Source organism: Quercus lobata, chromosome 1, assembly GCF_001633185.2.
Source record: "Quercus lobata isolate SW786 chromosome 1, ValleyOak3.0 Primary Assembly, whole genome shotgun sequence".
Taxonomy (NCBI): domain Eukaryota; kingdom Viridiplantae; phylum Streptophyta; class Magnoliopsida; order Fagales; family Fagaceae; genus Quercus; species Quercus lobata.
Window position 1 is genome coordinate 16491937 of NC_044904.1, and position 144179 is coordinate 16636115.

Consider the following 144179-nt stretch of genomic DNA (forward strand, 5'->3'; position numbering starts at 1 on the left):
AGAAGGGTGGTGGTAGGAAGCGCCACTAAATGCATGCAAGATGGGAAATATTCACAATGGAAACAAATAGAAGCACTAGTTGTCTACTTTAGATTTTTGTATCATTCTTGGAGCTCAAGCTATGCTAGTAATAACATTGTTCTCTTATTTGTCATTGCTAATGGAAAGGGTTAACTTTATCTTCTCTCTCTCTCTCTCTCTCTCACCATTGGTTTAAATTTGAGCATTTTCCATTTTCAAATAAATTGTATTGCATAGCATAGATGAAGGAACCATCGATTTATGTCTCTGCATATCTCCACTGTATATAAAAACGTGAACGTGATAAATTTCTTTTTTCCACATACTCTCAAGCAAGCCACTCCCGACTCCAATCCATTTAATACAATAACGAACTTCACATTGGAGAGCTAAAATCCTTGAGAGAGAGAAAAATTGATGCTATGGTAAGGCCTGGAGACTGCTGTACAAAGAGAATGTTGATACCTTGGAACATTTTTTCATCCAATCCCCTGCCGCTGAGTTGAGCAGGTGTTGTTAAATTTGGTTTGGCCTTTTCACCTGCATTAATTTTTGTGTGTAAATACATCGATAGTTGGGGATGAAGTGCTAAGTTTGGAGGACTGAGATCACTATGTCTTAATTGGTTAAGCATTATAAACCCATTTATACTGGGGCTGATAGGGTAGGAAGCAAAAGATTCGCAATCTTTGAGGCCATCATCTGTGACTATTTGTGGATAAGCTAGAGATAATATTTTACATGGAGGCTTTTAAATACCTCTCTGCCAACTTGCAAGACAAGTTAAATAAGGCATATCTAGATCATTAGTCTATATGGTGAGATTCTAGGGGTGAACAAACATCCGATATAGCATCATTGAAAGCTAATTCTTTTGGGTCAAGTGAGTTGAATTTTCGAAATTGATTGATTGAACTAGCCAATTCTTTTGGGTTGAGGGAGTTGAATTGTCGAAATTGATTGATTGAACCCATATCGTAGTAAGTCAAATCTATGTTGTGTTGTCGATTACTACCATCATTAAAGAGCTAACAATGGTTGTGGGGGGCTGAATATAGCATCCTTGTGCATCCTCTTGTGTTGTTGTTGTCCCTTCTACTGCATCTTTGTTAGACGTGGCAAAATGGGCAGGTCGGGTCAGGTTGCGGGTTGGGTTGACTTGTATTTTTCAAACAAGTCTTGACTCTTGACAGCCTTGTGTAATGTGTTGTCTTGTCCCATGTCAAGCAGTGAAGCTAGCTCTTATTGGTTGGGATGAAGCTCAAATAGTCATTCTCTCATGTCATGTCTTGACAACAGTTTTAATTGTTTATAACTTTATATCTATAATATATTAATTATTAGTTTGGTACTTTGTGCTTTATGCACCTACTATCAGGAAGTAATTTAAATATTTTTTTAGTAATTTTTTTTTAACGAGTCGGGTTGACCCATTAAAAATCAGGTCGAGTCACAACTCAACTCATTTTTGCTTCGGGTCAAAAAAAGGGGTTTGAGTCAGGTATTTTTCGAGTCGGGTCGGGTTAGGTCAGAAAATTCTGACCCGTATTTCCATGTCTAATCTTTGTCCCTTGCTTTGAATTGTATTGCATCATTGTGCTTCCTTTTTTTCCTCACCAATGTCATCTTGATCCCTCACTTGAAAACCAACCAGTTGACTTTGACTAATGACTCAAAACAAAATTGTGGTTGGAAATTCTTTACTTCTTGATTGTTGGTTCAAGACTAATGAAATTTGATAGCGTTGGTATTAATAAAAATTGTGTTGATGGGGAAAAAATAAAAGTAAAGAAAAAAATAATAATAAAAAAAAAAGAAACAAAGAAGGGGTAATGGATTATGAAAAATTGCGTTAATGAAAAAAAAAAAAATCATTCCTTCAAGCATGTACAATCCCTCCGTGGCATACATATTAGGTTATTATAGGGAGGAATTCTTTAGAGTGGACCTAAAATGTTGGCAAGTGGTTTTGAACCCAAGATCCTTAGAACCATTTAAAGTGTGATGAAACCCACAACTTATTAGAGTTTTTAGTTTATTTTTACTACTATTTATGAGTCTCATTGTACTTTTTGATACTATATTATGGGTTCTACTGTACCATTCAACTAGTTTTTAGTTTTTTCTATAGTATTTTCAATAAAAAATTTTCAATTTCAGATAAATAAGTTGTTCTCAAACGGATGTGGGGTTTAGTCTCAAACATAATTTTTGAAAAACTATATCATTTTTAGCTAAAATTATATTCAATACAAATATCATTAAATGGTGATAAACAGTTACAATTACATTAAAAAGATCATAAATGTTATGCACTAAAGTCAAAATTAACTTAAAAGTTAAAACAACTTAAAAAAGTGTAATTTTTATTGTAGTCATGAAATTAGTTTAAATAGAATTAAGTCATTTAGGTGCCGTACAATCTGCCCTCCTCTACTATCTACTGATAAATAAAAAAAACCATTTTCCCCAAAAAAAAAAAAAAAAACCAAAAACGGAATCAAGGATATTTACGTCATTTTACTTGCAACTTATTTGTGTTTTGTTTTAATTTTATTTATTTATTAAAATATACTACTGATTATTTATACTGTTAGTCGTTAACTATTACTCTTTTAACAGAGGAAGAAAGAAATAGAGAAATAGTTTAAAGTCCTAAAATTGAAAAGAACACAGACAGGATAGAAAAGCGGTGGTTTGGTTTTGGTTTTGGTTTTGGCGTTCAATCGAGAAAGACAGGCATGGACGAACTTGAATTCCGAAAGCTTCTTGATCTCTTTCCTGTAGTCCGATCTCGCGATTACCATGTACGTCTCTCTCTCTCTCTCTCTCTCTCCTTTTCTTTATTTCTACTTTTCATTCATTCCCACTTTCAAATCTTCAATCTACCATAATACTCAAAACCCATATCTCCATTGAATTTTTCTGAAACAATATATATATATTTTTTAATTTAAATATCAGGCAGAATCAGAGGCGTCAAGAGAGTCAACCTCTAAGTCAATGCAGAATGAGGCGGTATGATTCGACTCTACTATATTATCGTGTGTTTATGTATTGAGTGTTAATAATTGATGTTTTTGAGTTCACAACAGGTAAAGGAATGGCAGAGTGCGTGGGATGAGGGGGATAAAAAAGAAGATGAGAATCAGGGAACTAGTGTGCATGATGGTATGTCATACTATTGTATTTAATTTTTTTCATATATATTATAATGATTTTTTTGGTTAGCTATTTTGCTTTGTTTTTTTCTACCTAGTTTATCATTGGGATTTATGTCTTGCCCTTTAGTTTGACCCATTTTATCTTAGAAATTACCAGCATGGTGAATGCTTCTTTTTTTTGCAAATGATATAGTTGAGTGGATGAAATTGAAGGTGGTGTTAATTAAAGTTAGAAATTTGGAGAGACGCTTTGGAAATTTTATTATTATTTTTATATGGCATAGGATTAGTTGCACGTCGCAAAGCATATTGAAAACCAATCCTCACTGTCAATCAAACTCTTACGAGTAACTGACTGCACTTGTCAGAACCCATTACTGGGTAATCTAGGGGTTTTTCACTCTTGACGGGCTAAGCTATTTATCCTCAGGATGCACCTTTAGGATGCAAGGACTAAAGAGAGTACATGGAAAGATATGAGGTCTATAATACTTGATAGTCAAGAGATACCAAAGAGTGAGAGTTTTCGATAGTTTGTATCAATAATTTATAAAGATGGCGAGATTGAACTATTGAAGAGAGTGTGAATCATAGGATAAGAGCAGTGTGCAAGAACTAGGGAAGTGCGTTAGGAGTATTGTGTAATTGTAGAATACATATTAAGTTAAGGGGAAAATTTTATAAGGCCAACTATGCTTTATGGTACTGAATGTTGGGTTATTAAGAAGCAACACATTAATATAATGAGTGTAGCCGAAATGAGAATGTTAAGATGGATAAGTGGTAATACAAGGAAGGAAAGGATACGAAATCAGGAAATTCACTTAGAGATAGGGCCATAGCCATAGGGGTGAGTGGGTGACCCCTACTGATAAAAAGATGAGGGAGAGTTGTTTGAGATGGTTTGGTCATATGCAAACTGCAAAGGAGAGCAATCAATCAACCAATGGGGAAGAGTGAGTAGTTCAATTTGTGAAAATGAGAAAAGGTAGAGGAAGGCCTAAATAATATTAGTAGAAATAGTAAAAAATGACATGTTAAATAAGGAGGCAACAAAGAGTATGAATTTGGAATTCGGCTTGGATAAATTGGTGGAAAAGAATAAATGTGGCTGACCCCGACTATTCTATTAAGGATTCATAGCTGACCAATTTTGGGACAAATGCTTGTTGTTCTTGAATTGGGATTGGACCTCATTGCTTGCCCACCTTTACGATTCTGTCTCTTCTCCATTGTGTGATCATGAGTTTCTCAAGGAAAAATATGTACTTGCTTGGAGACCTTTGAAAAGTTTCACCTGGTGGGTATGTTGAATTTGCACTTTTCTTGTGTAGCCTTTATTCCAAATTGACATACTCATTTATGAAAAGCACATTGCACCTTGCTGTGGTTATCAGGTTTTTGAAATTGGAATCAAATACAGTTATGTGCCACTGGACAGATTGGAAAGAAGTTCTGTAGTATTGTATTTATAGTTATTTCTTGACTTATGTTTCTTCTTCTCTACATCTATGGTTAACTTTTTACTTTTTAAGTTCTATATCATTAATTAAATAGTGCGCAGTGGCATGGTTCAAATTAGTTTACTAAGATGCATTTCCACTTATATCTTGTATTTTATTATGAAAGTTAAATTGTCATGCTAACATGAACTTGTGCTAACAGATGCATTTTGGGAGAAGCTAAAGTCAGCAGCTGAAAGGAAGGTATGCTGCACTCATAATCTTGCCATTTCTAATATTTTGAATTACCAACACGATCTAATGTGTGAAATTTGTTGACCATGATTGCTGGAATATTTCATATTTTGGATAGGTAAAACGTAATTTTTCTATTTCAAACTCAGTAAATCCAACTCATATTTTTTTTAGGTAAAACCTAATTTTGCTTTTTAGCCTTTATAAGATTTTGAATTCTCCTGTCAGGTGACTTGGATAAATGGAGATCTATGAAACTGAGAAGAAATAGAAAAGGGATTGAACTCATTTCTTTGCATCATTTTGTCCTTTTTTTTTTGTGTGTGTTTTTTTGGTTGAGTGAGGGTGGGAGGAAGAGGAGGGAGAACAATTCAACTTAAATAGTGTTTATGCTCACAAAAGTTGGTGATACTGAGAAAGCATGACAAATCTACAACTGATCAATTGTACTCAAAGAATACTTCTTTTTATGGTTAACTTTTTGTGTTTGCATTTTTTAATTTGTTATTATTATGTTTGAATCTCATTTATACAATTAAAAAAAGGTAAAGTTTCCACCACTCTCACTTTACACCTGCTTTTGCTCATCTATTATAACATTGTCCTTCTGTTGTGTTGGTAGTTGTTGTGATTTAAGTTTTGATCATTTTGTGGTTATTCTACATTGTATAGGTTTTTCTTTGTTTACATCCACTTTGATGCTTACTCCAATATAAAATACAGGCCATGAGTCCCCATATTCTGGTGGATATCAAAATATTTATGATATAGTAATTTGAGATCTTAAAATGCAATTCTGTCCTGCAGTTATTTGTAACTTTTTAATAGCTGAACTCCTGTCCACTATAATACATTTCTTAAACCTTTGGAACCTCGTCATAGCCATCTGGTGACAAATTTGCATATAGTGGACATCACTAGTTATACAATATACACAGGTTGAAGAGTGTTTTCTGAAGCTCAATGTTATAGGGATTGGTTTTGCTGTCTTCTTAGCTTGCTTTTTTGGTTACTCCTTATTTCGCAAATGTTAGAAAGGGAAGTGATTTATAAGAGAAAAGAGTAGGTTAACCAAGATTAGAGTGACCATGCTATATGGGGGAGTTGTTCACCAATCAAAATTAACAAGTGTTGACTGAAGTGTCATACTTTGAAATGGTGATTTTCTGGAGTTTTGAGTTGGTATGATGTGTAAGTGGAACTACAGTGCTGTTGAATGGAATTTTCAGGGTACTTAGAAGTTAGAACAGTTTCGTTGATCCATATCACTTATGTTCAAAATTTTGGAGAGAGAGAGAGAGAGAGAGAGAGAGGGAGGGAGGAGAGGGAATGGCCATCCTTTTTATTATTATTATTTATTTTGGATGCTATGAAAATAAAAGAAAGCAGAGAGAAGTAGGTATTGCCCCCCCCCCCCCCCCCTTTCTTGTTTGGTTGTTTATGTAAATTGACTGGGCGGGAAGTGATAGACATTGTTGAAGTTTGACAAATTGTTAACAGTAAAAAGGCTAGTACAAAAAAAATTCGTTAAAGGCATATCCTATCCTTCCTAATTCCCTCAGTTTGAAAAAAAAGAAAAAGAAAAAAAGAGGAGATTTGAGGGTGGTAAGATACTCCTCCAAATCCTCTCAAAACCTTTCTCCCTCCCTTCTAAGAGAGAACCAAACAGGGAGTGTAACCCCCCACTCTTCTCTCCTATCCTCTCCTCGCTCCCATCCAAAGTATACTGGTGTAATCAAACTAACATTGCTTTCTTGAAGATCTAAATACCATTCTTTCCATAAGCTGCCTTTAATTCATTAAGTGGCTCTGTTACTGAAATTTTTTTCTCACAGAAAAGATGGCTTTAAGTGCTTAGCTAATACACATTATCTTCCATTGTCTATTCACTAAGTTTTTTTGAATGATTAAATGTTTGTTTTAGTATCCAGATCTTGTAGAGCAAGCGAGAAGCTGATTGATAACTATTTGTTCTGTTTTTATCAAACTTTTTTTATTTATCTCAACTTGATCATCAAAGTACAAACACTGCATTTTTTTGGTGGCTTTTACTTGTAAAAATAAGTATACCTTCTAGTACCTTAATTCTCTAAGTTATTTTCTATGTATATATGTACCAATTTCAGCCATTGATTGGAAACTTTTGATGCTGTTAGTGATGCCTTATTTAGAATTGGACTCATGTTTTGTTCCATATTAAAGGGGGAGATTATAATACGATATTTTCTTTCTGTATCACAGCAAATATTTTTGGGAAGGTCTGTGGAAGATTTGAATTTTTTTTTTGGGGGGGGGGGGGGGGGGGAATATTTCACTATATCCTCATTAATCAAATGGAAACGTTAAAAATTAAAATGAAGTTATTAAACCTAAACTATTATCTGAGTTGTAATGTTCCCCTGGAAGTTCAAAACTGAGCAATTAAGCTTTCAATGTCCTTGAAAATTCCAAATAGCCCCGTTATCATTTCAATTACTCTTAATTTAAGAGGCATTTTTTGCATGTGCATATGGAATTGTGAATCATCAAGTTTCTAGACACAAAAGTTCCTTCGTGCATTTAGGCAAGGGACTTTGAATTTTTGATTGACATTAAAGGGTGATTGCTCAGTTTTGAAATTTAAGGGGATATTGCAATTCGAATGATAATTTAGGGTGGAAAAAGAAATTTATTCAAAAAGAAGAAAAAGGGCAAATGCACAATGAAGATATGAGGGATGAAAGGGAAACTAACAATTTTCAATTGGTGCTTATTTGATTTATAGGTTGGGGCAGTAGAAGCCGAGAGGTTTTGCAAGGCTTTTCAACGAATTCATAGTAAACTTGTAAGTCATATACATGTACTGAATTCTCCAATAAAATTTTCTCTTTCTGTTGTTAATGGAATGAAAATTTCTTTTCCTATTGTTTCCAGGTGCATGAAGAACTGAGTTTAGATGCTGCTCGGAGCTTTTTAAACTCGTCATAGAGTTCTGAAGAATGGTTTCATGCATGCATTCTTCATTTTCTAGTCTCTTGAGTACAAGAGTGTCAGTTTGGAAGAGACATTGTTGTCTTGGAAATGTTTGGGGTTTGGATTAAGTTATTATGTGTAACAATCAATTATGAAATTAATTTTGAAAAACTGAATTGTTCATAGAAAGTGTTGTGCCAATAGCTTTTGATGTAGGCTTCAGTTTCTTAAAAAAAATTAATGTTCTGCATTTTCTCTTTTGGTGAAAATATATATTGCACAAATAAGAGTTGCAGCACAATGCATAAACTACACTTTGAAAACAGAAAGCATCAGCCCCTCACCAAGCCAAACAAAAATCAATATGAGGCAGAACAACCGTACTCTATACTCTCAACGGCTGTTTGGCTTGCTGAATCTTTATTTTCATAGAAGTACAAATTCTCAGATTGACATTCTCACATTCGAAATGATTGTTACAAGTTACAACTCTGTTGTTTTCCTTAGAATATAACATTTCTCATTTCTGCATTTGGTTATTTTAGAATATTCCCTTGAATGTCAGAATTTCTCAATTCAGTCACTTCAGTCCATTTGGTCCGTTTTGGTCCACTTTGGTCAACTTCAATCCACTTCAATGAAAGCTGAAATGTTTTTTGCATCTATATTCTAGACTCCACATCTGCCCAACGACACAATTGGCTAACGTTTCCACGTTAAATCAAACTCATTGGTAATTCAGCTCTTCTCGTATTAGATTTCTTTCTTTTTTTGTCTCTTCCTCTCCCAGAATTTAAGACCCACTGATTGAATTCAACCATGAACTATCCTCACGTTTCTTCTTCTTCTTAGCAGCATCTGATGCTTTCCCATGTTTTCAACTTTCCATTTTAACTCAACATTACTACTCTTCTTTTTTCCCATCTCAAGTGCAACTAGCTCTTCCACCTTGGAATTTTTACAGCTTTCAACCTTTAATTTTTTGAGCAAAGCTTGCAATGGTTGAGAAGAACACATGAACAAAATTGATCAGAACATCACTAATGCAGTGAGAGGCGGCATGTGTTGAGGTTTCATCAAAAAGAGATCAAACCATATAAATTCTTATATTTCAATCCATATAAGGGTGCATTTGTATAAGCTGGTGCAAAATAGCGTTTTGGGTTTAAAATGAGCTTTTGTAAAAAAAACTATGAGAAGTTGCTGTTGTGAATCAGAGTTTTGGGTTTTAAAAATGCTCTTTTAGGCTTCCAAAACGCTTAACCAAATGGACCCTAAATCTTTAGTTCAATCCACATTTTTCCCATACATGAAGGTGATTACTGTGTGCGTGTGTATTTTTCCCCTTTAGTGGACTTCTAATCCAACCTTACATCTTTACTTTAAGTTGATTAATTTTTGTGTTGAAATACACTTTAAGTTGATCTAATTTGGTTGTGTTTTTAAATTGTTATCTTTTTTTTTTTCTTTGGTTGTTAGATGTAATCCTATTTTATTATAAATATAGTATATAATGATATAATATTATTCTATTACATAGCATGACTTAGATAATTTGGTGTTTACAACTGTAAGAACCAAGTATAAGACCTATGGGCCTTGGATTACTATGGGCTCACAATCTATTTGTAGTGGGCTTGAAGATTTCCTACTATGGGTCGTTCTCGGCAGAGAGACTCAAAGCAACGCCCAGTTGATGTTCACTCTTTCACTCTTTTCCCCCAAATTTTCTGAACCCCCATCTTCTCCCAACTTTCTTCTATTTATAGCCAAGGTTAGTGGGGTGGTTATGATTACAGCCACCGTTAGTGCTACTGAAGGTCCAATATTTTCTGATTAAAGTGGATGTTCAGGTGGGAGGGCGGTGCGGCATTTATGATCTTGGAACTTGGTTCCATCTTGCCCGATTATGTTCGGCAATTCAGTTTCCTGTGCAAATCGCACCTTCCCGGGAAAGGTTTATATACATGACCGGGAACTTTTGACCGACCACCACATGGATCCCAATATCTTACACTTGTTTGTTCATCAAAGAAGCTTCAAGAAGGGAGCAGGAGAACTGGACCTTTTTGATGGGCCTGTGCCTAAGGCCGGCACAGGACTGGGCCCAGGGCCTGTATGAAACTGTGCTCAAGGACGGCATGAGGTTGGGCCCGGGGTTTGTATGGGCCTGGGATCTCGGTGCCGTACAATAGCCCCCCCTTGATTCATACTCGGTCGCCGAGAAGAATCAAGGAGCTACCTGGGCCTTTTGACCTCGGGGATCTTCTAGCCTGGGATTTCGGACTGTCTCTTCTCATTAATATTCATCTCAAAAGACGCGCCGTTTCGCGGTGCCAGGCGCAGTCGTCATCATTGCCTGACGGTTCGCGAACCGAAGCGGCGTGCGAATCAGTTACGCTTGGCATTCGTTGGGTCGCTCGTACACTGTGCCCATTTATTGTTTGATTAGGCGTTTCTTCTTCCCCACCTCCTTCTGGTTCTATAAATAGTCACCCTCTGAACACTATTCTATTTTTCCTTTGCCTCCGATCTTTAGTGCTTACTCTCTGCCGATCACATTTCTGTGCGCTTGCCTGCTCAGTGTTCTTTTCCTCCTTAGAACCCAAAGTAAGTTTTTCTTCCCTTTCCTGTTCCTTCGGCTTTATTTCTTTGAGTTCACTTTCGTAGTTTTTAGGCGTTAGATATGGGTTACTCTTACCTCTTAGAATCCCTTGCTGCCTTGGCCACCTTTAGGAGTAAATTTAACATTCCTAGTGACGTGGATGTGGCCTACTGCCATGAGAGTGATATTGAACTCCACCGAGGACGGGGTACATCCTTCTTTCCTTTGATGTCCATTTTAGAAGGTGGGGTCAGATTCCCCGTAGATCCCCTCCTGGTAAACGCACTTACTTACTATGGGCTGTGCCCCGACCAGCTTCCCCCCAATTTTTACCGGATAGTTAGTTGTGTCAGTAAGCTAAACCACACCTTTAACTTACAGTTAGACCACCACGATATTAACCAAATGTATAGGCTCTGTGGGAGCAAGGCCACCAATTATTACCTAAAGACAAGAGATGCTCGGGTACGGCTGATATCATGCCTACCTGATTCGAACAGGAACTCCGCCAGGGAGTTCGTTAGGGTGCGCGGCAATTGTTTTGCCGGGGATATCCCTTGCCCCCTTACAAAGCGTGAAGTGGGTTCGTACCATCCCCTTCATACAATTATTTTCTTTCCCCCGTACAATCTTCATTATAAGAGACTAATATGTCACCTGTTCTTTTGCAGACGGCAAAGTGTTTGTGCAGGATCTTAGGCCCGTTCACGCCAAGGATTTAAACTTCGTCCACCGTTCCGAGATATACGTGCATTGGGACGGGCAACTACGGGCTTCTCACTTGATCCTCGGAGTGGAGCCTGTTTATTCTACCTAGCAACCTTTCAAGCAGGCACTGATAGTTGACAGCCCCCTACTATCGTATATAGACGTCTGGTACGTCAACTTTTTGCCGCCGAAGCTTACAACCGGGGAAGCGAGAGAATTTGGACCGCGGTATACTTGCGCGGACGAGCTAGCCCCTTTGCGAGACGAATCCGGAGAGCAAGCATCCCGGCGCCTCAGGGAGTTAGCCCACGAACCCATACAGCAGGAAGAACAAGCACAAGAGCAGCTCATTCCCGAGAACCCAGCCGCTGTGCCTCAACAACAAGCGATAGAAGCGGCTGCCCTGCTAGCTGAAGCTGTCCAGTCTAGCGGAGAGATGGTATCGAGGAAGGTGATGTCAATAGAACGATTCGTGCCCGGTGCTCGGCAACCCAATCAGCCCCCGCCTTCTCAGGGACGGGGTCAATTGCCCCAGCCCCCATCCCCCTCGCAGGCTGGTCGTGCCAAGAAGAAGCAGAAAGTTACCGACCAACCTCACACGGTCCCGGGGGATGCCGCTGTCCAGACTCCTCCCCGTCCGGCAGGTTCAGTCGTTATCCGTGAGCCGCAAACCGAAGCTATCACGGGGGGAGCGTCCTCTTCCCAAGTGGCTCCAGCGTGGAAGCCAAAGTTCATCTTGGACGGCAAGCCTTTGCCCTCAACTGCCTCTGTTCGGATGTGGGACAAGGGCGAGGGTGGCCGTATTGCCCAAACTTTGGCCGAAGCTCTCCTGCTCCCTGAGGACGTGCATGCTTTCGAGGATGGATCCGAGGAGTCTGTGGGGCGTCGGTTAGAGTGGCACGCCATTGCGGTAACTTTTTTGTCTTATTTACTCCAATTAGATTTCCTTTTGCTTCCTTTCTAACCTTTTTGCCTCCTAGGCCGCTCAAATGGCTCACATTGTGGCTGCCCGCGCACGGGAGCTTGCCGAGGAAAATGAGCGCGAAAGGGGGGCGCGGGAGTCAGCTGTGAAATCGGCTAAGGAAAAACTGAAGGCTGCTGAATCTGCCGAGAAGAAGGCTGCTGCTGCAGAGAAGAACCGGGCGTTAGCTGAGAAGAGGTACGTAGAGCTCTTGACTAAGCAGAATGACACGGAGCTCAAGCTAGCGGAAGCCATCAGCCTTAACACTTCCAACGCCGAGGAGATTGCCGACCTCAGGGCAGGCTTGGCTGCAGCGGAGCAAAAATGGTATGATGTCGGTTTTGCCGATGCCGAGAATTCCGCAGAGCCGGTGGTGGCTCGTGCTCGGAATATGGGTTTTGAGGCCGGGTGGTTTGCCGCTCTCCAAGCACTGGGAGTTCCCGAAGATTCCCATCTGAGAGACCCCGGCCAGATTCCATTCCCGAGCCCTGCATTTGCCGCCAAGGAAGCCCTGGTTGCTATTGACGAGGAGGAGACGGCTAGCATGAGGGAGTTGGTTGAACAAATCGATGCTCACGCCGAGCCCGAAGAGATGGAAGTCACCAGTATCCCGACTGTGCAAGAGCTTCTCGGTGAGGCCCCGCCCTTTCCTCTGACCGTCCAGCAGGACGTGACTCCGCCGACTCAACCTCCCAGCTAATTTTACTTTTATTTGCATGCTTATTTTTATTCTATTAGTTTTATTTGCTTATGTCACCGGGATGTGGTGACCGAACAATTGCTTTATTTTGTTGGTTTTATTTGCCCATGTCACCGGGATGTGGTGATTGCACAACTGCTTTATTTAATTAGCAGTCCGTTTTCTTTTTCCGTCTCAATTTGTTGAGTGAGTTTACATCTATTTATGTGTTTTGCTTGAATCACGTCAATGCTATGGTTGCTTAATAGAATGGTACCCGCGAGAACCTACTGTGCGGCGCTCTGTGCAATTTGAGAGCGCTATTTGACTTAGTATTTGTAAAAAGGGTTAGGTTTTCATCAGGCTTCGGTGAACCGGGAATCGTGCTTTCGTCTTAAGATTATTTGCTTGTTGAGTTGAGTTTAACCGAGAGCCAGGTTTCTGTCTTTAGAGATTCATGTGTAAGGTTTCCACCTTCTCGGCGATATTGATCGAGCCGAGGGTCAGGTTTCTGCCCTTAGAGATTTATGTGTAAGGTTTCTACCTGCTCGGCGATATTGATCGAGCCGAGGGTCAGGTTTCTGTCCTTAGAGATTTATGTGTAAGGTTTCCACCTGCTCGGCGATATTGATCGAGCCGAGGGTCAGGTTTCTGTCCTTAGAGATTTATGTGTAAGGTTTCCACCTGCTCGGCGATATTGATCGAGCCGAGGGTCAGGTTTCTGCCCTTAGAGATTCATTTGTAGGTTTCCACCTGCTCGGCGATATTGATCGAGCCGAGGGTCAGGTTTCTGTCCTTAGAGATTTATGTGTAAGGTTTCCACCTGCTCGGCGATATTGATCGAGCCGAGGGTCAGGTTTCTGTCCTTAGAGATTCATTTAGGTTTCCACCTGCTCGGCGATATTGATTGAGCCAAGGGTCAGGTTTCTGTCCTTAGAGATTTATTTGTAAGGTTTCACCTGCTCGGCGATATTGATCGAGCCGAGGGTCAGGTTTCTGTCCTTAGAGATTTATGTGTAAGGTTTCCACCTGCTCGGCGATATTGATCGAGCCGAGGGTCAGGTTTCTGTCCTTAGAGATTTAACTGTAATTCTCTTAGTGCGCGGTTAAGGTATCAAAAACAGCATCTACAAAAAAGTTCATCATGCTCTTAATTTTAATGGAATACAAGTTCTGGCTTACACCGATGATTATGCGTAGAATTTCTTCAAGTTGTTGGCGTTCCATGGTCGGGGGAGCGGCCTCTCGTCAAGGTCTTCCAAGTAGTAGGCCCCTGCACCCGCAATGGCTGTGACTCTGTATGGTCCTTCCCAACTCTGAGCGAGCTTCCCTGCAGCCAAGTCCTGCATGTTCCCTACTACTTGTCTTAAAACTAGTTCCCCGGCACTGAATTCCCTACTTTTCACGTTTCGGTTGTACCTTTGGGCTAGCTTCTGCTGATACTCGGCAAGACGTATGGTCGCGGCCTCCCTGCGTTCTTCTAGCCAATCCAATTGTTCCATCATCAGGTCGGCGTTCTGTATGGGGTCAAACCCGGCAACTCGTGCACTGCATAAGCTCACCTCGGTTGGTATTACTGCTTCTGACCGTATGTCAGGGAAAATGGGGTTTCACCCGTGGATCTCCTGGGGGTCGTACGATAGGCCCACAATACACTGGGTAGCTCTTCCACCCATCTTCCCTTCGCTCCGTCCAACCTTCTCTTGAGCTCGTTCAAAATAGTCTTGTTTACCGCTTCAGCTTGGCCGTTGCCTTGTGGGTACGTCGGGGTTGAATATTTGTTCTTGATGCCAAGCTTACTACAAAAGCTCCGGAAAGCATTGCTGTCGAACTGCAGCCCATTGTCCGTCACTAGCGAATTCGGCACCCCAAACCGTGTAACTATGTTTTTCCATACAAACTTTTTCACGTCAGCATCTCGGATATTAGCCAAGGCTTCAGCTTCAGCCCACTTTGTGAAGTAATCTACAGCCACCAATACAAAACGGCAGTTCCCCGTTGCCCGGGGGAATGGCCCAAGGATGTCAAGCCCCCATTGTGCAAATGGCCATGGGCTGCTGACAGGATTTAGCTGCCCTGCAGGCTGATGGATCATTGGGGCGTGCTTTTGACACTGTTCGCAACTTCGAACGTATTCGGCGGCATCCTTCTGCATCTGTGGCCACCAAAACCCCTGTGTCATTGCTCGGTGTGCTAAAGATCGTCCCCCGGCATGCCCGCCGCACACTCCCTCATGCAGCTCGGTTAGAAGCTCTTTGACTCTTTCCGGATGTAGGCACAAGAGGTAAGGGCCTGCGAAGGATCTTCGGTACAGTTTTCGGTCTGAAGACAGCCAGAATCTGGGAGCCATTCGTCGAATCTTGTTGGCCTCGGCCTCATTCTCCGGAACTTTATCTTCGGCAAGGAAGTCCATGATCGGGCTCATCCAATTTGGACCAGCCACTGTCACCTGCGCAATCTCTACTCCGGCTTGGTCGGGAACATTCTTCACATGGATGCTTGGCTCCCTTACAAGTTCTACCGTGATGAGCCTCGGCGTATCCTCAGTAGCCGATGAGGCTAACGTGGCAAGAGAATCAGCGTGCTTGTTTTGTGACCGGGCTACCTGGGATATCTTTGCCGTTTTAAACTGACCGATAATCTGCTTTGCCGTACTGAGATAAGCTTTCATTCTGGGGTCCCGAGCTTCGAAGTCCCCAGTGATCTGATAAACCACCAGTCGAGAATCAGAGTAGATCTCTACGTCCTTTGCGCCCAGATGTAATACTGCCCTTAACCCGGCCAGCATGGCTTCGTACTCGGCTTCGTTGTTCGAGGCTTTGAACCCCAATCTGAGGGAGTGTTCCAGTCGTATACCCTCAGGGGTGACTATGACTATACCAACCCCGGCCCCCATAGCATTCGATGCGCCGTCCACAAATAACCTCCACGGGCGAATCTCCGTACTACAGATTATCTTACCTTCATCCTTGGGTGTAAACTCTGCGATGAAGTCAGCCAGAACCTGTCCCTTCACTGAGCTTCTAGGCCGGTAGCTTATGTCAAACGATCCCAACCGAGTCCCCCACTTGGCAATCCGCCCTGTGAAGTCTGATCTCTTCAATAGTGACTGCAATGGATACTCGGTGAGGACGAACACTGTGTGTGCCTGGAAGTAATGTGGCAACTTTCTCGTGGCGTGCACCAGAGCCAAAACTAACTTCTCGAGAGGCAGGTACCTTGTCTCGGCATCGACCAAGGTTTTGCTCACGTAATACACCGGCATCTGCACTCCCCGGTCTCTTAGCAACACAGCACTTACTGCATGGTCGGTGACAGCGAGATACATAAACAGATCCTCCCCGGGCTCCGGGGCCGTCAACCTCGGCGCCTTTGCCAAATACTCCTTTAGCTCTCGAAAGGCTTCATCGCAGCTCTCGTCCCATCGAAACCCCTTCCACTTTTTCAGAAGCTGATAAAAAGGCCGGCAACGGTCGGCAGACTTGGAGATGAATCTGTTCGGGGCCGCTAACATTCCAGTGAGCACTTGCACCTCTTTGGGATTGCTTGGTGGTTTGAGGCGGTTCACGGCTTCTATCTGGTCGGGGTTAGCTTCTATTCCCCGAGTAGAGATCAGATATCCCAGGAACTTACCAGCCCCCACTCCGAAAGTGCACTTCTCGGCATTCAAGCGCAATTTGTGCCGACGTAGTATCTCAAACACTCCCCGGAGGTCTTCGGTATGCTGCGACTCAATTCTGCTTTTCACCACCATATCATCGATATAAACTTCGACCGTGCATCCAATTTTCTCTCGGAACATTCTCGTCATCATTCGCTGATACGTAGCCCCGGCGTTCTTTAATCCGAACGGCATGACCTCGTAGTGATAATTTGCATTCGGGGAGATAAATGCTGTCTTTTCTCGGTCTTCGGGCGCCAAGGCAATCTGGTGGTAGCCTTGGAAGGCATCTAGGAAGCTCATCCTCGGATGCCCGTACGTCGCATCTACTAGCTGGTCAATCTTGGGCATCGGGAATGGGTCCTTGGGACATGCCTTGTTCAAGTCTGTGAAATCCACACAAACTCTCCATTTCCCGTTCTTCTTCTTCACCACGACAGTGTTTGCCAACCACTTCGGGAAGAATATCTCCTTTATGGCTCCGGCATCCTTCAGCCACTGTACCTCTAGGTTTACTGCATCAACGTGTTCCCTCGACGCTCTTCTCGGTTTCTGCTTCTTTGGGGGGAATAACGGATCCACGTTGAGTCTGTGGACAATGAACTCGGGATCTACGCCGGGCACTTCATACGGGCTCCATGCAAAAACATCCACGTTCTGCAATAGGAATAGCAACATATCTACCTTTTCCCGGTCGTTCATGCTTGTACCTATCTAGAAATACTTGTCAGCATCTGGGAGAATTCTTACCTTCAGCACCTCCTCGGCAACGTCCGCCCCAGCTTCCCCCTGGGGCTTCTGTAATTGCTATGAATTTTCTTTCTCGTTCTCCTCAGTTCGACCGAGCTGTTCCTTCTCCCACCGGACCGCGGCGACAAGGCACTGCCTCGCCACCTGTTGATTCCCCCTTACCACGGCAACTCCATTCTCGGTAGGAAATTTCACTTTCACGTGAAGGGTGGACGGGACAGCCCCCATGGCGTGAATCCACGGCCTTCCCAGGATTGCGGTGTACGGTGCGAATGATCGGACTACTATAAATGTAACTATAACTTTCTTGCCTTCCATGTCCACTGGGAGAGAGATCTGCCCCTCGGGAATTACAACCCTCCCATCAAACGAGACCAACGGCGTGTCATACTTCGCCAAATCCTGGGTCTTTAACCCTAGCCCTTCAAAGAGATCCGGGTACATGACGTCGGCTCCGCTTCCTTGATCAATCATTACCCTCTTCACCAGGAATCCGCCTATCCGAGCTGTCACCACCAAAGCATCGTCGTGGGGTTGGACCGTCCCCTCGAAATCGTCTTCTCCGAACGAGATGGTCGGCCGTCCACCTTTCTTCTTCTTCTTGGATGATTCTCCTTCCGCGCAGGCCACTGTCAGTATCCTTTTTGCCGCTGCTGCCCTTCTTGGTGCGGCATGGATGACTTCGATTACCCCCAGGGGTGGTGGAAGGGGATTCCTTTTCTGTTGGGCTCCCTGCCCGGTTTCTCGGTCAACGGAATCTGTTACAAACTCTTTCAAGTACCCGGCCCTTGCTAGCTGTCCGAGATGATCTTTTAATACCCGGCACTGTTCGGTCGTGTGCCCCTTATCTCTGTGATAGGTGCAGTATAGGTTTTGGTTCCTTCGAGATGGGTCGCCCCCCATTTTGTTCGGCCACCTAAAGAATGGCTCGTTTTTTATCCGTTCCAGGATCTTGTGCACTGGCTCTTTAAACACCACATTGACCCCGTCGATCTGCACCTCTGGTCCCTGCATTCTGAAGTCTCGTTTCGGTTTTGCCGGCAAAACGCTTTGCCGAGATCTCCCCACTAAAGGAGCTTTCCCCCTGCTTTGCAGCCGGTCATCTTCCAGGCGTTTGTACTCCTCTATGCGTCTCATCAGTTGCCTTATGTCCTCGGGGGGTCTTCTCGTCAGTGACTCCCGTAATTCAGAATCCTCAGGGAGCCCCATTCTGAAGGTACTTGCCGCAATTTTCTCGTTTCCTCCACCAATCTCGTTGTAGAGTTCCCAGTATCGGCTGGCATAACTCCGAAGGGTTTCCCCGACCCTCATCTTCATGGAAAGTAGTGCGTCGACCGGCTGTTGCACCCGGGTACATGTCACGAACCTGCTGCCGAATTCTTGAATCAGCTCGGCAAAGCTGTGTATGGAACCCTTCCGCAAACCATTGAACCATCTCAGTGCCGTGGAACCGAGACTAGAGGGGAAAACCTTACACATTAATGCATCGTTGTGCGCATGCAAGGACATCATGTTGATGTAATGGCTAACATGCTCCACGGGGTCTGTCCTTCCCTCATACGAATTGAATGGTGGTCGTGTGAATCTGCTCGGCATAGGGGCCCGTTCAATGTCATCGGAGAACGGTGACCGGGCTGCCATCCACAGAGCCCGGCTCATTGCGTCCATGGAGGCATTGTGGTGCAGTCGTTCTTCCGGTGATTCTGATCCTTGGTGATCATAACCGTGCGACCGTGAGCGGTTCCGCCGATGGCGTGGTTCCCGTGATTGCCGGTGCGACTCTTTGGAGCGCGACCGGTCTCGGGATCGATGCGTATTAGATCGGCTGGAGGCCTCACCCTGGTTTCTCCTTTGCTGGGAGTTGCGATTCCTTTCATCTCGCCGACCCCTTGCTTCCAGCTCTAAGTCCATTACCAGTCTGCGTAACCGTTCCAGCTCTCGGTCCCTTTTGTCATGCTGCCGATGCGCCGAGACGTCCGAAACCGTCCAGTGTGTCTGAGCCGACCCTTCTCCTTGTCCGGACCCTTCCTCCCTTCTTGAGTGCTCCCTATCTTCCCGCCTTTTTTGCCTTCTCTCCCTCCATGTTGACCCCCGAGAAGATCCCATGGAGCCGCTTGGTGCACGCTCTCCTGAACGCTCCTCAGACATCCTCTTCGTTTGAGTCTCAGTTGAACCACAGCTTTGTAGGAGGGCCCCACGGTGGGCGCCAATTGTAAGAACCAAGTATAAGACCTATGGGCCTTGGATTACTATGGGCTCACAATCTATTTGTAGTGGGCTTGAAGATTTCCTACTATGGGTCGTTCTCGGCAGAGAGACTCAAAGTAACGCCCAGTTGATGTTCACTCTTTCACTCTTTTCCCCCAAATTTTCTGAACCCCCATCTTCTCCCAACTTTCTTCTATTTATAGCCAAGGTTAGTGGGGTGGTTATGATTACAGCCACCGTTAGTGCTACTGAAGGTCCAATGTTTTCTGATTAAAGTGGATGTTCAGGTGGGAGGGCGGTGCAGCATTTATGATCTTGGAACTTGGTTCCATCTTGCCCGATTATGTTCGGCAATTCAGTTTCCTGTGCAAATCGCACCTTCCCGGGAAAGGTTTATATACATGACCGGGAACTTTTGACCGACCACCACATGGATCCCAATATCTTACACTTGTTTGTTCATCAAAGAAGTTTCAAGAAGGGAGCAGGAGAACTGGACCTTTTTGATGGGCCTGTGCCTAAGGCCGGCACAGGACTGGGCCCAGGGCCTGTATGAAACTGTGCTCAAGGACGGCATGAGGTTGGGCCCGGGGTCTGTATGGGCCTGGGATCTCGGTGTCGTACAACAACTATATCTTTTATTTTGAATATTATTCTTATAATCTTTTATTCTATAAATGTGTTATTCTCTCTCATATACTTTAAAAAAAAAAGAAAAAAAAAAAGAGAAAAAAAGAGAGGTTATTATGCTCTCTCTCTCTCTCTCTCTCTCTATATATATATATATATATATATATACACACACATATCTTATTTTCAATTCTTTCTTGCAACTCTACTTTAGGTTGATGAATGAGAGATTTGAAACTTAAAAATTTTTGTTGTATCAAAATAAATTACGAAAATATAACGCAATAGTTAGAATTATCGATTAAAAAAAAAAAAAAACCAAAAATGATATAATTATATATTTGTAAAAATAGAGAGATTGAAATTACTTTTAGAAATTTTTGAATTTTTAGGGAGAACAAATTATTCACAATAAAATTTAGAAATTAAATTATGCATTATATCACATCTCAAAATAACCCATTACATGAGTCAATGACTAGTACTACATTTAAAAGCGGAAGTTGAGAAAAATAAATCCTAAATTATCTCTCGTTATAACAATCGGCGAATCTAATGTTAGTTAAATCTGCCAAATAGAATCATTAACACATTTCCAACCCAATGTAACATCTGGCCTCTTCCTTTTTTTTCTTTTTTTTTTTATTTTTATTTTTTAATATTTTAGGATTCCTAAAAATGTTGAAAAAATCTCTAATATTCTTACGTTTAGTTGCAAATCATATAAAGAAATCAAATGCCTGGAGGTATTTGAAAGAATGTAGATTCCCTTTTAAAAAGGTTGGTATCCACATTCCCCCATATTTGGAAAAAGTTACCCCTTTTTTTTTTTTGACAGATAATTTCACCCATTCCTCCAACCCTTTAACCGATAGAAACAAAATTGAAAAATAGTAATTATAAATTGACAATTTAAATAATTATTGTGCTTACGAATCACATGACATTTTGTAAAAAAATAAATAATCCTTATAAGATTTCCTATAAATAAACTATATATAAGTATTTCATATTACTCTTATTACATTCCTAATCATACCAAACATAGAAATAATTACATTCTTAGGCTTTTAGACTTCAAACATTTCATTTCCCTAAATCTGGATATCTGTAGTAATGCAAATTCTCCCAAACTAAACGCCAACTTCCTTAAAAGTGATGGAAGACAATCCTTCACAAGACTTCTTTAATTAAAAGTCAGTCCATCCATAGTTCCCATTGTGAATATTTCATAATTTATTCAGATAGTTTATTAGTTTTGATGAAAGCATAACCCTCAACTTGCAATTTCTCGCTCATCTACCCCTGCAACAATCACCACCATCCACCACAACAAGCATTTTGTGGTCTGCCCACATCACAATAATACCTAAGCCACTACCATTCTTACCAATGACCGTTTATTATCTCCACCACCATTAATTTGCACATATGGAAAACCTTAGATTTCTAATATAACAGGGGCTGTTAAAATTAACCTCTTTCTAATATATATATATGTAAATGACGTAGAGCCTCACTAAGGCAGGGCACTCCCTTAGGAGTGAACCATAGATATATGACTCCCCCCGTCAGAAATTCTCCAATTGTCTATGCCCATTAATAGTATGAGGTGGTTGACCTATAATTTTGTTGGATTAGACCCTGAATCACACACAAAAGACACGATGTAAATGGACCAAGTTCAAATAAGTCAATAAAATCCAGCATTTCCCGGACCATAATCCAGAATCTTTGATGAGACACCATGGAGTTGTCTTCAACACCTTGGTTATTTGAGAATATCAAAACAATGGTGTCTAGTCTAATACAAGATACAAATAGCACAAAGTATGCAGCTGCAGATATGATGATTGCCTCTATGCCTCATGAAGAACAAGAATCCAACCCATTGGAATGGTGATAGTGAAGTTCCATGCGTCAGTCATGGAGAGTTCCCAAAATATCCTCATCTCTATACAGATGATATCTGGAATAAAGTCCAAGAAACATATGTTATGAGTACAGCAATTATTCCATGGTGACAAGAGAAATAAAAGGTGAATATGTTCGTGACAAATATAAGTGTTTGGAGGAAGTGTTATATGGATTGCTGTGTCAGTATCAACATAAAATGATTAATAAACCATTCCAAATATATATGTGGAAATACAAAGGAAGCACAAATATTTCAACAGATATACCATCACCGTGTATCATTTCTAGAAGCATAATTACTAAACATGATCAAGATTACACACAAAGCAATGGAAACTGAGGAAGGATTATAAAACTAGAAATTTGAAAATGAGTTTACTGCTTGATACCAACATAGCTTCAATATCAATTCAATGCTATAGAACTTATGCACAACAACATTGACTTTAAATGAGTAATCTCTGTATAGTGCAAAAAAATTGCTTTCTAAATTTCGTAAACAGAAGTGCCTCCAGGCCCTCCACTAGTCATGTATATTAAGTATTCAGAATATCTTGAGATAATGCAATGCTCATTCCATAAGAGCATAATTTAACAAGATTGGAAAGGGAAAGGTCATCTTTACTCATTTATTTTGGTCTAAAGTCAAATCTGTCATAGAACCCATGTTTCCCATGTGTGTGTTGGACGGTATACAAATAAAGTACAAAGGCCTTTTGGAATTACCATGTACAGTTCAACAAATAGTTTGATTTATGGAGAGATGCAACACCATTGGCATGTTATACAAGAGTTTGCAATGTCCAAGATCATCAAAATGCGGCCTGCTTTCAAGTGGAATGCATCCCTTTTTTTTTTCTCTTCTATGTATAAAGTTATGAACAGCATATTAAGTATTATTAACAATATTTTTCTGCAAACATGGTTAATGTCAGTTCCCTAGAAACATTTTCCTGATCTATACCTAATGCAAAACATAGCTGTACAAACATAATTATACCATTTATGTAGCATTCCACTAATGAAAATTTGCCCAGAGTTATAAAAGCAATTTTCGTGTAAACTAGGTTTGGCAGCCATCTAAGAGAAGTCTGAAAGCTATTTTGGTGGTTTGTCTCATCTAGGACAATATACTTGTTCAATGGATATAGAAGGAATTCAAACCACATGACATGTAACAGTATTATGGCCATCACAGAGAAAACAGGCAAAACGCTTTATTGCTTTGGCTACTTTGTCACCAGCTAAACTATATCATGATTTATTTCCTGAGTGTCATTAATGCGTGCCCCTGGAACCACTCAGCTACCACAGCATGCTGAAATCCGTCCGATGGCACTATATTGCCTCTATAGATGAGTTGATTACAAGGCCTAAGTAGACTATGATAAGTTTGACAAAATAAGATTAAAGAATAAAAAGCTTTACAGTGCAAATTAAAGGGTGATCTAATGATTAAATACATCCAATCATAATAAAGTTACCCAAAGATAATACCTTGATAGAAATATAGAATGGCAATAAAATTCTCCTAGTTTTCATGACATCGGCTATTATACATACATACATACATATATAGATATATATATATATATATATATATTGCTAAATGAAAAAAGGGAGCTAGTGGGTGAGTTCACTGCTCTTGGCTAACTTGAACTCTTCTCATGAATGGTGTGGGACCATTTGCACAATTAATGGGGCACACCAATGCTCAAGCTCTCAACCTAGGACTCTCAAGGTGAATAGTTGGAGAGCTTCCTACCACTAAAGCATCTCCATGGGTGGTTGACATGGGCTACTATAAAACAAACTCTTTGAAACAAAAACATATGAAAGAAAAAAGACAACTATTAAATATCAAATGAATGGTGACTGTCAAATACAATATTACATCACATTCATAAAATAAGATATGGCCACATGATAAAAGAGGAGTATAGCTTACTCTTTATCACCAAGCTTTACTTCAGTTCCTCCATATTCAGGCAAAAGAACTGTCTCTCCTTCCTTCACACTAACCGGAATAAGCTTCCCATCTCTACTATGAGCTCCTGGGCCCACAGCAACAACTTTTCCAGTGTTCAGCTGAATTATCAAGCAAAAAAGCAATGTAGACCAACAAGAACAATAAGTAACGGTACAAGAAAATATACATGAAAAAGTACTGCTAGAATCAATCTCAACTGATGCTTGCCTTCATTCAAATTACTTCATGTTAAGAGTGGGATCCAACAGTTTTGTAGATTACACAAATACAACATGTAAACTATGCGAGTAAACTAAGTCTTACAAGTGGTGAAATTTCATTCAATGTGAGCAACTGTCACTATTTTAATTATTGCCATTGCTTCTATTATTCCCAGAATATAATTTAATCTCAGAGAAAAATAAAAGGCTCTTCTATTGTCTGATCTATCAGAAACTTGATAGAAGAGCAGAAAAACAGGTAAGGCCATTCCAGTATAGATAAGAATTTATCAAACATTCCTAAATTCATTTTGAATTCAAGTCCTTAAGTTCTTGTTCTAGATGTAATATGAAATAATCAAATAAATTTTAAAAAGTAGTTGTGCTAGTCCAGGAAAGTATTAAGTTTTTTCAGCTCCTCGGTAGTAAAAGAAATCTACAACTGATTATTAGTATAAATCCATTTCCAGGGCCAAAACATAATAGATATTGAAACAAATAAGAAATTTATTACATACAATTAAAGGAACATGACAAATAAAGAGGTATTTGAGTTAAATGGGAAAATCCCAAATCGAAGCAATTCCAGAAATTCAAACTAAAAAATACATGAGTTGGATTACAATGTAAAAGCTCACTTAGAAAGAGTACTGAGATCAAATCCATACCCAGAAGAATCAGAATACAATACACAACTTATATGAACCAAAAAGGCAAAGACACAAACCAATCAGGAAAAGGTAAAAAAGCCAACTCTTTATATATATAATTAAAAAAATATATTAAAAAAAAAAACCCAAAAACCAGAACAATCCCCAGAGTCCAAACCCACATGAAACATTGCAATACAAAGCCAAAGCATGTAACAGAAGGGCACTATACAAGTCATAATCAAAGTACAAAAAAGAAAGGAAAAGAGACAGACCCAATTTCATTTTCAAGCAAAAACCACAATACAAATGAGAGAAAAGATGAAACATTCAAAGTTGGAGACTTTTCTTCCCCAAAAAACATTCTCATCAGCCAAAAACAAGAACAATTTTTTTTTAGAAGAAAGAAAGAGATAAAACATTGAGAGTTACTCACCTTGGTGGTTTTCTCTGGAAGCAAGATACCAGAGTTTGTTTTGGAAGGAGGAACAATTTTCTCGATGAGAACACGATTGAGAGATGGGATCAAACGCTTTGCCATTGAAAAAAGATGGGATGAGATTGCTAGCGAGAACCAGAAGAAGAAAGAGAGTGAGTGAAGAACTAGAACTCAAACTAGAACCTTCTCTTTGGGGGCTTTGGCCTTTGGGGTTATGTTTGGAGGGTTTAAGAATGCTCATCTAACATAGTGAAGTTACGCAATTGCCCATGCCTTTTTTTTTTTTTTGGGTGAAAAATAGGAAATATAAAATGACAAAATTTAGTTATAAAATTTAATAAAATAAACATTGCTATATATTTTGATAATTTAACTGTTAAATTACATGTTCTTTATGCTCTTAATATATATGTCAAATTTTGTGTCAATCGGATATTATTTACTATATGATCTATAAACTTACATTTTATACATAATTTTAATCTACAAAAACTTGCAATTTAAATAATTTATTGATGACATAGTTATTAATCTTTAATTTTTAAAAATTTTTGCAAGTATGGAGGTTATAAGAAGAAGATGTAATCCAATAGTGGATTTGTCAAAATTCACTTCTAATAAAAAAATATTGAGTAAAATTGTAATTTAAGGCTACCATCAATTTTATAGCTAAATTTTGTCAAATTTAAAATATGTTATCTTCTTTTTTATGACTAAATTTTCTTAGATTTAAAATTATTTTAATTTTGTATCTCAAAGTTTAAAAATTAGTCAATTTAAATTTTCAGATTAAAAATAGTATAAATTTTAAAATGTATTCAATTTTCAAATTATTTTTGAGATTGCCTTAAAAGTTGAATATATCTCAAGATGAATTTTACAGCATGCACCACATGAGCTAGTAAAAGAAAAAATGTTTCTAAAAAAAAATTAATAATAATGTTTCAGATAATAAAGAAAAAAAAAAGTGAAACTTAGGAATAGTTTTTTAGATATTGTAATTTTAGGTTATTCAATTAAACTCAAGTCGGTTTCAAAAAAAAAAAAAAAAAACTCAAGTCAACTATTTAGTGTCATAAACTATAATTATATACAAGGAAGTGTATCAAACTATCAATAAATAATAAGCTACAATTTTTCTTTTTTTCTTTTTTTCCTTATAGGAGATAATAACCTACATTCGAGTGTTGCATTGACCCTATAAATCACATAGTTTTCAATATTAAAAAAAAAAAAAAAATCAAAGATGTATTTTTTCTTTTCAAATTTAAGTTGACTAAGTGTGTAATCTGGTAATGAGTCATGGGTTTCATAATTGTCATTTTTCCCTTTATTTTTGGAGGAGTAGTATATTTACAACATTTTCACAATAAATCATAAATGGTGAGTTGTTATTGGTTCTAATTTGAATCCACTATATGAATTACTTTTTTGCCTATCAATAACAGTCAGTAACCACCTGTTATTTAAGATTTATTGTGAAAGTATTGTAAAAATGTAATAGACATAACATTTCTCTCGTTCATGACTACGAAATCTGTGAAAAGAGGATGTTGAGACTTGAGAGTGTAATGAAAGAGTTTATGCAAATTGCAAAATATGAATTTCCATCCCTCCTATATGCATACTTAGAGCACTTGCATCAGTAAGTGCAAAATAGTGCAAAATAGAAAAAGTGTTGGGATATGCACATTTTGACCAAAAAAACACTCATATTAGTGGATGTAAAATTGTGCATAAATGCACAAATGCTACAGTAACCGTGCATATATACACGGTTACTGTAGCTTATGCATTTAATATTTTGGTATTTTTTTTTTTTTTTTTGGTAGTGTTGGGTCTGTGAGAGAGAGGGGTTATGAGTGAGGAAATAATAAAAAATTGTAAAAGAATGAATATTTTATTGAATAAATGTGTAGAATAAATAGACTAATGTGAGTGTTTTGTAAAAATGGGTGTGTAAAATAGAAAAAAATAGTTTTTTTTTTTTTTTTTTTTGCAAAATAGACAGAAAGTTTGCAATGACTGATGCAGTTGCTCATTATGTACACTTGTTATTATTTTGAAATAAAGTTAAAACGACATGGTAATGATAAAATATATTATGTCTATTTGTCTTATAGTAGTATTGTCAACTTTTTTTTTTTTTTTTTTTAAGTAAGACCTCTCAACTAGAAGAAAAGAAAAGAAAAAAAAGGACATTTTCTATTGGCCAATAAAATGCATTTTCTATTGGTTTTACAATGTAACAATTTTAATTAAGCTAAAAAATTTAATAAATAAAAATTATTCTTAAAATTATTATATTTTTTCGAAGGTTGAGCATTCTATTAATATGTTTTACTGTGTTAGCGGTCGTTTAAGGGTGTCAAAATTTTAATCTCTCAAAAATTGTACTCATCCTGTCTTTTAGTAGTTTTTGTTTTTTGGGCTAAAAATCTCAAAGTAGTCAGACTCTTAATAATATGTTGCTAAATTATGTTCTCAACGTTCACCAAGTTTTACTTTTCCCTCACCATGAATGGTAATCTTTTTCTGGGTTGTTTGGTTCATCTTTCTGTTGGAAACCACCTTATAACTATTACTAGGGTTTTGATTTTTTGTCGTTAAAACTAAGTAAATGGGGGTTAGAACTGTTAAGTTTAGTACTTTAACCATACCTTTCAATCTAACACACTTATATTAATGGTATCAAAATCAACTGTTATGGTTTGTTTAATTATTTTTATATTCCTATCTTATAGCCTTGCTGTTATGTAACACTCTTTACATTGTTGCAACAAACATCAGCACTGAACCACGAGTTGTGTTTTGTTTCTTGTTGAGGATATACATATATAGAATGATGATAGGCCAATTACCAAAGGACCAAACTGATTGTTGTTAAGAAAACTACAAACTTGACAACACCATCGTCTCCCTTATCATCCTATGAAAACTACTTTCTAGTAACTACTTAATGAATTGGAAAACATCAATTAGCTAATTGCATAAACTAACTAGTCCTCCATTTGGTTTATTTATATATATCTCATTTCTTCCAATATGTACCCAGAACCCACTTATTAATTTAAATTCTAAATCCCATAAACAAATTAAACCCCTCTCTCTTGGCCATTATCATAGCATTATAGGCATAATGGCTGAGTTGCAGAGCTGTGGTTTGGCTCGTCATTTGGTGACCGGTAGGTGGACCTCGGTTTTTGCCTCGTTTCTGATCATGGCTGGTGCAGGTGCAACTTACCTTTTTGCAGTCTATTCCAGTGACATCAAGAAGAACCTTGGATACAACCAAACCATGCTGAACACAATGAGTTCTTGTAAGGATATTGGTGCTAGTGTAGGGATTGTGTCAGGGCTTATTGCTGAGATTACCCCCACCTGGTTTATACTCCTCCTTGGCTCATTGACCAACTTTGTAGGCTACTTTATGATATGGTTGGCTGTGACAGGCAGGATTGCAAAGCCACAATTTTGGCAAATGTGTTTCTACATTTTCATTGCAGCCAATTCTCAGAATTTTGCAAACACAGGTTCTCTAGTCACCTGTGTCAAGAATTTTCCTGAGAGTCGATCTATTATGTTGGGTCTGTTGAAAGGGTACGTGGGGCTTAGTGGCTCATTACTTACACAAATGTACTTAGCCATATATGGTGATGATTCTACCTCATTGATCCTATTCATAGGCTGGCTGCCTGCAATTATATCGTTACTGTTTTTGTATACCATTCGTGAAAAAGAGGTGAAGGTGAAGCAATCAAATGAGGTGAATGTTTTTTATCATTTCCTCTATCTCTCAGCAGCACTAGCTGTGTTCTTGATGGCAATGACTCTGACCCAACAACGTGTTAACTTTTCGGCGACAGCCTATATGGCGAGTGCCATAGTTGCTTGCGTTTTTGTGTTCCTTCCTGGCGTGGTGGCCATAAGGCAAGAGGTGTTACTATGGAGGCAAATAAGAGAGCACCCAAATGACATAATTATCGAGAAATTACAACCGGATGAGCTCCAACAAAACCCTTCTAAGAAAGGAGAAGAGCCTAAAAAGTCTTTCTTTGCTGATGTATTTAACAAGCCATCCAGAGGGGAAGACTATAGCATCTTACAAGCAATATTCAGCATTGACATGTTGATTATATTTATTGCCACACTTGTTGGACTTGGATCATGCTTAACAGCCATTGACAATCTAGGACAAATTGGAGAGGCCCTTTTATATGAGCCAAAAACCGTGAAGACCTTTGTATCAATGATTAGCATTTGGAATTACTCAGGAAGAGTCTTCTCTGGGTTCATATCAGAAATCTTACTCATGAAATATAAGGTTCCACGTCCAGTTCTTTTGTCAGCTGTGCTTTTCCTCTTAAGCATTGGACTCGCTATGATCGCTTTTCCCTTCCCTGGTTCAATCTATGTGGCATCTTTGATCATCGGTTTCACATTTGGTGCACAATTACCATTGGTTTTTGCTATCATTTCTGAGATCTTTGGGCTCAAGCACTACTCCACGTTGTTCAATTGTGGACAAATGGCAAGTCCAATTGGGTCATTTCTATTCAATAAAGAGCTCACTGGAAGGTTATATGACAGAGAGGCAAAGAAGATGCCTGGATTGGGGGGCGAAAAAAATAAGGTTTGCAAAGGGGTTCAGTGTTTTAACATATCTTTTAAAGTTATGGCTCTTGCAACATTAATTGCAGCCTTCATTTCGGTGATTTTGGTGGCGAGAACTAAGGAGTTCTACAAAGGTGACCTTTACAAGAGGTATAGAGGTGAGACGTACATCAGTATTGAAGAAGAGGAAAAGAAGAAAGACACAACAGCTGCTGCTAAGTGAATAGTTTTGTAGGATTGTGGTGGTGAAAAATGTGGCATGTACCAGAACCTACAACGTTCTTGCAAAACCTTTGAAGATCCTCTTCATTTCAAGTCCTCTCTATTTAATTAGTTCATTTCTAGGATGGTTTATTTGATCTCTATTTTTTTTTTTTTTTTGGTTCTTGTTTTTAGCTCTGTTGTGAACGCAAAAAATGAAAATGCATATCAAACACTTCAAATTTCAATTTCATGCTGCATTATGAAATGACTCAAAGCTTAGAAGACATTTTATATAGGGTATTTTCTAAAATAAAGCTCATTAGTAATTAAATATGAAACTGATATGGAGATTAAAGACAATAGTTATAATAAATAGCATAAGAAAAAATAGTTATAATAAATAACAATGTTTGATCACTGGAATCTAAATTCAGGAATATATAACACGAATCACATGTGGTTACAATAACAGAGATGTTAGCATTCTCTTCAATTCCTACAGTGATGATTGTACATTTGGCCCCGTTCTTGCTTTTCCAGGTCAAAATTGTTCAAGCATAAGGATAACATGACAATTAATATATAAATGCAATGTCAACCATATAATAAATAAATTTAATTATTTTGTTTATTTTTAAAATATAACATGTCAAGGGTAAAACTTAGGTATACTATCTTAAGTGTAGTAAAACAGGTTCCTCAATTAAATTCAAAGATGTGACCATATTGAATGTATGTGGATTTAATTGAGGAACCTAATGAACTGCGCCCATAGTTGTCAGTATTGTACGATACGCGATACGTATCGTACGATATGTATCGAATCGTGTGTAAAAAGTTCCGTATCGTATTGACGTATCGTAAGTGTTTATAAATCGTACGATATAGTGTGTGTATTGTATAAATCGTATCGTATCGTAAAATTGTACGTATCGTACAATACATAAACAAATGCTTTAAAATGAGATTTTTTGTTAAATTTGTACTTTTATTTGAATCTAACAAGTTGTTAGACTTGTTTTTAACACAAAATTATTAGTTTACTTAATTTAGCTTACTAAAATAACATATTCATAAGTTTTTTCCCCTCTCCTACAAATGCACTACAAAGTACATACTTACCTTTCATTTTAATATTTTAAAATTTATTTTAAATTATTTTATTTTATTTTTATCGTTATTGTTTTAAGTCCAAGAAACTAGAATTTTTTTTTTTTTTTTTTTTTTTTTTTTTTTTTTTTTTTTTTTTTTATAGAAATAGAAAGAACAAGAAGAGCTAGTAAATGTTAATAACGAATGATAATGAAGAAAATTTTAATGAAGAAATAAATTTGTAAAATTATAAATATGATGATAGCGTTGACTTAAATGGGGTTGATTATGCAATTTGATGAAGATGATGAAAATAAATTATTGTTTTTGAGTCATTTGTAATATATTATCACTTTTGAATTTAAGTAATTTTAATGTGAATGTTATGAACACATGCTAGTTTGATTTATTTAGTTAGTTTGTTAAATATTATTACATAAGGGATGAATAAATTAGTCATTAGTTGAATATATTTAAAATTTATAATGAATATATCCTTTATATATGTATATTTATAATTTTTATAAATTTTATTAAGTGTTTGTGTATTTTATGATACACGATATGAAAAAATTAAAAATCGATTCACGATACGATTCACGGTTTGACAACTATGACTGCGCCTAGTTTAACCTCCAAACAACTGTATTCCTCTTGTTCATTGAATTTAAGACATGTAATACCGCATTCGCACAGTGCATGCTAATGGACCAAATAGAGACTTAAGTCATCTCCAAACTTGGCAATAACTAGAGCCAACTACAAGCTTCTATATAATATGTGTGGGAAACAAGTGATTAGCCATGTCACCACTCCTAAGACAAAGAGTTGCATGGTCCAGACGATCAATGGCTACCATCAACCAAGAGACCAAAAACCTGCCTAACGCCTTGGAGAGGCAAATGCAAACCCTCGCCACGACAGTTGAATGAGTCATCCAACAGACATGCTGGAGGGATCGGGGTAGTCCTACAATCTTTTGAAGAGAACGTCATAGAGTGTGCCATCCGACTCCAGTTCCCGACGGCCAATAATGAAGCTAAGTACGAAGGTGTACTAATGGGACTCAACTTAGCCAAAGCAGTCAAGGCCTCATCAGTCGTCATCCATAGTGACTCCCAAGTTGCTATCGAGCATATCAACGAAGACTATGAAACCAAAGGAGAGCAAGTGAAGTACCTTAGCCTTGTCAAGAGACACACAATTTCTCTAAAGCTCATACTCTCTAGCAATGTTGGAGCTCTTTTCTAACTTAACCTTCGGAGGGTCTTTGGTCGGTATCCCACTGGTGCCCTTTGATTGGTTCTTCTCTTTTGTTCTTCAGGTACACCCATTGACACGTGTGTGGACGATCAACTCATTGACGATTTTTGTGCATCATCAATATGTATGCATTCCCATCATGAACTTACAAAGATCACTTAAACTGATCTTCACAGATGCAAAAATAGACAATCATGTAGGGTTGATAGTTAATGAAAATTATAAAGAGATATTGGCTGAAATTTGTTGCCAAATCAATCAAATTAAGAGTGAACTTGGTTGTGAAAAACATTTTCTTTCTTTCTTTAGAATTTGACAAATATTTGGTTATCTGGGGGAAGGTTTAACATAACATTCAATATCTAGCAAATAAAAACAAGGGCTTAAAATAACATATATAGTAGGAAGAAATATTTTGGAGAAAAAAAAAATGGTGTAATATACTTGGACTTACACCTATAGAATTATTTATGCTTATTATGTTTTGGCGTAAATACACTTTTGGTCCCTATATTTTGGGTCATTTCTCGATTTGGTCCTTAAATTGATTTTGCTCCTATGTTGGTCCCTGATTTTTCAAAATCATTTTTAAAATCGTCCCTACCGTTAACTTGGTTATGGAAGAAACTGACATGGCAAACGGAAGTGCCAGGTGTCAAAGTCAATTAATAAAATAATAATAAAATATTTTATTTAATATTTTTTAAATGCCATGTCAGTATTTTTTAAATTAAAAAAATGCCACGTCAGTTTAATTAAAAAAATAAAAATAATTTATATTTTTCATTTCAATTTAATTCAAACTAAATTAAAAAAAAAACTTTTAAATCTGATTTTATTATTATTATTATTATTATTATTATTATTGCTTTCATTATTTTTTAGCTAAGAACACAAGAATGTTCTTCCTGAATCCAAGAACAATCAAACCCAGAGCAAGAGCACAATCAAACCCAGAACAATGCAAAATTTCATACAAAATCCCTATCCTCCACCGACACCTCCAGAACATGAAAAATTCATCACACCCAAACCAACATGAGAAAATCAACCCAGAAAAATCATCAAACCTCCAACCCAGAACTTCATCAAACAACACCCTGATCCAAAAAACAACAAATAATTCGCCATCAACAACACCAAATCCGCCGTCAACAAACCCAAATCCACCGTCAACTCGCCATCAACAACACTGAATCCACCTGGTCGAAGCCCAGTCCGAGTCACAGTTAACTAAATAGTACAAAAACGACCACCGATCTCCACCCACCCCAAACAAACCCAGAAAAACCCAACCCTCTCCAACAAAAATGACCACTCGGACCACCGATCTCCACCCCGACCAAACCCAGAAAAACCCAGCCCTTTCCAACCAAACCCAACCATCTCCATCTCCATCTCCAACCAAACCCATAATCCAAGACCCATGGATTACTGATCTCCACCCCAACCACACCGATCTCCACCCCGATCACTGATCTCTACCTCCATTACCAACCACCCCACGGAAAACTAGAAAAACCCAAAGATTAGAGAGTCAGGTTTAGAGAGAGAGAGAGAGAGAGAGAGAGGGATTGAAAGCTTGAACAAAGAAAGATACAAACACATATACGCACCAAGAGACAGAGAAAGAGAGGATTTGAAAAATAAGGAAAAAGGATCTGAACAAAGAAAGATACAAACACATATTTATTAAGTTATTTTTATTTTGACTTTTCTTTTTTTGGTTTATCTTAAAAAGAAAGAAGAAAATGAAATAGATACAAACACAAACACAGACACGCCAGCCTAGAATGAGTAGAGGTGTTAACTTAATGTTTGTTTCTTAAGAAAGTTCAAGAAAAATTGAAACTATTAATTGTTATTTAAAATTGAAAAAAGGTTTTTTTTTTGTTTTTTTTTTTTTATTTTGAATTTTTTCAGTTTAATTTTTTTTTATTAATTAAAATGCTGAATTGTCATTTTTAAAAGCAAAATAAATTTTTTTAATATTATTTTATTTTCCACGTCAGCAATTAACATGCCACGTATGCACTTAGTTTGCCACATCAGCTTCTTCCGTAACCGGGTTGACGGTAGGGACGATTTTAAAAACGATTTTGAAAAATCAAGGATTGACATAAGAGCAAAATCAGTTTATGGACCAAATCGAGAAATGACCCAAAATATAGAGACCAAAAGTGTATTTACGCCTTATGTTTTTATATTAACTGCTGCAATTGATCATAACGTTCCCAAGACAAGAAGAGAAAAAAAAAGAAAAAAAAAAAAAAGATCTTACGAGTGAAAGGAAAACAAGTAAATTAGTTTTGTTGATTAGCAGCATTGATTTCCATTCAGAAAGTGTGGTATTGACTAGCGGCTGAATCTTTCATGCCTACAACTACAAACAGATAGAAAAAAAAAAAAAAAAAAAAAAAAAAAAAAAAAAAAAAAAAAAAAAAGAAAAAAGAGGAGTGAAGAACTAATTAAAGATATACTTTACACATTATTCATTTGATTAGAATTTAATTATTAGTGGCAAAGCGCACGTTCCAATGTTCCACTACTTTGGTGGATTTGGAGAGAGGGAGCTTAGTACTATTCCATCAAAATCCTTGAGTTGAGTTAGCTAGTGTAAGAAGAGAGTGATTTATCAACCAAAATAAAAGTGTATGAAGAGAGTGCAGAAGAAACTACAGGGGTGAAAAGAGAGGATGTTGTCACAAACTGGGACGGGAGGAAAGTCTTGATTAAAATAGTAGCCCAATATATATCCTTTTGTGCAATGAGTTGCTTCAAGATACCATACAAGATATAAAGAACTCACACCTACTATGAGTAATTTTTGGTAGAGACAACAAGGCCAGAAATCAATAGTTTGTTGGCTTAGTTGGAATCAATTGTTTATAACAAAGAATATAGAAGTAAAGTCTCACATTTAATAATATTGAGAAGAGTGGCTAGTCTATATATATATATATATATATATATATATATTAATAGCTAAAGTTTATAGAGAATCCAATTAGATTTCAATTGGATTTTCAATTTTACACCACGTGTTCCATTTAATTTTTAATTTTGTGCTAAGAGTCTAAATCCAATTAGATTCAAAATTGGATTCAATTGGAGTTCAATTTTCTGTCATATGTCCATCTAAGTTTTTAATTTTTGTGACAAGTGAATTATTGAGTGCAAAAATCAAAGAGTCTAAAACCAATCAAATTTTGAATTATATATATATAAAATATGAAAAACCATTACATATTTTAGAAACGTATGGTTTAAAAAAAGTGTAAACTAATATTATGTATAATTTGAACATCTACTAAAAAAATGTGTAATTTGAACCATATAATTGTGATTATTTTTAATTGTACCCATGCATTTGTACGGGACTACACACTAGTTAATAAAAAATAATTAGGCCCAAATTCATTGATTTAAACTATCAGGTCAAGTGGTGTTCTTATATGTTATATTAACTACTCAATTAGAGTATAGTAATAAAAATTTAGCCTTTCGTGCGGCGACAATTATGGGTTGTTGGGTTTTGTGGTGGTTGTTGAGGTGGGCTTGTGGTGGTTTTTATTTTATTTTATTTTATTTTAATCAGGAGTTATAGACTTATAGTGGCTATGGGTGTTTGTGGTATTTTAATCAGGATTTATAGTGGCTTTGGGTGTTTGTGATGGCTAGTTGTAGGTGCTTGTGGTAGTGGGTGGTGGCTAGTTGCCATGGTTATGGTGGCTAGTTGTGGCTAGTTGCTATGGATTTTTGTGGGTGGATGTATTATTTATCATAATAAGTGATGTACTAAGATAAGAGATGAGACGTAGGGTGTATTGTTAGATGAAGTGTTAAAGTAAATAATGTAACTTTTTGAGATGCTAAAAGCTAAATATTTTAGCAGCTCCATTGTGAATACTCGTAAAAGCATCCACAGTAGTGGAGCTAAAAATTTAGCTATTTGGCACTTACAAAAGTCACTATCTATTTTACCGTTTCACACCCCACAACAATGGATCTATATTTTTAGTTATTTGATTAAAATAATACAAAAAACTCATTAGAATAATAATAAAAACTTTCACAGCAAACTTCAGTAACCAATCACAACCACCTCCACCATCAACCACAATCACACCCACAACCACAACCACAACCACAACCACAACCACCACCACCACCACTACCACTAGTCCACAGCAGGGAAAAAAAAAAAAAAAACCACCAACCCAAATCCCCAACTTTTTCCTCAACCCAAACCAAACAAAATCACCAAATCACATCGAAATCCACCTCCACCATCGTAGCACAACCAAACCACAACCACCATCACAATAGCCTCAAGCTCAACCAAAAAACTAGCAACAAATTGAAAAAAAAAAAAAAAAAACCAGAAATCTCACCCTCAAGATACCCAAGCCACAATTAGAAATCTTAAAACTCGGATATGCAATCCAAAGAGACCCACACAGCAACCACACACCACGACCCCAACAACCCACCCACGAACCCAGGGGCAGAGTGGAGGTGAGGGAACAAGAGCACCAATCGCTTTGGCACTGAGACCACCCACAAACCGTTTCAGCATCGAACCCAGCAGCGGCTTGGGTCGGCGCTGGGCAAGGGTTTGGGTGGGCGGCGAGTGGAGGAATTGAAGCTTGCAATGGTAAGAAATGAAGAGTGTGAGGACCGACTGAGGGGAGAGAGGAGCAATGGGTAGAAATGGGGAAGGAGGAGAAAGAAAAAAATATATATTCTCCATAAGTGTGAACACAAAATAAAATAATATTTTTTTTTACCTTTGAGCTACAGTACATATCTATCTTTAGAGATAGATATACACTGTAGCTGAGAAGCCAAATTTTTTGGCTATAACTCCACTGCTGCAGCTCCATTTTTGTGATTGGTGGTGCTAAAAATAGCAATATAGCTATTTAGCACCACTGCTGTGAGTGCTCTAAATAAGCTAAAAAAAGTTAATCCAAACTCACACGGGTATATAACAAGTAATGTCTATAGTATTTCCATTTACAATATATAAAATAAAATATTAAATTTTATAATATAGCCTCCCTGAATGCGAGGTTTACAATATATAAAATAAATTTTAAATTTTATGATAAAGCCTTGGTGAATGGGAGGAATCAAGTAAACTGGTAAAGTCAAATTGGATAAATGCAATGCAAAATATTTATTAAAAAAAAAAAAAGGACTAAAATGAGTTGCCATTCCTATTATCCATACTCTTTCTTTTTATTACGGGTTCAGACAGGTTAACAGTCCACATCCAATTTTGCTAGGGCTAATTGAAACACCCCTTGGCAAATTTATGTGACTTTCCTTCAATTTCCAAACCACTAAACAAAACAATCAAATATAGAGCAATAAAAAAGAACCAGACAAAGAAAAGAGACAAAGAAAGAAAATTCCTTGTGGATCTTACATATTTTCGACTTCTTATCCTTTTTTCTCTTTCTCCAAAAAGACAATATATAAGGTCTTTGTTCTTTGGCGCCACGGGCAATAAGAGCAAAAATAATTTGGTGTATAAAATATAAATTATGATGTCTTGGTTACAACAGCAAAAGTGGAAATCTTTTTTAATAAATAAATAAATTCCTGAATTAGAAATCTTTTTTTTTTGGTTCAGGGGAAAATACAAACAGAACTAACTCACTATATCAGTGAGAACAGAGTAAGAGGTCCTATTATACAATACACCAGCTGCATCAGGATTAACAAAATACAAAACATCAGGACTAGGAGGATAATCAAAAACCAAAAACTCCTCAGCCATGCTGCTACCCAGTCTTGCAAGTGCATCAGCGCACCTATTCCCTTCCCTGAACACGTGCACCACTCGGGTCTGGAGGAACCTGCTTAGCAAGTATCTGCAATTATTAAGAAGAGGGAGATATGGTTTATTAGCACCACCTGTGGAAGTAATGAGATTAACCACCACTTTAGCATCCAACTCCACAACCAACCTCTGAACTCCCATGCCTAAGGCCAGCTTCCTGAAGTAGAAATCTAGATTGTTTTTTTTACTGAAATGATGGAAGCATTATTAAAAAAAAAAAGTCCCATACCCTAGATTGTTGAACATTGAACAACAGCATTGCTCCCGTCTTTTTTAGGAAAGTTTGTTGCTGACTGGCTGTTTAATCATAATGATTATCACAAATTTTTTTTTTTTTTTGGATGGGATATCACAAAATATATTTAATACAATATAATAATTAAAGCTGAGAGGCGACCTTAATATATATATATATATATATACACACACACAAGGGATAACTGAAACATATATACATGCTTCAGTCTTATAGTTTGGTGCATTTAGAAGCAGCTATGGAGCTAACTGGTAGGAGAATGACATGGATATGTTCTTATGTGCTTCTTCAAATATTGCTCATCTCTAGCTATGCCACTTCACGTTCCATAGTCAAGACTCTACCAGGTTTTGATGGTGATCTCCCATTCAAGCTTGAAACTGGGTTAGTTATTAATTCACTCTTCTATATATGTTCTATCTTGTAACTTTTATTTCCTAGGTTTTTTTTAGAAATTTGGTTCAATTATCTTGTATAAGATTTAGCCAATACTTTTTAATTAGATATATAACTAGCTAGCTCATCAAACCAGCCGTTGAAGTGATTGAACTATATGCTATAAAAGTATTTGCAAAAGTTCCTATGTAAAATAGAAAAAATAAGTTCTAATGCTAAAATAAACGAAAATTTTTACATTAGCTGATGTGAATGTGTAATTTCCTAATATCCATAATGTTTGCCAATCATCAAACGGATTCATCAATAAAATTTTATATTTTTGGAACTTTGTTTTAGTTTTCAAAATATATTAAATATAAGAATTTTATAGACTAATGGCAAATCATATTATATTACTATTGTGCGTGTCAAATCCTCCGAGGTGGACCTCAAATGCTTTTCAAACTTACACAATTAATTTGTTGGAAAGGGGAAGTTAGTTTACAATGGGAGAACTAAAAAACATAAATCAAGAAAGCATAAATTGGAAAAATACAAAAGTGTGTATTAACGAAACAAAGCAGAAGTAAGAGAATCCGAGGTTATAAGGCTCCTCAAATTAATACAAGATCACTAAGTTTTCTTATCTTAATAATTTTCTGAACCCCGTTTGCTTGGGGGTAAGGCCTTATTTATAATGGTGGAGCTCTCCTCTTGGGATGAGGGTTACTTGTCCCATAAGGTATCTCATTCAAGGGAGTTAATTTTAAATACCGGTCCATACCAGGATACATATCGGATTTTGGCCAAAAATGTTATACTGGACCGAAACAAAAAAAAAAAAGAAAAAAAAAAATCAATTTTCACTTTTCAGATCTAATAATCTCTCTTTGTAACTTACTAGCTCATGCTTGCATTGCCGTTGTCTTCAGTGCGTTTCCATTGTAGTTGTGGCCACCAAGTTTCACTTTTCAAATCTAATAGTCTTTCTTTTTTTGGCTTCTTCAGATTAGGATTCAGTGCAATACTCTAGGTATTGCATCGGGTGCAATTCACCCTACCATTTCTCACCCAAAAAAAAATTACTTTTTACTTTTTTAATTTTTACTTTTCACTTTTTTTTCTTAACTTTTTTAATCAATAGTTGAGATTGAAATTTATTTGTTGCAACAATCAATCTCAACCATTAATAGAAATCGCAACCGGTGCAGCAACCTAATAAATGCACCTTATCTCAATCATGCTTCTTCAAATGTCTTCTTCAAATGCACTCTTCCATGACATACACTCAGCTAGTATAGGCGTGGTAATCAGGGATCATTTAGGCCAGATAGTTGCCTCTTTGTCTGAACAGACTGCACTACCCTCGACAATGGAGGCTGTGGAAGCACTAGTGTGTCGCCGCGCAATCACCTTTGCACAAGAGATAAGTCTCCGAGATGTCATCTTTGAAGGTGATTTCGAAACTGTCATCAGCCTCATAAACTCCAAAAGCCCATGCCTGGCTTCTTTCAGTCACATCATTGACAACTCTAGATCCATTGCTTCATCCTTTAGATATTACTCGTTCAGCCACACGAAACGAATGGGTGACAATGTAGTTTTGTAATTTTCCTCAAACTTGGTTAGAGGACATCCACCGTGATGCTGCCAATTTTGTAATGATGGACAGGAGTCACAGTTGATTCAATAAAATAGCAGTATTCTTTCTCAAAAAAAAAAAAAAAAAAAAGTCTTCTTGGCTTCTTTTCATTCTTGGCTTTTAGTTTTGTGTATAATGTGCTTGACAACCCTCGTGAGTGTCATTTCAAAATTCAAACTTTAGCTTTTATTTTTTTATTTTTTAATAATAATAAAACAATAAGTTTCAGATTTTGCCATATCATTTTAGAGTTTTTAGTATATGTTTGGATTCAGTTGATTGTGTCGTTTCACGTTTGGTGTTTTCTCTTTTTTTTTCTTTTTTTTTTGATGCACGCGTTTCAAGAAATATAAAGCACTGTTCAGTGAGTCCTGTGCACTATTCACGGGACCCACAAGTACTTTATTCAGAAAAAAAATTTAAAAATGGGTCTTACAGCACTGTTCACAGATTTTAAAATTTATTTTGCTACAGTGTTTTTAGTTTTCAATAAAAAAAGCTGTATCCAAACAGACTCTTAGTGTGCCTAGCTGCAGCCTGCACTTGAACATGTAATAATCATTATCATTATTATTATTATTAGACACTAATTAAGTATATTAATATTTATATTATTATCAACAATGGAATAACGTTTTAGTTAGAAATTAAGATATTAAATAAAGTATGGATTCATAATATTAATATGAAATATTATTAATAAATTGTATGGACTTTGTTGGACAAAAATATAAATAAATAATTATATATATAATGTATAAATTAGTGACAATCTCTGTAAGGTTGAATTTAATCAACCATGTGTTGGCTTTATTCCGTGACAAATTTGCTTGTAATACAGCACTTAGAAACCCTGTATTTAGGTGGGAATCATGTAAGGGTAGTGTGTGAGAGAGTGTGAAGAAATGCTCAAGACTGTGCAGTGAAGCAGGGACTCGCGGCTGGATCTTGCGGGAGGCTCGCAGTTTGCAAGCCGCCAAAAGTTGTACACGCGCAGAGCATGCAGCTGAACAGTCATGCCAGCTAGAGCACTACAGGACAAAAATCCAGACTGGCCACTCAGTTAGCTCGCGACTTGAACTCGCGACTCAGTCAAGTCGCGAGGTCAAGTCGCCAGCCAACCCTGTTTTGGAAAAACTGACTCTTCGCATTCCATTCTCACACCAGTATAAATACCCCTCATTCCCACAAAATATGAGTGGCTATTCAGAAAGAAAAACCCTAAGAGAGGTTTCTTCAAAACACCCACCCAATTAGAGAGAGCTACTCATTCTAAGAGAGAAATCTTTGTAGTCTCTTCTCATTCCCTCTCTCATTGTCATACCTATTGAGAGGAGATTTCTATCCAAACACTACCCACACTCATTTAGAGTGTTGAGTGTTTTTGGAGTTTTGTGAAGCATTGGAAGATGCCAAGGATAGCGGATACTATGGATTATAGCGGAATCCGGTAAGTTAGAAAAGAAAAAGGTTTGGCGCAACCTCGTTGGAGGAAGAAGCTTGGAGGGCTTAGGTACATCGGGTAGATTAGGCTTGGATGGTCTATTACTGTTCATGTATCCCAACTACATTTTCTAGTGGATTATTGACCGCTTGGAGGGTGGCGGAGAGGTTTTACACCGAGGGCTTCGGTTTCCTCTTCGATAACACATCGTGTGTTGTCCTTGTGTTTGCATCTCTCTTCCCTTTATCTTTGCCTTTTATTTTCTGCTGTGGATGTGTTTTTAATTGGTTTAGATTGTTTACCAATTCTGTTTATAGTTTTTGTTCAATTTCCACACACTAGTTGTTTGACATATAGCCTGAATTGGTTATTTTGTAATTGGGGGTCTAAACGTTCAAGGGTGTTTTATACACTATTTGAACTTTCAATCTTGAAACGATATACCAGTATTAACCAGTATCGAAATATTTCGTTTCCCTAACCAAACAAAAGCGATCTTTAGTACGGTATTGACTCATTTGATCTCATCTCTCCTTTTGAGGATTTGAGTGGGCTTTTGTGTCTCTCACACTATTTAGACTGGTCATTTAGTAATAAATAGAACTCACGTAAGGTAAAGTTATCTAATTAATGCAGAGGTGATTGTTGCTCCGTTCTGATGCTATCCTTTCTAACTCGTTGGCAATTCCTCCTAATTGCTACTGGACCTTTGGATGTAGCCTTGGCATAAGGTCACTTGGCCCATGAATTGGATCTAGCCCACAAGCCCTTAGCATATCTTTCTTGGGCCCTTAATTATCAGCCTGAGTCCAGATGAAGATTACGTCACCCCCACAACCATTATTATTTAACTAGTAAATTATCCATGCGATGCACAAATAATGTTGTAATGTTTTATACAAAATGATTTTGGAGAATGTTGCATCTGTATTACAACATAATTGTTATAGAACTTTATTAATAATAAGTTCATCATAAAAACAACAATTATAAATTGCATACAGATATTCATTATAATTATTCAATTGAAGTAATGTGAAATTTAAAAAAAAAAAAAACTTTGGGGAAATATTATAGAATAATAGTTGATATAGAATGTGTCTTTCTCTTTCTTCTTAATTATAAAACAAAATACACATCTCAAACACTCACAGTTACAAAACCTACAAATTCAGAACTTCCGACTTTAATATCAAAATCGTAATTGTCGTTGTCACTCAATATAAAATGCAAGCCCCATTCCTTAGTTGCAGCCAACTCATATATGTTAGGATTAGATGAAACAACAATATTAGAGTTACGTATGTGTCGTCGAAAGATTGAAGGTAAATGATATTATTTTTTATTTGTGTGTATTTGACATGGGATGGCATGAAAGGTTATGAGTGGGTATATATAAAGGGGTAAAAGTGCAAGAGGTGAAAATGATGAATCAAAATGCAAAGAATTTTGTGTATATGTGTGAAAGATAAAAAGTCTTGAAACATTGAACCAAATGATACAAACAATATTTATTTTTTAATTAGAAAAGTCTTAAAACATTGAATCAAATTAAACAAAAAGTAAATATTTAATTTGTTCTTATCTCTGATGTGGTACTTGAAAATATTTCAATTTATTTTGCATAAAATACACCACTTGGCAGAACTTCATACTTCCTCACACGAGATCTTTGCTTTTATATATATATATATATATATATATATATTAATTGATGATTTGACGTAAATAAGCATGCAATTAAGGAGACAACATTTATTCCAATCATAGAATTGATAAAATATTAATTTAATATAAAATTAATAAGTAATGTAATTAATTATATTAGGTGTACCTTAAACCTAACAAATTTTAAAATATTTCTCATGTATGTATGTGCAAGGTTGTCAAAATTGAGATTTTACGTAAGATCGTGAGAGGTAGATAGGATTAAATCGTGAATTGTAAGATCCTATATTATTTGAGAAAAAAACACATTAATATGTTAAATAATCACATAAATTATACATTTATTCATAAAAAATAAAAAATTTGCATCCATTTGATGTAATTACCATATATCAATACATCCATTTGTAAGCATCATTTAAAGAGACCAAAAATCTCAAAACGTGACACTTTATTAATATTTAATTTTTCATTTAGGTCCAGCTGACACTCTATCTCTCTACCTTAGAATAGCAAAACTAGGCCTATTGGGATATTATTTTTCATTTGAGTCCAATTGAGCTTTTTATCATATTAAAAAAGATTATAAGAAACTAGGATCGATTGGGATCATTAGAATTGTACAATCCTACCGATTCTACCAAAGATCCTTGAAAAATCTGAATCGTTTTGGGCAGATGGGATCATAAAATCGAAAAATCCAGATCAGGATTTTGACAACCATGTGTATGTGTATGTTTATCATTTAAAAATTTCATATAAATAGCTAATATGGTAACGGGGGTCTCAAAGATTAATGAAGATTTTGTTGGACAGCTACATAGGTGTGGGTGAAATGGATGATGTACAGTTGTTTTACTATTTTGTCGAGTCTCAAAGGGAACCTTCAAGAGATCCACTCCTAGTTTGGCTTACTGGAGGGCCCGGTTGTTCTTCTTTCCTACCATTCTTCTATGGAAACTGTAAATTTTTAATTTGTTATTTTAGTCACTACTCAAGGATTATTTTTTTTTTTTTTTCGCTACTCAAGGATTAACAATGAGATTAATAACCATGATATAATTTTGACTATTCTAGCAACAATCATGTTTGCTTTCAACTACTACTAAGATCAACAGTATCTTTAATTAAGAATCGAAGAATAAGTTCATAACTTAGGGCATTTATTTATGGTTATTTTGAGAAAGTTTTGATGGTACTTTTATGAAAAATATAAAAAAAAAAACTAATAAAAAAATTAGTTGTTTTTTTTTTATTTTTTTATAAAAAATTTCTAAAAATATTTAATAAATCAATCCATTAGGTTGGGTGGATTAGGGAGAATAGAAAAAATAGGAAAAAAAATGGAGGAAAAAAAATGATATTTTGGTGTGTTTGGCAAGAAAAGAATATTGGAAGGAAAACTAATTAGGTCTTAGGTGATTTCTCTCCACGCCCACCAAAAATACAATCTCCCCAACTGAGGGAGAAAATTTGAGAGGAAAAAAGTCCCATTTGGAGAGACCAAATTGCCCCTTGCACTGTGCAACATTCAGTTTCACTTTCTCCTACTTTTTTTTTTTTTTTTTTCCCACTCTTTCTTCTATCCTTTTGTCCTTTTCCGTTACTTTCTGTCTTTTTCTTTTTCTTTTTTTTTTGGGTGCTATTCATCCGTTTTTTCTTTCATTTTTTTTCCAATCTTTTTTTTTTTTTCTCATTTCTTATGGATTTTTGTACTCTCTCTTTTAATAAAGTGCACATTTATACACTATTTTTTTAATAAAAAAATAATTTATTACTTTTTTATCTAATAGGAGCATGATAATAAATTTATACAAATTATATTTTTTATCTTTCCATTTTTCTTCTTAACTAAACAAAAAAAATTTCCATCTCTTCACTTTTCCACTTCTCCTAACCAAACACAAATGAGTGATTTTTTTTTTTTTTCTATACTCTAACTTTTACATTCTTTCAAACCAAACGGATCCTTAGAGTATTTTTTTTTTACATTTTTCCTTTTAACTATTTATTATGGTCTGTTTGGATTGAGGGAGAGGAATGGAGAGTAGAATAGAGTAGAGTAGATTTAGCACAAATCGGAATTGGATTTTTTTTTTTTGGAGGTAAATAAACGACTTTTCATAAAATTAAAATTATAAAAAAAAAAAAAAAAAAACTATTGTTCTCAATTTGCGGGTGAGTTTTGGACTTTAATAGCATGTCATTTCCTGGTGAGTTTCCTTAATTATTGTCATTATTAGTACTCTAGACTATGGTTCTCAACTTGCCTTTATACATTCATGTGTAGGACCATTATCTTTTGATTATATGTTTTCTGAAAGAGGGTTACCCACACTTCATTTGAAATCGGACACTTGGACAAAGGTGTGAAACTTCTGCCTCTACTACATGATTGATCATTCCTACGGAAAATTATCGGCACTATAGACCATACACTTTATAACTTTGTTAAATTTAATGTGATCAAATTTTCAGCGCCTTAACATATTGTACATAGATGCACCGGTTGGCACTGGATTTTCTTATTCAAAAAGCTTGGAAGGCTACTATTCGGACGACCAAAAAACAGTAGCAAATCTTTATAATTTTCTGCAAAAGGTGTGACATAAGGGCTTTCCCATCATATATTTGTTAATTAAAATTATTGATAGAAAACTTCTCAAATATTTATTTTTCATAATTGTTAAGATAGTTATGTTATAATTAATGCAGAATAAAAGCAGTGTTAATAGTAGCCCATATAAAAATAATATTGTACTAACAATTGTAGAGAATTTACACTAAATTCTAAGATTTGTGAGATGCAAAAATAGATAAAATATATGACAAAGAAAATAATTACATAAGAAAATATTTATATAGTTCGGTAATTTGCCTACATCCACAAAACTGCAGTAATTTTACTATTATCAAATCAAATATAATATTCTCTCAAGTTTATGCCTAACTTGAGACTCACACCTAATACAATAATATCATTTTGAGAATAATATAAACTCACATGAAATCTTCAATCATACTTTGAATACAACAACTACCCATGATTGTAGTACTCAAAATATATTCCTAGAGAAAAATTCCAAATTAATCTTCTCATGTGTATATCTCATAGCTAAAGAAAATCTCTACATTTTCTTTGCTCTTACACATACCTTTCTTTCTTCACTGTGCTCACTGCATCACACACTTCGACTGCTATTCTTTTCTTTTTCTTCACTCCAGGCGGAACTCTTCACTCTTACACTTTATGCAGCTGCCTCTCTCTCTCTCTCTCTCTCTCTCTCTCTCTCTCTCTCTCTCTCTCTCTATATATATATATATTCCAAACCCTTCACGTTTGCTTCACTTCTCTCTCTCTCTCTCTCTCTCTATATATATATATATATTCCAAACCCTTCACGTTTGCTTCACTTTATATATGCATGTCATTATTTTCTCCTAATTCTATTAGGAATAGGAAACCAAGGCCATGCCCATACAATTGGGCCTACACCGTGTGGGCTGGACTAAGGTGTTTTATACACCTCAACAATCACAACTTGTTACCTAAGTAAATTGTGAAAAAAAAAAAATTATGATTTTGTGTGTATCTAGCATTGCTCGGTTAAAAATCAACATGTAAACAAAATTAACTGGTGAATGACTAGAGCTCTAAAAGTGTTTTTTGGGCTAATTAAGAAACATCCAGCTCTACGGTGATCGTGCTCACCAATCACCATGACTACAAGTCTACAAGATTATATGGCAGTAAATAATATCACAAATATTGTCATATTTGATGAGAGTCTTGTGTTTTTGGAATTGCCATGCAGTGGTTGATCGATCACCCCGAGTTTGCAGAAAATCATCTTTACCTTGGCGGTGGTTCGTATACAGGCATTCTTATTCCAGTCACAGTTCAAAAAATATATGATGGTAACACACTAACATATTTACATGACAATAACTATTAGCTCATGTAGAAAAAAAAAAAAAAAATATATATATATATATATATATAATTTTTTTTTGAGAAGCTTACTAGTATTCCAATAAAATACTTATATTTGAGTGTGTGCAATTATGCATGCTTTATGTTTATTTCTTCGTCAAGACCCAGTAATTAAATTGTTGTTTTCCACTTACTAAGACAGGTCTTTTTTGTTTTGTTGAATTGCAGCTAATGAAGCTGGGCACAAGCCACACTTTAATATCAAAGTACGAACTTCTGAAAATGATCTCTTCCTAGTTAATTTTTTCAAATTTTTCTAGATTAACAATGACACAGATCTACATGGTTTAGAATAATACAAAAAGATTAGGATAAACTTTGGTTCCAAATTTGTTTGGAGCTATATTTTTAAACTCATTATGTAGTGATTTATAAAACTATTCATGTGTATTGTTTAATCGAGTCATGTCACGAAAATTATACACGAATAATCTCTTTAATCACCACGTAATGGAATGAAGCGAGATAGTTTCAGAAAAGTTTGGAGCCAAACTTTTTCCTTATAGCTTACATTCATTAAAAAATAAAAAATAAAAAGGAAGGAAGAGATGAAGAAAATAATATGGAAAATTAATTGTTGTGAAATTATTCCATTGGATAACATATAACTTTTAGCATTTTCTTAAATTTATCTTCTTTATAATTCAAACAAAGTATCACAACATTCTCTTTTGTTTATTAAGTATGACCATAAAATTATTGGAATTAATATCAGGGATACGTGCTTGCGAGCCCAAAGTCAGATTCATATCTTGATGCCAACTCAAAAGTTCCAGCTGCTCATCGTTTGACTCTTATATCAGATGAACTTTATAAGGTTATTACTGTTCGTTTGCTAGTTACATAAAATTTTAAAGTTCTATCTCATTTCCTCCCAATAGGGTTATTATTGTTCCTTTGCTAGTAATATATGAAGCCTTTAAAGTTCTCTATTTCATTGTCACCTTACTATTTCCAACACAGCTTAAGATTTAATGACGCATGAGAAAAACAATTATCATGCGCATAAACAGTGATTTTTCTTGAAATAAATCTCTCTTTAAAAATAAAAAATTTATTTAAAAAAAACCTTTTTAGCTATATATATATATATATATATATATATATATATATAGATGTTGTTACTTGCTAGCTAGTCTATCATGAATATCACATTTTAGCACATTAATATCCTCGATTGACTGAAAAAAAAATATATATTAATTGTTCTTGATTTTAGTCTAATCAAAGGATTCTCCTAATTAAATTAACTTTAATTCTTATACGTATCTTGTGTAGGGTTCAGTGTAAACACATAATCATGAATAGTATGAGTTCTTTCTTTCTTTCATTTTACCAGATGCTTTTAAGGTTATAAAGACCAATGTCATTTTTCTTTATATCTCTCTCCACTCTTGAATTTTTTTTCCCACCTAATTCGCAAGTAAATATTAGAACCACTAATATATAGTGCTGGATTCATAGAGTTTACATGCGCTTAGCTTCTTGTTTACACAATATCTTATTATCTTATTTTCTCTAAAATTCATATGTTAATTCATATTATATGAATTCTGAATTTTGATGTAATTTTATTTCCCTTTTCAAGTCAGCCAAAACAAGTTGCAAGGGTGATTATGTCAATATAGATCCAACCAACGAAGGATGTATGGCGGATGTTGAAGCTATCGATGAGGTCAGATAACAAATGCTTTTGCCTTATAAAATTAAGAGTAAATTGTAAATTATACCTTTTAATTTTAGAGTTATTTTGATTTTTTTTTTCATTTATGTTTGAAAATTTGAATTTCATCCCTAACTTTTTTGCTTAATGGGAATTTCATCCCTAACTTAAGCATACAATATTTTTCAAAATTGGTCCAATTATGCTATATCATTTAATTTTTTCTTGACATGGACAAAACAACATCATTATTTAAAAAAATTTAAAACTACATCGGTTTAAGTTGATGTGGCATTTAACGGTCATTTCATTAACAAAATTAGATAAAAGAGACTGAAACAAAGTGGTATACATATAACACTAAGATAAAATCCAAAATTGTAAACATAATGGGACAAAATGACCCTAAACTAAAGTTGTATAACTTGCATCTTGTACCCATTGAGAATGAATCACCATTTGATAGCGCAGTTACTCCGTGGAATAAACATACTTCAAGTTCTAGAACCCGTATGTGCTGAGGGTTCTTTGAAAGCAGATAAAGTAGATTGGGATCAAAGAATTCTCATGAGTACTCCCAACTATTTCCTCCATTCATTGCCTCGAAATAGTGCATTTTGGTGTCGTGTAAGCCTCTCTCTCTCTCACTCTCTCATTTGCTTCTAATCTTATTTTGGAAAGTATGTACATAACTGATTGGTTTACATTTTTGGATTACGAGCATCTATTAGTTGAACTTTGGGCAAATAATCCAAGTGTTCGAGAAGCTCTTTATGTTAGGGAGGTACATAAAACTTATATATGTACAATGATATAATTAGATGCATGAGTTTTCATTTTGTAATTAACTGAGAACTTCATATGATGCTAGGGAACCAAAGGCAATTGGCATATGTGCAACTCCAGCTTAGCTTACACAAAGAATATTTTGAGTACTATTGATTACCATCGAAATCTCAGTAGAACCAACCTTCGAGCTCTCATATACTGGTGATAGCTTATAACTTCCTTTTGCAATCACTTTTCCTTTTTTACAATATTTTGAAATTGCTGATTTGCTGTGACTCAAATTTATATACATAATTGAAAATGTTTGATAAATTCGGTCGTACGAACATGTAATTCGGTTCAATTTACAATAACAGACTGTGAAGTCAAATAGGATCATTAAGCCAAGTTATGAAGGACCCAACTCCTTAGCCAATGTCATGATTTATTATTGATGAGTCATGTGAGATCTCTTAAGTTTCATATGTAGTACCGCCAAAGATCTAATGGAAATTAGAACATTAATTTTAGGTTAGGATACATATATGAGTATATATATTGATACATTTTAAGTGAAATTTTTTTGAACTATGAACATTTCTATTGAAAACACTTAAAAAAAATTATTTGTCGAAGAAATCATCAACCATATATGTTAAGAGTAATTACAGGTCAAGCAGTGCACTTGTGCATGTACATATGAAGTAACACAGAAATTGAATATAAAATATAAAAGGTTTTTCATTGCTTGCAAGAGTCGTGTATATTACTGTTTGTATCATTATTTTTTTAATTACTTTAATTATTACCAGTAACATGAATAGTTTTTCTTTTTAATCATATTTTTGATGTCTTATAGTGCTGATCTAGACATGTCAATACCACATATCGCTACCCAAGAAATGATAAGTGATAGTTTTTAGACCCCTTAAAACACAATTGATTTAACCTAGATAATTAGCCAAGTTGTTACTTAGTCCAATTTAACAAATCTAGGTTATCACAATTACAAAGATCATATCATGCAAAGCAGCGGAAAGATAAATAACACAAGATATGATCACCCAGGAAACCAAACCGGTAAAAACTTAAGGAGGATTTAACCTAACTATCCTCAAGGTAAATTTGAATCCACTATTTTGAAAGAATCGAAATTCATATAATAAGACTTACAAGCCCCCACGCTCGACTTCTTATTGCTACCAACTAGTAGAACTTACTGACACGATCACGTGCAAGCTCCGAATCCACGGACTCCTTCTTTCTTGGATTCACCACCAGATACAAGCACACTCGCTTGTGTTTTCTTTAAGCTTCAATCGCAGCAACTGAGTTGATCATCAAGGTGTAGAAAATATCTTCTCCTTGAAAACCTTAAGTTTGTGTAAAGGAAAGCTCCTCTAGATCTCACAAGAGATTTACACAAACAGCAATATGAGTAACACTAAAACGTGGCTAGGGTTTACCTTTTATACTTAGAACAAATTAGAAAACCCTAAAACGTTTTAAACAACTAGGACTGAGTTGGAAATCTGCAGAAAAAAAATTTTGCCCGAGATTCGATCGATTGAGTCTAAGCTTCGATCGATCGAGCCAGGCCAAAATGCATAATACTTTCTGCATTAGCTCGATTCCAACTTTACATAAAATGTACAATTTTGAGCAAGACTAAAACATTTCTAAATACATTGTTTTGATTATGATTTGCCAATAATACACATTAGAGTTCTAAATACATAAATATCTAAGTCTTTAGAACCTAACAAACTCCCCCTTTGGCAATCCGTGACAAAACACAACTAGAATCTCAAAGTTTACAAAATATAAATCAATAAACAGTTGAAAACAAGAAACATATATGGTAACAAAAAAAAAAAAACACTCCCCTTAACATGAATATCCCATCAAAAACATGACAAGAGCTAAAAAGCTAAAAATACAATGTGAAGCACCTAGATACAATCTAAACTCCACAAGCTCCAACCAACAAAGTACTCTCCCCCTGAAAACAAAAACTCTACAATGTACTCCCCTTTTTTGTAACAGAATGTCAAAGGGCAAACAAAATCCATCATCAAAAGGGAGGTGGTGTGGAAGAGAGTCTAAACTGTGCCAACTCCGCACGCAAGGCATGAATCTCATCGAGCACGTCCACCAAAATCTATCCATGAGCCGCCTGAACGGTCAAGACATAATCCAACGTACGTCGAATGTCTGAATCATTCGAAGTAGCCGGTGGAGGAACATCAGCATCAGCAGCAGCAGCATTAGACGTCTCAGCAGCATCAACACCTGTAGAAGAGGGAGGAGGGGGAACAGCACTAGATGACGCACCTCTAAGACACGAAGGAGCAACTCTCAAGTGAGCAGACCTCTATCTAAGAAATGTGACACCTATGGGAGCAATGACATGAACAGGCTCACCAGAAGGGAAACCATTTAAACCCAAAAACAGCAGAATCCTATGAATGAAAATAGGATGAATAAGCTCATGCCCTATGGCAGAACTCCTATGAACCTCGTTCAAAGAACGAAGGAACAGATGAGGGAAACTGATAGACGCACCAGAAACGAATGCATACAAAAACACACATCGCTCTAGAGAGATGGTGTGGAGATTAAACGCTATCCTAAAGAAAAGATAGGCAGTTTTGGTAAGCTCAGCGGATGTGATCCGAGGATCAGAACCTTACTGGATAGATGATCCAGTGATGTATAACATGACAACATCTAAGGGATGAGACTCATCATAGGGATAATTAGGCTCCCGAACAACCGGAACCCTAAGAGCCTCAGCCACTACCCGAGGGGTAATGGTGAACTCAACACCTCGTATCTAACTCCTAACAAGGGTGTTGGAATCATAGACGTGGCATGAGAGGTTCGAGAAGAACTCTCTAATTAGGGCGGTCGGGGGTAGATGATCTTTCTCTAAGAGAGGCAACCAACCTCTAGACTCAAAATTAGCCCTAATGGCCGGATCAATCTCATCTAAAATCACAGTACGCTCAGCCCAAATCTTACGCTTACAGTTCAAAGTCTCAAAGGCCTTTCTGCTTTTATCATTCCTAAACACCTCACTCCTAGAGGGAGACTCAGAGGAAGTGGAAGGGGTCCTATGGGCTCTAGTTTTCCTAGGCATGGTGCTAGGATAAGGACCAAAACACAAAGCAAAGGAACAAAAACACACAAAAAATACCAAGGGCAGAATGCAAGTTAGCATAAGAAAAAAAATATAGAACAAAAACTATATGATGCATGAACAATTTAAATGGTATGATGCATGTCCTAGTGCAGTGCAATTAAGTTCAAATAAGTTCAAAATCACAAAATTGGCTTGAGCATAGAGTTTCTAGGCAAAAACCCCAAAATTTTGAAAAACCACTTGATCAATTCGAAAGACATTGACTAATTGATCATCATACAATATAGATTTCAGAAAATAATGACCAATTACATCAATTGAACAAGCCAATTTCATCAATTTAGCCAAATTTGAACAAAATCCCCAATTCGGGTTAATTACAAGCCCTAGAATTTTCAATTTTTCACAAAACCCCAAATTGATCAAATTAACCAACATATATCATGAATCTAACAATATAGGAACAAAACCCAATAATCAATTTCAGAAAAAGAGGATTGATTCAACAAAAATCCCAATTTTGAAAAGTTCCGAAAATCCCATTAAAATGCATGAGTTTATGCATGAAAACATGAAAATAAATGAAGGGTATAAGGGTCTTACCGGCCTTGGGAGAGAAAAACCTTGCAAAAAGTTTGGCTGAAAACGACAAAAAATCCTCAGTAGAGCCTTGCCAAGTCGGAGAGAGAGAGGAAAGTTTGAAAAAGGTTTTGAAAAAGTAGATGAATAAGTCAAATTTGAGTTTTAAAAAAAAAAAAAAACTGATTCACGAGTTTCGATTGATTGAAAAACAGTTTCGATTGATCGAAAAAGATAGAGACTTGATAAACAATTTTAAAAAATTTCGATTGATCGAAAATCAGTTTATATCGATCGAAACAGACAGATGCTCTCTAAAACATTTTTTTTTTTAATTTCGATCTATCGAAAAATAGAATGGATCAATCAAAACTAGCAGAGGCTCACTAAATTTGAGGAAAAACACATTTTTTGAAAAAAAATTCAAAAACAACTCAAAGCATTGAAATTGAAGAACAAAATGCATGAGTATGTGATGATGTGATTTTCAAAAATAAGAATTTAAGCCCAAAATTCCCAAAATCAAAATTTCTTGCATTCTCCATAAATTTTCAAACATCAAATTAATTTTGCACAAAATTCAAAGTATTTGCAAAACTTGGTTGGTCAGACCATAAACACACATAATAACATGTACAATGTTTAGCAAAAAGTAACTTGTGTAGTGTGTGCAACTAGTAAAAGTTTGAGATATATGTGAGGTGATATGTGAATAAAAATCAATCACAAAGTCTACAAAATTCATCACATAGAATTTAAAAGAGACTATCACCTAAAGAGTTACATCATATAACTCCCACATTTCCTAGATCATAAGTTTGCAATCATGTAAGTTTCTTGAATTTATGTCTTATAATATACATACCAATTTTAAGTCATGTGATTTTGTCATCAAGCTTAATAGTACACACCAATTTTAAGTATTAAGCAATTTAAACCGAGGCTTCACTTTATGTTCTTTTTGTGCATGTGCTACACTTTCTCGAACACAAAATCTTATGATATGCGCTAAGGTGTTCATGATTGGCTAATGAACAGTGGTGAGATGGTTATTTATGCCTTTCTCTAAAAGTTCAAATCCGACAGTCAAAAACATGTGACTTCAAGATTAAGACAGAGTAATCAAAAACCATAAACATCTTTCCCACACAACATGCACTACAAAATTTCAATTAGTAAAGTGTAATAAGTAAGTCATCAAAGCTAAATAAGGTACAAAAGACATGTTATGTGAAAATAAATTGACCAACCTTGTTCACAAAAACCAAGAAGAATAGTACAAAACACAATTTGCTTCCTTTTTCTTCCCTTCCCCCCCCCCCTTTTTTTTTATTAAAAAAAACACCTAGAATGAAATGCATGAATGTTATGCAATGCAAATCCTAGGAAAAAAAAAAAAACAATGGTCACAAAGGGTAGAGCAATGAAGCACAAGGACCATGTCAAAAAGACTCAGTTAGTTCGAGTCTTTTGCATCCAAAACCTTTTAGATGCACCATGAGCATTGGAGTTCTTATTCACATGGGAATGATTACCAACTCCAAGATTGGAATAAAGGTTTAAAACCTTTACCAATTCACTAATAAGTACCATAGGATCTTGTGCTTGAGGCACTGGTACTTTTGGTTTGTTTGCTTTTTGCAGCTTGTAATAGTTTGGACGTATGTGTCCAGAATTTCCACAAAAGTGACAAACCCATGCAGGTTTATCTTGTGTCTTGTCCTTAGATAGGGTAGGCTTCTTGGACTTAGACTCTTTCAGATCAACCCTAATCTTCCTAGATGATGAGACTTCTATGGGTTTGACAACCTCACTTACAGGGGGTTTGACAGTTTCACTCATAATCTCACTCACAGAAGGTTCAGAAGAAGATGAAGGGACAAAGTTTGTGGAATGGGGAGCAGACACAGAGATGTTTTCAACATAACCTAATCCAGATTTGTCAGAAGGAGACTTTTGAACACTCAACATTTGATCAAGTTTATAACTAGTAGATCTAGCATCAGATAAATCAAGTTCCAAAGATTTAACTTTATCAAGCAAAAGCATATTCTCAATTTTCACATTGTTCAAAAGTTCATTAGCATCAAACAGTTTTACAAGCAAAATTTTCTTATTTAGCTCAAGAGATTCAATTTTCTTTAGGCCAAGTTCAACATTCATAGTATCCTTTGCAGCATCTTTGCAAAGTTTATTATAGGCCTCTTGAAGATCTGCATCTTCAGAGAGTTCCCCATCAGAAGGGTTCTCTTCAACAGATATGCTTTCATTGACTACAGCAATAGCGGTGAAAGCAATGAAGTTTCCATCCTCATCACAATCGGACTCATTATCAGAAACTTCACCATCACTAAGGGTTACAGCCATAACCTTACCCTTAGACTTCAAATAGGTAGGACATTCAGATTTCATGTGACCATACTCTTAACATCCAAAACACTGAGAACCCAAAGAATTATTAGAAGATTGACCTACTTTTTCTCTAGGTTTATCATTATTGTTAACCTTAGTGGGATCATGCTTCCTAAAGTTTCTAGGTTCAGCAGTGTTCGTGCCTCTTGCCTTTCTGTTACTATTCTTGAGAAAGTTTCTAAAATTCTTGGCAAGGTAAGCAATCTCTGTAGGAGAGAGCTCATCATCAAATCCACCACCTTCAACATCATCAATTGACTTAAGAGCCATTGATTTGGATTTGGTAGATTTGGGTAGATCCAACTCATAAGATTGAAGAGATCCTACAAGTTCATCAGCAGGGATGGAGTCCACATCCTTGCTTTTAGTAATGGCAGTCACCTTAAGTTTAAAGTCTTCAGTTAAAGATCTAAGAATCTTCCTAACAATTTTAGGTTGATCATAGATTTCACCCAAGTTAAAAGTAGAATTAACAATATCATTCAATTTAGCATAGAATTCATCAAAAGATTGATCATCAGACATCCTAATGCTTTCAAATTTAGAAGTCAATTGCTGCAATTGATTGATTTTGATAGCCTTTGTGCCTTCATGCACAATCTGGAGGATATTCCAAGCAGTATGAGCAACCTCAACATTAGTTATTCTCTTAAATTCCTCCATAGAAATAGCGTTAAAGATAGCATTCATAGCCTTGCTATTGAATGCAGCTGCTTCTTTTTTAGAAGTTTCCCGCTCATTAACAGGAGTAGTGGGCTTCTCCCATCCGTATTCAACGGAGTTCCAGACTCTCTCATCAATCGATTTCAAGAATGCTTTCATCCTTACTTTCCAATAAGCATAATTATTCCCATCAAAGTGTGGAGGAATAACTAGAGAGTGTCCGTGTTCCATGACAACAAGGGTCAAGGATCGGCTCAGTGATCAAAAGATCAACAACAAGAGAGCAACCCGCTCTGATATCACTTGATAGTTTTTAGACCCCTTAAAACACAATTGATTTAACCTAGGTAATTAGCCAAGTTGTTACTTAGTCCAATTTAACAAATTTAGGTTATCACAATTACAAAGATCATATCATGCAAAGTAGCGAAAAGATAAATAACACAAGATATGATCACCCAGGAAACCAAACCGGTAAAAACCTGGGGAGGATTTGACCTAGTTATCCTCAAGGTAAACTTGAATCCACTATCTTGAAAGAATCGAAGTTCATACAATAAGACTTACAAGCCCCCACGCTCGACTTCTTATTGCTTCCAACCAGTAGAACTTACTGACATGACCACATGCAAGTTCCGAATCCACAGACTCCTTCTTTCTTGGATTCACCACCAGATACAAGTACACCCTCTTGTGTTTTCTTTAAACTTCAATGGCAGCAACCGAGTTGATCATCAAGGTGTAGAAAATATCTTCTTCTTGAAAACCTTAAGTTTGTGTAAATGAAAGCTCCTCTAAATCTCACAAGAGATTTACATAAACAGCAATATGAGCAATACTAAAACATGGTTAGGGTTTGTCTTTTATACTTAGGACAAATTAGAAAACCCTAAAACGTTTTAAACAACTAGGGCTGAGTTGGAAATCTGCAGAAAAAAACATTCTGCCTGAGATTCGATCGATCAAGCCTAAGCTTCGATCGATCGAGCCAGGCCGAAATGCATAATACTTTCTGCATTAACTCGATTCCAACTTTACATAAAATGTACAACTTTGAGCAAGACTAAAACACTTTTAAACACATTGTTTTGATCATGGTTTGCCAACAATACACATTAGAGTTCTAAATACATAAATACCTAAGTCTTTAGAATCTAACAATAAGGTCTTTGAATTTGACTTTGGACGATTCATGGCGTGCATGGTTTGTTGATGCTCAAGTTGCAAGGTCAGTTTCTAGATTATTACGAACTTCAATTCTATGCAGTTTATGCTAACTTTTTTTTTCTTTCTTTTCTTTTCAACTTTGAGTTGTCTACTCTAAACTATGTTTACTAACTTCAAACGTGGAATTACATTATCTAAAAAAATGTATGATTTGAATCATATATTTGTGATTATTTTTAATTGTATCCGTGCATTTGCACTGGGCTACACATTAGTTAATAAAAAATAATTAGGCCCAAATTCATTGATTTAAACTATTAGTTCAAGTGGTGTTCTTATATGTTATATTAATTTCTCAATTAGAGTATAGTAGTAAAAATTTAGCCTTTCGTGCGGCGACAATTATGGATTGTTGGGTTTTGTGGTGGTTGTTGAGGTGAGCTTGTGGTGGTTTTTTTTTTTTTTAATCAAGAGTTGTGGACTTATAGTGGCTATGGGTGTTTGTGGTATTTTAATCAAGATTTATAGTGGCTATGGGTGTTTGTGATGGCTAGTTGTAGGAGCTTGTGGCAATGGGTGTTTGTGATGGCTAGTTGTAGGAGCTTGTGGCAGTTATGGTGGCTGGTTGTGGTAGTGGGTGGTTGTGTCTAGTTGCTATGGATTTTTGTGGGTGGATGTATTATTTATCTCAATGAGTGATGTACTAAAATAAGAGGTGAGATGTATAGTGTATTGTTAGGCGAAGTGTTAAAGGAAATAAAGTAACTTTTTGAAATGCTAAAAGCTAAATATTTAGCAACTCCAATGTGAATACTCGTAAATAAGCTAAGAAGGTAATCCAAACTCAAGTATTGTCTATAGTAGGCCAAAATGGGGATATACCCTTTTTGCCAAAAATTTTCAGCAAAATGCCCCTTGTCTGAAACTATTTAGGGATATGTTCTTGTTTTAAATTCGATTTTCTAAAAATTGAGTTTTAATGAAAAACTCGATTTGGCGAAAATCGAGTTATAGGCAATCAAACTTAAAAAAAAAAAAAAATTAAAAAAAAAAAAAAAACAACCTAGCATGGTACTCGAGTTCCATGCTGGTTTTTTCAAGAAACTCGATTTTTTAAAAATCGAGTTTCAAAACAGGACTATATCCCTAAATAGTTTCAGACATGGGGCATTTTGTAAGAAAGTTTCGGCGAAATGGGTATTTTTCCATTTTGGCCGTCTATAGTATTTCCATTTACAATATATAAAATAAAATATTAAATTTTATAATATAGCCTCCCTCAATGCGAGGTTTACAGTATATAAAATAAATTTTAAATTTTATGATAAAGCCTTGGTGAATGGGAGGAATCAAGTAAACTGGTAAAGTCAAATTGAATAAATGCAATGCAATGCAAAAAAGAAAAAAGGACTAAAATGAGTTGCTTCCTATTATCCATACTCTTTCTTTTTATTACGGGTTCAGACGGGTTAACAGTCCACATCCAATTTTGCTAGGGCTAATTGAAAAACCCCTTGGCAAATTTATGTGACTTTCCTTCAATTTCCCAACCACTAAACAAAACAATCAAATATAGAGAAATAAAAAAGAACCAGATAAAGAAAGAAAATTCCTTGTGGATCTTATCCTTCTTTCTCTTTCTCCAAAAAGACATTGTATATTTGACCCCACGGGCAATAAGAGCAAAAATAATGTGGTGTATAAAAAAAATTTATGATGTCTTGGTTACAACAACAAAATTGGAAATCCCTTTTAATAAATAAACTAGTCGCTAACCCATGTGATGCACGGGATAGTTAAACAAAATTTATACACATTCACTTTTATTGGTACAATCATTTGAAAATAATTCTAACTAATATCCAAATGTAAGAGACACATTGACTTACTATTTAAAGTAGCCTTCTGAAGAATTTACACATATTGTGCAACTGAGCCTTAATTTCTCATCAACAATAAAAACATGGAAATTCAAAACATGGAAAGAAAATAAAAATTACAACAATTAATTCCATTATCTTTCATGCTATACTTTGTAATTGTACGGAATTAAGTCAACTCAATTTAAGTAGTTGTAATAAAATTGGCTTCTACTATTCTCTATTCTATAGAGATATGAACATATTGGATTTCTCAAACAATTACCGGTATTGCAATAAAATGATTTATTATTGAAAATAAGAAACAAAGAAAATCTGTCTATAGTTTAAGAAACACAATATACTAAAATTAAAGAGATAAAATTTTCGGAGGACAAAATATTATAGATAATTTTAGAAACAGATTATACACTTAAAAGGGTTAGTAATTTATAGCACTTACCCCTCCACTATTAGTATACAGACACCAAGTGCGGTCGTCGTAACCCTTTGAAAGAACATTCTCCAATCGGACGCTATCAAAAAAAAAAAACACCCAATTAACAAAATTGATCCAAAAGAGTCTAAAAAGCACACAAAATCAATTCAAAAAACAAAAATATGAGACAAAGTAATTACTTTCCGCTGCCAATGAAATCGTCTTTTGTATTGCTGTTCCAAACTACAACACTTATCTCTCTAAGGCCTTCAATTAACGAAAGGAATATCAGAGTATTATGACTCTATACACATAACTCAACATAACTCTATAGAAGCCTCAAAAATATAAAGAGAAATTAAAGGGGTTGAATTTGATATTTACGTTTGGAGAGAGAGAGTTTGCAGAAACTGTGGCTTTATATTTCTTAACTTGAGAGAGGGGTAAGTTTGCTAGGGTTTTGGGGTTTTGAGGTGTTATAATGTTTTTATTTTTATTTTTTATTTTCTAAATATTGTGTTGACGTGGAAAATTGTGGTGCCAGCAGAGGCTTCGGTTTTATATATATATATATATATATAGATAAATTCCTGAATTAGAAATCTAGATTTTTTTTTTATATACTGAAATGATGGAAGTATTATTAAAAAAAAAAAAAAAAAAAAGTCCCATACCCTAGATTGTTGAACATTGAACAATAGCATTGCTCCCGTCTTTTTTAGGAAAGTTTGTGTTGGGGCATTTTAATATTAAATAATTAAAATGAATAAATGTTACAACATAAATGTAAAATGTGGAAGTGAATATAGAAGATGAGGAGTTGTGAAAATGTTTAATCCCACATTGAAAAGGAGAGAGACTATTTTATTCTTTTTAATTGTGGTGATTAATGGGCTAACATGAATTATCTCAGATATTGGGCTAGATACGTGCACAAGGGGAGGTGAAGAGTGGAGGTATCAAAAATGGAAAAGGTCTGCACCGGTTACAAAGTTTAACCAACTAAGAGCTTAAATCTCCTTAAAGAGAGCGAGTGACGCACCTCAGTCTAAATAGTGTTGTGTAAACACACATAAGAGTATTTCTATCTTGTATTGACAAAAAAAAAAAAAAAAAAAAAAAAAAAAAAACTTTTTAACTAGATATATAACTAACTAGCTCATCAAACCAACCATTGAACTATATGGTATAAGAGTATTTGCAAAAGTTAGTATGTAAAAAAAAAAGAAAAAAGAGTAGATTCTTCTGCTAAATAGACAAAATTTTTTGCATGAGTTGATGTGAATATCTACTTTTCTAATATCCATAATGTTTGCTAGAAGAGAGCTTCACACACATAAGAGTATTTCTATCTTGTATTGACAAAAAAAAATAATTTTTAACTAGATATATCATATATAACTAACTAGCTCATCAAACAAGCCATTGAACTATATGGTATAAGAATATTTGCAAAAGTTACTATATAGTAACAAACGAAATTTTTTGCATGAGTTGATGTGAATGTCTAATTTTCTAATATCCATAATGTTTGCCAAACATCAAAGATCAAACGGATTTATCAAAAAAAATTTATATTTTTGGAACTTTGTTTTAGTTTTCAAAATATATTAAATATAAGAATTTTATAGATCAGATGGCAAATCCAATTATATTACTATTGTGTGTGTGTCAAATCCTCCGAGGTGGGCCTCGAAGGCTTTTCAACTTACACGATTAATTTGTTTGGAAAGGGGAAGTTAGTTTACCATGGTAGAACTAAAGAAATAAATCAAGAAAACATAAATTGGAAAAATAAAGAAGTGTATATTAACAAAACAAAGCACAAGTAAGAGATTCTGAGGTTATAAGGCTCCTCAAATTAATACAAGATCACTAATAAGTTTTCTCTTAAGACTTATCTTAATAATTTTCTAAAACCCTTTGCATGGGGGTAAGGCCTTATTTATAGTGATGGAGCTCTCTTCTTTTAGTGGGATGAGAGATACTTGTCTCATTGGTGTCTCATTCAAGGAAGGAATTTCATAACGTATCAGTTGATACGGCTAAAATTTTTTGTGCCAGCACTTAAGTCAGTACAAAAACATCTTCATTTCGTACTAATTTAAATACCGGTCCATTTCAGGTTATTCCGATCATACCAGGATACAAATTAGATTTTGGTAGAAAATATTAATATCGGACTGAAAAAAAAAAAAAGAAAAAAAAGAAAAGAAGTTTCACTTTTCAGATCTAATAATTTCTCTCTGTAACTTACTAGCTCATGCTCGCATTGCCGTTGTCTTCAGTGCATTTCCATTGTAGTTGTGGCCACCAATAGCTCGTTTGATAATATTGTTCAAATAACGTTGTTTAAGTGTTGTTAAAATACGTGTGAATAAAAAAATATTATAAAAATACGTGTTATATTATTTAAACAATGAAAACTGTTAGTTAAACAACATAAATCCTAAATTTCACTTTTCAGATCTAATAGTCTTTCTTTCCTTTGCTTCTTCAAATGTCTTTTTGGCTTTTTTTTCATTCTTGGCTTTTAGTTTTGTGTGTAATGTGCCTGATGTGGGACAACCCACGTGAGTGTCATTTCAAAATTCAAACTTTAGCTTTTTATTTATTTTTTTAATAATAATAAAACAATAAATTTCAGATTTTGCCTTATCATTTTAATTCGACCATCATTATATTTTGCCATTATTCAAATTTCAGATTAATGTTCACGCCTGCACTTGAACATTAATAATAATAATAATAATAATAATAATAATGGTCGAATTAAATAATGATAAAATATAATATATTTTAAGTTCAATTCTCTTTCAGTGCATCATGCAGTGTAAAAATTATTAATTTATAATTTTTTTTAAAGATGCAAGAGATAGAGTGCATATTTTTCTTAAATTTTCTGGTGTAAAAATTTGTGACTAAACTACAAAACGCAAAAATGGGATGAGGTTGTACAAAATGGCAGGCAGCTAGCTGCCACCGACATTATTGTACGGGAAATCTTCTTTTTTTGTTTTTTTTAATGTTTTCAGAATTGGAATTCTAGTTGAAGAGCTCATTTTGGAACAATATAGGAACGTTTGCTCTGCTGACTGTTGGTTGCATGCGTGAGATCCATATGTATGAAGCATGATATATATTCACCGACACTATATTCCATTATAAATTGTATCCAAGTACTTTATATCTAAACCACACAAAACTTAAGAAGAAGAAAAAAAAGTTCATATCATTATCATTTATATGTAAAATACTTTGAAGGATTCTTTTTATATTTTATGTTTCTATTTTGAATTATTTTTTAGACGTAAAAAAAATACTATGTCATTGTATATTATGTACTCTATGATTTATAAGTTACCTAAATATTAAATGAAACATGATTTTTTTAACAACTTGCTGGCAGCCAAAGATTATAATTAAATCAATTATAAATTATAGATATGTGGTTAAAATGATTGAAAATTACATGGAATAAGAAAAAAAAAATATCACACTTGAAAAGATATTATTACATTTTACACACCCAAAAAAAAAAAAAAAAACACTAATGCTATTTACAACCTAATATATATTGTCACATATTATGAGAGGATTATTACTTAATTTATTTGTTATTATGCTTACACAAAAAAGAATTTAGACATTTAATAACAAATTGAAGGGGGCCAAGTTGTATTTTCCCAAAGTGCTACATGTAAGTATAAATACATCATATAGTAAATAAATATTTTTCAAAATGTTTGGGGGGTCTTGGCCCCCTCTAGTCCCTTTGATGCTTTGCCACTGCCTACCACTAGACAACCTGTTACATCGGCCTGTTTATCATATCATATATGTGGTGGATTATTTTATTTAGAATTTGATGAATGTGATCTTAATAATATAAACTAAGAAGTGTAAAAAAAAAAATAAAAACTAACTTTCTCCCATTAAAAGAAAATAGCATAATTACATAATTTGCGTATCATCATGCATTTCTTTATTAGTGTTTTCTTAATATTTTAATTTCTTAAATCTAATTGCCTAATTGGTTGCTGTTGAATCCCAAACTAGTTTTCAAAATATTTTACATCCCGAAATTATAAAGGAGTGGGCCAAAGAGGCTAAGACTGATTTGGGCTTGGGTTTAAAATATGTGAAATTTTGATGAATCTGACCCAAACATCCTATTGGCATAGAAAACGTATTCTTATTCCAATTACCTCATAAATGGCACAAAGAAAATAGGTTAGTTTATTTTGTATTCTCAAAATACTGCAACAACGTGGTATTGGATCTTTGTCTCACATGATGGGCTGATTCAATCATGAATTAAATTAGTGAAACTTATAATTACCCTATATGAATGAGCATCATGTCTCTGTCTTCTGAAAGTACATGTTCTTATTCCAACTACGTCGTTAGCCCATTACTATTCCAACTACCACAAAATCACCTAGCAAAAAAAAAAAAAAAAACGTGTATTGGGTCCTTGTCTCACTTGATGGGTCGATTCAATAATATGTGGGGGGGGTGGTGGGCCCTTTGATCCTCCGCCACTGAGATTGTTGCTCATTTGAAAATTGGAAAAATAGGAACGTTTGCTGCTGACTGTTAGTTCGATCTGCATGAAGCATGATATTGACCACACAGGAAGTTATTCACGATTGGCATTAAACCATTTTACGTTCGTAATATTATATATATGTGCCAGTACGCTGAAACATGAAGTGAACAATTTGGAGAATTATCTATATTATATAGAGCTCATTGCTATGGGAATTACTTGGATTTGCTCATATCTGCTTCTTCTAATTTTGTTCAATTCTAGCTTTGCCACTTCTCGTTCCATAGTCAAGACTCTACCAGGTTTTGATGGCGATCTCCCATTCAAGCTGGAAACTGGGTTAGTTAACTTAATAATTCACTTTTCTAACTTATATGCTGTAACTTTTATTTGCTAGTTTTTTTTTTTTTTTTAAGAAATCATGTTCAATTATCTTCTACAGTGTTTAGTTAATATATTATTAGTTACTAATGCTTTTTAATTAGAGAACTATTTTTATTGGTAAATCTAGTTAATTCAACTAATAAAGTATTTTTTATTGTCGAATAAAAAATCTGGATTAATTATACCTATACAAAAACTAATTTGTGTCTTTGTACGATAATGAAGAGTAATCATCATAAAGCAAACAATATAAATTAAAATCCTATCCTCTTTCAAAAAATATATATCTAACAACTATGCCATCAAACTGTTGTTTTTCTAAAGAAAAATATTATGTCCACAATACTTTTATAACATGTCATAAGTGATATATTTTTACAGGTAATTTTATTGTACCTCTCATTTTTTTGGGGGTACAGTACCCACTAGTAAGCAACCTGCTATACCAAGTTACTAAATTCTCACATTTAACGATTTTATCCTCATATTGTGCAGTTTCAACATCACATATGACAGTTCTTTTGTCATATTTGGTGGTTCTCTTATTTTTTCTCACATTTGATGATTCTATTTGTCACATTGTGTAGTTTTAACAAATTTGACAGTTCTTTCGTCACATTTAGTTGTCCCCCTTTTTTTTCCCATATTTGACAGTTCCATCCTCACATTGTACAATTCCAACATCACATTTGATAGTACTTTTATCACATTTGGCAATTCTCTTATTTTTTTCTCACATTTAATGGTTTCATCCTCACATTGTGCAGTACCAAACATCACATGTGACTGTATTTTTGTCACATTCGATGGTTCCTTTATTTTTTTTTCTCACATTTGATGGTTCTATCCTCACATTGTGCCGTTCAAATATCACATGTGACTGTTTTTTTGTCACATTTGGTGATCATTTTTTTTTTCCTCACATTTGATGGTTCTATTGTCACATTCAGTTGTACCAACATAATATTTGACAGTACTTTTGTCACATTTAGTAGTTCCCTTTTTTTTTCTTCATATTTGACGGTTTCATCATCACATTGTGCAGTACTAACATCACATTTAACTGTACTCTTGTCACATTTGATGCTTCCTTTATTTTTTTTCTCACATTTGATGATTTTATCATCACATTTGGTAGTACCAACATAACATTTGACAACACTTTTGTCACATTTGGTGGTTCCTTTTTTTTCTCTCACATTTAACAATTCTATCCTCATATTGTGTAGTACCAACATCACATGTGACTGTACTCTTGTCACATTCAGTGGTTCATTTATTTTTTTTCTCACATTTGATGATTCGATTGTCATATTAGGCAGTACCAACATCACGTCTGACTATACTTTTGTCACATTCGATGGTACCCTATTTTTTTCCTCACTTTTAACAGTTTCTTTATTACATTGGGCAATACCAACATCACATGTGACCATACTTTTGTCATATTTAATGGTTCTTTTTTTTAAATTTTTTTATGCACATTTGACAGTTCCATCATCACATTAAACTATACCAACATTACAAATGGGCGTAGCCAACCCAACCCAACCCCATCAAATTACTTAATAATCGACAAATATATATAACAAAAATACTCCTAAAATCTCTAAAATTTCTGAAATTCCCTTAAATATACTAAAATTACCAAAATGCATCCTAACACTTAAAAATTACCCCCCCAAAAATCTCAAAAATTATTGGGATATCCTTAAAACCTAAAAAATGACCAAAATGACCCTAAAACCTAAAAAATGACTGAAATACCCTCTAAACCTAAAAAATAATTGAAATACCCTTAGATACTAAAAAATGACATAAATGACCGTGAAACCTAAAAAATGATTGTAATGACCTTTTAACTTAAAAAGTGACAGTAATGCCCTTAGAACCTAAAAAACGACCGAAACACCCATAGAACCTTAAAGGTGATCGAAATAACTCTTAAACCTTAAAAAAATTTGAAATATCCTTGAAACCTATAAAATGACCAAAATACCCCCCGAAACCCTCAACAATTACCGAAATACCCTTAGCACCTAAAAAATGATAAAAATACCCTTAGAACCTAAAAAATGACCGAAATTACCCTAAAGCATAAAAAATTATCGAAATACCCTTGAAACCTAAAAAATGACCTAAATTCCCCAAAACCGAAAAATCAACCAAAATACCCTTGAAACCTAAAAAAAGATAAAGGAAATACCCCCAAAACCTAAAAATTACCAAAATACTTTTGAAACCTAAAAAATGAGCGAAATACTCTGAAACCTAAAAATGATCAAAATACCACTAAAACCTAAAAATGACCAAAATACCCCAAAACATAAAATTAAAAAAAAAAAAAAATCAAAATACATGCTTAACTCATATCAAATGTTTTTCCTTTGTTTTGGTTTTTGAACTTTGAAGCTTGCATACTACTTGATATTTTTGGAGCTCGTTGAATTGACTGTAAACTCCTTTTTCTTTGAGTAAATTTTACTAATTTAATAAAATAATTTTTTTAGGAATGAAATTGTAACAATCGATGATTCACTTATTTGTTTTCTCACATTTGATGGTTCTATTGTCACAATAGGCAATACCAACATCACATATTACTTTACTTTTGCCACATTCAACGGTTCATTTTTTTTTTCTCACATTTGATAGTTCCATTGTCACATTAGGTAGTATCAACATCACATATGACTGTACTTTTATCATATTCGGTTATACCCTAATTTGTTTCTCACATTTAACAATTCCATCGTTACATTAGACAGTATCAACATCACACATGACCTAAATATGCTTAGAACCTAAAAAATGACCTAAAAGACTCTAAACCAAAAAAAATGACTGAAATGACCTTGTAACATAAAAATTTATTGAAATACCCTTAGAACCTAAAAAAGATCATAATGCACTTGAAACCTAAAAAAATGACTGAAATACCCATAAAACCTTTAAAATGATCGAAATGACCCTGAAACCTTGAAATTTTTTGCAATACCCTAGAAACCTATAAAATGACCAAAATACCTCATAAAACTTGAAAATGACCAAAATATCCCCCAAACCCTCACCAATTACCATAATACTCTTAGAACCTAAAAAATGATTAAAATACTCTTAAAACCTAAACAATGACCAAATGACCCTAAAAACTAAAAATGACTGAAAGAACAAAAGAAAAAGACCATAATGCCCTCGATACCTATAGAATGTTTGAAATACCCTTAAAAGCTTAAAAATGATCAAAGTTCAATGTTACATTGATGGTTTCCCTTTCTACTTCTTATTTGTTTGTTTGTTTGTTTGTTTTTTTAAGGTTAAATGAAATTACTAAGATAGTTAGCTTTAAATGAAATTTCAATACTAAACATTTCAATAAATTAAAAATGACCTTCTGGTAACACTCTTATAATATTTATTTTTTAAAAATCTAATAAAAGTTTGATTATTTACTTCTACTAATTTTTATTTCTATTTATTCACACTCTTACTTCTACTCTCCATCAACAATTTTTGACAACCCCAATATTTAATGTAATGAACAATTTTTTTTGGAAGCCAACATCAAATCTCACGTTCAAAACCACTAAATTTTCCAATTTGAACTCCAATCAGACCTGCACAAAATGAAATTTCAATGTTCAAATAGATACATGCTTAACTCATATCTAATGGTTTTTTTTTTTTTTAACTGCCTACATCTCAGTAAATCCCTTATAGTAGCATTTTAAGATATAACATATACCAAAAATTAATAGTTTCAATGGAAATGTTATAGTTTAACTTTTAACACACAGATGAAGTCTACACATGAATGAATTAAATTTCGCCATTGAATCAAGTTTTGCCAATAACTTTCATTTTTTTTTTTTTTTTTTTTGGCTAAAAACGCTATAATATCACATTAGAATCTATACCATTGTAGCTCAATTTTTCCAAGAACTAATACTTTATAACAACTAAAAGTAATTTGCTCTTTCATAAGTTGTATATGCTTAACAACCAAGTCCGCAAATATCATGTCAATGGATGGCTTCCACCTTGTCCTTGAACGTTCCAACTTTGCTTGATGAATGACTCCACTCAGTCCACTGTCCATATACAAGTGTAGAAAATGTATTAGAAATCAATAATATGACAATTAACATAAAAGTACAAAAACTGAGGTGCTAAAAAGCTAAGATATTTAGGTCTACAACATATGGAGTAGTAAGATTCCAAGGGGATAATAAATTTAGCAGATTGAAAATTGGGGATGAAAAATATTTGATGAATTAACTCTCCCAAGACTACAAATCTAGGATAATAAACCAAGAACTAGTGTACGACAAACTACAATTAGACTGATTATTATTATTAACCAGATGTTAATAATCAAACCCTACAGGCTGTTCACATGAAAAGATTTTGGATAACTAGGCTAGCTAGAACTTGACATGTTAGGAAGAGAAGCCTTAAAAGATTTTGGATAACAGGGCTGGTTCTAGAAGCAGTTTTCACAGAATAATTACATTGGTGTAAAATAATAAGGCAAAGAAAAAGGGATGCCATCAACATTATATATGTGTAAAAAAAAAAACCTCAGGAAAACCTCATGAATAATAGTTATTATATATGTTTAGAGATTCTAAAATAAATTTATTTGTAGCCAAATAAAGAAAAAATAACAAGCAAAAAATGTAGTCATAATTTTGGTACAAAGTTACATCAGTACAGTTTATTTTGCAGGGCTGTATATGGAATGCTTGGATCTCTTAAGTCGACCAAATATATAAGCTTGCTTCTCTATTGCACATATGTGGAACAATGATATAACTTTATATTGTAGAATACAATTCAACAATGAAAGGAGTGTGTTGTTTTTTGTAAATTAGAAGAATGAGATGTTAACTGGTTAAATTGGTTTAAAAGTAAGAAGAGAGGAAAGGGAAGAGTGATGAAAATATATTTATATTTTTGTTTAGATTGGGTACTGCTCTCAATTTTCATAAACTTAAATTAAGATTTGAGATACTTCCATTAGTTTGACAAAATATGATCAAGAACTAGAGTTATTGAGTATTTACATAGAACATGAAGTGTGTAGAACACGAAGTTTTATATTGGATGATTAATGATTATAAATTTGCATTATAAGTTCTAGGTTACTAGGACTCTGCCTGCCTCCCCTACTACAGTTCTCTCTCACTCAACACCAATTGATGGTCTAGTGTGGAAAAAAATAATAAGATATTGGTGTTCTTTATCAACAAAGTCTAGTTAACTATAACTATAAATCTATAATTGAAGTGAAATTGGTGTTCTTACCACCAAGTTGATTGAAAAAAATAAATTCATGGATGGGCCACCAAACCTTGATCAACTAGCCAATTTGGCGACATAGCATAACAAAGATTTTTTTTTTTTTAATAAAGAATTTTTATTCAGTTGTGCCTTTTGGCATTATATATTTAGGAGTATATATCATATATTACTGTGTCTGAAAGCAGAAAATAATTTCCGTGGATGACTTAAAAACTAAAATAATCAAAATTTCAAAATCAATTAGAATGAGGAGGCAGGGAATCGAAAGGTATGTGCCAAAGTTATATATTGATATATAACAACCAAAACTCAAACAAAACAACAATAGCATAAACCCACAAAATTTAGAGACAAAAATATAAACCCATATCAATGTATAATCCTAAGTAGAGAGAGAACTTGAAGATTGTGGGTGGCGCTGCCGAGCTAAGGTTGTGGGTGTGCAAGACAAGAGTAGCAAAGAGAATGGCTGGAACTGGAGTGTATAACCCTGTTCCTTCTCATGTGGGTAGGGTTTTGTTTAGCAGCTGTCTGGGTTCTTATGGTTGGATTGGAAGAGAAGAAGTTAGAGAGGCAGAAACCTAGAAGAAGATCAGATAGAGCGTAAACACAAGAAAAAAGCATAGAGAAATTTGATTTGTTATTTTCTTTTCTTTCTTGTTTTTTTCTTTTAGTTTATATATATTACTTGCTTAACCGGTAACTAGTATCTTTTAAAATTAAATGATTGGTCAAGATCAAAATAGTATTAAATTAATGGTTCAGATTTAGATGGGTACCGTACCCACCAAAAAAAAGGGAGTATGGTAGAATGACCCTATTTTTACAGGTTGTTACTGCCTTATTAATGGCTAAAAAAGTAATTTTAGTGGTAGATTTGAATTATAACTAACAGCAACTTACCACTTATAATTTATTGTGAAAATGTTGTAAACATATCACTTCTCTTTTCTAATAACCATCTTTATTCAAACATTTACCATCTCACCAATAAAAGTTTATAACGGATGCCCTTGGGCAGTGGTTAACAATCTATTTTAAGAAAGTTTTAACATAATTTTTATGGGAAATGAAAAAAAAAACTGTCAAATTAATTAATTAATTTTTCATTTTTTCCCATAAAAAATTTCTTTAAATGGATTGTTAACCATTATCCTAAAAGCATCCATTAGCATTTTTCTTCATAATATTAGATTTTAAGATTTTTCAAATATATTAAATATATGAATTTTTAGATTAGTATTAGATTGTAAATCATATTATATTAATATAAAATCCGGCATAAATAGGCACCAAGAGAGCATTTATTAATTCCACACTAGTTACTTTTTGTCTCAGATTTATTTTAAAAAATGCAACTTTTAGTTTTTTGAAAATATGACGGTTTTTAGCTTTTTGTTTTACCTTATGCAAATAAGTTATTGGAAGTAAACAATTCTTAAACAGTCACAGTATAATATTTTATTAGGATCATGTTGTAACTTAAACCTAAATTATTCTTTTTCTTATATATATCTCTGTGTGCGCATGTGATTATCATTTAAAGATTTCATATAGTGATCTCAATGATTGAAGATTTTGTTGTGCAGCTACGTAGGTGTGGGTGAAATGGATGATGTGCAGTTGTTTTACTATTTTGTTGAGTCTCAAAGAGAACCTTCAAGTGATCCACTCCTAGTTTGGCTTACTGGAGGGCCCGGTTGTTCTTCTTTCAGTCCATTCTTCTATGCAAACGGTAAAATTTTAATTTGTTATTTAGTGCTCACTACTCAAGGATTTTTTTTTTTTAATTTTTTTTTTTTTGCTACTCAAGGATTAACAATGAGATTAATAACCATGATATAAATTTGACTATTTTAGCAACAATCATGTTTGCTTTCAAATTTCAACAACTACTAAGATAAAAAATATCTGTAATTAAGAATCAAATAATAGACTCATGTTAACGGATACACTTAAAGCATTTATTAATAGGTTATTTTGAGAAAGTTTTGATACTACTTTTATGGAAAATATAAAAAATTATTAAAAAAAAAGTTACTTTTCTATTTTCTTATAAAAACTTTCTAAAATTATTTAATAAATCAATCCATTTGGTTTGGTGGATGGAAAAAAATAGGAAAGAAAATGGGTGGGAAAAAAAATGGTATTTTAGAGTGTTTGACAAGAGAAGAAAATGGAAAGAAAAATTAGTGAGGTCGTGTTTTCTCCCAGCTCCCACAAAAAATGCAATCTCCCCAATTTTGGGAGAAACTTGAGATTAAAAAAGTCCCACTTGGAAAGACCAAATTGCCCCCTTGCACTGTGCAACGTTCACTTTCACTTTATCCTATTCTTTTTTTCTTTTCTTTTTTCCACTCTTTCTTTTTTCCTTTTGTCATTTTCTGTTACTTTTTGTGCTTTTTTTTTTTTACCCGCTATTCATCTGTTTTTTCTTTCATTTTTTTTCCTTGTTTCTTTTGGATTTTTGTACTCTCTATTTTAATGAAATGCACATCCATACACTATTTTTTTAATAATTTTTTTTTAATCTAATATGAGCATGATAGTAAATTTATACAAATCACATTTTCTCATCTTCTATTTTTCTTCTTAACTAAACAAAAAAGTTTTCAATTTTTCCACTTTTCCACTCCCCCTAATTAAACACAAATGAGAAAAAAACTTCTTTTCCATTATTTCAACTAAACGGATCCTTAGGGTATTTTTTAACATAGCATTTGGAATTGGACCTTTTTTTTTTGGTAAATAAACAACTTCTCTTAAATAAATTAAAAAAACTATTTGTTCTCAACTTGAGATGAATTTTGGACTTTAATAGTATGTCATTTTTGGGTGAGTTTTTAATCTCTCCACTTTTCCACTCCCCCTAACCAAACACAAATGAGGAGAAAAAATATTTTTTATCCTCTAATTTTTTCATTCTTTCAACCAAACAAATCTAAAGAGTACTTTTTTTTTTTTTTTTTTTTTTAACTTTTTCCTCTTAACTATCTATTAATTAGAGCCACCCCTATAGCATTCGGAACAGGACTTTTTGTTTTTTGGTAAATAAATGACTTTTCATAAAAATTATTGTTCTCAACTTGCGGGTGAGTTTTGGATTTTAATAGCATGTGATTTCCGGATGAGTTTCCTTAATTATTGTCATTATTAGTACTTTAGAGTATTGTTCTCAACTTGCCTCTATTCATACATGTGTAGGACCATTATCTTTTGATTATATATTTTCTGAAAGACGGCTACCCACACTTCATTTGAACTCGGACACTTGGACAAAGGTGTGAAACTTCTGGCCTCTAATACATGATTGATCATTCCTATGAAAAATTATTGGTACTATAGACTATACACTTTATAACTTTGTTCAATTTAATGTGATCAAATTTTCAGCGCCTTAACATATTGTACATAGATGCACCGGTTGGCACTGGATTTTCTTATTCGAAAAGCTATGAGGGCTACTATTCGGACGACCAAAAATCAGTAGCAAATCTTTATAATTTTCTGCAAAAGGTGTGACATAAGGGCTTTCTCATCGTATATTTGTTAATTAAAACCATTGACAGAAAACTTTTATATGAGCTACTAATAATCACACAAGATAATATTTATGTGGTTTAGCAATTTGTCTACATCTACATAAATGCAATGATTTTACTATTATGAAATTAAATACAATATCCTCTCAAGTTTATGCTTAACTTGAAATCCACACCAATTACAATAATATCTCTTTGGGAATAATATATATTCACTTGAAATCTTCAATCATACTTTGAATACAAAAACTACCCGTGGTTGTAGTACCCAAGTTATATCCTTAGAGAAAAACTCTAAATTAATCTTCTCTTGTGTTATCTCATGGCTAAAGAAAATCTATCTATCTTCTTTGCTCTCACACACACACACCTTTCTTTCTTTGACTGCTATTCTTTTCTTTTTCTTCACTCCAGCCAGAACTCTTCACCCTTACACTTTATGCGGCTGCCTCTGTGTGTGTATATATATATATTCCAAACCCTTCACCCGTTTGCTTCACTTATATATGCATGTCATTGTTTTCTCCTAATTCTATTAGGAATAGGAAACCTAGGCCATGCCCGTACAATTGGGCCTACACCGTGTGGGCTGGACTAAGTTGTTTTATACGTACACCTCAACAATCACAACTTGTTACCTAAAGTAAATTGTGAAAAAATTATGATTTTGTGTGTATCTAGCATTGCAAAGTTGAAAATCAACATGTAAACAAAATTAACTGGTGAATGACTACAACTCTAGAAGTGTGTTGGGGGCTAATTAAGAAACATCCAACTCTGCACGAGTGATCATGCTTGAAAAAAAAAATCACCGTGGCTACAAGTCTACAAGATTATATGGCAGTAAATAATATCACAAATATTGTCATATTTGATGATCGTCTTGTGTTTTTGGAATTGCCATGCAGTGGTTGATCGATCACCCCGAATTTGCAGAAAATCATCTTTACCTTGGTGGTGGTTCGTATTCTGGCATTCTTATTCCAGTCACAGTTCAAAAAATATATGATGGTAACACGCTAACATTTTTACATGACAATAACTATTAGCTCATGTAGAAAAAAAAAAAATATATATATATATATGTATATAATTTGTTTTTTGAGAAATAAAATACGTATATTTGAGTGTGTGCAATTATGCACGCTTAAGGGTCATCAAATAGCCCATGACCCATGGGCTGGCCCAATAACCCGCTAGCCCACCAGGCTAATGGGTAGCCCAGCCCGGTAATATTGAACCCCGTGGGCAGCCCAGTAGCCCAATGAGACAGGCTATGGGTTGGTTTCTTTACCCATGGGCGCCCGGTGGGCCGGCCCATTAGCCCAGCCCAGTAGCTCGACCCGTTAGCCTGACTCATTGCCCAAAATTTATAACAAAATAATTCGGGAGTTGGGTGGGTGAGGGATTGAACTTTAGACATTATAAAAACTTTAAAACCACACACCTAACCACTAAATACTTGGAATGATTGTGATACAATATGCATAATAAATATATATTTTGGTATTAGTCTAGTAACTTTGATTTTTAAAACAAAGTTACTAAGATGACTGTTGCCTTACCTCTGTGCCTCTGGAAAGAAAGTCATTCTTTCCTTTGATAAATTCCAATTCTTTCCTTACAAGTTACAATTATAGAAGAAATTCCTTAAAAAAATAAAAGCTTATCGTTGGTTGGAAGAAATTCTTTCCTTAATGAGTTGATATTTGATTCTTCATATATTTCCTTTAAGAATTGATATTTTATTCTTCAAATATTTCCTTTAAGAGTTGATATTTAATTCAATGTACTTATTTATTCTTATCAATAAAAGTTAATTAATCTTATTTTAGTACCTTTTTAAGAGGTATGTCTTAGTATTTTTTTTAATAGAATCTTTTTAGTAGATTTAATTGTTCAATTTGATAGTTTGTAATAATATATAATTATAATTTTTTTGGTTAAATTTTTATAACCCCATTGAAGACCTGTTAAAAATGCCCATGGATAGCCCATTAAACCCACCTCACTAGCCCAGCCCGCTAAAGCCCAAATGGGCATTGCCCATGGGTAGGGCCATGGGTTAGGGTTTTTCCATCCAACCCGGCCCGACCCAGCCCATTGACTAGTCAACAGCCCATTAAGCCCAGCCCATTAGACCCATGGGCCAAGTAAAAACGGGTCAGGCTGGCCCGGCCCGGCCCATTGACGAGGCCTATGCACGCTTTATGTTTATTTCTTCGTCAAGACCCAGTAATTAAATTGTTGTTTTCCACTTACTAAGACTGGTCTTTTTTGTTTTGTTGAATTGCAGCAAACGAAGCTGGGCACAAGCCACACTTTAATATCAAAGTACGAACTTCTGAAAATGATCTCTTCCTAGTTAATTTTTTCAAATTTTTCTAGATTAACAATGACACAGATCTACATGGTTTAGAATAATTTGAAAATATTAGGATAAACTTTGGTTCCAAATTTGTTTGGAGCTATATTTTTAAACTCATTATATGGTGATTTATAAAACTATTGACGTATATTGTTTAACCGAGTCATGTCACTAAAACTATACACAAATAATCTCTTTAATCACCATGTAATAGAATGAAGTGAGATGATTTCAGAAAAGTTTGGAGCCAAACTTTTTCCTTCTAGTTTACATTCATTAAAAAATAAAAAATTAAAAATAAAAAGGAAGGAAGAGATGAAGAAAATAATATGGAAAATTAATTGTTGTGAAATAATTCCATTGGATAACATATAACTTTAGCATTTTCTTAAATTTATCTTGTTTATAATTCAAACAAAGTATCACAACATTCTCTTTTGCTTATTAAGTATGACCATGAAATTATTGGAATTAATATCAGGGATACGTGCTCTCGAGCCCAAAGTCAGATTCATATCTTGATGCCAACTCAAAAGTTCCAACTGCTCATCGTTTGACTCTTATATCAGATGAACTTTATAAGGTTATTACTCTTCATTTGCTAGTTACATAAAATTTTAAAGTTCTATCTCATTTCCTCCCGATAGGGTTATTATTGTTCCTTTGCTAGTAATATATGAAGCCTTTAAAGTTCTCTATTTCATTGTCACCTTATTATTTCCAACACAGCTTAAGATTTAATGACGCATGAGAAAAACAATTATCATGCGCATAAACAGTGATTTTTCATGAAATAAATCTCTCTTTAAAAAAAAATATTATTATTAAAAAAAAAACCTTTTTAGCTATGTATATATATATATATATATATAGATGTTGTTACTTGTTAGCTAGTCTATCATGAATATCACATTTAGCACATTAATATCCTTGATTGACTGAAAAAAAAAATATATATATATATATATATATATTAATTGTTCTTGATTTTAGTCTAATCAAAGGATTCTCCTAATTAAATTAACTTTAATTCTTATACGTATCTTGTGTAAGGTTCAGTGTAAATAAATAATCATGAATAGTATGAGTTTTTTCTTTCTTTTATTTTACCAGATGCTTTTAAGGTTATAAAGACCAATGTCATTTTTCTTTATATCTCTCTCCACTCTTGAATTTTTTTTCCCACCTAATTCGCAAGTAAATGTTAGAACCACTAATATATAGTGCTGGATTCATAGAGTTACATGCGCTTAGCTTCTTGTTTACACAATATCTTATTATCTTATTTTCTCTAAAATTCATTTGTTAATTCATATTATATGAATTCTGAATTTTGATGTAATTTTATTTCCCTTTTCAAGTCGGCCAAAACAAGTTGCAAGGGTGATTATGTCAATATAGATCCAACCAACGAAGGATGTATGGCGGATGTTGAAGCTATAGATGAGGTCAGTTAACAAATGCTTTTGCCTTATAAAATTAAGAGTATATTGTAAATTATACCTTTTAAGTTTAGAGTTATTTTGATTTTTTTTTCATTTATGTTTGAAAATTTGAATTTCATCCCTAACTTTTTTGCTTAATGGGAATTTCATCCCTAACTTAAGCATACAATATTTTCCAAAATTGGTCCAATTATGCTATATCATTTAAGTATTTTCTTCACATGGACAAAACAACATCATTATTTAAAAAATTTTAATACATTAAAATTTAAAACTACATTGATTTAAGTTGATGTGGCATTTAACGGTCATTTCATCAACAAAATTAGATGAAAGAGACTGAAACAAAGTGGTATATATATAACACTAAGATAAAAATCCAAAATTGTAAACATAATGGGACAAAATGACCCTAAACTCAAGTTGTGTAACTTGCATCTTGTACCCATTGAGAATGAGTCACCATTTGATAGCGCAGTTACTCCGTGGAATAAACACAGCTCAAGTTCTAGAACCGGTATGTGCTAAGGGTTCTTTGAAAGCAGATAAAGTAGATTGGGATCAAAAAATTCTCATGAGTACTCCCAACTATTTCCTCCATTCATTGCCTCGAAATAGTGCATTTTGGTGTCGTGTAAGCCTCTCTCTCTCTCTCATTTGCTTCTAATCTTATTTTGGAAAGTATGTACATAACTGATTGGTTTACATTTTAGGATTACGAGCTTCTACTAGCTGAAATTTGGGCAAATAATCCAAGTGTTCGAGAAGCTCTTTATGTTAGGGAGGTACATAAAACTTATATATGTACAATGATACAATTAGATGCATGAGTTTTCATTTTGTAATTAACTGAGAACTTCATATGATGCTAGGGAACCAAAGGCTATTGGCATATGTGCAACTCCAGCCTAGCTTACACAAAGAATATTTTGAGTACTATTGATTACCATCAAAATCTCAGTAGAACCAACCTTCGAGCTCTCATATATTGGTATTAGCTCATAACTTCCTTTTGCAGTCACTTTTCCTTTTTTACAATATTTTGAAATTGCTGTGACACAAATTTATATACATAATTGAAAATGTTTGATAAATTCGGTCATACGAACATGTAATTCGGTTCAATTTACAATAACAGACTGTGAAGTCAAATAGTATCATTAAGCCAAGTTGTGAAGGACCCAACTCCTTAGCCAATGTCATGATTATTGATGAGTCATGTGAGATCTCTTAAGTTTCATATGTAGTACCGCCAAAGATCTAATGGAAATTAGAACATTAATTTTAGGTTAGGATACATATATGAGTATATATATTGATACATTTTAAGTGAAATTTTTTTGAATTATGAACATTTCTATTGAAAACTCTTAAAAAAATTATTTGTTGAAGAAATCATCAACCATATATGTTACAGTAATTACAGGTCAAGCAGTGCACTTGTGCATGTACATATGAAGTAACACAGAAATTGAAAATAAAATATAAGAGGTTTGTCATTGTTTGCAAGAGTCGTGTATATTACTGTTAGTATCATTATTTTTTTAATTACTTTATATTACCAGTAGCAATTAATCATATTTTTGATGTCTTATAGTGCTGATCTAGACATGTCAATACCACATATCGCTACCCAAGAAATGATAAGGTCTTTGAATTTGACTTTGGACGATTCATGGCGTGCATGGTTTGTTGATGCTCAAGTTGCAGGGTTAGTTTCTGGATTATTACCAACTTCAATTCTATGCAGTTTATGCTAACTTTTTCTTTCTTTCTTTTCTTTTCAACTTTGAGTTGTCTACTCTAAACTATGTTTACTAACTTCAAACGTGGAATTATATTGTTAATGATTTCATATAGATACACAGAGAGGTACAGAAATAATGATTTCTACATGACATACTCAAGTGTCAAGGTAAGGAAAAAAAAATCTTAATTTAGCTATTTTTCTTTTTCTAAATATGCACACAATTTTTTTTTAATGTTAATTGCGTCTTGATTCCAATAATGCAGGGAGCAGGTCATGTAGCCGAAGAGTACAAGCCTAAGGAGGTCGATGCCATGATTGATAGATGGCTCGCATATTATCCTCTCTAATTAATAATAATCACTTGATTGAGGGAGTAATTAATAGGTACTCTCATGAATGTAAGAGGAGAGAACTGCAAGATTTTAAGAAAACTTTATTTGGCCCACGTTTAAATGATAAATGAAAACTTATGTTTTAAGGATTTTATTTGTAAAAGACGTTATGGTGAATAACAATTTCTAAGTAACTCTCAATTGGTATAACCCCTTTGGTTATTAAACACATTGAAGTTACAAGTTTTAAACTCCTTGATAAAAGGAGGTTATAGAACAAATCTTAATTTAAAAGGTTCCTAATCTTGCCTATGTATATAACCTGTCTCTATCAAAAGGAAATGTGTAAAATAAAGGTCATAGACTAGAAGACAACTTTTATATACACTATCATATAGTGAGTCTTATTTTTCTTTAAGCACTTAAACAACTATAACTAGAGGTATGTTTTTGTTTGTTTTGTTTCCGTTGCATGCTCTAAATTTTATCTTACACTATGTTGTTTAGTGATTTTAGTTAGAGAAATTTTTATTATTTTCATTGGTAGTTACATTGTATGTATTTGTTTTCATAACATGTGCGACTCAAGGATTTTGTTTTCTCTAATCTTAAATTGTCCATGTATAGTATTTTACAATATGCTAATGTGGACTAGTGAGTAATTTGACTAAAATACATGCCAAGGCACTTAAAGTGTTCATAAATTTGATTTTGATTTTGATATTCATCAAGTGCTCATCCAAGTATATATGTTTGTTTCCTAGATATAAAATCTTAATTATTTGGAAAATAATTTGTAACAGAATGGTGGCTCATATGACAAACATGCCTCAATAATTTGTACAATTTTCAATTGTAAATTGCTTTAGAGACAATTTTTTGGGGATTAATATATTTGGCATGATAATACAAATGATCCTTATATTTTGGAAACCATAACTTTTTACAATAAATTATGGGGATAAATGTGTTGCATGTAAGTTTGCAATTATTTCATAAAGTTTATTGTTACATTTGAGATTTGGATCATTGAAGAGAAGAATGTGTTTAATTAAGTGCATTTTAGGTTTCTTTGCACTTATCATATTGTGAAATATTATTTAATGTCATCTTGGAGTGCATACTGTCATGATCAATATTAGGATTGATTGATCTTTATGATGAATATCAAAATGACTTAGGAGTGGCCATAGCATCTTAAGCCACATGATAATCACATCAAGAAATTTTTACAAGACTTCATTAGGAATAAAGGCATCTATATGGCAATTAATTCATGAAGTTAATGACTTGGCCCCATAGGGAGGTTATTATTTTTATTATTTAATTGGAATAAGATGGTGAATGTAGCATCAAGATGAGATTTTTCCTAGGCCCATAGGTATGGAAAATTTGATTCTTAGTATTTATATTTACTAGTTTTACGAATAAAGTTTTATAGTAAATTTATGCATGATGTGCCTCTGCCCATAAGAAGGTCGAATTTACTACTAAATTGACATTGGTTAATTAGAATTAAAGTTTAAATTTCATAGCATTAAAGTTTATTTTGTTTGGGTTTGTGGATCTTTGTTTTGGTACTCATGTGGATTAACCACCCATCTCATTGAATAAATATGTCAAATGAGAAACTAAGTATGAGGGTGAGAGTGATCTAATTGCTTAGGTATATAGGTATCCTACTAATGATATATAAAGGTTTACCAACTTTGTTGTACCATTTGGTTTTACTGGACACATTGGTAATCGGTGTATATAGCTTAAGATTAGTGGGAGTAAATGTATTGTTTTTACGCCTAAATATGAATGACATACTACTTGGAAGGAGTGATTTCATTTTGTTATGTAAGATATCCTATATGCTATATATGAAGCTATAAGACAGGCATTATGGATAGGTCTTAAGGTTGTCGATTTTATGATGAGACCTTTAAAGATTTTAAAGATAACTCAGCTATAATTTTCTTCTCTAAGGACAATGATTGTGAAAGCCAAAATAAACATATTGACATAAAGTAACTCAGTCTAAGAGAGAATTTTAAGAAACTGAAAGTGTCCATTGTGTTAAAATTATTGAGCTAATATATGTTAATTTCATAACTAAAGGTTTGCCGGCAAAGCAATATAAAAGTCTTTTAGACATATGGAACTTGTTAGCTCATTTGGTGTTTAATTTCTCTTTAATTATTCTATGTTTTGGACACATATTTGGTTAGTTTTGGAGAAGAAAATATTTGATTTTTATTTTGTGCACATAAAGTATATGAATTAAGTTAGATATATCTCTGGAGATATATAAGGATGATATATCCGTGGGGATGTATAAAAGAGGACCCGAATGACTAATAGGTAGTCCATTCATAAAGAATTAATGGCTCATAAAGTACTCATGTAAGGATTACCATACATTATAATACATGGAAGGAAGTACTTATTATCATTAAGGGTAATACCGCCATGATTCATGTATTGAATTCTTTATTTGAGTGGGAGCATTTCACAACTAGATAACATGAGTAATATCATGGCCATGTTATAGTTAACATCATTTATCAAGTAATTTAAATGTCAAGTGGGCTAAGTGGGAGAATGTAAGATTTTAAGAAAACTTTATGTGGCCCACGTTTATATGATAAATGAAAACTCATGTCTTAAGGACTTTATTTGTAAAAGACATTACGGTAAATAACAATTTCTAAGTAACTTTCAAGTGGTATAACCTCTTTGGTTAATAAACACATTGAAGTTACAAGTTTTAAACTCCTTGATGTAAGGAGGTTATGGAACAAATCTTAATTTAAAAGGATCCCTAGTTTAGCCTATATATATAGTCTATCTCCATCAAAAGGAAATATGTAAGGTAAAGGCTATAGACTAGAAGTCACCTTTTATGTAAACTATCATATAGTGAGTCTTATTTTTCTTTAACAGTTTATACGCTTAAACAATTATAGCTGAAGCCTAAAGGTATGTTTATATTTGTTTTGTTTCCGCTGCACGGGCTAAATTTTATCTTTCAAGAACAACACATCACCATATTCCAAAAGTACCTAATAATTCTCTTTGTTGAGATCTTTCACTATTTTTCTTGAAAAAGAGCAAAGCAAGTCTTATTTTGATGTAGCAAGTGGCCTAAGCGTTAGTTCTTGAATTGGTATCATCATAATGCGTTTCTAAGTGATAATTTGATACTAAGGTAGAAACATCTAAATATGCACAGAGAGACTTTGTTCCTCACCTACAGAGATGAAACATCAGCAAAAAGCTTTAACACAACATTCTAAATATACATTGAAAAAAAATGTATATTTCTACATTCTTAATATTTTTACATTAATTTGTTTCAAAAAAAAAAAAATTTTACATTAATTTATTTTTTTCAATTTATTTATCTAGATTAATCTCTCGATTGATTTGTATTAACTATGAACTGATAATATTATTTTTTATTGAGCAAATACTATAAATCAAACTAAGTACGAATTTTTTTAAAAATAAGTGTGAAAAATAAATTAAACTTTACATTTTATATTAGATTGTGTATAACAATTACATTAATATATAATAGTTTATTTATTATGTTATTGTTATTGATTAATATTTCTCATATTGATTTTACTTTCAATTTTGTCTTTTAATCTTCATTTCCCCCAAAAATTCTAACTCTGCCACTACCTACACGCCTAGGATAAAATGCGCTCGCTAGCAAGAGGAGGAACACTTGAACTCAAAACCGGAGTCCTGTTGGCTCAAGTCCCTTACCGCTAGACAACCTACATTGGCCTATATATCATATAATATATGTGGTGGATTATTTTAATTAGAATTTGATGAATGTGATCTTAATAACATATAAACTAAGCTGTGTAAAAAAATAATATAAACTAACTTTCTCCCATTAAAAGAAAATAGCATACTTCCATAATTTGCGTATAATTATATCATGGATTTCTTTATTAGTCTTTTCTTAATATTTTAATTCTTAAATCTAATTGCCTAATTGGTTGCCCTTAATCCCAAACTAGTTTTCAAGATATATATCATCCCTCCCAAAAGTATAGAGGAGTGGGCCAAAGAGGCTAAGACTGATTGGGCTTGCGTTTAAAATATGTGAAATTTTGATAAATCTGACCCAATCAACAAGTATGGAAAACGTGTTCTTATTCCAACTACCTCGTTAGTCCCAATATTATTCCAACTGCCACATAAATGGCACAAAGAAAATAGGTTGGTTTATTTTGTATTCTCAAAATACTGCAACAATGTGGTATTGGGTCCTTGTCTCACGTGATAGGTCGATTAAATCATGAATTAAAACGTGTTCTTATTCAAACTACCTCGTTAGTCCCAATATTATTCCAACTACCACATAAATGGCACAAAGAAAATAGGTTGGTTTATTTTGTATTCTCAAAATACTGCAACAATGTGGTATTGGATCCTTGTCTCACATGATAGGTCGATTAAATCATGAATTAAATTAGTGAAACTTACCGGATATTCATGTGAGATAAATGAGCATCATGTCCTTGTATTTTTGAAAGTGTTAAATAATTACTTTTCTATTTTGTCTTCAAGAATGTGTTTGTATTTTCAAGAATTTTGTAATTCAATTAATATCTTCTAAAATTTCTTACAAGAAGTCAAATTCTTGCACTCCAACTAAAAAAAGAAGAAGAAGTGTCAACAAATAAAAAATGTTTCCTCATCCTTACAAATTCTTGTACTATGCCTTTAGCGCGCCTGTTCTTAACTTGTATAATAGTCAGCCAAATAATGAGACTACGCAGCTTTTATAAAAATCAAGAGTCTCCCTTTACATTCTCCCAAAAAAAAAAAAAAAAAAAGAGTCTCCCTTTAAGGCTTCCATAATTGCTGGAGTTCGTGATGTAAAGCATTCTCAAACATTATACTTTTTTTTTTGAAAAAAAAAAAAGGTTCAAAAGAAAAGCAATTATATGGTTGAAAAATCTTAAAACAATTGTTCCACAGGCTGGGCTGTTCCCGAGTGTACAAAACACCAAGAACATGATTCTCCTTCAAGTTCAACTCATGCATCAACTATCAACATAAATCTATATCATGTAATTTTTTTCCGCTCATTAAAGTAAAAGAGAAATTATATTTGTCACTTTAAACTATACTTCGTGTTCCACTTTACATCATAAATTTTTCGAATACACATTTTGCACCATAAACTATGACTTTTGTTACACTTTGCATCCTACCGTTAAAGATTGACTTGGATGAAAATTCAAAGTTTAAGGTGTAAAGTATAACATAGAGTATAATTTAGGGTGATTAAATGTAATTTATCTTTTGTTTTTAAAGAACTGAGAAGATGGGCAATTAAGTCTTTTCACATGGTGTCATGTTCTTCCATCCAAGTTAACGGCAAATTTAACATCGGGGTGCAAAGTATAACAAGAGTCATAGTATAGGGGTGTAAAAAGTGCATTCACAAAGTTTATGGTACAAAATGTAACATGAGATATAGTATAGAATAATAAAGTGTAATTTCCTCTAAAATAAAAAAGAAGAGTCCATATCATCCGATCTTAGAAAAATCACTGAATATATTAGAGAAATCAAAATCTGCAATTCATCTATTAGAAATGGATTATTACATTATTAATAAACATACAACACAACATTTTTTCCCCTTACAATAAGTGGGAAAAAAGGGATTGAAATCTATATTGCTTATATAAAGAGAACCAGACAATATAATTGAATTGCAAAACTCTTCACGAGTTTAATCAAATGTTATCAAATATGCTAACTTTTTGTTCAAAGTCTTATATATAGTTCAATAGCATTGGTTCGATTCATTTCTCCATTTGTTCTAACAACTTTTTTTTTTTTTCAAAGAAAGGATTAGATTGATTGGCCTTGAATTTAAAATGTGTGAAATTGTGAGAAATCTGTCCCAATCAACCCCGTTATCCCAATATTTTTTCAACGTGTTCTTCTTCCAAGTTCCAACTACCTCGTTATCCCAATATTTTTCCAACTACCTCATATAAATGGCACAGAGAAAAAAATAGGCTTGGCTTATTTAAAGAGAATCTTATCTATGATACTTGATTATATCATGCATTAACGTAGCTCCATACTCTCCTCAAAAAAATAAAAATAAAAACGTAGCTCTAAAAGAACAAGTGACGTGATGTGATGTGAATACAATTTCTTTTCCTTTTTTTCCTTTTATTTTTTCCTACACAACTTATCATATCATTTTATTTTCCTTATAAAATCACTAAATTTTAAAATAAATAAAAAATTATAAATTATGATTGATGAAATATAAAATAAAACACAAAAAGTAAAAAAGATGATTTACATTCAATGTGACATAACCTATATTATCTTTCACTATTTAAGTTACATTTACAATAAATCCATCAATTTTTTTTAAAAAAATTTTTACGGTTGAGATACATATCATGAGTAATGTATGATAGGTTCATATAAAAATGATGTCATATCAATTACAACATTTTGATCTTCATAAGTTGTGAAATTTTTTTCCCCTTAAAAGATTGCCATGTAGTGGGTTCTAGTTAATTTAACTAGTAAAGTTTATTGTCGTCAAATAAGATTGTTGATTGCCATTTTGGCAAAAGGGCCTAATGATAGAAAAAGCCCAACAATATGAAAAGGGGTGAAGAAAGAAGAATTAGCAAAGTAAGAAAAACCATAAGCCTGAATGGCAGGAATAATGGTACACAGACCCACAAAATTGTAAAAAAGCCCCAAAGAAAGCAAATGGGCCCAAGGGAGCCCCAAAGAAGGAAGTAGTAAACCCATGAGAATCATAAGAAGTAGAAAGCAAGCAAAGATGGGCCAGAGGAGCCCAAAGAAAGGATTTAGTAAATGAGATTGGTTCGAAAGCCAATAAACCCAAAAGTAAAGGATATGGTAATTGGGTCGGAGAAGTCTAGAAGATTTAGCAAAAAGCCCATAGGAATGTAATAAATAGAAAAGAATGAAACGGGCCGAGGATGCCCAAAGGAATAAAATGGGCCAAGGATGCCCAAGGGAATAAAATTGGCCAAGGAAGCCCAAGATGATATGAGAACTGACCTATCAGGAATATTGGGCAACGTAAACTAAGGAAATGAATAATACATGGCAAGCCCAGAAGAAGCCCAGCAAACATGGGTTAAACGATATCGTGGCAAAAATAATGCAGTGGCGTGGCAGAAATACCATTTAGCCCACAAACCGAAAGTAAAAGGAGATAAGGGATGAATTAAAGAAGAAAATGCATATACCCAAGCAATGCTCATCCCAAAGAAGAAACGAGATGCAAAGAATGAAGACCCAATCACTCATCCACGCCACAAAAAGTTAAACGAGCAGCAGAACACACAACAGGACCAGACAAACTCACAAGCAATGGCAAACGCGTGAATGCCAGAACAGCAGTGGACTCATATGGAAGTGGAGCACACACAAGGCTCAGGCATCACCCACTTGTACCTAGCCAATATAGAGGTGGTGGTCCATGGGTCGAAGGTAAGAAAGGGTATAATTTGGCAGTGGGGAGAAAGGGGAAGCGTATTCTGGGGTTCTTGCTCAAGCTATTTTAGGGGGAATATTCTGCTGGGATGACATACCACCCAAAAGAGACAAAAATGAGTTGGAATTACTAGATGCATGCTATAATAGTTAGTAAGAGAAAAGCTCAACTCTTATCCGGATGGGAATGCCATAGGAAGCAAGAAAACAAAACAAAACTACTTTTGTCTGAGAATGAAGCATGGTGCAGCCAGCAGACTAACGGGCAGTCCAAGAAGGACACCCATAACAAGCCAAAAGTAGTTGAATGGTAAAATGGTAAATCTTATCACTGCAGGTAGTATAAAAAGGCCTTAGCCGTGCACAATAAAGGAGGAGGAACAACAAGAACAAGAAGGAATAGGAGAAAACACTGAAAAACAAAGAAATAGAAAATAAAGAAAACAGAGAAGATAAAACAAAAGGAAAAATAGGAGAGTAAAGAGTGAAGTAAGAAAACATGAATGTGAGGAGTGATAAAGCATGCACCAATAGGCTACCCACTTCTCTCCCTCTCAATAGCCTGCTCTCTAGCATGTTAAGAATCTGAGATTAAGCCACTTAGGTCCCTTTTCCAAAGTAGGTAATTTCTATGGCAGGATTTCCCTGTGAGATTACCCACATTGGAGATTGGTTCCCCTTCTTGGACTTGAATTTTCTAAGGAGCCAAGTTTAGCAAACTAATCTCCTTCCTTCTTTTATCATGATTGTTTAACTACTAACGTTATTTTTCTTGTTGCTTATTCATTCCTGACATACTTACATTATCGTATTTCCCTTTTGCAAGATTGTTTAAGTGTTATCTTTGGTCAGTAGCAAGTACTTTAGTTAGAAGATTTTAACTATCCTGTTGTATTATGTTTCTCTTGCCATAACATTTTTATGGCAGCATTCCTTGCTATGGGCACGTGACCAAGATCTTTGTCAGGGGTCCTAGCTTGCGCACAAGCTGGCTTAAGGTGAGTTTCAATTGAGCCAGTCTCGACTCTACTACACCAGAATTATTGGGCCACAGTGCGATAAACGCAGTCCAGCCTAAGATATAAAAATGCCCACCACAAAGATATATAAGGTTTGAGTCATGCCTACACCAAAAATTGATTAATATATTAATCTAAGGATAAAAAAAGCTATCATCATGAAAGGAATGACCTAGGTTGAAATATATATATATATATATATATATGTGGGGCCCAAATGATTTACGAGCCAGGCCCATCTACCTGGGGAAAATCCGAAGGCCCAAGCCGAGGAGGGCTATGGCCCAAGCTCGACAAAATAGCCTGTAAATATCGCCGAGGACGGCTCAGTCCTCGGCAAACCCAAAGTCCCCCCCCCCTGAAGGAAGGGTAAAAACGGTATAGGACCGAAATCAGGGCGAAAGATCTAAAATATCCAGGGAAAGCTGCTCTCACTGCCATTCAATGCTCTGAACCTGACAGATCCGCAGTCTTAGGCTTTTACAACCACCCCCAACGACTTTGAATATGGGCTGATGGGACAAGTATCAATTTTGGAAAGGTTGACCCCATACGTGGGCGAAGGGCAGTGGACGCAGGCGAGTATAAAAGGAAAAATAAGTAACCTAAAGAAGGGGTTGGGAAAAATGGCCAAAAACCAGAGCTTCCCAGCCCACCTCCAGGAGGAAGACTCCAGGGGTGTAGGAAAACTTAAACTGGTACGAACACCGCGAAAAACCCACCGCCTATCGATCAAGGCCTAGCCTTCCAAACCCACGCTCTACAAATGATGTTGTTAGGGGCCTTTTCACGTGTGAACCCGACACTGTTACGATCCGCCACGAATCGCGTCCTTACAATTGGCGCCGTCTGTGGGAAAGGCTTGTGTGTTGGTATAGGAAGTGGGTCGATAGAGTTTCTTCGTTATATCTAACCGTTGGTTATAGAGTTCTAGTACAAAGTTCTGTTACGGACTACATTTCTTGATTAGGGGCTTGGTTGAGGAGCTAACTCCCTTAAAGCCAAGGTCCCCCGTAAAGAGCAAACTAGGCACTTGTTAACGTTAACCGTATGGATAAACTCTAGGGGCTTGGCTGCGGAGCTAACTCCCCTAAAGCCAAGATCCCACACAAAGAGAGAACTAGGTTTTGGACAGAACCAAGGCATTGCATGGTCTACGGACTCAAGCCTCTGGGGAAACCAACTACCTGGATGTGGAAAACTAGGTTTTGGACAGAACCAAGGCATTGCATGGTCTACGGACTCAAGCCTCTGGGGAAACCAACTACCTGGATGTGGAAAACTGGGTTTTGGAAGAACCAGGCATTGCATGGTCTACGGACTCAAGCCTCTGGGGAAACCAACTACCTGGATGTGGAAAACTGGGTTTTTGGACAGAACCAAGGCATTGCATGGTCTACGGACTCAAGCCTCTGGGGAACAACTACCTGGATGTGGAACTAGGTTTTGGACAGAACCAAGGCATTGCATAGTCCACGGACTCAAGCCTCTGGGGAAACCAACTACCTGGATGTGGAAAACTAGGTTTTGGACAGAACCAAGGCATTGCATGGTCCTCGGACTCAAGCCTCTGGGGAAACCAACTACCTGGATGTGGAAAACTAGGTTTTGGACAGAACCAAGGCATTGCATAGTCCTCGGACTCAAGCCTCTGGGGAAACCAACTACCTGGATGAGGAAAACTAGGTTTTGGACAGAACCAAGGCATTGCATAGTCCTCGGACTCAAGCCTCTGGGGAAACCAACTACCTGGATGGGGAACCAACTATTTTAAAAAAAAAACTATGGCACATAAACCTCAAAATTCATCCGAAGAGAGCTCCACGTTAACAGATGGGTTAATACCTTGATTGCGCGGATTCCTCGGTCTACCCTCTGATCCCCCAATATCAAAGGGGTTGATGCGATACGGCGTAACATATTATCCAGAAGCACAACCAAAGCCCCTCGCTACTCGGCTACCCTCTCGGACGAATTACTTAGAGTTTGTCGTACTCGGACATCGCTCTTGTATGCATCGCGTAGCACTCAGCCGTTATCCCGGTTAGTTCCAAGAGTTTAATTTATTTGATGACTAACCTTGTTATGTTTGATAATATTTGTAAGTCTAAACTAGTAGGAATCTGTGTTAAGGCCTTTCTCTGCCTAGAATATCATTAAGGGCAAACTCATATTTAATATTCATGCATAAAGTAGTGGTTACGGAGAAGAAAGATATGTATAGAGAAATAAACACATATTTTATTAAGACAAAGGAACAGTACAGTGTACAATGGAAAGCTGAGACAAAGCCTACATCGAAGCTAACTACGTAAGTAACGAAGAATACAAGAGAGTAAAGATAAAGCCGAGGAGGCAGTTCAGAGGAGAGGTTGGCTACTGCCTCGAGACCTTATTCCCCCTCCATGCTTTTGCACGCCCATAACTCAGGCAGCAAAAGAACCCAACTTGGGGCCTGCACCGGTACAGAAAAGGTGCAGGAAACCTGACCTCAGGCTAGACTACCAGGCAGATAAAGGTGTAGGGAAAAGCCGGAACACCATCTACAGAAAAGGTTGGGAAAGTTGGGAAGCCCCCGCAAAAATTTGCCTGCTACAAGGCAGACGGCGCTGATGGCGGAAATTCCTTTTTCTGACATACCAAAAATCTGGCATGACCAGAACCTGCTTCGGATTTTGACTAAAAGAAGGAGGAATACCATCTTCCTCCTGTCAAGGCAGAGGACTGGCTTGAATCTGTGCCATCCTTGTCCATACCATATCACCTTGAGGATTCGGTGCCTCTGAAGCACGCGGAGACCTTTCATCCCTATCCAAGCCTCAAACATCTTGCTTTGGGGCAGTGGCACTAGAAAGAGAGATCGCGGATATGGAAGAAATATAGTTCTGAAGGGAACAGGAGAGTTCATGTGCAAGTAAAGTGATCCCCTATCCCATTTATACCCAGAAGTAAACCGATGGCATTTTCGCGCAGACAAAATGTCTCTGGCTCGATTTCCAACGTCGTCTGCAACCTTGAGGATAAAGGAGTCTCGAGAGGGTGCACCTCGAACGCTGGGACGCCAAAAGGTACCGCGTGATCAAAGGTTATGGAAACACCTCTTAATTTGTGGGCCCAGTAAATTCGTGGCCCAGGCCTGTTCAACATATGGGCCCAGGGACAGAACCAAGGCCTTGTATGGTCCTCGGACCCAAGCCTATGGGGAAACCAAGTACAAAAAATTATAAAAATTACAAGTTTTGGACAGAACCAAGGCCTTGTATGGTCCTCGGACCCAAGCCTATGGGGAAACCAAGTACAAAAAATTATAAAAATTACAAGTTTTGGACAGAACCAAGGCCTTGTATGGTCCTCGACCCAAGCCTATGGGGAAACAAGTACAAAAAATTATAAAAATACAAGTTTTGGACAGAACTAAGGCCTTGTATGGTCCTCGGACCCAAGCCTATGGGGAAACCAAGTACAAAAAATTATAAAAATTACAAGTTTTGGACAGAACCAAGGCCTTGTATGGTCCTCGGACCCAAGCCAATGGGGAAACCAAATACTTGGATAAGAAAAGGTTTGAATCCCGTAAGATGGGTTACTTGGTAAAAATGTCAGGTCACTTCATCCACGGCTTAAACACCATAAAAGGTTAAGGCCAATAAAGGTGTAAGGAAGGGGGTGGAAAGCCCCAGCACTAAGTCATATAAAAAGGCCGCTCATTTGGTGGGCGCTATATCTTCAAATGGTTATTCCTTACATGACATCAAGCCTTCGTTTCTCTCCTCGGCTAGCATGGGGTAAGTATTACTCTTCACTGATCGGCCCTATTATGTCAAGCATTTCTATTAAAGTTATGGCGACGTCTTTTTATTATCAAATCTTTTGGTCTTAGCCGTCATTGATTTAGATGCTATATTAATATGCCGAGCAGCGTTTGTAGATCCAAAAGAAAAAAAAAGCATAGAGACAAAACATGCGAAATAAAATAACAACGATTTTTATTAATACGAAAAATTATTACAATGTACAAAGAAGGGCTCGAACGAGCCTATACAAAATGCGAACTGCCTAAGCGATAGTTACATCCGTAGTACAGATAACTAAACTCCCAGGCGTCTTCTAAACTCGTTTTCAAAGTCTCTCCAATCTTTGCCTCGATACTGCTCATATAATGATAAGAACCTTCTTTGGGAAGAAATGGCGGAGAGGGAAATAGTAAGGAAAAAATCAATGAAGAAGATGGAGGACATGAGTAAAGAAGGAGGAGAAGAAGAGAGAAGAGATGAAAAGAAAGAAAAAGGAGCAAAAGAGGGAGAAGTGAAAGCACCAGGATGGAACTGGTGCTGGGAAGACTAAGAAAGGGAGATGGAGAATAGCCCCAATGAAGGAAGAGAGGAAGAAGTAGAGACGCTTAGTCCCGGCCTCGATCCTGACTCCCAACACACTGGAGCCATACTAGGTATGCTCATAGGAGAGCGGTGGGTACTGATGATGGGTGTTCTCGACTCAGTCACGCCGAAAGTTTGACGTGACGAGTCCCTACTTCGGATTTTGATTGAAAGAAGGGTGAGGTTGATTTTGAGTCTTCGCCATCCCTGTCCCGATCGAGCCATAAGGAGCTTTATTGGAACATGGCGTCTATGGGAGGGGTTTGGCTCCTGCATCACTCGTTGTTATGATAAAGTGTATCACGATTTAGTTTGTGGACCAGTGGGTAAAATGAACCCTCGGGGAGGCCAAATATTTCAAATCTCAGAAAGATGAGAAGGAATTCTTTACAAAAACAATAACCTCCGCCTTTCCTTCTTATACTGAGGGTGAAGCGGGAGACATTTAATAGGTTCAGATATCCAAAGGAATCTGCCAACACGAACATGCCGGTTCCGTTTCTCCACCCCATCAAAACAAACCGCCGAATTAAAGCAGTCTCATAAATAGTGGTCATTAAAAGCACGTTTTGGCATACCCAAACGATAAGAGCGCATCAAGCGCGAAATCAAAAGGCTGCCTCATAGACCGGCGCGTTTCTTGGACATATGAGGAGCCGCCAGCATTATTAAAAGGCCAAATTGATTGGGCCATAGGAAGAGGTTTGGCATCACCAAAACCCCCCTTTCCAACCAAGAGGTTGGACAGCCGGGTTTTGAGGGGCTATTGTGGGGCCCAAATGATTTACGAGCCAGGCCCATCTACCTGGGGAAAATCCGAAGGCCCAAGCCGAGGAGGGCTATGGCCCAAGCTCGACAAAATAGCCTGTGGATATCGCCGAGGACGGCTCAGTCCTCGGCAGACCCAAAGTCCCCCCCCTGAAGGAAGGGTAAAAACGGTATAGGACCGAAATCAGGGCGAAAGATCTAAAATATCCAGGGAAAGCTGCTCTCACTGCCATTCAATGCTCTGAACCTGACAGATCCGTAGTCTTAGGCTTTTACAACCACCCCCAACGACTTTGAATATGGGCTGATGGGACAAGTATCAATTTTGGAAAGGTTGACCCCATACGTGGGCGAAGGGCAGTGGACGCAGGCGAGTATAAAAGGAAAAATAAGTAACCTAAAGAAGGGGTTGGGAAAAATGGCCAAAAATCAGAGCCTCCCAGCCCACCTCCAGGAGGAAGACCCAGGGGTGTAGGAAAACTTAAACTGGTACGAACACCGCGAAAAACCCACCGCCTATCGATAAGGCCTAGCCTTCCAAACCCACGCTCTACAAATGATGTTGTTAGGGGCCTTTTCACGTGCGAACCCGACACTGTTACGGTCCGCCACGAATCGCGTCCTTACAATATATATATATATATATATATATATATTAAGTGACATAAAAAGTCAATCTTTTGGAATTTTTGAGATTATTTTATCAAAAGCAAATAAATAAATAAAACTCTTTTTAAAAAAAACACCCTAACATTAATTTTACCGTCAATTACTAGTGGAAACTCTGTACATTGTTTAAGATTGACTCTTGTTTGTTTGTTTGGACCCTTTAAAACAGATTGTTTAACCTAATGAATTAGCTAATTTTTTACTTAGGTTAATTATGAGATCTAGGTTAAACAATACTTATGAGAAGCATTAATTGCATCACATCAATTAAACTTTTTAGTTTTCAACATAAACTACGTATAGAAACGACTTATTATACTAATATATTCTAAATAAATGTTTATTATCAATATTATTATTATTGGGGTGATATTTTAAGTTTGAGATTTGACATAGTTGTTGAAATATGAGTTTGAAATTTTAAAATTCTTAATAACTTAATTATATAATAGGTTTTGACCGATTATATATATATATATATATATATATATATATAATAGTGGTAAACTCAAAATTGTACTCGGTATTAAATGGTGCTGAAATACTTTATTCTTTTAATCAATTCAAAACGGCTTCCGGTATGGTATTCACTGTTTTTAGACCCGGACCGGACCGAGAAAACCGAAAACCAGATTGAAATCCGGTTTTCTAAGCATAGAGAACCGGACATATGTGGCAATTCTATGAACCCCTAAAATCGAGGTTGGACCGCACGGTTCATGCAAAATTGGTGGCAAGAACCATGGGGTCCAACCCCTTAGCAATTTTTTTTTTTAATAAAAACAACTTAACACAATTTTATTCTACTTAATTAAATTATCCATCTCTTACAAGGAATAAAAAAATGTATAATTAAAATCCTTCAAAGATATTCAACTTTACTTCAAAAATTAATCATAAATTTTAATGTTTTCATGGTTATTATTTTATTTTATTAACTTTCTTATTTAATTATTAAATATATGCTTAAACATCATTAAATTTCCCTCACATATATAGATATATTAGTAAATTTTGCTAGTTTTATAAATTTAATATCTATATCTAGCCTTTAATTAATTATGACATCATCATGGTTCGACCCTTGTTCAACTTCGGTTCGACCTCAAAAACCTTGAACCTCTTTCTTTTACGATTCAATGAACGGTCCGGGTTTCAAAACCTTGATGGTATTAACTCTCTTAGTTAACAGTCCACATCCAATTTTGCTAGGACTAATTGAAATACCCATTGGCAAATTTTTGTGACTTTCCTTCAATTTCCAAACCACTAAACAAAACAATCAAATATAGAGCAATAAAAAAGAACCAGACAAAGAAAAGAGACAAAGAAAGAAAATTATTTGTGGATCTCACATATTAATGACTTCTTACCCTTCTTTCTCTTTCTCCAATAATACATTGTATAAGGTCTTTGCTCTTTGGCCCCACCGCCCACAGGCAACAAGAGCAAAAATAAAGTGGTGTATAATTTCCCCCTCCCATGCCCTAGATTTTAGGAAAGTTTGTTGCTGACTGGTTGTTTAATCACAATGATTAGGATACAATATAATGATTAAAGCTGAGAGGCGACCTTATATATACTCCATATACAAGGGATAACTGAAACATATATACATGCCTTCAGTCATATAGTTTGGTGCATTAGAAGAAGCAGCTATCTATGGAGCTAACTGGTAGGAGAATGACATGGATATGTTCTTATGTGCTTCTTCAAATATTGTTCTTCTCTAGCTATGCCACTTCACGTTCCATAGTCAAGACTCTACCAGGTTTTGATGGCGATCTCCCATTCAAGCTTGAAACTGGGTTAGTTAACTTAATAATTCACTTTTCTAACTTTTATCTTTGTACTCCAACTTTTATTTACTAGATTTTTTTTTTTTTTTAGAAATTAGGTTCAATTATCTTCTACAGTGTTTAGTTAATATATTATTAGTTACTAATGCCTTTTAATTAGAGAACTATTTTTATTGGTGGATCTAATTAACTCAACTGGTAGTTTTTTTCGTCAAATAAAAAATTTGGGTTAACTATGTTTGCACCAAAAACCAATTGATGTCTTTATATGATAATGAAGAGCAAACATCTTAAAGAAAATAGTATAAATTGAAATCTTATCCTATTTATCAATATATATATATATATATATATATATCTGATAAATATGCCATCAAACCTTTGCTTTCCTAACGCGAAATAGTATCCACAACATTTTCACAACATATCATAAGTGGCATATGCATATTGTTACAGGTTGTTATTGCCTTATTAATGGTCAAAAAAGTAATTTCAATGGTAAATTTAAATTAAAACCAACAACAACTTACCACCTATTATATATTGTAAAAATGTTGTGGACATATCACTTCTCTTTTCTAATACCCATCTTTATTCAAACATTTACCATCTCACCAATAAAATTTCACAATATTAGATTTTAAGATTTTCCAAATATATTAAGTATATGAATTTATAGATTAGTATTAGATAGTAAATCATATTATATTAATATAAAATCTGGCATAAATAGGCATGAAGAGAGCGTTTATTAATACCAAACTAACTACTTTTTATTTCAGATTTATTTTAAATAATGCAACTTTTAGTTTTTTGAAAATATGCTAGCTTTTAGCTATTTGTCTCACCTTATGCAAATAAGCTATCAATTTCCAAACGGACTCGGTATAATTTTTTATTAGGAGCATGTTGTAACTTAAACCTAACTTATTCTTTTTTTAATATATATCTCTGTGTGAGCATGTGATTATCATTTAAAAATTTCACATGGTGGTCTCAATAATTGAAGATTTAGTTGTACAGCTACGTAGGTGCGGGTGAAATGGATGACGTACAACTGTTTTACTCTTTTGTCGAGTCTCAAAGAGAACCTTCAAGTGATCCTCTCCAAATTTGGATCGGTGGAGGGCCCGGTTGTTCTTCTTTCCAGGGGTTCTTTTATGGAAATTTTTATTATTTTTGTCATTATTCATTACTTATGGTTTGTTTGGATTGAGGGAAAGAGAGGGAGAGTAGAGTAGGGTAAAGCGAAATTGGCCAAAAATTAGTCTATTTTCAGCCACCTCTACTCTACTCTACTCCCCTCTACTCCCTCTCCTTTCTCCCTCAATCCAAATGAGCCCTTGAGGATTAAATATGAGATTAATTTTTCATTAAAATATAAGAGATCTAGGATGTATTAGATACTGCTTATTTTGCTGAAAACTGAAAATAATAAAAAAAAAATTTCCAATTACTATTCATTAATGAAAATACTGTGCATTTGCCTTAATCCACTGTTCATGTCCCATGAACAGTGCATTAGGTGCTAAAAAAAAAAAAAAGCCGTAGATGCAGGGATGTTTTCATCCGTATCCAAACCAACACCTAGTGTTTAATTCCTGCCTACAAGAAAACTAATTAGTGTCTTGGTCTGATGATAAAGAGTAATTATCAGAAGCAGATATCATAGTAAATCCTTAAATTTTCATTTTTAATATAAGTTACCATATTGTCTACCAAAGTGAGTAAAAAAATTTCAATTGAACTAATGAAGTATTTAAAGACATGAATGATCTAAAACTTTAACCGACACAAGAACACATTTTACGATAAAAAATGAATGTGAGAAAAAAAAAATTCTATAACTAGTAGATCAATTGGACAATTTTTTTAAGAGCATAATTGGACTAGCTCAAATATTTTAGGTTTTGTAGGCTAATAATTAAAATGTTATGTATTTATATATAGTATTTAAAAAATTTAAAATTTTGGTGCTTTTGGGGGGGGGGGGGGGGGGGGTGGTGGGTGTTGTTGAGGGGAGGAGAGGGATGTCCCCCCACTCATCCATGGAGCTCTGCCCTTGGTGGTGATCTCCCATTCAAGCTTGAAACTGGGTTAGTTAACTTAATTATTCACTTTTCTAACTTCTATATTGTAACTTTTTTTTGCTACTTTTTTTTTTTTTATAGAAATTAGGTTCAATTATCTTCTTTAGTGTTTAGTAAATATTATACAAAATAAACTTTTTCAGTTGAGTTAACTAGAATGATGTAAGTTTTAGAACTAATTATAAGCTGACTTTTTGCTTATTTTATTTACAGTTTGCAGATCCCACACTACTTTTAATCTCAACCTTATTTCAAATAATTTAACTTTTACTTTTTTTGAAAAAATGTTAGCTTTTAGTTTATTTGTCTCAACTTGTGCAAATAAGCTATTGAAAATAAGAAATTTTCAAACGGTCAGCTTCAACATAAAGTTTTTAGCAACATAAAGTCTTCTATATACAGTTTTTTAAAACTTCATTTTTTTTTTCTTACTTTTTCTCACTTTTTCAAAGTACAAATATATTTTAGTACACCTTCAACAAAAAGTTTTTAACAAAGAACTAAATAAGTTATTTTCAAACAAACGCATGTTATAACTTTTTTCTAATATCTCTGAGCATGTGATTGTCATTTAAAAATTCCACATAGTGGTCTTAATAACTGAAGATTTTGTTGGACAGCTACGTAGGTATGGGTGAAATATACAACTATTTTACTCTTTTGTTGAGTCTCAAAGAGAACCTTCAAGTGATTCGCTCCTAGTTTGGATCAATGGAGGGCCCGGTTGTTCTTCTTTCTGGGGATTCTTTTATGAAAACGGAATATTGTAGTTATTTTGAAGTCATTACTCTTAACTCAAGTTGGGGTGGCAAAATCAACCTAAATCTACCCACTTAAATAAGACTTAAACCCACCCAATTATTAATTGGGTTAAATGGGTATTAATCCAATTAACATTAATGTTTATTAAATTTTAATTGGGTACCTAATAAGACCCAATAATGACCTAAGTATCATTTCTACAAATTACCCAACTCTAAAATACCACAAAACCACTAAAAAGACCAAAATACCCATTAAATCTAAAAAATTACCAAAATACCCCATAAACCTAAAAAAAATGACATAAATACCCCCGAAACCTAAAATTTACCAAAATACCCCCCCCAAAACCTAAAAATGACCGAAATACCCCTTAAACCTAAAAAATGACCGAAATACCCCTAAACCTATAAAATGACCGAAATACCCCCGAAATTAAAATATTAAAAAAAAACCAAAATACCCCCGAAACCTAAAAATGATCGAAATACCCTCGTAAACCTCAAAAATGGTCAAAATACCCCCTTAAACCTAAAAACTAACCAAAAAACCCCCTAAACCAAACAAATGATTGAAATACCTCTGAAACCTAAAACTAACCAAAATACCCCCATAGACCTAAAAAATGACTGGATTACCCCCTAAAACTTAAAAAATGACCAAGATACCCCCAAAACCTAAAAATGACCAAAATACCCCCTTAACATAAAAAAATGACGAAATACCCCTGAAACCTTTATAATGACTGAAATACCCCCAAAAACTAAAAAAATGACCAAAATACCCTTAAAACCTAAAAAATGACCACAATACCTAAACATTAAAATTAAAATAAAATAAAATAAAATAAAAAACGAAATACCCCCAAAATCGTTATAATGACCGAAATACCTTTGAAACTTAAAAATGACCAAAATACCCACGAAATCTAAAAAATGACCACAATACCCCCTACACATAAAAAATGACAAAATAACCCTGAAACCTTGATAATGACCAAAATACCCCTGAAACCTCAAAAATGACGAAAATACCCTCAAACCTATAAAATGACGAAAATACCCCTAAACCTTTAAAATGACGAAAATACCCCTAAACCTTTTAAATGATTATAATACATCCAAAACCTCTAAAATGACCACAAATAACTCGGAACCTCTAAAATTACCAAAAATACTCTAAAACAATCAAAATAGCTCTAAACCTCTTAAACGACCAAAACCCCTCAAAATATCTAAAATGACCGAAATATCTAAAATGAACAAAATACACCCGAAGCCTAAAAAATTACCAAAATAGAGGTTTAGGGTATTTTGGAAGTTTCGAGGGTATTTTCATCAAATTAAAGGCTCTAAGAGTATTTTATTCATTTTGTAGGTTTTGAGGGAATGGTAGTAGTTTTTTAGGTTTTATGGGTGTTACATTAATTTTTAGATTTTGGGGCTATTTCGGTAATTTTTTTAGGTTTTGGGGTATTTTGGTCATTTTTAAGATTTCATGGTATTTCGATCATTTTTATTTTTAATTTTGGAGGTATTTCGGGCATTTTTCGGTATAGGGTGTATTTTTATCATCTTATAGGTCTAAGGGGTATTTTTTTCATTTTAAGGTTTCGAAGGGGTTCTAGTTAAATGATTAGGTTTCATTGGTATTTTGGTTAATGTTTTAGGTTTTGGGGGTATTTTGGACATTTTTTAAGTTTTTGTGGTATTTTTGTTAATTTTTAGGTTTCAGAGGTATTTTGGTAATTTTTTAGATTTTGGGGGTATTTTAGTCATTTCTAAGTTTAGGGGGTATTTTGATAATTTTTATGTTTCAAGAGTATTTTGGTTATTTTTTAGGTTTCAATGGTATTTTGGTAATTTTTTAGGTTTCGGGGGGTATTTTGGTACTTTTAAGGTTTCAAAGATATTTTGGTAATTTTTTAAGTTTTGGGAGATATTTCGGTCATTTTTTTGGTTTATGGGGTATTTTGGTCATTTTTAGTAATTTTTGAGTATATTTGGTATTTTTTAGGTTTAGGTGTATTTTGGTCATTCTTTAGATTTTGGGGGTATTTTGGTCATTATTAGTGGTTTTTGAGCATATTTGGTCTTTTTTTTTTGGTTTAAGGGGTATTTTGGTCATTTTAAAGGATTTTAGGAGTACTTTGGTCATTTTCAAGTTTTGGGGGCATTTTGGTAATTTGATTATTGGGTAATTTGGTGAGTTGGGGTTTACCCATAATAATTGGGTTGGGTTGGGTTGGGTTGGGTTTGGGTTAGAAGTAATTAGTTAAATGGGCAATAAATGAATAAATGATTTTTATGTACCCAACCCAATTATGCCCACCCCAAACCCACCCATTTGACACCCCTAAACTCAAGGTTGCATGTTGTATAACCTAGTCTATCATCCTTTAAAAGTTACTTCTATGGGTGTACACTTTTATACTTTTGTGTTAAACCTAAGAAAGCATGGGCACAGATACGGATATGGGTACAACACAGCAACACGAGCAATTTTTGATAAATTATAACATGAAACAAGAGTATGGCACCCTAAGGGTGTTTGGTTGGAAGGATGGAAAAATGGGAGAATAGAAAATGGGGAGAAGATGGAAAAATGAGAGAATAGAAAAGATTTTATTTTCTCTCATTTGTGTTTAGTTAGGGGAGTGGAAAAGTGGAGGGATGAAAAATATGGTTTGTCCAAATTTACTCTTATGTACTTATTTCATTATATATAAGAAATACATTTCTTTATAATAAAATATTACTTATTTATCAATTAAAATTACTAAAATAACATTTTATAAAAATTAAAACATTATACCTATTATATTTTTTTTCTCTTTATTATTATATCTATTACATTTTTTTTTTAACAATGCAAAAAAAAAAAGAGAGCACAGAGATGAGATGGGTACTGAACTAGTAAAAAAAAAAGAGAGAAATAAAACAAACAAGAAAGAAAAAAGTTAGAACGTGAAAGAGAAAAAAAAAAAAAAAATAGAAGAAGAAGAAGAAGAAGAGAGAACATGAAAACTGGAAAAGAACAAGCACAAAAAGACAAAAAGAATGGGACAAAAAACAAGATAAGAAATGGGAAAAAAAAAAAGAAAAAAGAAAAAAAAAAGAGTTATCTAAGGGGGCAAATATGTAACTCTACAGTTACAACTTTGTCACTAGTGTTTTCTCTCCATGTTGGGGAAAAATCTGTTTGGAAATAGCTTATTATTATTCTCTCCATAATAATAATAATTGCTAGATTAATAGCCATGACATAGAATAGTGCCCAAGTGGGTGTCAGTTAACATCAAGAGACTTGGAATCAATTAATCATCCCTCGCTTATGTTATCAAAGAAGGGTTTAAGGTGATTTTGATATAAATAATTGTTAGGACATATGTGGAACTTGTTAGAGACATATGTTATATAAATTGGCTAATCTTTTGATAAAACACATTTTACTTATAATTGGGTAGATCTAAGATAGGTTTAGTACTTGTTATGATTTTGCTTATAGGAAATGGAAAAGGAAAAGAAATGTGGTCACTTCAAGGGGACTGGGCCTTCATAGAAAGAGAGAGAAAGATCAGAATACGAGAATGCTTGAGTATTATTCATTGTCCATCATACAAAACCAATCCTCTCTTTATATCTATGTAACTACCTTCCCTAACAGAATGCTAGTCATTTCCTTACTGTCACACACGTGCCCTTGCTTAGCTGTTATACACTACACACACACACGTGCCACTTGTTTATCTGCTGTACAATACAATGCTATACAACACAAGTGTTTATCTGCTATACACTACAATGCTATACAACACAAGTGTAGATAAGGTTCCTAACATTACCTCTCCCATTCAAACCACCTTGCCCACAAGGTGAGGAAAGGCAAGTTGCAACTGATGTAGAGATTCTCAAGTAGCTTCAGTAGTTGAAAAGCCCAACCAATGTACCAAAACCTCAGTAATGACCCGAGATCTCAAAGATTTTGTCCTAGTCTTCAACATGGCAATAAGTTCTGAGAGTACCTATCCTGACTCATCAACAGGTGGTAAGGTAGGAATAGGTGTAACATGTTGTCCTAGCTTCATCTTTAAACAAGAAACATGAAACACAGGGTGAACTTTGGATTCAGGAGGAAGATCTAGCTTGTATGACACAGGACCAACCTTCTACAAGACTTGAAATGGACCAAAATAGTTTGGTGAAAGTTTCCATCTCCCCTTGGAAGCCAAAGACTACTATCTGTATGGCAACAATCTTAGAAAAACCCAATCTTCAACTTCAAATGATCTGTCCTGTCTGTGTTTATCTGCTTGAAACTTCATTCTAGCCTGTGCAGCAACCAAATGAGTCTTCAAGGTGTCCAAAACAACCTGTCTCTGACATAATAAGGAATCCAAGGCATCCAGCCTAGTAGTGCTAGGAATATAAGCTTGCAATTTGGAGGCAGGGAAACCATACAAGGCCTCAAAGGGAGACAACTTTAAACTAGTGTGAAAGGAAGTGTTGAACCAATACTCAACCAAGGGAAGCCAGGTTGCCCACTGATGTGGTCTGTCACTGGTGAAAGCCCTTAAATACTGTTATAAGCACTTGTTAACAATCTCAATCTGCCCATCTGACCGAGGATGATATGCTAAAGACATAACCAAGTCAGCTCCCTGAAGCCTAAACAATTCTGACCAAAATAGAGAAGTGAAGGTAGCATTCCTGTCACTAACTATAGATGTAGGCATACCATGGAGCTTGAAAACATGTTGCATGTAGAGGGAAGCAATCTTGGCTGCATTATAGGGATGGGAAACTGGGATAAAGTGAGCATATTTAGTTAATCTGTCCACGACTACTAAAATCACCTCATACCCCATAGACTTAAGAAGACCTTCTATGAAATCCAAGCTCACATCTGTCCAAGGAGTGGTGGGAATTGCCAGTGGCTGAAGCAGTCCAGTTAGGGAAGTAATGGCAGATTTAATCCTCTAACATGCATCACAATCCCTCACAAACTTCTTAAGATCAGACTTCGTTCTAGGCCAATAAAATTCCTTCTTAGCTCTTTGATAAGACTTTAAGAATCCGGAATGAGCAGCCAAGGGGCTGCTATGGACATGATGCAAAAACTGAGATTTGAGAGAACAATGTGAGCTAATGTAGAACCTACCCTTGTAAAACAATAACCCATTCTGGAAAGTGAATCCTCTAGGTGGATTTCTAGCTTGAATGGCAGCAATAATGTTTTGAATAGTGTCATCTTGTAAGTAACTATCCTTTAATAAAGGCAGCCAAGTAGGATCATGTACTGAGAGCAAAAAGAAGCAACTAGTCTTGGAGTTAGCATCAGACTGTGACAACTCATAACTGAAGGCAGGGTGCCTAGAAAGAGCATCAGCCACCCTATTGTCACTGTCTTTTTTGTATTCCACAACAAAAGCATAACCCAAAAGTTTAGCTAGCCATTTTTGCTGAGATGGAGTGGCAATTCTTTGTTCCAACAAGAATTTTAAACTCTGATGATCAGTCCTAACCATAAAGGGTCTACCAATCAAATAGGATCTCCACTTTTTGACTACAGTAGCCAAAGCCAGTAACTCAGTCTCATAGGTAGACAGATGAAGGAAGGTTCTTCCCTTTCAAAGCTTGACTATGAAATGCAATCGGTCTATGGTCTTGCATTAGTATAGCCCCTAAACCACAACCTGATGCATCACATTCTATAACAAACGGAGAAATGCCTCCAAAGCCTTGTCAGTCCATTGAAATGCATCTTTTCGAAGAAGATCAGTTAAAGGTTGGGCAATTGAACCATAACCCTTAATGAACTTTCTATAATACCTTGTCAAACTTAGGAAACCCCTTAAAGCCTTCACATTTTCTGGTATTGGCCATTGGAGCATTGCAAAAATTTTCTTAGAATCAGCCTTAACACCCTCTCCAGAGATTATACGGCCCAAATATTCCACTTTAGAACACCCAAAAACACATTTAGACTGCTTAGCATAAAGCTGATGAGACAGCAAAACCCTTAAAACAATCCTTAAATGAGAAACATGATCATCCAAGCACTTACTGAAAACAAGGATGTCATCAAAGAATATTAGAACAAATATTCTCAAAGAAGGTCTAAAATAAGAATTCATTAATGCTTGAAAGGTGGATGGGGCATTAGTCAGCCCAAAGGGCATAACTAGGAACTCATAGTGTCCTTCATGAGTTCTAAAGGCAGTCTTGGGCACATCCTCACTCTTCATTCTTATTTGATGATAACCTGACCTTAAATCGAGTTTAGAGAAAATGGAAGCACCTGCTAGTTTATCCAACAGTTCATCTATCACTGGAATTGGAAACTTATCTTTAATGGTTGCCTTATTTAAAGCCCTATAGTCAATGCACATCCTCCAACTACCATCAGCCTTCCTTACAAGTAAGACAGGTGAAGAAAATGGACTTTGGCTAGGCTGAATATAACCTAACTCCAACACTAGGCCTTTCCTTTCTAAACCACTAAGAAACCTATCAACCTCTGCAGCTTTTGAAATGGTTGATGGAGCAGTCTGTAATCCTTGCAAAAACACCCTTTTACCCAAGTACATAAATTTCATGGTCAATAACTGGAAGTCCCAGCTAATTTCCCCCAAAGTACTCAACCATTGAGTACCAAGAACCACCTCACAACCTCCTAAATGTAAGACATTAAAGTCTATGACAAACTGATACCCTGTATAGTGATAGTGACTCTTGGACAGCTACATAAAGTCTTGATGATTGTGCCATCAGCTACTTTAACCTCTAATACCCAAGAGGTATCAAGTTGCAACTGCAATCTTGGTAGCACAGAAGCATCCAAGAAGTTGTGGGTGCTCCCAGAATCAATAAGAGACACCACTTCTTGTTTCTTGATTCTTCCCCTTACCCTCACGGTCTTAAAAGTAAGGCACCCTACTAATGCATATAAAGTAATCTCAGCAGGGTCAATGCCATCCTTGCCAACCCCACTCCTCTGAAATGCACCTTAAGGCTCTAACAGCACCTCATCATCAGAAATCTCAACTAACTGCACACCTGAAGTTCTAGGTTCTACTTCCATGGATATTTCCTCCAACAGAAACAATTTAGCTCCCTTGCATTTGTGCTCCATCTGCCACTTCTCATCACAATTGTAACACAGACCTTGTTTCCTCCTTTCCTCCATTTGTGCACTAGTCAACCTCTGCAATGGGACCTTAGTTCTTGGCTCCACCATAGCTTCCAATTTAGGGGCACCCAAAATTGAAGCCCTCCCATTATCAGTTACACCTCTAAATGCTTTCCTACTACTGTTAACATATTCTTCTTGAATCTTTGCTAAACCAAAAGCTTCATTAAGGGTTTTAGGAACTAACATCCTAATAGGCAATCTTATCTCATCCTTTAACCCACTTAAAAAGCAACTCAATTTGTGAGACTCAAATAACCCCGTGATTCTATTAGAAAAAATTTTGAAATTACCTTTGTAAGCCACCACAGAAGTCATCTGCTTGAGTCTTGTCAATGCTTCCATACGGTCATCATAGGCAATGGTCCCAAATCGAGTTTGCAAAGCTTGAACAAACACTTCCCAACTTGCAAATCCTCTTGCCTGTTCAGCCTCCTGAAACCAAATTAGAGCTTCACCATCAAGATGATATAAAGCCATTAACACCTTATGATGCTCCGGAGTGTTGTGATATGAGAAAAATTGATTGGCTCTGTATACCCAACAAGTAGGATCCTCTCCTTGAAATCGTGGAAACTCAAGCCTCAGATTCTTGATTGGTCCAAGTGGTAAATGTTCATGGCCTTCATTGGAAACCGTAGCATTAACCCATCCTCTACATTGTGGTGATTATTGATGTTGTTCCTCAGAATCAACCCACTTTTGCATAAATGTGGTGAGAGTTTGTAATTGCTTCTTGATTTTTTGGAGGGTTTGTTCATGGTTGTTAGTAATCTTGGATAAAGCAGCAATTTTTTAGAAATTCTGGGAATTTGATCTTATCTCCGTCATGTTGCCCACTCTTGGATCACTACTCTGATACCAAATGTTATGATTCTGCTTATAGGAAATGGAAAAGGAAAAGAAATGTGGTCACTTCAAAGGGACCGGGCCTCCATAGAAAGAGAGAGAAAGATCAGAGTAAGAGAATGCTTGAGTATTATTCATTGTCCATCATACAAAACCAATCCTCTCTTTATATCTGTGTAACTACCTTCCCTAACAGAATGCTAGTCATTTCCTTACTGTCACACATGTGCCCTTGCTTAGTTGTTATACACTACACACACACACGTGCCACTTGTTTATCTGCTGTACAATACAATGCTATACAACACAAGTGTTTATCTACTATACACTACAATGCTATACAACACAAATGCAGATAAGGTTCCTAACAGTACTTCAAGGAACAAGAGTTCAAGTTTAGTATTGAAAGCCATGCAAATCTGTCCAAGAAATAAATGAAGAAGTGTTGTTTATTAAAGTTCGACAAATAGCTCGACAGATGATATCTATAGAGATTTAATGCTGATGCTCAACAGCTATTCGATAGAAAGAGTATCTATCGAGAATAATGAAATTTAGATTTCCAGATCTATTTTCACACATATCCAAGTGTATTTGTGTAGAGTTTCTTTTCTCACAACCCTAGACATATATAAAGATTATTTTAAGGACCGTCTCAAGTGATGCACCTTGATGCAAAGTGATTATTCATGCACATTGCGACCGGAGACAATTTGCCATAGTTCATCATATTCTTTGAAGAAGCTACTGCGTCTTTGCGCCAAGGATTTTATAACCAATGAGTTTTTTTTATTTTCATCGTTTGGATGAATTGACATGTGGGTCCCACATGTCAATGAGACATTGGACTTATAAGCCAGTCACATGTAGAATTTTTTCCTATCCTCGGCCATGTACTAAGCAGGAACGAGGATAATTAACGGGCCGCGCTTTGTGGCCCAACAAGATCTTTTGACTTCATTTAGCGGAAAAAAAAAAAAAAAAAAAAAAAAAAAAAAAAAAAACCAACGTTTATTAGGACATATTGGACATTGATGTGCCCCACTTACTTCTTTTATAACTATATACCTTGGGCTGGATCCAAGTTTTTCCTTTTTTTTTTTTAACTTTTATACCCATGGGCTTTGGGTGCATGGGCCTTTTGCACAGATTCTGCTCCCCCAACAACATGCATTGGAAATACGGTTTCAGTGTTGCAATAAACTCTCTTTTAACGCAAAAAAAAAAAAAAAAAAAAAAAAAAAAAAAAAAAAAAAAAAAAAAAAAAAACAAACAAACAAACGTACGTTGATTAGGACATATTGGACATTGATGACTAATCAAAACCATCCCCATTAATTTAATTCTATCCCAAAAACCATATATATATATATATATATATATACACCACCCAAAAAAAGACATGATTGGTGAAAAAAAATTTATTTAAAACATTTATGCAATTTATGGTGCAGTCACTTAGGGTCTGTTTGGATAGAACTTATTTTGCTAAAACTGAAAACTGAAAACACTGTAGCAAAATAATTTTTAAATGTGTGAATAGTGCTGTAGGACCCATTTTTAATGAAAAAATTGATAAAAAATGAAATTTGTGGGTCCGTGAACAGTGCATATATGCACTGTTCACTGCAGAAAGTCAATATTTGCGATTACTGTTCATTGAACAGTAACCGCAATACCCCTAAAACGCGTGAAAACCAAAAAAAAAAAAAAAAAAGGAAGAACAAAACGCAGCAGGGAAAACGTGGACATGAATTAAGTTGAATACAAACACACACTTAGTATAATGATGACTTTTAAACCCAACTTTATTATTATTATATTATTTATTTTGTTGTATGGCATGTGATATGAAATATGATTATTACTTAAGAATTTCGCACCTAACTTGCATCTGCACATTGTATTTGTAGGACCCTTATCTTTTGATTATATATATTCTGAGGAAAGGTTGCCCACACTTCATTTGAACCCAGACACTTGGACAAAGGTGTGGGAACTTCTGGCTGCTCCTACAAGATTGATGATCCTATATATGAAAATTTATTGGTAATATGCACTTTTTATTGACTCTGTTCCATTAATATGATGATCAAATTTTCAGGGCCTTAACTTGCTATTCATAGATGCACCAGTTGGCGCCGGATTTTCTTACTCAAAAAGCTTTGACGGCTACTCTACGACCGACCGAAAAACTGTAGCAAATCTTTACAATTTTCTGCAAAAGGTGTGACATTAAGGCACTCTTTTTTCTGTCTCAACTGAAAATGGTCTTCTAGAATAGTGAGTGATAAGGATATTGTCACCCCAAAAAAAAAAAAAATCATAACCATTGAGGTGACATCTACTATAATTAGTGCATAATTATTAAAATTGTGCCAATAAATATAAATATACATACATATATATATATATATATATATAAAAGTGAGATTGTACTAATCATAACTCGCTATTCCAACAAATTGTGTAAAAAATAATGATTTCTTTGTTCTAGATGTGTTTTGGGACTAAGAAATTTCCAGCACTACAGCAAATAATATTACAAATATTGTCATAATTAACATGGGTACTTTCTACTACAAGGAAATTTGATGAAAGTCTTGTGTTTTTGGAATTGCCATGCAGTGGATAATCGACCACTCTGAATTTGCAGAAAATCAACTTTACATTGGTGGTGGTTCGTATGCAGGCATTTTCATTCCAGTCTTGGCTCAAAAAATATATGATGGTAACATATTTACATGACAAAAGAATTACATATTTGAGTGTGTGTGCATGTTTATGTATATTTCTGGTTCAAGCTCAAGTCCCTAGTATTTTGTTGTTTTCCTCTCAATAAGACTTGCTCTTTTTTGTTTAATTGCAGGTAACGAAGCTGGGCTCAAGCCACACTTCAATCTCAAAGTACAAACCTCTGAAAATGATGACTTTTTAGTTACTTTTAAAATTCTTCTAGACTAACAATGATTCGGATCTACATGTTTTAGAATAATATAAAATGATTAATAGTCTACTTTCTTTCCAAAAAAAAATAAGGAATAATTACAGCAAACCCACCTGAGATTTGGCCCGTTTGCGCTCTGCCTACCCGTGGTTCAAAACTTAATACTTTGCCCACCTGAACTTCAATCCGTTACCCATTTGTTACCCACCTCTCCCTTTGCCGTTAGAAAAACATATTTTTAAGGAAAAACAAACATAACAAAGATCAAAAAGTTAGAATTTTTTATTGCTTAAGAACTTCTATGAGAACAAATTTTCTCAATGCAAAATGAATTTTAACCAATCTCCATGTTAAACAAAAAATATATCGAAGCAAATAACAACAAAAACAACAAGGACAAGGACAACATTGTCAAAACTGACCTGGTTTCTTCCCCAACCTGGTTTCTTCCCCAACCTGGTTTCTCAATCCCATAATCTTCACCATCACTCCCAGAACCAGAAGTCGAACTTGAATTCAAATTCAAATTCAAATCCGCACCACTTTCCCCAAACCCCACTTCCTTCCAATCCTATCCAACAACCCACACCCTCAATGGCGTTATCAGCCTCTCCTCCACACTCCAATGCCAACAATCTCCACTTCCCTTACACCCTTTTCTCTCAAATTTAGAACCCCAATATCTTCGCCTGGAATTTCATGTTCAAAGCTTACTCACACAACAACAGTAACACTACTGCTTCACCAGAACAATGCATCTCTCTTTACAATCTCATGCGCCGCCGTTTCGGGCTTTTCCCGGACTGCCATTCTTTCCCTTTCCTCTTCAAAGCTTGTGCCCGTCTCTCACTTTCCCACAAAGGTCAAGAGCTTCACTCCCTCACGTTCAAACTCAGTCTCCAACACGATGTCTTCGTCCAAAACACTTTGCTTTCCATGTACTCCTTTTGCGGCTTGCTTCATAATGCTCGCCAAGTCTTCGATGAAATACCACTCTCTGTTCGTGATGTGGTGTCTTGGAACAGTATGGTTTCTGGGTGTATACAAGGACATTGTTATTGGGATGCCTTGAAGGTGTTTGATGAAATGCTCAAGTCTGATGTTAATGCAAGGCCGGATGAGGTTACTCTTATCAATGCTCTCACCGCTTGTGCAAGGATTGGATTTCTCGACATGGGTCGCAAAAACCATGGATTACTTGTACGAAATGAATTTGTTTCTCAATCCTATCCTATTTTCACAGAAGTTCTTAAGCAATAAAAAAAAAAAACCCTAACTTTTTGATCTTTGTTATGTTTGTTTTTCCTTAAAAATATGTTTTTCTAACGGCAAAGGAAGAGGTGGATAACAGATGGGTAACGGATTGAAGTTCAGGTGGGCAAAGTGTTAAGTTTTGAACCACAGATAGGCAAAGCGCAAACGGGCCAAACCTCAGGTGGGTTTGCTGTAATTATCCCAAAAAATAATAAGTAAAGAAAATTAAAGAGATGAAAAAAAAAAATGTAAAAATTGGTTTGAAATAATTCTATTGGATAATTTATCTTCGCCGTAATTCGAAAAGAGCATCACAATAACCTTCTCTTTTGTGAATTATGTATGACCACAACATTCTCGAATTAACATTAGGGATATGTGCTTGGGAGCCCAAAGAAAGATTCATATCTTGATGTTAACTCAAAAGTCCCAGCTGCTCATCGTTTGACTCTTATATCGGATGAACTCTATAAGGTTATTACTCTTCTTTAGCTGAAATAAATTTTCAAAGTTCTATAGCATTTTCTCCCTATAAGGTTATTAATATTGTTTCTTTGTGTTAGAATATTCATGTGTAAGTTGTGTTTAGTTCAATAATGACAATCCCACGTAGAGGAAAATTAAGATCAAAGGAGTTGAATTTTTTTTTTTTTTATAATTTTTTATTTATTTTATAAATTATAATTACAATGGGGATGTGAGGATTTAAACTCTGGAATCTTCATTAAGAACACTAAAAGGGCAAAGGTGTCAATGACACAACTAAGTAACAAAGCTCTTGGCCAAAAGAGTCAAATAATTAATATAATATAATTTAACTCAAGTAGTGTCTCTATATGTTATATGAACTTCTCGGTTAAAATATTTCCAAGATTTTATCTCCTTAACACTTTGCTAGTTATTACTATTATCAATATGAAGTCTTTTAGTATTGTCACCTTAATTCTCAAAATATATATATATATATATATATATATATATTTTGTTGCCAAGTTAAAAGTTAAAACCTTGCAATTTTATGATGCAACCTTAATTCTAAAAAAAAAAAAAGTATTGTTGCCAAGTTAAAAGTTAAAACCTTGCAATTTTATGATGCAGCCACCGTAACCCCCAAAAACCAGCCTTTGGGCCGGTTCTCGATTAACCCGGTCAAATCGACCAGTTTGGTACAAGTCTGGCTGACAATTTCCACTAAAATTCATTTGTATTCACATTATATGAATTTAAAAACTTAATGTAGTTTTCTTTTTCTTTTCAAGTCGGCCAAAGCAAGTTGCAATGGAAATTATGTCAATATTGATACAACCAATGAAAGATGTATGATGGATGTTGAAGCTATCGATGAGGTCAGTTAACACATTGCTTTTTTGCCTCTATAAAATCATCTCTATTGAAAAATTTTGTATCCATTAGGATTATATAAGAGTGATCATTTGATGGCGCAGTTAATCAGTGGAATAAACACAAATCAAGTTTTGGAACCGTTATGCACAAGTGGCTATTTGAAACCCAATAAAGTAGATAGGGATCAAAGAATTCTCATGAGGAATACCAACAATTTCCTCCATTCATTGCCTACAAATAGTGCATTATGGTGTCGAGTAAATAACCCTCTTTCTCTTTCTCTCTCTTTTGCATCTAGCCAATCATATTTTGAAAAAAAAAAAATATGTATAATAGATTGATTTATATTTTAGGATTATGAAGATGTATTTGTTGAAATTTGGGCAAATGATCCAAGTGTTCGAGAAGCTCTTCATGTTAGAGAGGTAAGTAAACCCTACATACGCAATGATATGCATAGATATATAGGTTTTCATCTATTAAATAATTCTGGAATTCATATGATGCCAATCTAGGGAACCAAAGGATATTGGACGTTGTGCAACATTTCCGACTTAGCTTACACAAAGGATATTCTGAGTACTATTGATTATCACCGAAATCTAAGTAAAACCAGACTCCGAGCTCTCATATACTGGTGATAGCTTATAACTTCCTTTCTAATCATACTTTTGCTCTTACTATTTTGGATTTTTTGCAACACATACAATTGATACAAGACAATCACACTACACAAGAAATTACGTAGATCGGCAATTTGTCTATGTCTACTGAGTTGCAGTAATTTACTATTTTTCGAAGAAAAATACTAGATGCAGCAATACAGTGTTTCTCTCTCAAAATGACGTACTTAACTCTAATATGAAATAACGGTAATTTATATCCCACACAGAGAATCCACAATTGGCTAAAAAATGGGCCAAAAAAGTTTTACCACCACTAAGTTTTTGAAAATCTGCCATTAAAACCGTAGCACTTTTATCTCAGATTGGATTATAAACCAGATCAAATACAAATTAGGCTCTACATGGTCCAACAAAATACTAATTGACACATACGAACTTGGCTTATTATATAAAATATAAGAGGTTTGTCATTGTTTGCAAAAATCCTATAATAAAATTACTGTCGGTTGGTTTAATTTGTTTTATGCATCAGTTATTACAAGAATAATACATATAACATTTCTTATTTTTTTAAATTTGATGTCTTATAGTGCTGATCTTGATCTGTCAATTCCACATATCGGTACACAAGAATGGATAAGGTCATTGAATTTCACTTTGGACGATTCATGGCGTGCATGGTTTGTTGATGCTCAAGTTGCAGGGTTAGTTTCTGGATTACCAATACTTCAATTCTATGCAGTTTATGTTTTCATTTTTTTTTTTTCAATTTTGAGTTGTCTAAACTATGCTTACAAAACTCAAACCTGCAATTAAGTTGTTAATTATTTCATATATAGATACACAGAGAGGTACAAATATGACAATTTCTACATGACATACTCGAGTGTTAAGGTTAGAGAACCTCTTCATTTATTAAAAATGCACTCAAATTTAACAATGATACTTGCACATTTGAGTGTGTATATATATTTTCATTCATTCATTCTTGATTCTAATGTAGGGAGCTGGTCATGTAGCTGATTTGTACAAGCCTAAGGAGGTCTATAACAAGATTGATAGATGGTTCGCATATTACCCTCTGTAAATAATGATCGCTATCAGAAATCCATTTTGAGGATGAGATATATATATATATATATATATATATATATATATATATATATGAAGATGATTGGACATTGCAATTAAACCAGTACAATTGGTTTAAGTGGCGATCAGCCATTCTCTTAATAGCCAATGTGTCTTTAGAATTGTGCTTAATTAAGTATCAAATATTTGTAAGATTCTATTTTTTGAGTTTGATCCTTATTATTGGACCAAATACATGTATAAAAAGTATGGGTCTTATGGTACTAACTTCAGGTACTAAAAACAAAACAAAAACAGCACAATTGGTTAAATAAAGAAGACTCAGCATTGCAATTAAACCAGTACAATTGGTCATGCTCTATTTGTTTTAGTATTAACGTTTTTTAGAAAATTGTTCATTTTCTATAGAGCATTTTGTGGAAAACCATCTCATTTTTCAATATTTGGTAACGTCCTTAAAAAATGAGCTTGAGAATGTTTTCTGGTGTTTGGTATGCACGGATTTTTTTATAACATTTCTTGTATAATTTAAAACATGTATAACATGTGTATTGTGTAACTCACCTAATGAAATTTATATATATATATATATATATATATACATGTATAACATGTGTATTGTGTAACTCACCTAATGAAATATATATATATATATATATATATATATATATAAAACCGAGAATGAATTTGGTTTTCAAATTAAAATTTTGACAACAAATACAATCAAAATTAGTTATTCAATTTTCATGATCTCAAACACTCATCTTGCTAATAGTTTAAAATAACTATAATCTCCATTTTAAATAGTTTAAAATGCCACATAGGCCAAATTGTTTAATCGGAAAAATATTCTAGTACAATTAGTTTGATAAATTCCAAAATACCAAATTGTAAGAAAACTATTGACTGATTTGTGAGGGAAAAAATAAAAAAAATAAAAACCTTATCAGAGAAAGATGTTACAGGGGGGAAGAGAAATGGGGAGAAAGGAGACAAATAGAGAGAGAAATATGAGGAAAGAGAAGAGACCAAAGTGAGTGACAGCAGACAATGAGATGTGAGAAGAGAGAAAAAGTAAAGGAAAGATAAGTGAAAGATCTTATCATGAGAAAGATTGAAGGCGTGAAAGAAAATATTGTTTCCCATGGCTAGAAGAAGATAAAATTTATAGGAGTTATTCACCGTGTGAGAGAGGGATTGTTTTCTATTTTTATTGGAAAGCAACCTATAGAAAATAAGCTTTATTTTTATTAAAGTTTTCCTTTGACTAAAAATAGTTTTCCATTAACCAATTTTTTTTATACTACCAAACACTGAAAAATGTAGAAAACTATCTTTATAAAAAGTTTTTTAGCAAAACATATAGAACTAAGTGGTCAGTCATTCTCTTAATAGCCAGTATGTCTTTAGCATTGTGCTTAAAAATCAAATATTTGTAAGATCCAATCTTGAATTCAATCCTTATTATTGGACCAAATACAGGCAGGGGTGGAGCTATGTATATGGGCCCCCCAACCACCCCCCCCCCCCACCCACCCCAAATTTTGAAATTTTTCCTTTAATATATATATATATATATATATATATATAATTTATTTTTAATATTTTTAAATTTTAGCCTACAAAAAATAAGAGCCCCCCCCCAAATTTTGAAATTTCCTTTAATATATATATATATATATATATTATATATATAATTAATTTTAATATTTTTAAATTTTAGCCTACAAAAATAAGAGCCCCCCCCCCCCAAATATTTGAGTCACTCCAACGATGCTCTTAAAAAAAAAATTAGTCTAATATTTATAAAGACATAACTTTATTTTTCAAAATTTTATTTTTTATTGTAAAATATGCTCTTATATCTGTTAAATATTTGATAAAGTTTGGCACCAAACATGTTTGAATTTATCTTTTTCAACTCGTTATGTAGGAATTAACAAGTTATTGACTCATTAAAAAAATATTGTCACTAAAACTACACATGAAATGCCACTTCAGTTGTCAAATAATAGGTTAAAGCAAGATAACTACAAATATGTTTGGAGCCTAACTTATTCCTCCAAGTTTTGGATCATTCATATTTTTGAAAATTTCATTAGTTCAATTGAAATTTTTTTTTACTTACTTTAGTATAAAATTTGATAATTTGTATTGAAAATGAAACTTTTTAAGATTTTCACTATGAAGATGGTAAAAATGAATTTATTTTATGAAACATTGTCATCAAACATAATTTTGATTGAAAATACTAAGCTCTTTTTTTTTGTTGGATGTGTGTATATAAAAAACTTATCAAATAAAGTGTGTGTGTGTATATATATATATATATATATATATATATGTGTGTGTGTGTGTGTATAATAATAAAATAATAAAATGTCTATGTGTATATATAGATGTGTATTAGGGGTTGTCTTATTAAATATATTAGTACCGCAACTTTGCCCAAACAAAAATTCCTTTCTCCGCCCTTGAATACATGTATATAAAGTATGTGTCTATGGTACTAATTTCAGTTACTAAAAACTAGATTACTTTGAATATTATAAATCTATATATAAAATAATAGGTAAAGCAGAGAGAGTGTGAAATTGAATTCCAAATTAGAACTCTAATTTTGTGCCATGTGTCTAGAATCTGAAATTGAAGTTGAATTTTGCATCATGTGATTAAATGTATGTAGGCTCATTCTCATTAAAACCACTTCTATGTATTGGGTCAAGTGAGTTACTGTGCTAATTAAGTTTTTTCTTGATTTTGTAGTCAAACGTGAAAACCAAAGAGATTAATATCGATGATAAGAACTTGGTTTGGGTACATTGCATAATTTCCAAAAAGATAGCAAAGCCAGAGTTTGCATCTTTGTTATAAATTGCTTACAAAGTTTACATCTTTACATTTGCACTGAGTTCCGGATTAAAGTGTTTTCTTCTTAGTTCTGACACTGAGTTTTGTTTACTATTCACTTACAAAGTTTGCATCTTTACATTTGTTATAAATTGCTAATATGTGATTAGATGCACATTATGCCTAAAATTCACTATTCTTATATTTGGCTTTTTGTTCAGGTTTTTGGCACTTATAACAATAAAGAAAGCACTATTATGGACCGATGGATGATACTTTTTACAAGCTGCAAAGGAACTTAGTGATCAATGGAATCTCATGCGAATTGAAGAGGACCCGACTGTAGATGTCTGGATGGCAGATATGAGTCACTATGTTTTTAAAATGTTCAGTGAAGGTAAATGTTATGAACAATGTAAATTTTCCGGAAAGAGATTTATTATTCTATATATACCCAAGTTTGGTCGCCTTCTTGGAGTGGATCACTCCACCCTGTCTTTCTACTAGAATTTTTTATTCAGATTGTTACAATTTTATTTGAATTTTCCTATTGTTGTTACTATCATATATTATCATTCCAATTGTTCAATTAGAATTTGAAATTGGAGTCCAATTTTACTATACACGTGTACAATCTAATTATTTTTAATTTTGCTGTCATGTGCAGAAGTCAATGAGATGAAATTAATAACACATTAAACACTCATGCTTTGGGAATCGGTAGTACCAATCTAAATTCATTGGACCTGCTTCGTGATAATACAACTATGAAGGATGTATAAAAATACGCACAAACCCCTCTCTCTATAAAAAGAGATTGGAGAGAATTTCTTTTATCAGTCATAGAACTTCAGAGGTTTTTTCTTCACACAAATGCCCATCATGTTACAAAATGACCCATTGTAAAACTACAAAATGAGTACAACTCTGAGGGTTTTTTTTTTTTTTTTTTAATTTTAAATTTTTTAAGCTGCGAAAATTTCAATCACCAATAGAGATTGAAGATTCAAAAGCGTGAATGGATCTTTTGGATAAACATTGTCACCAAGGTTCATCTTTCTATGTAAAATATATATACTGCTAAGTTTTGTTAATGAAATTTTCTGGTTAATAATATGAATTTAGACTTAACTGAGTCTTTTAAATATGAATAAACTCATGATTAATAATATATCCATTCCCGTGCGGTAGCACGGGGCTACATACTAGTGTTATAAATGATTAACACACTCGATTAGACCGCACGGGGCTACATACTAGTGTTATAAATGATTAACACACTCGATTAGTCTTTTTATATTAGACAAAAATCAATGTGGGAGTCACAAATTGACTGTATGAAAAGTTTTTATTAAGAAGGACTATATGAAGAGTTGAATGGCTTTCAAGGCCTAAGATTATACATTTTGGATGAAATTGTTACACAAGAATTTCGGATAAGAATTTATTTACTGAGAATTTGCACCAAAATAAAATGGTCGTTAATTTGACAAAATTCTTTTGAATTACATCTCCCATGAAAAGAGCACACTTTCATAAAGGATAAAGGTAAAATATATAATGTTTAAGGGTATTTTTGTATTTCAAAAAATATGTAGATAATGGTACAATTATTAACAATAGGAAGGTGACATGTGTACTTGTCAAAAACGGAGCTACCATTTGAAAAAAATTTCTATTGGCATATTTAATGTTCAATTAGCCCCCAAAAAAAAATTAAACATGGTCATCATTGGTCTCTTCTTGCTTATTATCAACTCACTCCTGGCATTCTAGACCCAAATAAATTTATGGCCAGTTGGCCACTCTGTGAACCACTACTCAGGCTCTATTCATCTCCGTCTAAAACAAAGGGGAAAAAAAAATATGATGGATTTGAGTTTGACTAAAGTAATCAAGAAGCACAGTGAGAGAAAGGAATGTGAGAATAAAATGAAGAACATGATGTAACAAAAACATAAAAGAGACACGTTAAAAAATAAATAAATAAAGACGAAGAAGAAGATTATTAAAAGGTAGATTTAGAGGCGCGCTAATGAAGAAGAGCAAGCAGAAATGTGAAAAGTAAGTAATACATGTTTAAAGGCCAGATGTGAGATAATGAGTAAAATCACAGACGGGTGGGATTGGGAATAGAAAAAGTGATTTTAATTAGTCATAGTTTACAAAATACCCTACATGTTTGTTTATTTAAAAAAAATGCCATAATTTCTTTATTTTTATTAACAATCTACTCATTTGATTTGATTTCTTTTTTTTTAAGAAACAAACACACACACAATCTAATCATTTTTTTATTTGATTTTTGTAAAACAATACATTAAATTCATTATAAATTATACTTTCATTTAGTTTAATAATAGTGTGTGTCAATATATATAGAGATGCTACATCCATAACATTTTTACAACAAATCACAGATGATTAGTTGTTATTGGTTTAAATTTGAACCTAACACTAAGATTACTTTTTTACCCCACCAATAACAACCTAACATTTAGGATTTGTTGTAAAAATGTTGTGAAAATATTGTGGATATATCATTTCTCATATATATATTCAATTTTAATTGCGAAACAGTGTATCAGTACACGCCAATACTAAAATATTTCATTCCAATAGTCAATCTGGAATTGAATTCAAAATCTTGATCTCAATTCCCAAAATATTCAATAAAATGTTGATATTCTAGTTTCCAAAAATTCTTAAAGCAAAATTTTAAAAAGTTGATGTTAAGTTTTTATTTTTATTTTTAATACTCCACACCCCCCCCCCCCACCTCTTAATCAAACTCCTGGCTCCGTTCCTAGTCCTTGTCATGTGCAATATCACTTACCACACTTAACACAACCAATCGAATGAATCATGTGTATTGTACATGACAAGGAAACATGTTATTTTCCTATAGGAGGTTGAAATTCAAGGTTTCTAACATGTTTGGAGCCAAATATTTTCTTTTAAATAACACACAAATAATCTTATAAATCGTTACGTAATTAGTTGGAAGAGATAGCTCTAGACATGTTTGGAGTCCAATTTTATTCTTTAAATAATTATTAAAAAAATTAAAAATTAAAAATTAAAAATAAATACTCCTAAATAAAAACAAAGAGAGAGCACACTTACCTAAAGACAAAGTTTGGCTATAACCAACAATAGGAAGATGACATGTGTCTACTTATCAAACAACACTTATTTGATTTTCTACAATTATTTGCACATGACAAGAACATATGTCATGTTCTTATTGTTAGTCGTAGTCACTAAGTTTATAGTCAAATTCTGCCCCTTACATAATTTAATTATCATGTTTTTTAAAAAAAAATTTAGTTTTATCTTAATCGTTTAATTCTTAAATCTAATTGCCTAAGTGCCATGATTTTCTTTATTACTTTTTTCTTAATCTTTTAATTCTTAAATTTAATTGCCTAAATGCCCTAAAGATTGGGAGAGTGGGTGTGGGAGTAGCCCGTGGGTGGTCACTGGCCAACTAGTTCATTCAAAAAAATTTCCCATCCCACAATAGCTCTCTAAAAAGGAGTGGGTCTGAGCCTGAGCCTGAGCCTGACCCTGATTGGGCTTAGATTTAAAGTATGTACAATTTTGATAAATCTGGCCCAATCAACCTATTAGTATGGAAAATGTGTACTTATTCCCAACTACCTCATAAATGACACACAGAAAATAGACTGGCTCATTTAAAGAGAATCTTTTCTATGATACTGGATCAGATCTTGCATCAATCCATACAATCAAAGTAGAATAACGGAGATGACATAGGGTGGTTTGGATAAGTTGTGCAAAACAATATTTTAAATTTTAAATTTAAAATGAGCGTAAAAAACAGAATTTCAAGTTTTAAAAATACGTTTTTTAACTCCCAAAACATTTAACTAAACAGATCATAATCCATATTATCTTTAAGCCAGTTATCTAAGTTACACTTACAATAATCCACACAAAAATGTCAAACCTCTAAGGTAACATAATATAATTAGTGTACACTAAAATAGTGTTAATAGTGATAAGTTTATATAAAATTGATATCGCATTAATTATAATTATTAGTGTTTTTTTTTTTTTTTTGCTAGGTAAATGTGGGGGCTTAAACCCCCAAGCAATAGGTCAATTACATAACCAGGTACCAACTCAGCTAGAAGTGGTGGTTATAATTATTAGTGTTGATTACATGTATTTATTATTATTATTATTATTATGTCTTTAAGACTACTATGGCAAGTGACAAAATAAGTCAACTTTTTTTACTGCTTTAAACTTATATTATCAAAAATAAATAAACCCTTTTTCCCCTTATTTTTTAGGGTATTTTGTTTTCAACCCCCAAAACAAAAAGGTAATCAGCAAATAGCATAAATATCAATTTCACGGAAACTCTGTAGACATTGCTTAAGATATATTGACCAATGACCCTAAACATATTAGGTAATTGTCTGGCATGAAGTTCTCACCTTAAACAAACATTATGTCAAGCTCTCTCACCGGTCAGGAACTGACTGTGGACAACTCACCCTTCACCTATCTCTCCTCTCCATTCAATTTTTCTAATACCGTACATTTGTGAAGCTGACTCAAAATAAAATGTCCAATCTGAACAAAGAAAATGATGGCCTAATCCATATTATTAATTTACAGACACCAAAAGTAAAAACACTTACCAACAACCACAACAAACACTGTGCAATAGTCATTACGCCACCAACTCCATTAATGGCATCAACAACAATATAATATAATACTTTCTAAATTTTTCTATATTTAACATAAATGAAAATTTACTACAAAATTTTTTTTATCTGCAATTGTGACATTGCTTACATTCCTAAAGACAATAGAGCTGAAACTGAACCATCAAAATATCATCAAAAATCAAAATAATTAAAAATTTTGAAGGAAAAATAAAAGGAAATGAGAGGAAGGAGAATATATTTTTAAAAGCTAGTAAACTTGTAGCCTGAAATGAAGAAGAGAACCAAGCTTTGGTTATGTACTTATCTATTATGTAAAGGATTTGGGCCAGTATAGACTTTCCTCTTTTCATCACCAAAAACGGCATCACCATCCTTATCTTTATCACCACCAAAACCACCTTTGTGTTTTGCATTACTCAGTTCAGAGGCAGACCCAGTTTTGAAGGTTCCAAAAGTGGCAGACCCATCAGCAGAAGATGAAGTTTCAAGCAGTAGAAAAATTAGAAGTAGGAGAGAGAAACAAGCAAACCCTTTCTTCAGACCCATCTGCTTCATGCATGGAAACTTCTAATCAGCTCAAAACCCTATAAAGTAGAGAAAGAAAGAGTTTCCTCTTTTGAATCTGAATGAAAAGGCTCTTTCTTGAAAGATAACAGAAGAAAGAAGTTTGGGGGAGAGAGATACTAGAAAAAAGAGGGATCCAGTGCTTCTTTTTTCATCTATTTTATATTATATATATTGGTTATAGTTTTTCAACTTGGGTGTATGTTTTGGACTTTTTGGTTTAGGTATGGCCTTGAAATATGAGCTCTGAAAATGAGGATAGTCAATGAAGGAGGTGAGTCAAAATGCATAGTTTTTGGTGCCTGAAAGTAAATAAATTTTGTGAGGGTGTTTGGAACTTTGGATGCTAATTTCAATGCTCATTTTTTACCTGGGAAACCTCTATGTTGTGGACCAGACTCCAGAGGGACACGGGGAAAGACTAAAGAGAGCTGCTGTTTCTGTTGGAGTTCATCAAGATGATGCTTCCTTGTAAATGTTGCATTTATCTACTACATGAGAGAGAGAGAGAGAGACTTTGGGTCTCTGTCTAATATCAATCTTGGGTCAGGTCACATAAATCATTTCTGGAATTTTCCTGTGTTTAGCTGTAGTGTTTTCTTCTCCTATATTGTGAGTGGCATAATATTTATCACTTTTTTTTTTCACAGCTGATAACATGGTAATTTGAGAAACATTACATTTTTTTTACACCACTTTTATTTATACCAGCTGTAAAAGGTCATGTTACCATTTTATGATTGTTTGGATTTAGTGAAACGTTACTTTTAGAGTATTTGTTAATTAACTATTTTTAAAAAAAAAATTAATATCACTTTTATAAAAAATATATATAAATAAATAAATTCAAAAAATCAGTTACTTTTTTCTTTTTCTATAAAATCTTTTTAAAATACTTCCTAAATCAACAATCTAGGATGTTTTTTGCAAATATTGTGACACAGTGACACTCATCTTATTTTTTTTGCAAATAACACATTGTGCTTGGTGTAAAGTGACACTCTAAAACAGGAAAAAAAAAAATATATATATATATATATATATAAATTGGGTTTGAATCTCTCTACAACAAAAAACAAAACAAACATTTATTTTTCAATAACTTTATAATTTAATAGTACTATTATGATTTTCCCAATGAGAAGAATTGGGTTTGAACCTTCCTCCCCTAATTATTGAAATATATATATAAAGCTTGCATTTTATTGTTTACATCATAAATCATATGGTCATTACTTCAAAAAATAAAAAGGGGTTGGCCTAATGCCACACGAAGTGCTCCATATGTTCTTATTGCAAATTTTAAACAACCATGCATGGTAATAATATATACGAGGAAAAAGAAAGACAAATCTAAAATATATTATGTTAGCTCCTAAGAATGAGTCACCAAATAAACCTTTAGCAAAAGTGGTCATCTTCTCCCAAGACCAGCTTCTTCTTTTTTAATTAATTATCATACTCTTGTTTTTTTATTTTTGTAAATCAAAAAAGTTTGTCACGCGCTAGTTAGGCCTGAGCTTCTTCAGCAAGGATCCCATTTGTGGTTCAAGATGACCTAGCAAAAACAATCATGACTGATCAAGATCAATATATATACACACACAAGATTTGTCTTTCTTCTCAACGTGTCATGATTTTAATAGTACAAATTCAACACCACTGTTTGACGAATTGAATTTTAAACATTCTTTTCCAAAAGAGTGAGAAATGCTATCATTCATTCATATATATGTCCCAATCTTATGCCTAAAATATTATTGGATATTTATATTTTAGGTAATTATCGTTACTATTGTTGTTATTTTTTTTTAGAAAGCTTTGATATATGACATTTATTCCTGATGATAGCTTTTTATTATTAAACTAAGACATCAATTGGTTTTTAGTATAAGCAGGGATTAAACCCTAGGTTTCTTATTCAACCATCAGAGATTTTACCAATTGAACTAACTGAAACTCACTATTGTTGTTATTATTAGGTAAGTTGGCAAACATCCTTCAAATAGTGAATTTAATATTTGTTCTTCTTCTTCTTTTTTTGTTGGACATCCTCAAATGTCTAATAGTTATTTCATCATCCATATCTTTTATTACCTCATGCAATATTAATACAATATTGTACATGAATATGATTTTGTGACCTAAGATTATTTTTGCCAAGATTTTTATAATTCATTTACACTATCCAATTTTTTCATGTATGAAAGAGATTGAATTTGGGTTCTAATCCCCCAATTTATTTTTAGCCAAAAAAAAAAAACCATGCACCACTTCTTTTTGTTAAATGGTAAAAATCTAGGTTAAATCCTTAGTGAATAAGGTTAGGGTTTAACTAAATTACCAAAAGATAAATGTTGCTAATTATTATTATTATTGAAAGAAAAATAAAAATGAACAAGAACAAGAACAATAACAAGGGGGGGAACATGTTCAAAGTTTCAAGTTAGTGCTTAAGCAAAGCAGATGAAAAGGATGCCTTCCTAAAGAATAAAACCAAATGCATAGACATGATTTACCAATATTTAAAACATTAAAGAAAACAAAAGGTTCCAAAATTTGGGCATTGATTTACCTAGACTTTTTTTCATTATAATTTTTTAATATAGAGCTTAATCAAGAGCAAATCAACTCAAATTGGTCAAACAGGTTGAGGTAGACATGTGGGCCATCTACAGGTTGTATATAATATGTGGAGCAATTTTTTTTTCTTATAGCAAATGATGTTGTCCTTATTCACTTTACATAATGACAAAATAAAGCTCAATACACGAAATATATGAATATTTGGTTATAATTGGTAACCTGAATTACTTGGTAGAAAAAAACGTATTGCAAATCAACCTTAAAGATAATTACTTGCTTTTCTTCACCATTTGAAATATAACTGCATGGTTTTTATCATTAGCATCTTCCCAATGTTGGAACTTGAAAGACACATAGATCCAAAATCAATCAATAGAGAGAGGAGTACTATACTATTGAGTCTTTCCAGTTGTAAAGTTAAGCTAGAAATTCAGTAGAAAAAATAAGATTCCAATTAGAGAATCTAAATGAAATCACACACACGCATACATATATATTTTGCTTCAATTCGAGTTTCATTGGGTTTCAACTTTGCTATATAGATCAGCTAACTCAACTGAAAAAAAAAAGACAAAAATAATTTCTAGATTCCTTCTGATAGGATTTTGGCTTACTCCCAAATTGGAAACTGAGAATAATTGTTGGAAAATGACAAAGGAAGCCCTATTATACAAGTTAATGCAAGTGTGGAAGCAAGTCCATGTAAATCATTATTTTGACAAACACGCATAACCCATGAAAGCAGCCAAGACATACTTAATAGCTTTGTATGGGGCATGTCGGGTTCGAATCCCCCACCCCTTTATGGCTTTGCACAGAAAAGGAAAAGATAAATTATTCTGAACCAATACCACGAAAAAGAAAACCTTTCACTAATGTAGATTTGTGATGACACCAAAACGTACATGCACTCATTCTCTTAAAAAGTAATGATTCTTCATTCTCTTTGTAGCGTTTTGTAGTTGTACAAAAATCTTTAGATGGTGAATAATTCTAATTGTACATCTTGAAGGATGTACAATACAGTCATACGTCACAAAATTTTGTTTTAAGTAGTAGATCTTGTAGCTAGTAGCCAAGATCCTCCTTCAATCAACGTATATGATTTTATTTCTAGGAGGAATTATGGTTAACCAAACTTTTCAATATTAAAAAAAATGGTTGTTTTTAACGGGCACCATAAGGTGCTCATTAACAGCCAACTTTAAATAATTTTTTTAGCTGCCTTATAGGCTATGGGACTAGCTTTATAGGGAAAAAAGTTTTGGCCTGTTTTTTAACCCATTGTGAATCTTGTGCGTAGGATATAGAAACCGTTTTTTGGTGATTAGGGTTTTTTAATATATTGTTGTCGTCCTGAGAGAGTGGGAAAAACTGTAGCCGTACTTTGTATTTTTTCCTGATAATAGTGAAATCCCTGCAACTCCGTGGACGTAGGCAAATTGTCGAATCACGTAAATATTGTTTTGTGCGTGTAATTGTTTTTCTTTAACATGTGTTTTCTCTATTTTTTGTTTCTCACAAGTTGGGAATTTCGGGTTAATTCCCTATATTATCCAATTTTTTTTATTAAGTAGGATCCACATTAATCCAACCTTAACAAGCACCGCACGGTGCTTGTCAACATTTGCCTTAAAAAAAATATGGCCAATGAGCAAGTTCCTCGTTAGCCATTATACAAATGAGACAATAAACTTTGTCTCTTCCTTTATATAAGGGGGTCATGGGTAGGGATGTTCATGACGTGGTGCGACTGGTATAAGGGGAGTTTTTTGGGCTGTGCCGACCTAGTCGGTATTCTTTAAAGATGAACAATGCCATTGGATCAAAATTCTAGCTACGTGGTGGTGGTTTTAACGGAACAGTCATCAGTGCTCTGATCTTCGACAAGAAAAAGAAAAAAGTAGCCATACAAATAGGAAAAATGACAACAGATCTACTATTGAAAAGAAGATCTCAGTATTAAGAACCTAGAGTTGTGGATCTACTTCAAGTTGGCTCCAATCTAGGTCGAGAAAAAGTAGATTTGGTTCAATTTACACAACCACAGCACGCGGTGGTCCATAACAACAACTCAATGTGATAGGCCAAAAATGTATTGACCCCTTTGGTAACTTAATCAATTAATTTAGCCAATGAAATTAATTAGATTCAATTACATGCAACGAGTGTGGTAGCACAAACAAATCACCAACTAAGTTAAATACAGCGGAAAATCAATTTGACATAGATGATTTGTTTACGAATGGGGAAAACCACCGAAGCAAAACCCCACTGGGTGAATTTAAGGTCACCACTCCCGAGAATCCACTATTATCAAAACAAGCAATTACAAGTAAAAGAATCCCAGTACTTTATACCAACCTACAGTTGAACCTTTACCCCAATACCCAATCTCTCCTTTCAATGCACGGCTCCCAGTACGTGACTAACCAATCGAAGTACGGATCCAAGTACATGACTAACACACCAACTTGAGAAGGATATTGGCTGTAAAGTTCTTCAGTTTATCCACACGATGAAGATTAAGAAGCTACTTGGTTACAAAACCCTTGGCGCACAAACGCAATAGCTTCTTCAAGAGAAAGATGAATTAGGGCAAATTGTCTTTGGTCACAATTTAAGTGAATAATCACTTTGCATCAAGTTGTATCATCACCTTTGACGGCCCTTAAAATAATCTTATATATGTCTAGGATTGTGAGAAAAGAAACTCTACACAAATACACATGGATATGCGTAAAATCATATCTGAAAATCTGAATTTCATAATTCTTGGTAGATACAGCTGTCAAGAAATCTGTCAAGTTTCAAATATTAAATCTCAATAGATACATCTGTTGAGCTATTTGTTGAGCTTTAATGAACATCACTTCTTCACTTGATTCTTGGACAGATTTGCATAGCTTCAATACTTGGACTTGAACTCTTATTCCTTGAAGTATTATACACATCCTAGATCTACCCAATTATAAGTAAAGTGCGTTTTGTCAAAGAATTAGCCAATTCTATATAACATATGTTCTAACAAGTTCCACATATGTCCTAACACAATAAAAGAGAGATGGAACAGACTTGCTTGGATCTAGTTTAATCTACATACTTCCAAATTTACATAGAATTTTAACTCTTTAAGTTACCTATGGCCAGTTGCATTCCTTGTTGGAATCAAAAACCCATAACCGCTATTTGAATTGACTGACATCAAAAAACCCTAACATCCACCAATCGTTGTTTCATTTATTGTTAGTAGCCCCATCGACAGTTCAATCGGCTCAACAATGGTTGGCTACGTTAGTGATGGACAATTTATGAACAACCCTAGACATGGAGGATAAGGGTGGGCCATAGGTATTGAATAAGTATGACTAAAGTACACTTTTTATCCTTAAAGTTTGGAGTTATTTCATTTTGATCCTTTAATTTTTATTTTGGCCATTCATATTTGATTTTGTTTTCATATTGGTATTGTTGTCCATATCCGGCCAATAGTAATTTGACCATCCATAATATGTTTTTCACTAACAACGAAATACTTGGATTTTATAGCATTTTCGAGCTAGTACTTTGTGAAATAGTTAAGCATGATGGGTACTTAATTGTTAGATTACTAACGGAAATGGACAATGGGTTCAATATGAATAATGAAATCATACATAAAGGGTCAAAATGAAAATTTAGAAATGTAAGAAATGGGAAATGATTTTTTTTTTCTTTTTTAAAGAAGTGAAAAGTAAGAAAGGATGAAGATGGTTTTGGTGAAATTTAGTGCGGGAAAGAAGTGAAACGACACCATTTGCACCTATTACAGTGGTTTTTAAACCATTGGTATAGACTATTTGACCAAATTTGTTGCCGCAGTTTAAAATCATCGCTATATCACTAACCTAATAGTGTTCTCAATTTAGCAAAAAAAAAACAGTTGTTCTCAAAACTGCAGCTCTATCTAGAGACTTTTGTTCTAGAGTCATAGACTTGTTCTGTACTAAAGGTTTCTAATAAAACGTGGAATCTAAATTGGAGTGAGTTTAGCTTTAAAATGGGAAATAAATAACCTGATGCTAATGCTCTTAGGGAGTGTTGTTGAGAAACTTTTTTTTTTTTTTTTTTTTGGTCTCAAAAAAAGATTTGAGTTCTCCATTCTCTATTTGGAAAAGAGTTTCTTGTTTTCAGTTTTTTGAAAATGGTAACTCAAAATGACTATTTGTTGAGCAAATGGCATTTTCTGAAAATTCTAATTTCAAAAGAAAATGAACTTATTGAATACATTTGTAGAGTGGGGGTTTGAGCACTCATTCTATTGGACGAAAGGTCTCAAGCCCAACTGGCCCAATACAATGAATTTTTAGAGAATGGGCTTAAGAACTAGGTGTTAGTCTGAACCACCATCACTCAACACGGTTAGGTGCGGACTGACCAATAAGGAAATGGGTTCAAGCAAGAAATGTTGTCCCCGGGCCTTTCGTCCGAGGAGCTTGGTATTTTTCTTCATCTACTTTCAGTACTAGGTTACAGTGGTTTTCAAGACCATGCAGACTACTGCAGTTTTCTCCTTTTTCTCTCTTCCTGCTCTTTTTCCACGATCCCTCATTCTTGGAGGGTCTCTCACATTATATACTTCTTTCCAGTCGATCTTGACCCTCCACCTGTTGATCGTGCAGGTCATTACTCGAGTGCTCGTCCCATCAGCCGCCTTCCCAAGCCCTTTGTGAGTTGCGGCAACTAAGGCCGCACTGTTCAGTAGTTCTTTCCTCATTAATGGGCCAAAACGTTAGTTGGGCACATTCAATGTGGAGGTGACAGCTTTTCCTTGAATTTCTCCTACACCATACCTCCGTGTGCGTCCTACTGTACTCATCCTTTCTTCGAGGAGCGCTCTGGGAGGCTACCTTTGAGGGCGTGCCATTCTTTCCTTCTGGACTCTGGAATGCCAAGGACAGAATCGTCCTCAGCAACATCTCTAGGCCATTTGGACTTTCATTGTATGTCCTCGGACATTTTCCTCTCCTCGGCGCGGGCCTTGGACCCAGTACAAAGTGGGCCGAGGTCGCTAAGTTCTTTGGCCCCACAATAGCCCCTCAAAATCCTGCTGTCCGGCTCCTCGGACGGAGAGTAGGGTTTTGGTGACATCAAGCCTCTGTCATGACTTGTCAAGTCCTGTCCTCCATTAGTGCCAAAGTCTCTTCGTTTGCCCGAGACACGTTCCTAGCGTCTTGATATATGAAGCGTGTCTTCATTAAATGCTGGCGACTCTGCGTTCCCCACGTTCAATGGGGCGATGGAGATCTAACGGTGGAGATTTCCTCACCTTTATGGGCGGGAAAACTCACACAGTTATTTCTAATGGAAGGTATAAATACCCATTTGAACGGACTTGTCTCTTTACCTTTGCACTTAAGAGTTCTTGCGCACATATCCTGAGTTTAGTCAAACTTCCAGCCAAACTCAAGTCTCTTTCCAGCATAAAAAGCCTGCCCGAGGAGCTTTTCCTAATTTCTATAAGTTTTCTCCTCTCTCCAACTTGCGTTTTCTCTCTTCTAAGTTTATCTTTCCCTTGTTCCTCTCCTTCTTTCGTCATCCCCTAAGTTTCTCTAACGGTTCTTAGAGATGGGTAACTTAAAAAAGTTGGTTGAGACCGAAGAGGCGATGGAAAAATTCATCGCCGATTATAGGATACCCCCCAATGTGGGTCTGAGGTACTGTGAGGAAGGGGAATGGCACTTTAGGAGAAAAACGGGCGAGGTGGTGATCCCCATACTCGCCTTTATAGAAGAAGGCGTGAGAATACCCATGGGGCCAGTAATGAGAGATTATCTTAGGCACTTCCGATTAGCCCCCACCCAGTATGCTGCTAACGTGTTTAGGATCCTGGGTTGTGTAGATGTCTTAAACGAGAAAATGGGGCTAAGCTTAACCCACCACGACGTAAACTAGTGCTACAACCTCCAACTCCTGAAAGGCAAGTCCTACTATTTGAAGATGAGGGACGATAAGGTTCGGCTTATTCAGTGCCTCCCTGAGTCCAGCAAATGGCTAAATAAGGACTTTCTCATCGTGTCTGGGGAGTGGCATGATGGCCTTCCTTGCCCCATTATGGAGGGGGAGCCAGGTGGGGTATCTAGAGTGAGAGAGGGATGATCTTTTTTGCCATCATGATTTGCACGGTTCGGTTACTGATATGAATATGCCTCCTTTTTGCAGATCCACACGCCTTTCAATGGCACTTCCATCTGACCAACAAGGAAGATTTGGAGACTATTCTCAGGGCGGCGATTTTTGTAAATGAGGTGGACAACCAAGTCAAGGCCGCTCACAAGATCTTGGGGTACGATCCTATCCAGAGGTCATTCACCGACCTAAAGTACGTGGTCAGAGCTAACGATCCCTGACTTCAGAAAATCACTGTAGTTGAACATGGGTTTCTGATTCCTGAAGGGTCTCCTGTTCCGGAGGGCATCTCGTTGGCCGGCTCTTCTTCGTCCCACCAAGCAGCGGAAGCCAAGGGTGATTCGGGTTTGCCCGAAGAAGGATTCGGTGTGTTTGACCAGGCTAGTCCGTCTGCGGATCCCGCTGGTGACTTGGGTGACCCCGACCTTTCCAAGGCGGATCTCTTGTCAGCGGGGACATCCTCTCAGGCGGAGATGGGTCTTAAAAGGAAGCCCCAGACAAGCCTGTTCAACCTAATTGAGGGCCAGCCGGGGAAGGAGGCACCAGGAAAGTCGCAATCCAAACTTCCCCCTCCTCCACCACAGCCTTAATCTGTTCAAACCAGGTCTTCCCCCGCCCATTCGTGGACACCATCTCCCCGGTCCAAACTTCTTGCTCCACCCCAATCGACTCTACCTCCTCGGCCTGAGCCCACTGACTCAAAGAGGAAAAGGAGTTCTAAGGGCAAAGAGCCAATGGATGAGGGAAAGTCTCGCACGCCTCAAGAGGAGGGCGAAGTCCCACGAGCTCAAAAGCAGCTAAAAATTGGGCCTCAAGGTCAAGGCAAGGAGGTCGATGCTCAATCTGCGCCCGAGGCTTGGCTTCCTGGCCCAATGCTCCACGGGGAGCCATTGATGGAAAATGCCTCCCTGAGGGACTTTTGAGGCAGCGAAGGCGCTTATGTGGCTGACGCGTTGGAGAGGACCTTGCTCCTCCCCACTGACATGAAAGAGTTGAAGAATACGAGGAGGCAAGAGGTCTTCCTCAACATGAAGAGATACTTGGCCATGGTAAGGATTCTGATACTTGTGACTTCGTCAATTTTTGCTCCTCAATTTCCCATTCATAGTGTGTTTGTTCCAATTGGCAGACCGTCCAGGCCACTTATAGGCTGGAGGATAAGGCTAAGGAGTAGAGCAGGACCTTGGAGACCGAACGTAATAAGCGCCTGGACGCTGCTCGAACCTTTAAGAACTCCGAGGCTGACCTCACTAAGGCCAAGGAGGGTCTGAAGGAGATGACCAGGCTTAGGGACAGCGCTGAAGCAGGCCTGTCTGGTGCCCAAAAACAGGCCGAGACCTAGACAAGGCGCCCACTTGAAACTGAAGATCAGCTGGGAATTGCTAAGGAGCAGATTATTGATCTTAAGAAGAGGCTAGTTGAGGCAGAGGAGGCCAAAAACGTTGCGGATTGGGCTAGGGATGAAGCTTTAAGGGCTAAGACAGAGGCTGAATTTGCCAAGACGGAGGCTGAGACCTCCAACGACAAAGCCGAGGAGGAGGCCTATGACGCGGGGGTGGCTGATACCCAGGCCATCCTTAGGGCTCAAATCCCTGGGGTATGCCGGCTTTACTGCTCCCAGGTGGAATGAAGCCCTCAAACAAGCTGGGGTGAAGGCTTCATCTGATCTGTGGAAGACGGAGAAGGTTTACTATCCTTCGGCCATCCGTGAGACTAACTCCGAGACGGTGAGTGCTGAGGCTACTCAGCCTGAGGCTGCCCTGACCGCGTCCTCCACTAACAACCCATCCGGGGGGGAGAGGGGGTGAGCTTCTCAAGGTGACAGAAACAAGTGGGAGTTCTAACCCTGAAGCGCCCCAGGAGGCTGCCAGTTCTATAGTCAGCGCTCAGGACTCTCACGCCGAGGAGCCACCTCTCTTAGTTCAGCCCCTTCAGTCCATTTCCCCGGCTGATGAAACTTAGGGCTCCGAGGCCAATCCTGCTCAGCTTCCCAAGGAGGGGGATGTCTCCCAGGATCCCGAGGTCAATCCTGTTCAGCCTCCTAAGGAAGGGACCAGAATAAAGTTAAAGAAGTAGGGGTCCCGACCAACTCTTTTTGTTTTTTTTTTTTTTTAGTTTAGTTTAGTTTTTAGTTGGTTTGCTTCTGTTTTAAGAACCTTGGAATTTATTTGTAACCGAATTTTTCAACTATATGTATGAAATTCCATTCTTCCTTTCTCTTTTGAATCATGCGTTTATTGTTGTTACCGATATTACTATTACTGCAAATCTCGTGGTTTGTGAATCAATCATCCTAACGGGTGTGAATGGTTGTGCGCATAATATATTTGAAGTTAAATTCCTAAATGCTAACTTACATGCACCAAGGGGACGCTTGGTTTGCGTTTACCCATATTTCTAGGGGGCTAAGTGTATAATCCGAGGTGCCGAGTGTGCACTTAGGTCGTATCCACAGGTTTTTACAAATCTTGAAGTAGCTAGTTTCCCCATAGGCTTGAGTCCGAGGACCATGTAAGACCTCGGTTCTGTCTAGCACTTAGATTTTCTTGGAGTGACTAGTTTCCCCATAAGTTTGAGTCCGAGGACCATGCAAGACTTTGGTTCTGTCTAGCACTTAGATTTTCTTGGAGTGACTAGTTTCTCCATAGGTTTGATTCCGAGGACCATGCAAGACCTTGGTTCTGTCTAGCACTTAGATTTTCTTGGAGTGACTAGTTTCCTCATAGGTTTGAGTCCGAGGACCATGCAAGACCTTGGTTCTATCTAGCACTTAGATTTTCTTGGAGTGACTAGTTTTCCTATAGGTTTGAGTCTGAGGACCATGCAAGACCTTGATTCTGTCTAGCACTTAGATGATTGCCAAAATGCGAGACGTGTAATCAAGATGGACTTAAAATCTGAACTAGAAAAATACTTTTATTAATAGTAATACCTTCTCAGGTTATTTACATTCCATGGACGGGGTACAGCCTTTTCATCTAAGTCTTCTAGGTAGTATGCTCCTATCCCCGTAACTGAAGTAATCCGATATGGTCCTTCCCAGTTGGGTCCAAGCTTTCCCCATAATGGGTTTTTGGCAGCACCCACAACTTTCCTCAGCACTAAGTCCCCTGGTGCTAGCGGTCTAAGCTTCACGTTGGCATCATATCTCTGTTTGAGCTTCTGATGGTAATAGGCCAACTAGACCATTGCCTTTTCTCTTCGTTCGTCGATCAGGTCTAGGTTCTTCCCCAGTAGTTCGTCGTTACTATCTGAGGTGAATAAACTCGTCCTCAGCGTTGGGAAGTTTGCCTTTAGAGGGATAACAACCTCGGCCCCATAGATCATGGCAAAAGGTGTTTCCCCTGTCAACCGCCGTGATGTAGTCCGATAGGTCCATAGGATGTGTGGCAACTCTTCCACCTATCTTCCTTTGGCGGCGTCCAGTCTCTTCTTAAGTCCGTTGACTATGACCTTGTTAACAACCTCGGCTTGCCCGTTTCCCTAAGGATAGGCTGGAGTCGAGTACCTGTTAGTGATCCCCAACTCGCAGCAGTATCCTCTAAAGGCCTTACTGTCAAACTGGAGTCCATTGTCAGAGATGAGGGTGCGAGGGACTTCGAATTGTGTCACAATGTTTCTCCAGATGAATTTCTTAGCATCCATGTCCCTGATGTTGGCTAGAGGCTCAACTTCGACCCATTTGGTGAAATAATATGTGCTGACCAATAGGTATCTCTTATTTCCTGCTATCTTTGGGAAAGGTCCGACAATTTCTAGGCCCCACTGGGCGAACGGCCACGGACTGGACAAAGGGTTGAGGGCCCCGCCTGGCTGATGAATATTCGAGGTGAACCTTTGGAACTAGTCGCACTTTTTAACATACTCCAGGGCTTCCTTCTGCATCCTCGGCCACCAATATCCCTGGGTAATGGCTCGGTGCGACAGAGAACTTCCTCCTATGTGACTCCCACAGATCCCTTCGTGCAGTTCTTCAAGCAGCAGTTCTAATACCTCAGGGTGGACACACAGTAAATATGGCTCAGAATATGAGCGTGTGTACAATTTGTGGTCCTCGGACAACCAGAACCGAGGAGTTTTTCTTCGTATTTTCTCCGCCTCCGACTTTTCCTCAAGCAAGATGTCATCTTTGAGGAACCTCATGATAGGGTCCATCCAGCTAGGGCCCACTCTGACTTCATGAACATGGACCATGCCTTTGACTACTTCATTCGCTCTATCCAGGTGCTCGACGAGAATAATTCGAGGCAGATCTCCTGCCGAGGAGGTGGCAAGCGTGGCCAGCGAATCTGCATGAGTGTTTCCGCTTCTGGGGACGTGTGACAAGCTGAAAAAGTCGAAGCCCGGCCGTAAGCGTTTGACCCGGCTTAAGTACTCTTGCATCCTTGCATCTCTGGCCTCTAATTCTCCCTTTACCTGGCCCACTACCAGTCTCGAGTCCGAGAACATCTCCACTGCCTTTCCCCCCATTTTCTGTACCATGACAATTCCTTGTAGCAGGGCCTCATACTTGGTTTCGTTGTTCGTGGCTGAGAACCTAAGTCTGAGGGACTTCTCTATGATGGCTTCCTTGGGAGATATTAGGACTAGCCCCACTCCAGGTCCCCTTTGATTTGCTGTGCCATCAACGTACACCTTCCAACATGGGGGTCCTGGTGTAGAGATCACTCCAACCGATTTTTCATCCATGTTCTGCTCCTCTGCCACTATTTCTACTGGGGGTTCAGCAAATTCGGCTACTAAGTCAGCTAGGACCTGACCCTTAATAGAGGTCCGAGGCATGTATTTGATGTCAAAAGCTCCCAGAATTGTGCTCCATATGGCAATCCTTCCAGTGTAGTCAGCAGTTCGTAGTACAGACTTCAAGGGTAGTTGTGTTAGAACAACCACTGTGTGGGCTTGAAAATAATGGGGAAGCTTTCGCGTAGCGTGGACCACAGCCAGTATGGCTTTCTCCAGGGGTAGGTATCTGACCTCGGCTTCATGCAGCGACTTACTCATGTAATAGACCGGCTTTTGGATGCTGTTGTCCTTCCATATTAGCACCAAGCTCACAGCATAGGGGGCTACAGCAATGTATGCGTACAGAACTTCATCAGCCTCTAGACTGGACATAATAAGTGGCCGGGATAGGTAATCCTTGAGTTGCTGGAAGGCCACCACGCAGTCCTCGGACCACTCAAACCCCTTCCACTTGTTGATCAAGAGATAGAGCGGCCTACATCTATCCGCCGACCTGGAAATGAATCGATTGAGGGCTGCGATCATCCCAATAAGCTTTTGGACCTCCTTTGCGTTTTGTGGCGGTTTCAGGTCGTTTATGGCCTTGATCTGGTTGGGGTTAACCTCGATTCCCCTATGGGTAACCATGTAGCCTAAAAACTTGCCTGAACCCACGCCAAATGAGCACTTGGAAGCATTTAGGCGCAGCTTATGTTTCCTCAAGACGCTAAAGGTACTGTCGAGGTCCCCTAAATGCTCGAACACCACTCTACTCTTCACCACCATGTCATCGACGTAGATTTCGATGTTCTTGCCTAGCTGTAGTTCGAACATTCTTGTCATCGTCCTTTGATAAGTGGATCCCGCATTCTTCAAACCAAATGACATTACCTTGTAGTGGTAATTTTCGGTTGGTGTCACGAAGGTCGTTTTCTCTTGATCCCCCAGCGCTATTGGTATTTGGTGGTAGCCTTGAAAGGCATCTAAGAAGCTCATCCGAGGATGGCCCGCTGTCGCATTCACTAGCTTCTATCTGAGGCATTGGGAACGGGTCCTTAGGGCACGCCTTATTTAGGTCTATGAAGACCACGCAAACTCGCCACTTCCCACTTTTCTTCTTGACCACCACCGTGTTGGCCAGCCATTCGGGGTAAAAGACTTCTTTGATAGCACCAGCACGCTTAAGTTTCGTCACTTCGTCTCTTATCGCATCGGCATGCTCTTTTGATGGGCGACGGGGTGGTTGCTTCTTGGGAATGATGGCTGGATTGACATTGAGGTGATGGCAGATGAAGTCTGGGTCGATTCCGGGGGCGTCGCAGGCATCCCATGCAAATACGTCAATATTCCTTTTAAGGAACTCAATCAGCTCCTCCTTTTCCTGAAGAGGCAGCTGAGCCCCTACTCGGAAGAACTTGTCCGGGTCGTCGTCAATAACCACCTCTTCTAGGTCTTCGCATTTCGCCTCCCCGGTAGTTGTGTCAGGGGGCGAAACCAAGGTCTTTAGTTGCTATAAATTCTCCTCAGCGGAGGCCGAGAACTCCGCGTTGAGCCGATGTGAGACGGCCGCTACCACGCATTGCCTCGCTGTGGGTTGGCAACCATGGATTTCAAGGACTTGGTCTCTTGACGAGAATTTCACCTTCTGGTGTAACGAGGAAGCAACAGCCCCTAAGCTATAGAGCCAAGGCCTACCAACAATGGCTGTATAGGGAGAGTAGGTGTCCACCACGATGAAGTTCACCTCCACTATTTTCGGGCCGGTCTGGATGGGCAGCGTAATCATGCCTATTAGAATGACAAGCTTCCTGTCGAAGCTCATCAAAGGGGAGTTGTAGGGCATCAAGTCCTTTGGTTTTAACCCCAGCCCCTTGCATAGGTCGAGGTACATAACCTCAGTCGCACTGCCGCCATCCACCATCACTCTTTTCACATCGTAGTCCCCGATTCGGAGGGTGATTAGCAGCGCATCGTTGTGGGGCTGGATGGTCCCGATCTTGTCTTCCTCTAAAAAACTCAAAACGGGACGAAAGCTCATTCTGGCCCTCTTCGGCCCTGGTTGGGACTCCTCAGCAGGCAGTTGAGCCACCGATAACACTCATACAGGGCGTGTGCCTGTTCTCCCTGGCGCAGCCACGATTACGTTGATCGTTCCTGCGGGTGGCCTCAGGACAGCATCCCTCCTGGCCTCTTGATGGCCTTGATGACCACTGGAATGATGCAGAAGGTGCTTTAGCTTTCCTTCCCGAACTAGCTGGTCTAGGTGGTTCCAGAGGTTCTTACAGTTCTCCATAGTGTGGCCATGGTCTTGGTGGTATTGGCAATAAAGATTCTGACCGCGCTTCGAGGGTTCTCCCGCCATCTTATTCGGCCACCTAAAGTATGGCTCGTTCTTGATTTTCTCCAAAACCCAATGTACTGGTTCTCGGAATATGGCGTTGACAATCTGTGCATTGGTTGTTCCGGGTTGCCCTACAAAGTCCCTCCTCGGGCGGTTACTGCTATACCGGTCCTCCCTGAAATCCCTCCTCTCCTGAGGGATAACCTTCTCTTTTCCTCTTCCCTGCAACTAGTCTTCCTCCACTCATTTGTACTTGTCAATCTGATCCATCAGTTGACACATACTGGTGGCGGGTTTGCCAATCAGAGACTTCCGCAGGCCGTGATCAGCTGGGAGACTATTTTTGAAAGTGATGATGGTGATGTCGTCAAAGTTGTCTTCCATTTCATTGTACGTCTCCCAATATCTGTCCGAGTAGGTCTTTAAGGTTTCTCCGTCATGCATGGATAATGACAACAAAGCGCTTAAAGGCCGAGGGGCTCTACAGTTCGTAACAAAGCGAGAGCCAAAAGCTTGGGTCAGCTGCCTATACGAGTCTATGGAGTTCGTCTTCAGACCGTTAAACCACCTCATCGCTACTGGTCCCAAGTTGGACGGGAATACCTTGCACATCAGCGCCTCGTTCCTAGAATGGACAGCCATCCTTTGGTTGAACTGGCTCACATGCTCCATCGGGTCTGTTCTACTGTTGTAAATGGCGAAGGTTGGCTGCTGGAACCGTCGAGGAAGTATGGCCCCTTCTATGTGATGCGTGAAAGGCCACTTGGAGAGTTGATCCAATGCCCTACTCATGGCATCGTTTCCCAAGACCCTAGGAGATGGGCTTCTGCGCCTACGCCTCCGGTAGTGTTCTTTTTCGTGGAAAAAGGTCTCACTTGGGGGAGTCCTCGATCTTCGTCTATAGTCGTCGTCACTTTCATCGTCGGAGGGCGCATCAAGTCTGGAACGAGATTGCCTCTGCTGTGCATGGTGCAGCTTTCTTTTCAAATCGTCTATCTCTTGCTGCATGGACCGCCTATCATTCTGTTTCTAGGACATATGGCTCCTAACTTCTTCCTGTTGCGGGGCCCGGTTGTTATTTTGTCTCTGAAGCACATGGCTGCCTGCGCAAGAATGGCTCCTGCTGGTTTGGGTGGTGTTTACGCTTCCCTCTCGAAACCTTCCATTCCCTTCGTTTCGGTCGCGCTCGAGGTTAGGGAAGTTACCCCGTTGTTGGGATTTGGCTGGTTCAAGCTGATGGAAGCCTGCTTAATGGGGGCCTGATCCTACCATGCTGGATTGTTGTCCTTACTAACACACAAGTTCTTCCCACAAACGGCGCCAATTGTAGGGTGGGGGTTTGAGCACTCTTTCTATTGGACGAAAGGTCTCAAGCCCAACTGACCCAATACAATGAATTTTTAGAGAATGAGCTTAAGAACTAGGTGTTAGTCTGAACCACCATCACTCAACACGGTTAGGTGCGGACTGACCAATAAGGAAATGGGTTCAAGCAAGAAATGTTGTCCCCGGACCTTTTGTCCGAGGAGTTTGGTATTCTTCTTCTTCTACTTTCAGTACTAGGTTACAGTGGTTTTCAAAACCATGCAGACTACTGCAGTTTTCTTATTTTTCTCTCTTCCTGCTCTTTTCCGCAATCCCCCATTCTTGGAGGGTCTCTCACATTATATACTTCTTTCCAGTCGATCTTGACCCTCCACCTGTTGATCATACAGGTCATTACTCGAGTGCTCGTCTCATCAACCGCCTTCCCAAGCCCTCTGTGAGTTGCGGCAACCAAGGCCGCACTGTTCAGGGGTCCTTTCCTCATTAATGCAATCAGAACGTTAGTTGGGTGCATTCAATGTGGAGGTGACAGCTTTTCCTTGAATTGCTCTTACACCATACCTCCGTGTGCATCCTACTGTACTCGTCCTTTTTTCGGGGAGCGCTCTGAAAGGCTGCCTTTGAGGGCGTGCCGTTCTTTCCTTCTGGATTCTGGAATGCCAAGGACAGAATCGTCCTCAGCAATATCTCTAGGCCATTTGGACTTTCATTGTATGTTCTAGGACATTTCCTCTCCTCGGCGCGGGCCTTGGGCCCAGTACAAAGTGGGCCGGGGTCGCTAAGTTCTTTAGCCCCACAACATTTAATCTGTGAGTGTTTTTAACTTTTTTTTTTTTTCTTCATTAAACATTTCCTAAAAACACAACCTAACAGCTAACACACAATTCTTAGAATGATTTTTTTTTTTTTTTTTGTTTCAATCACCACTATTTGTTTGTATTTGCGACTTTAAGAGTACCCTACAAACCTAATATATCCTCACAAAAATCTTTGATGCCGCACTTCTTGGTGCCCGCGGAAGATAATGCTTTTCAGAAAAAGAAAATTAGCACTTCTTCCTAATCCTATTCGAGATAGGAACATTTCTTTCCTTCAGCTACATAATTGCTACTCAAAGGTCTAGGATATGAATGTTTCTACAGTTTTTGCCTTTGCATATATTTTTAAGCATTGGAGGGTGGGCTCAATATGTGCAGAAGAGGACGATGACTCTAACTAAAGGCATATGGTGGAATACAGGCCGGCTCGATACAATTCGAGGTCTAAGGGCGAAAATTTTAAATGAGACTTTTTATATTGCAATATCACTTAAATAATATTTAGTTTTTTTATCAATTTAGTTAATGTTCTAAATTAATTTTTCTTTGAAATTCACTATCTTCATGGTTTAATATGACTAATTCACTTGAATGATATTAGGGATTCTATAAATTTAATTGTTTAAGCCTTACCAGTTGACGTGTCATCAATTAGAAAAAGTCGGTTCAAACATTCATTTATAATATTATTTAAGTGGCACCAATTATATTATTGTTACATCAATTTATAAGTTTTTGTAGTAAAATTTGTAGCAATTTCAGCATTTTTCATTCACTTAATGATGATTTGGTTGGATTACTATAAATCTATAATTTATTTTTAGGAAAATGATAAAGCTAATAAAAATTTCAATACAAAAAAAAACTTACAAATTGATGTGGAAAAGAATGTGATTGGTTGGACTTCAACAGCTAAGAGTTAATTAATAAGTATTTAAATTACTTATTGTGGAGAAAAAAAATTTTATAACTCACAAATTTTTTTTTTTTTTTAAATCAATTAATCACCCCTTTTGGAACCTTTCTTTATTAGGAGGCCTAGGCACTAGCCGAGGGCTAGCCGTGGGTAGAACAAACTCCCTCAAGAATCAATGTGATGAGTAAACAAACAAACAAACAAACAAACAAAAAAAGACCTTGGCCTAAAGACCATGTAGGCATGACCTACAAAGAGAATGCATTCGGCCTCCTAGATCAAGGTTGGACACTCACGGCTTCCTAGTCGACAGGCTTGAGGACCACAGTGGTCAATTGCTTTAATGATGACATATTAAAAGGCCTATGAGTATCAGTCTCAAAGTCGGTTGATATGAATGACCCTTCTCAAGGAGAGTGCCTATCGAAAATCACCACTTTTTCTTACATACATCTGCATTTATTGAGCCTCACCAACCATCAATTATATTAAATACGATTGAACTTATTCCATTAGCCTTCAACTCTAGCGTGTGTTCCCTTAACCAACTTGAAGGAATAATCTACCAACATGCCTATCACCTAGTTTAAGGGTATTTCTCACCTAACTCACCTATTCGCTATCCTATAAATACCCATCACCCCCAAATATGCACACCCAAACTCACTATTACTATTTATCCTTTCAAAAAAGTTTACCTTATTGACTTAACCATTGGGACCTCCTTGGCCAACCCCATTGATTGGTTTCAAATGAATCAAGATATTTCCTTTTCTTAGCAGGGTATCAATCCGGTTACATAGACCCATCTAAGTATAGTTTTTGTTGAAATCCTTATTATGATTCCATTCCATCCTTTTTTTTTTTTTTTTTTGGAATCCACCCCTTGGAATCCACCCCCTATAAGTATAACCCAATATAATTATAAGCATACACTCATAAGCATGTAATCTAGTTCTCTACTTGCAGAACATGTTGTTTGGCATGCATACATATAGAGATTTTAGGCTGTGAGAGAATTAGACCGCCCCATTACATAACATAATGAAAGGTGAAGCCAGCTTTTTCATGATGTGTTGCACCCACTACTCCTCTCAAATTTTGAGAATGGGAGCTCAGCCAAAAAGCTTTCGAGTGCTAGATAGCTTTGACTGACAATGACAATGAGCAAAAAAGTATCAGACAAGGTGGTTATGAGTACATTAGACTATTATTAAGCCAGAGAAAATAAATTGCTGGGCAAGCAAAGAGCAATTAGTCTCTCTTTATTTTTTGCTTTTTGTCCCTTTTTTTCACCAGTCAAAGTCATGGTGCTCTAACATCATTGGGATCTCAACTGCTTCCATAAACTGTAACACCATTGAGATTGATTTTTACCCTACTCATGACTACCAAGTTAATTTCAACTTTGAGGTAAGTTCTAGAAATAATTTGGTACATATTTAAAAGCCCCCCCTTCAAATTGGTCCCATGTAATAATGAAGCTTGTTAAATCCACTTCAACTTCTACTTCCACGTTTTCAAAAATTTCTTCTGAAAAGCTAAAATTGTTCCAAGGTAATCAAGGATGGATTGTATGTGTGGTTATTACTAGTAAAGTTTTACTTTAATCTACATTCTATGACGTTTACTACAATTTTTTAACAAAACATACTACAAATTTCTTATTTGCATTTTTCCAAGTCTTTTTACTTAGTGAGGTATTGATGACTGATGTTACTAAGTAAAATTCTCGTTTAAATGTAACAGAAGGTTGGATTCAGATAAAACGTTCAAAAGGTATCCAATCGAAACCTTAACCTGATTTATAAGGAAGTGCAGCCAATATTGATTAGAAGCACTTGTTTAAGTAGTTGCATTCGAGGCATTGTACATTTTGCATCAAGGGCAATTTCCCTTAACTGTCCAGCATTATTAGGAGTGGTTGTTTGAATCAATTAGTATGCGACTGTTTTTTGCTGCATTTATTGCTTTTATTCTCCATGAATTCCATTAGAACAAATAGACCACATGGTTACTAACTCAACAATAGCAACAGTCAATGGTTCAACTCTCCTCTCTCGCCTCTTTGAGGACACTAACTAATAAAAAGAACTAATAACAATAATAAATGGTCAATAAAAAGCATAAAGTTTATAAATTTAGTATAGAAGCATAAAAGGAGGTATGACTCCTGCTTAGTTTCACACCTACCATGTCTATTTCACCTGTTTGTTCAAGGATTTCAATCCATATAAAAGTTTGATATTTCTTTTATGCCAACACATCGAAATGTTTCAATGTTCTTTACTACTGATTTTCCAAATCATACTGACAGAAAATGAAGGAAATGAGTGGCAAGTCCAATTTTTCCCAATGCTCGAGTTCAAATCTCGTACTCATGCAATTATATGCACAACACAAACTATAGCTCAAGCTTATATGAATACCTAACGTGGTATAAGTTTATGTTTAAATGATTTTTAGTGGCAACAACAAAAGGGGGGAACAAATAAGTATTATATGCTTGATTTTCCTTTTCTCAGATTGAGTTTAAGACAATAAAGATGGTACAATTTCTATTCACTGCTATAGGCAATTTCTGCATGAGATTGGCAGATATTGAAAAATAATGCTTCCTTGTTCCCGAAACAATAATTATTGGATACATGACTGGTTTTTTTTTATTCCTAAAACAAGGCATTACACAGAGCAATCATGCCATGAAAGATGTAACTATGAAATCTTCTCTTGGATACATGACCGGTTCTTTTTTTGCCTTGCTTTAAATATATGAGTATATATTTATATACCTGTAATTTGTTATATCTTAGAGGCATCAGCTGTTACTCGGTTCAAGGCAGTGGCAGTCTTTGAACC

The 144179-nt window shown here is 35.5% G+C and overlaps 10 protein-coding genes and 1 pseudogene across 12 annotated transcripts in view; 6 read left to right on the forward strand and 5 right to left on the reverse strand.

Moving 5' to 3' along the window:
• LOC115982386 overlaps window positions 1-190 on the forward strand; it is a 2994-nt gene extending 2804 nt beyond the window's left edge. The window contains exon 5 of the mRNA XM_031105007.1: window positions 1-190. This exon is cut by the window's left edge and continues 271 nt beyond it. Within this exon, the coding sequence (XP_030960867.1) occupies window positions 1-29 (29 nt within the window). The 3' untranslated portion in view covers window positions 30-190.
• A 2446-nt stretch (window positions 191-2636) lies between these two features.
• Window positions 2637-8084, forward strand: LOC115981176. Its single transcript, XM_031103348.1, has 6 exons — window positions 2637-2828; window positions 2986-3039; window positions 3117-3192; window positions 4851-4891; window positions 7647-7706; window positions 7796-8084. Exons 1-6 carry the CDS (start codon window positions 2763-2765, stop codon window positions 7847-7849), a joined length of 351 nt encoding a protein of 116 aa, XP_030959208.1. The 5' UTR covers window positions 2637-2762; the 3' UTR covers window positions 7850-8084.
• A 13617-nt stretch (window positions 8085-21701) lies between these two features.
• LOC115981186 (10 kDa chaperonin, mitochondrial-like) lies at window positions 21702-25430 on the reverse strand. Its single transcript, XM_031103356.1, has 3 exons — window positions 25230-25430; window positions 23902-24041; window positions 21702-22005 (listed from the first exon to the last, which is right to left on the reverse strand). Exons 1-3 carry the CDS (start codon window positions 25332-25334, stop codon window positions 21957-21959), a joined length of 294 nt encoding a protein of 97 aa, XP_030959216.1. The 5' UTR covers window positions 25335-25430; the 3' UTR covers window positions 21702-21956.
• Window positions 25431-28127: 2697 nt separating this feature from the next.
• Window positions 28128-30249, forward strand: LOC115982471 (protein NUCLEAR FUSION DEFECTIVE 4-like). Its single transcript, XM_031105114.1, has one exon. It carries the CDS (start codon window positions 28372-28374, stop codon window positions 30067-30069), a length of 1698 nt encoding a protein of 565 aa, XP_030960974.1. The 5' UTR covers window positions 28128-28371; the 3' UTR covers window positions 30070-30249.
• An 8501-nt stretch (window positions 30250-38750) lies between these two features.
• On the forward strand, window positions 38751-49967 carry LOC115949838 (annotated as a pseudogene).
• Window positions 49968-65013: 15046 nt separating this feature from the next.
• LOC115981196 (serine carboxypeptidase-like 16) lies at window positions 65014-80304 on the forward strand. Of its 2 annotated transcripts, none has more exons than XM_031103373.1 (14): window positions 65014-65224; window positions 72163-72308; window positions 73778-73854; window positions 73967-74089; window positions 75024-75075; window positions 76412-76449; window positions 76965-77066; window positions 77845-77931; window positions 78407-78562; window positions 78642-78713; window positions 78801-78919; window positions 79526-79639; window positions 79789-79843; window positions 79942-80304. In XM_031103373.1, the coding sequence occupies exons 1-14, from the start codon at window positions 65094-65096 to the stop codon at window positions 80023-80025; spliced, it is 1356 nt and encodes a 451-aa protein (XP_030959233.1). In that variant the 5' UTR covers window positions 65014-65093; the 3' UTR covers window positions 80026-80304. The 2 variants fall into 2 exon arrangements, with proteins under 2 accessions (XP_030959233.1, XP_030959225.1); XM_031103365.1 differs by having other exon boundaries at window positions 65015-65224; window positions 75024-75126.
• Window positions 80305-95975: 15671 nt separating this feature from the next.
• LOC115949849 (serine carboxypeptidase-like 13) lies at window positions 95976-131787 on the forward strand. The gene is made up of 17 exons (XM_031067121.1): window positions 95976-96174; window positions 97189-97333; window positions 108970-109047; window positions 109162-109284; window positions 109686-109788; window positions 109927-109964; window positions 111631-111732; window positions 112518-112604; window positions 112704-112859; window positions 112956-113027; window positions 113118-113239; window positions 113819-113932; window positions 114068-114122; window positions 114232-114311; window positions 130911-130988; window positions 131231-131307; window positions 131465-131787. The coding sequence occupies exons 1-17, from the start codon at window positions 96029-96031 to the stop codon at window positions 131785-131787; spliced, it is 1899 nt and encodes a 632-aa protein (XP_030922981.1). The 5' UTR covers window positions 95976-96028.
• Window positions 131788-135040: 3253 nt separating this feature from the next.
• LOC115949858 lies at window positions 135041-136762 on the reverse strand. Its single transcript, XM_031067129.1, has one exon. The coding sequence runs from the start codon at window positions 136760-136762 to the stop codon at window positions 135041-135043; it is 1722 nt and encodes a 573-aa protein (XP_030922989.1).
• Window positions 136763-137429: 667 nt separating this feature from the next.
• Window positions 137430-137957, reverse strand: LOC115949867. The gene has a single exon (XM_031067136.1). It carries the CDS (start codon window positions 137955-137957, stop codon window positions 137430-137432), a length of 528 nt encoding a protein of 175 aa, XP_030922996.1.
• A 546-nt stretch (window positions 137958-138503) lies between these two features.
• On the reverse strand, window positions 138504-139268 carry LOC115949871. The gene has a single exon (XM_031067141.1). The coding sequence runs from the start codon at window positions 139266-139268 to the stop codon at window positions 138504-138506; it is 765 nt and encodes a 254-aa protein (XP_030923001.1).
• A 4535-nt stretch (window positions 139269-143803) lies between these two features.
• Window positions 143804-144179, reverse strand: part of LOC115981211 (hydroxymethylglutaryl-CoA lyase, mitochondrial) — a 10208-nt gene continuing 9832 nt past the window's right edge. For both annotated transcript variants that reach the window (XM_031103384.1, XM_031103380.1), the window contains exon 9: window positions 143804-144179. This exon is cut by the window's right edge and continues 192 nt beyond it. In XM_031103384.1, coding sequence (XP_030959244.1) covers window positions 144123-144179 — 57 coding nt within the window. In that variant the 3' untranslated portion in view covers window positions 143804-144122.

Bases quoted from the DNA above. Each gene is read 5' to 3' on its own strand.
- LOC115981176 (XM_031103348.1), top strand. From the start codon at position 2,763: ATGGACGAACTTGAATTCCGAAAGCTTCTTGATCTCTTTCCTGTAGTC. The intron at 3,040-3,116 runs GTATGATTCGAC...AGTTCACAACAG, and splicing joins AGTCAATGCAGAATGAGGCG to GTAAAGGAATGGCAGAGTGC. The intron at 7,707-7,795 runs GTAAGTCATATA...TATTGTTTCCAG, and splicing joins AACGAATTCATAGTAAACTT to GTGCATGAAGAACTGAGTTT.
- LOC115981186 (XM_031103356.1), bottom strand. From the start codon at position 25,334: ATGGCAAAGCGTTTGATCCCATCTCTCAATCGTGTTCTCATCGAGAAA. The intron at 24,042-25,229 runs GTGAGTAACTCT...TTGATAATTCAG, and splicing joins TTCCAGAGAAAACCACCAAG to CTGAACACTGGAAAAGTTGT. The intron at 22,006-23,901 runs GTAAGCTATACT...ACTTTATTCCAG, and splicing joins GTAAAGCTTGGTGATAAAGA to ATATCATCTGTATAGAGATG.
- LOC115982471 (XM_031105114.1), top strand. From the start codon at position 28,372: ATGGCTGAGTTGCAGAGCTGTGGTTTGGCTCGTCATTTGGTGACCGGT.
- LOC115981196 (XM_031103365.1), top strand. From the start codon at position 65,094: ATGGGAATTACTTGGATTTGCTCATATCTGCTTCTTCTAATTTTGTTC. The intron at 74,090-75,023 runs GTGTGACATAAG...ATTGCCATGCAG, and splicing joins TTTATAATTTTCTGCAAAAG to TGGTTGATCGATCACCCCGA. The intron at 77,067-77,844 runs GTTATTACTCTT...TCCCTTTTCAAG, and splicing joins TATCAGATGAACTTTATAAG to TCGGCCAAAACAAGTTGCAA.
- LOC115949849 (XM_031067121.1), top strand. From the start codon at position 96,029: ATGGAGCTAACTGGTAGGAGAATGACATGGATATGTTCTTATGTGCTT. The intron at 109,789-109,926 runs GTAACATATTTA...GTTTAATTGCAG, and splicing joins GGCTCAAAAAATATATGATG to GTAACGAAGCTGGGCTCAAG. The intron at 114,312-130,910 runs GTAAATAATGAT...TGGGTTGTGTAG, and splicing joins TGGTTCGCATATTACCCTCT to ATGTCTTAAACGAGAAAATG.
- LOC115949858 (XM_031067129.1), bottom strand. From the start codon at position 136,762: ATGACAAGAATGTTCGAACTACAGCTAGGCAAGAACATCGAAATCTAC.
- LOC115949867 (XM_031067136.1), bottom strand. From the start codon at position 137,957: ATGAGCTTTCGTCCCGTTTTGAGTTTTTTAGAGGAAGACAAGATCGGG.
- LOC115949871 (XM_031067141.1), bottom strand. From the start codon at position 139,268: ATGCAGCAAGAGATAGACGATTTGAAAAGAAAGCTGCACCATGCACAG.